The sequence below is a fragment of the Staurois parvus genome, unplaced genomic scaffold (assembly GCF_062004578.1).
Source record: "Staurois parvus isolate SC_StPar_1 unplaced genomic scaffold, SC_StPar_1.0 ptg001028l, whole genome shotgun sequence".
NCBI classification, from domain to species: Eukaryota; Metazoa; Chordata; class Amphibia; order Anura; family Ranidae; genus Staurois; species Staurois parvus.
The window spans coordinates 1162581-1275720 of record NW_028318824.1 but is presented as its reverse complement, the minus strand read 5'-3'; the positions used below and the strand labels follow the sequence as shown (position 1 = coordinate 1275720).

At 42.3% G+C, this 113140-nt stretch overlaps 1 protein-coding gene across 1 annotated transcript; it reads right to left on the bottom strand.

Annotated features, from left to right (window-relative positions):
- Positions 1-9871: 9871 nt before the first annotated feature.
- Positions 9872-111649, bottom strand: SEL1L3 (SEL1L family member 3). The gene is made up of 24 exons (XM_089657798.1): positions 111466-111649; positions 101017-101572; positions 91173-91302; positions 88648-88769; positions 82171-82286; positions 79987-80045; positions 71054-71186; positions 62029-62161; positions 61777-61920; positions 55276-55475; positions 51932-52111; positions 51597-51716; positions 46726-46866; positions 40481-40543; positions 38730-38903; positions 33751-33878; positions 29136-29219; positions 27526-27616; positions 25109-25193; positions 18999-19108; positions 17990-18117; positions 14842-14944; positions 14679-14742; positions 9872-10549 (listed from the first exon to the last, which is right to left on the bottom strand). Exons 1-24 carry the CDS (start codon positions 111529-111531, stop codon positions 10398-10400), a joined length of 3282 nt encoding a protein of 1093 aa, XP_089513924.1. The 5' UTR covers positions 111532-111649; the 3' UTR covers positions 9872-10397.
- Between the last annotated feature and the right edge of the window lie 1491 nt (positions 111650-113140).

Here is a 113140-nt window from a genome sequence, read left to right as displayed (position 1 = left end):
GGCAAAGGGATTGATTTATTAAAACTGGAGAATGCAAAATCTGGTGCAGTTCTGCATAGAAACCAGTCAGCTTCCAGGTTTTATTGTCAACACTTAACTGAACAAGCTGAACATAGAAGCTGATTGGCTGCCATGCACAGCTGCACTAGATTTTGTACTCTCCAGTGTTAGTAAATCAACACCAAAGTATTTCATTAATATATAATCTTGAGGGCCGCTGGATTTTTGGGTCCCCCTTAAGCTCTGCACAGCAAAACAACACGCATTTTCCCACACTTTCTCCCAGAGTCAGTAAAACAGTCCTTGAACTTGGTTTTGTTGTTTTTATTAGGAGTTAACAACTTGGATGGGGTCTAGGGGTATATGGGATGCTCAATGAACTGTAAAACTTGAGCAAACACTACACAAAATGTGAATCAAAAGTTAGTAACAGTCTCTTAATGGAGCAGAGTCTCCTTTGGTGTACTCCAGACTCCAGTTGAAACTCTTCTCTTCCATCCAGCTGTCCTGAGGGTATCCCTGGGCAAGGAATTCCAGAATCCACTGTGAAGCAGTCCCAGATGAGGACTAGTTAGGTGTTGCACCTGACAGCCCTCTCCCTTCTGTGGCCCAAGGGGTGTAGAAGTAGTCACACTGTCCTGTCTTGTAGCTTAGTGGGTTGCAGCTGCTTTCAGGGCTTACCTTGAGCTGGCTCCTTCCCTGTTGAAGGGGTGTCCTCCCTAGGAGACTGTAGGGCAGTGGAGATCCTTCTGTCTGCTGCAGCCTGTAGGCATGCCCCCCTCCATTGGCTCCAAACTCCTGCACCTTCCTTAGTCCATCTTCCACCCAAACACAACTCACTCCTGTTGCACAGGCTATCTCACATGTAAGGGATGCTCTTAACCAGCATGCCTGGCCTCCTGCCTGGGGATTGGCCAAGTTCCCTTAAACATGCAAATCTAGGCATCCTCCCCTTCTCTGCCCATCTTCTAGAAAATTCCTCCAGTTTCTAGAAGGGTGGGAGGGCTCCAGAAGCTCTGACCTGTAGAGTTTCTCAGCCTGACCTTAGGTAACCTCACTGCCTCACTCCCAGGCTGCCTGATCCCAGGCTTCTAACAAGCCTCTGACTAACAAAAAAAACCTCTATCTAGAAGTCTCTACAATAAGATATGGGAAAATACCGCAAGAGTTTCTAATGACCTTGTTACAGAAATATAACTAAGAAATGCTCTAGGAAATGTGTTTTACAATGTGGATTACAAAGTTCACCTTGTCTTACCATCAGACAATTCAATATGTGCACTCAGTGCCAGAGCCACTGGCTAATGTGTGACATATACAGTACAGCATTGTTGAAATAATAATCAATGTTAAGAGGAACTACTGTGAACTGGAGAAAAAAACTGGCTTGTATGTATAGGTTTGCATATTCCTGCTATAGAGTGTAGACTCAGCTTCCTGGACCAAACTTCTCACACCTTAAAGTAGACTAAATGTAGCAAACAGGCAAACAGCTCATCAGTTTATAGGTATTAGGAGAGGTGCATGAGGGGGCACATCACTATGAATTCATTGAATTAACTTTCTCCCCAGTACTCAGTCCTGTTAACCATCTAAACTAGCAAATTAACTACCACTTCTAACATTTTTGGCAAAAAGCAGAATTCTGAATTATATAAAAGCATGTCTTCCTGTAGATATTCCTGTAGATGAGAGAACCAGACTAGATTGTGAAAAATTAGAAAATTTGACTTACCAGTAAAATCTGTTTCTATGAGTACTGAGGCACAGGTTATTTAATCATTGTGACCAGATTATATGCATCTATCTTCATGTAATTGTAAATGGGTCAGGAAAGCTTAGCAGACTCACAGATCAACTTGAAGCTCTTTACGCACAAAACAGAAGAATCCTGAACATTCACCTGGTAGAAATTAAAAAGGAACTTCACCCTGGAAAAAAAGTTAGCAGCTACAAATACAGAAGTTGCTGGCTTTTTTAATAAATATTCACTTACTAGTCCAGGGATCCAACACTGTTCTCACCTGGGCAGGTTCTTCACCAGTCTTCGAGTCCTCAGTGCAGCTATCTTGGATGTGGGAAGCCGGCTGTGACCTCCTGGTGTTTCACAAGCAGCTTCTCACTGTGCATGTTTAAATAAAAGAAAAAAAATAGATAACCTCCATATACACAATCCTATACCTATACTAAAAGTCACAGATCTGGTAGAGTGTGCCTTAAAAGGGAAAGAAGAAATCCTATCCTCTAGACAGGGGTCTACAAACTTTCTAAACAAAGGGCCAGTTTACTTTGCTTCAGACTTTAGGGGTGGGGAACCATGGCCAGTTAGAATAATGGAATAGATAATACTGGGGTGCCGTGAAGTGGCCTCTGCAGTTTACGCATGTAATCGCAAATGTGTCCAAACTAAACCCCGGTTTTTAACGTGAACTGTTAGACAGGACAATTTGGTTTGTTGCAGGTTAGCTGGTAACTTGAGCTGGGAATTTTTCTTTGTTGTTGTTTGACATGCGTCTCCCTTCCATGTGCTCCTTGCTGCAAAGGCCAGTTATAGGTTGGGGCAGTTGGCGTTTGTTTGTACCGTTGGTTAATTAGTGACGGTGCACACTACACACCTTCATTGCCATTGTGCTATTTGTTGGGTGTCCAATATCCTGGTTAAGGTGGATATCAGAGACAACCTTTTGGGAGGATAGATTCCTTAGGCCTTATCACAACTTTCTCCTTGTGCAACCTTACAGGATAAGGATGTTAACTCAAAGACCCTCCGTGCAGAGATTATGACAACAGGAAAAGCCACCTTCCAAGTAAGGTCAGACTAGGTAATATCCCTAATAGGTTTAAAAGGCGACTTTTGCAAAGGCAACAGAACCTGAATGAAGTCCCAAGGTGAACCAGAAGAGAACACAGGGGGAGAAAAGTAAACTGCTCCCTGAACAAAACCTTTAACTAAGGAATGAGAGGCTAAGGGTACAATGATAGACTTTTAAATGCTGATTCAGACTAGAATGGAGAAAAGAGAGAATCCATCCCATGGAGTACTTTCTGGGGTGAATGTTCCTTATTCAACACCTGAAGAAATAGGTCTTCCAGTAGCAATGGTAGATATTCTGAGAAATTGACTTCTTTTCTGAGTCTTCATGACCAAATCTGAAAGCACCCTGTCCCTCATGACAGTCATGCTGTTAAAGCCAGTGACCAAGAAGCATGGTGGATCACTGGCTCTTGGAACAGAAGATCTAGTTTATATAGAAGAGATGCTGAGTTTGAGTTTGGCTATGTCTGAATACAACATCCTCCTGGGCCAGCTCAGTGCAGTCAGATTCACTGAAATGCCCTCCAGTTTGATCCTGTGGAACAGACAAGATGCAGCTGGAGAGGCAGAATAACATAGATCGAGTTGAACTGATTATATGGAGTCACCGAGCACCCACTGTGAAGGCCTGTGGGTCCATGAACCTGGCAACAAACCTGTCCAGTTTTTTGTTGATTCTCAATGCCAGCAAGTCCATGTCCAGCATCCCCCATTTGTGGCAAAGGGCTTGAAGCACCTTTGGATGGGAGATTATTTCCCTGGATCCAGATGCTAACGACTAAGAAAGTCTGCCTGTTAAATTTTCAGGTGTGGGATGTGGACAGCAGACAGAGTGAGAATGTGAAGTTATGCCCAAGAGAGGCTCAAGTCTCCTCTCCTTTGAGTGGTGTGACTTCTTGTGCTCTCTTGATGACTGATATGGGTCACAGCCATGACATTGTCCAATTGGATGCTCGTTGGATGTCCACAATTAAAGGGAATACTGAATCACTCTTCCAGAATGTTATACAGTTACATAGTTGGTATGGCTAAATAAAAGCACCAGTCCATCCAATTCAATCTACAAACTAAACATTGTATAAAACCGTGATCCATACATTTTTGCTTTACTAGGGAGTGTACAGAGGTAATGCAACCTTGCAGAGACTCCCTAAAATATGTAAATTAATCCTTAAATATAGGTCTTTGTCATCCTCTGCCAACAAGATCAGACAGCACTTCAGAAGCATTAAAGGGAGATGAAAAATGGTGAGTCACATTATTTTCAGACAAAGCAAGGTCAGACCCGATTTTAATTAGAACTGTAATGTTACTGAAATAAACTTTTTTCAGAATGATCAAATAACAACTGGTGACATTACTTATATAGTTATTAAGGTTGAATAAATACACCAGTTGATCCAGTTCAACCTGTGTGTTTGTGTGTGTGCTTACGTCACTCACATTTTCCATAGTCCTGTACTTTGTGCTCGCTAAGAAACACATTTTTTAAAACTTATCTACACTCCCCACTGACACCACCAACTGTGGAAGGGAGTTCCACATTCTTACCACTCTTACAGTAAACAACCCCCTATGTCGTTTCAGACTGAACAGCTTCTTTATCAACTTCACTGTGTGGCCACATGTCGTCTTTAGAGACCTTAGGTTAAATAGTTTCCTTCCAATGCTAGTCTTCATTCAAACATTTATATATTATAACCATATCCCCTCTTAAGCGTCTCTTCTCCAGGGAGAATAAGTTTAATGTTTGTAGTCATTCCCCACAAATGAGTTTCTCCATCCCTCTTATTAGCTTTGCTGCTCTTCTCTGGACTCTGTCAAGTTTAATCACTTCCCTCCCGATAGCCTCTGACAAAAACTGGATGGCATACTCAAGATGTGGCTGAGCCAGAGTTTTGTAAAGTGGTAGAATTATACTTTTATCTCTTGAGTAAATACCCTTTTTTTACATGGTAATAGTCTGCTAGCCTTGCTTGCTGCAGCTTGGCACTGCATGCTACTGCTAAGGATGTCATCTACTAGGACCCCCAGATCCTTTTCCAACTTCGATTCTCCCAGATGTTCTTCTCCGTGCAAGTAACTTGCATGATGGAAAGGTGAGCTTCCACTGATCAAGTCCCTTGCAATGAGACAACATTCTTCTACACTTGTGGAGGGAAGGGCTTCCCTAACTTCAGCATTGGGTTGGAAATTCACCATGTTAGGGACAGTGTGGCCCTGGGGGTCTCTTTGTCTCATGATACCAGAATGTTGAGCTGCAATTATCTGAAATGAAAGTGGGTGCCTAGAAGGAGGCAACCATTATACCCATGACCTTCATGTCTACGCAAAGTGAGGGCTTCCCCTATGAAGATACTGGACAGGGTGTGTCTAATGTCAAGCCCATGTACTCCAGTGTGTGAGATGGGTCCAGCTATGATTTCCTCAGGTCCAACCACAGCTTTGCAGAGTCTGCATTGTCTGTGGGTCTTTAAAAAAAGAGGTCGTCCAGGTACCCTACAACATGAATCCACTGTGCGCAGAGAAGAGCCAAGATCAGGGCAAGCACTGTGGTTAAAGCATGGGCAGCCATGGACAGGCGAAAGGGAGGGGTGACAAATTGGTAATGCTGATGGTCAATGCAAAACACAGATAGCATTGATGATCTGGAAAGATGGGAATGCATAAATAAATGTCCTGGATGTCTATTGAGGCCAGAAAATCCCTCAAAAGAACTTTTGAACCTGTTGAAACAAGTTAAGAGTCTTCAGATCTGGAATGGTCCAGACTGTTTAAGGTATGGGTTCATGTAGACAGAAGTAGGGCTGACAGACACCCTCTTTCCCACTCTTAGAAGCCTTATCACTGGAAAAGAACCTTGGTACCGATCCTGGCTGGTTTGGAAGGCCATGTCTTCTAAAGGAAGTACGCACCAGAAGGGTGGCTGGTTGCTCCCACACACCTCGAGGGGTCTAGAGAACAACAGGCACCCTAAGCTGAATGCTTAAAAGGCCTCTGCCCTATACTCACCATAGAAGATCTAGTACTCAGTAGTAGCTGGGGATATATCCCTTCCTGGCTTTGCCACAATGGGCATACTCCCACAGGGGTCTTGAGGGAAAGGTTCTGCAGGCAAACCAGTGCCCTGGACCTTTTAAAATATCCTCTGGTTAACCCTATACATTGCACTATGTGCTAAGGGAAATACATACAGCAGGATCCAGGACATGGAAGTAACATTACAGACCTACTCAGCATCTTCCATCCAGTCTGGGTACAGTCCCCCCAAACTCTGCTAGGGAGTTAACCAATCTGGAAGCTGCATTGAGAGCTAAAGTGTTTATGGTAAAGCAGGGATCTTGATAGAAGAATAGTTTTAGTGGAATATCATCAGAAAGACAGAGATATACCTCCAAAGAAGAACGTAAGCTTCTAGAATTAGCGAGAAAACCGTCACCTAAGGACACTAAAAAAAACCGAGGCTAGCTGGGAGTGGATACATTGGGGGAAGTCCTTGCAGCCTTCCAGTTTTACCAGTATCCAGTCACCTAAAAGGTATTTAGATTACATATTACTGTCCATTTAAATAATGGAGAGTTCAAGATTGTCATGCCAACATAATATACCATGTTAACAAACTATAGCTTTTTCACTTTATTTTCATTTTACCTGCAGTTGATCTGATTTTTTTTACCCTGAATACGTTTAAGGCAGTCCTATCAGGACCTTTAGAATGAACTCCATTTTATGGCTTTTCACTTGTCATGTGTCCAAAATAATACTGATCTTTTCCATGACATTACATTATCACATACAATATAACTGTAGTGTTAACCTGGAATGTTTATTAAGCTCAGTTGCATTATTTTACTGTTACCTTTTTAACATATTTGTGATTGTAAACCTATTTTTTTTTTAATAAATATTTAATGCTTACCTCCTCTGTACAATGGTTTTGCATAGAATAGCCCCAATCTTCTTCTTCTCGGGTTCCCTGTTGATGCTCCTGGCTCCTCCCCCTGCTGAGTGCACCCCATAGCAAGCCACTTGCTAGGGGGATACTCATGTGGGCTCGATCTCAAGCTACGTTCTGTGTGTCCATTGACACACAGAGTGTGGCTCGACACCGCTGGCTGTGAATGACAGCAGTAGGAGCCAATGGCTGCTGTTGCTGCCTCTCTGTCCAGTGATGAGAGAGATAAACCATCAGTTTATTTTCGCTGCCTGTGGCTTGTCAGAAACTTCCAGAAACCTTACACTTCCTGTCCTGGAGAAACCTAAATCTTTACAAAGAGGGGAAAGTCACTAGAATAGGTGTTCCCACTGGAAGATACACCCCCCACCACTTGTTCTGGTGATGACTTTAAAATGTGGGATTTCCTATTACTTTCAGGAATAGAAGGAGATTTACTACAACTGGTTCACACAGAATCTGATGCAGCTATGCATAGTGACCAATCAGCGTCTGACTTCAGCTCATTCAATTAAACTTTGACAATACAACCTAGAAGTTTATTGGTTGCTATGTATAGCTGCACCAGATTCTGTGTGCATACGTTTTAGGAAATCTCCCTCAAAATGTCAACCAGGACCAATATAGCGGGTATATCTACCATTTCTTCTCCCACTGATCTCCAAAGGGAACCCTTCTCCACTGACCACAAATATAAGGAAGCATTTAAAATGGGCAGCACAGTGGCTAAATGGTTAGCACTTCTGCCTGGCAGTACTAGGGTCGTTAGTTCAAATCCCAACCATGGCACCACCTGTCTGGAGTTTGCATGTTCTCCCTGTGCCTGCGCAGGTTTCCTCCGGGTACTCCGGTTTACTCCCACACTCCAAAGACATGCTGGTAGGTGAATTGGATCCTGTCTATATTGGCCCTGGTATGTGTATGTATGAATGTGAGTTAGGGACCTTAGATTGTACACCCCTTGAGGGTTAGGGACTGATGTGAATGTGTAATATATATGTAAAGTGCTGCATAAATTGATGGCGCTATATAAGTACTTGAAATAAATAAATAATAAAAGGCCACTTTTTTAAGGGGGCACTTTTCCCCTGACCATCAATGTAATGGGACATTACTGACCACCAAAGTGAGGAACACTACAATTTTCACCTTTCTGGTTACAATTATTACTGTTTTTAACTATTATCCATTACATAACTTTATCATATAGAGCAATTGTGGGTGTTAGATATGGTAAATATGCTACAATATTTATTATTTGTGCAGAGAGCTGGAAATACAGTAATTAAAAGCAGAGGCTCCCTGAGACCTACAAGTTTTTTCAAGGGTTCCTCCAAATTAAAAAGATTGGGAAAGGCTGCTCTAATGTCTGAGAGGCCCAAGATGTAGAGATCTGCCAGTCCTCCAGCAAGTCATCTCCTCCATGAGAAAAGAAAATGGCAATTGAGGGTCCATTCACACCAGCTGCTGTGTTACAATGCAGTAGCTGGTATTCTTTGCAGTGCAGGCAGTGATATGTAATAAAGTTCTATCAGCTGCCGTGTGGTGACTATGCTACACTGAAAAAAGTATGTCAGGCTGTACTTTTTTTTTCAGCGCACACCACTGCATAGTGGTGGTGTGAACCAGCCACACTGGAGACAAGGCTTTTTGCCATGTATTGAGGTGGGGTTGCTGTGGGACAGGAGGGAAATAGACTCCCAACGTAGTCCCACCACACCTGGTGTGAATGGACCCTGATTGTAAGTACTACTGAAAATCCAAATCACTTGCCCTTACCAGGAGGTTATGGCCAACCAAAGGGTGTCCTAACCTGGCCATATGCAGGCTTTTTAAGTTTGCTTCAATTAGCATTTTAGCATACTGGTTATATAAGCTTTTCTCACCCCTGTCTTGCTCTCTCCTATAAGAAGAACCCACTAAGAAGGAGAACAAATATGATGACAGACAATGAAGGGATTTCTTTGTGTTGAAATATCTTTTGTACTTAGGCTCTTCTGATAATGTGATAGAGTAAATACTGACATTCCAGAGGAAGAAAGGCTTTCTTTGGGGTAGGAAAAAAAAAAAAGGACACAAGTCTGTTAATTATATTGACATGTGATCTTACTGAAGGGAATCAGAGGTGAATTTTCAATATGTGCACACAAATCCTCTGTAATGGGAGATTGTCTTCTGATGTCACTAAGCACCTTGGTTCTTGAAACTAATGTCTTTTAGTAAGTTTGTATATGACATGCAGGGGGTGTTGCTGATTTTCCCCCTACAATCATTTTCTCAGGTGTGACAGAAAAAAAACATCTAAGTACCTTTTTCCTAATCTATATACAGCTGTCACATGACCCAGCTCTTTCCCAGCCTGTCTGCAGGAAAACATAAGGAGGAGCTTCTAGTACTCTGCTGCTGATCACATGTTCACAATAAAAACGAAAAAAGCCTTGGGATACAGGGTAAAATTAAATAATTAATATCAATAAACTGTTTTAATGTCATACAAATATATTTGAAATCAAATCTTTATTATTTTTTGGCAATACCATGGTGTGGGTGGATTTCTGCCCTTCACATGCCCCTCCAGCCTGTGTCTTAGAATAACAGGGAGATGAAGCCTCTATCAATAAAAATGTAATATCCCATCCGCATTGTGTTTATCTGGTTAGTGGGCATGGAAGAGGAGGGAGGGAGTGGACTGTCATTTACCAAAGTGTATGCCCATGTGCTGCTCAGATGTGATAGGGAGGAAATGCTCAGCATGGAAACTCAATGAAAGCTAAGCATGTGCACTAGTTGCCAGAGCAGCTCTGCAAAATTCCCAGATGCACTGGGGACCTGGATAGAATGGGAGATTGAGAGCAGCAAGACCAACTAGGTTTTTTTTGCAGATCAACTAGGTTTTTTTTCAGAATACAGAAGTTGAATCTCAGAGTGAAGGAGTATGAAAAGAATATAATACAGCATGTGCTTTTTTTTTAATGATGTGGGTTTAGTGACACTTTAAGAGCTGCAGCCATGTGTGTAGGTATCTTCAAACCACCATTTCTATTGTTTCCTTCACAATATGGGCATTCGGACCATTTCATTAGAACGTTGAGACAACAATCTGCACACTAAATATAAAGGAGCTTTATTTGATTTTTTTGAACTTGGCTTATCAAATTCTAATGATAACTTGCTGCAACATGACATTAAACTTTTAATTTTATATCATCCAATAATGTATCAGCAGTGGCAAACAACATTGTATATTTGCATTGTTTGGCTCTCTTAGACAAAACACCTGATATGTATCACCTTTATATAAATATGCCAAACATTACAATGCAAACAGCAGCAATGTGTAACAACTCATGGCAACCTATCACAGATATGCTTTAATTTGCTAACCAATATGTGATTGGCTGCTGTGGGTACAAACTCACTGTGTTTTGCACTAGCTTATTAGAATAACCCTGTTTGTTACATCTCCATGCTTTGAAATATAATTAATCCTTCATTGAGTCACATTTACAACATTAGGAATTATGGAAGAACTTGATCTTCTACTGTCCTCTCAGATGGAATTCTGAAGGACATAGAAGTTGAATATATATGTTTTGATGTGTCCTAATTCTCTGATTACGATTTGTGTCATCTGTGCAAGCCAATATTTCGTATTTCTGAATGGGGATTTTCCAGGTTGGTTCTGTCATTTGGTTCACTTGGATTTGCCATTGTGTAGTTTTCTTCTAATGGTGGTCTGTTGTGCAATCCATTGACTCCTCTGAAGTTTAGGATCAAATCTAGAAGAGAACATTGGTGACACTGTTACAAATATTTCTCCCACATGGTAATTACAGGACAGCAGCACACTGCAAGCAACTCAAATGAAGCTCTCAGCTCTCCCACCAGTCCAAACATCTCCAGCTTTTAACTGTTGTTGCTGCACTGAAAAATCCAGGGCAATCTAGACCACTGCCAAGGCTATATTTTTTATGAAATGCACCACTAGGCCTGCACTATTATAAACCCCGGGTAAATATGGCATTACACTTTAATTAATGCCTCTTGTATCATTCCCCTACTTCCTGATAGTGTCAGCAGAGTGGATTAATACACAAAAGGAGTTTCATGCAGGTGTTAAATTATGTGGAAGTTCCAGTTTAGCTTGGTGTCTCATTACAAGTTCAACCCAGGACAGGACAGAGCTTTGAAGGTTTCAGCACCATGTTTGTTTATTTAATTGTTTATTACAGGTACCTATATAGCTCCACAATTTACGCAGCAGTTTACATATACATGTATTCATATGTACATTCACATCAGTCCCTGCCCTCAAGAAGCTCACAATCTAAGGTCTCTATGTCACATTCATGCACATACAAGAGCCAATTTAGACAGGAGCCAATTAACCTACCAGCATGTCTTTGGGTACTCCAGTTTCCTCCCACACTCCAGAGGAAACCCATGCAGCCACTGGGAGAACATGCAAACTCCAGGCAGGTAGTACAGTGGTTGGGATGCCAACCAATGACCCTAGTGCTGCAAGGCTAACCACTTAAATATTTTTTTAAAGAAAACCTGTCGTCACATCATTTGTTTAATCAAAAAATCTTATAAAAGTATACATTAATTTAACATACATATAACATTTAACAGCAGTTTATGCATGTTATTTACCTGTAAAAGCCTGAGTTTTGTAGACATAAAAAGCCTGAGATTGCTGTTGGGCACCATCATCTTGGATGACCCTCTGTAGCAGGGGTCTCCAAATTTTCTAAGCAAAGGGCCACTTGTCTGTTCTTCAGACTTTAAGAGAGCCAGAGAGTGGCAAGTGGCAGTAGAAAATGCCTCAGACTTGGTGGTCAGTGGGGGTAAAATAATTAAATAACACCTGTGGGCAGTAGGAGTGAGAAAAATAATCTCAATTGTTGGCGTCCATGGAAGGATTAGTTCCTCATCATTGGTATTAGTGGGAGGAATAGTGCTCCATCATTAGTATCAATGGGGGAATTAGTGTCCCATCATTGGCATTAATGGGGGAATTAGTGTCCCATCATTGGTATCCATGGGGAAATTAGTGTCCCATCATTGGCATTAGTGGGGGGATTAGTGCCCCATCATTGATATTAACGGTAGGAATGGTGCCCCATCATTGGTATTAGTGGGAGTAATAGTGCCCCCAACCGTGGTTGCAGGAAAGAAAATTGCATCATCTATCACTTGCCTAAGAGCATCTGTGAAGTCCAGTACACCCTAGTGTCAAAAGGAGGCACATAGAATACATTCCTGCTATATCAAGAAATCCTGGATACTGAGTAGAGACACAATACAATGACCTATTCAACTTCCTACTCCTATTAGGTTATCACATTTGCCTTTCTCTGCTATCTTCATATGGAAGTATTTGGAGCAGTGCATGGATTTTCACAAAAGAGGGACTTCTGGACCCTTGAAGCGTAGGTCATGAGCCCATGCATTGTGTACTCGTTATCTCCTTTACCACACAGGCTGCATAGAGGTCATCAAATGCTATCAGAAAAGGGTTGAAATGTCTACACTGTTAAAATCCAAATAAAAATGTACAGACTGTGAAATCACGACAAAGATAAAACCCAATCAATATTTACACCTGCTCTAGTTAATATAACCTAACCATAACCACGTCCAGGAATAAAATACAGCTGGTACTAGAAAATAAATAAAAAAAAAAACCCAAAAACGAACGACAGCTACAGTATTACAATGCAAATTTGTAAAATCCTCAGTGAAAGGTTTTCACTATGGCACACTAAAGTTGGCAATACACTAGTAGATTTTTGAACAAAATAATTTCCCAAACAAGCACCACCTTCACGGTTATAAATTGCTTTGAATGTTCTTGAGGAAAGTGGAAAGATAGTGCAGGACCCCTAGCTTTACTTTACTGGTATTGTTATCTTAAGGTATTAACCACTTGCCCTCCAGAGGAATTACCCCTCTTCATGACCAGGTCATTTTTTGCAATACAGCGCTGCGTAAATTTAACTGACAATTGCAACGCTGCACCCAAATGAAATTTACGTCCTTTTTTCCCCCACAAATAGAGCTTTCTTTTGGTGGTATTTGATTGCCTGTGTGTTTTTTATTTTTTGTGCTATAAACAAAAAAAGACCGACAATTTTGAGAAAAAAAACTATTTTTTTTACTTTTTGCTATTAAGCATGTCCAGCAAAAAAATGTAAAAATTAAATTTCTTCATAAATGTAGACCAAAATGTATTCTGTTACATGTCTTTGCTAAAAAAAAAAGTCCAAATACGTGTAAATTAATTGGTTTACATGAAAGTTATAGGGTTTACAAATGGTGGTATATATACACTGGAATTTTTTTTTTTTTTTTACTAGTAATGGCGGTGATCAGCGACTTATTACGGGAATGCAGCGGGCATTCTGACACTGGGGGGAACTGACTTGGTGTCACTGACATCCCCAGTGACACCAATACAGTGATCAGTGCTAATAAAAAGCACTGATACTGTACTAATGGTAGTGGGCAGAAAGGGGTTAACATGTGGAGCAATCAATGGGTTAACTGTGTGCTTTGTCACTACGGGGGGCTGTGTATGCTTCATTGTAAGCACACTGCTTTGTATGACTCTGCTATGCGGAGCCATACAAAGCAGTGCGCAGGATCTGATGGGAGAGATCTGTTCTATATTGTATATACACAGGTCTCTCCCCCCGTCAGAGAAACTCTGCGATCACTAGGTTCGGGTGAGTAATCACCGGGCGGTACCCGGTGATTGACAGCTGAGGCGGCACCCCCTATCTGCTATAGAGTGGCGTGGAAGAGTTTAATGTTGCTGTAAATGACCTGGTTCCTGGACAGGCGGCTTCTATACCCCAGAGGATCTCCAGTATCCTTGGCTTGTAGTGTATAAGAAGAGTTGAAATTGAAGCGCCACACCACTAAGAGGTCCAGATACAACTTCATTCCATGAAAGGTCAGGGGTATAATTAAAGGTCAGGGGTATTCCAGTGTGAATTGAAAGCACAGGCCAAACAAGCTGCTCATCAGACCTGTGCTTCCAATTCGACTGGAATAAATGCCATTGTAGGTCCACATCACTTCTGGTTTGTTCACTTTGACAATCAAGTTCTGATGAAGGGGGCACATAGACCTTGGCTACTTGAATTTTAACCTGTCCTCTTAGCAGTGTTGTGGCGTTTCAGTTTCAACTCTTTGAATTTTCTTGTCACTGAGTTCCAAAATGTATGGCCAGTTTAAAAGAGAAGTGTGGGATTAAAAAACAACAAAAAACATTCATATTCACGTAGATGGATGCAGCATCGATCCGATGCTGCATCTGTCTCCCACCGCCTGTACACTGAGAAATGAGTGATCAAAGATCGGTGATTGCTCAATTCTTGAGGCCGCTTTGATCAGAGAGTGGTGATTACTTTTCCAGCGCTTACTGGAGCTCAGAGCTGTGAGTGGGGGAGGGGCTGGCGAGAGTGGCTGGCTCAGGCTCTCAGGTACTCTGAGTGGCTGAACCAGCTGCCAGTCAGGCATCTGGGGAGATCCTGACATTATTGTTGGGATCCAGACAGAGCCTGGACTGGCCTATCCTACCACTACAAGAAAAAAAGGGTTTACATGTTGATGTTGGGGGCTATTGCGGCATTCTTGAGAGGCATTTTAAAGCACAGACTGTTTCTATTTTTTTTTTTTAATATTTATTATATGTTTTCATTAAACTTTTGAGATCTCTGCTGACAAACAATTCTTTATTCTTCTCAATGAAATGATTTTAGCAAGAGTTCATCTTGTGTAAAAAGGTTGAGAAAGGCTGCACTAAAGTGATCACAAACACCTTCAACTGTTGGACACTGTCATGTAATCATGTCAACCTGCATTTGTTCCAGCTTTTCCTACAAAATGAAATCTTACCTTGAATTGCACATATGCATTGTACTGTGAATACAGCCACCACAGCAGACACCAGCACATACATCTAAAACAAAAAAAAAAGAAAGATAGAAATTTTTACAGTGCGTAGAACAATTTATGACAGTTATAAAGTGGTAATTTAGAGGTGACCTCCTATTTGTACCATAGGGGAGCGCAGTAATATATTCCAGGCGTTCTTTATTTGAAGGTAAAGGAGCACAAGGGTACAAGGACTGACACCTTCATCACTACTGTGATTCTGGCACCTGCAAAGTCCATCACAGACATTTCAGTTATTTACAATGAATACTCAGAAGGCAGACAAATTATATTACAAGAAATTACTATGAAAACACAGAAGAGCGTACATGGGAAAAAACAGCCTCATTTGCAAATTTTTCCAGTAGAACACCAATGTTACCATTTAAATCTTATCATCTGTAAATTCTCACCACCTCAGTCTGCTTCCCTGCCTGAAATAATGACCATCAATAATACTTCTAGCACCTCTAGATCCAGGTAACATTTCACAGGACCCAATCATTTACATCTACAACTAGCTTACTCTTGTCCTGTCCAGCTTAAAGGAAACCTGTCATGAGAGAAGGAAGGCCACCACTGCTGATGTTTCCTTCTGAAAATGTTAGTTGTTGACTGGTATACTTGCCATCTTGTTAAAATGGAACTCTAAGAATTGCAGCACTTTTAAAAATATATTGGCCTGTAAGGGGTTAAGTGTAATCAATGTATACAACCTCATGGCCTCATCTCTTATTTACCATTTTACATTTTTACGGAGCACATGGAGTACAATATTGCTATACTCCTGGCACTCAGATAACAGAGATGCACTCTGCTACGTAGCAGCTGCTCTGTCCGAACCACCCCTCTGCTGTCCATTCACAGAATGCTTTGTATTTTATGAGTGGGTTCAGATATTAAAAAACCTTGCCTAGGCAGGAGGAGAGGAAGGGCAGGAAGAGATGCTGCAAATGAATCTACAGCTGCTATATCAGAGATCATGAAGTTCCAGTGTCAAGAAGCTAACTATGCACTCAGTAAAAATGTAGATAGTAAATAAAATAAATATATCCACAAGGTAGTATACTATACATCTAGTTGGACTTCTACCCTTTAAGCCAGCAGATTTTTTAAAGCACTGTAATTCCTAGAGTTCCACTTTAAATAATTCACTGATCATGATTAAATGTGCAAATGAAATGTTGTGACTTTTTACTGACTTTTTTGACTTACATATGTCAATGTCTCTGTTGAAGTCAGTGGGTAAATCAGATAAATTTCAGCACTCCGATACTTGATGTATTCACTTTTGTATCCTCTTTGTGCTGTAAATGCTTTTATTATGCATTGCAATTTGGAATTGTTCTTGCCATTTTTATGTATGTGTATTATCAGTATGATTTATACTTGTTTGTTTTCAACGCTGACTTTATACTGTGCAAAGATACTAGAGGCACTAAATACTCATATTGTTTAATGCTAACCATGGAAGGAGAGAGGTTTTACATACAAGCAGGCCAATTTTGGACAAGCTATCACTTGAAGAATATGTAGAAAGCAACTGCAGGATCAAATGAATGGTACACAAATACATGGTGCCTCAGAGTTTTATCCTCATTACATTGATTTCTCTATGCTTGAATACCCGAATAGTGACAACACCTGATAGAATGCAGTCGCTGTTCGGCAGATGGCTTTCCACCCAGTGGATTTGTTTATACAACGTTTTACAAGGTGGCTGGTGCTGACAGGGAAATCCATGGCTTGAATTATGGACAATTCAGCAGGAATCAGCCTAAGTTCAAATTGTGTAGTGCCAGCTTTAGTCCCACCCCTGTCAGATCCTTGAGTCTTTACTGCCCACTGAAATGTGCCATTTGACATGATATATAAATGACAAGGGAGCTGGGCTTGTGCCAGGACAAGCATGGCCTAAAGTCAACTACAATCCAAGTACACCCTGGGCTTAGAATCCAAGGATGATCTATAAGGACCAATTTGGCAAGAAAAAGGTGTCCGCGTTTCCTCACTGTTGTTACCTTTTTAATTTAAAGTGGTTGTACACCCTTACAATTACCCAGTGAATTGACTGGCTTCAGGTGATACACAGTGATGAGACAAATCCTCCTACATAGGTTGTACCTGTTTATCTGAAGTATTCTCTACTCTACATCCGTTTAAAATGTATAAAGTTTAGAAAACTGAGGGCGGACAGCTGCAATTACACTCTTCAGAGCTCAGTGAGGAGAACTCTGACAGCTGATTGGAGGATTCCTTCACACAGCACACAGGAACAGAGCTGAGGCTGTCACTCCTGCTGGAAGTCCCTCCCCTGGCACCTTTTTTCTCTTGGTGTCAGGAAAACCTGTCAGAAGTGATTCATGCAGATAGCAGAGGAACGAAGCAGCAGACAGAACTGACACCTTATGCTCTAAATTGAGACAAGTACATACTATAGTGAAATATGCTTTGTTCATATTTCATACCTGAGGTTCACAACCACTTTAAGGCAAGGTCAGGTTCACTTTAAAGAGCACTGAATTCAGCATCCCTAAAGCAATCTGGCGAAGCGTGTTGGAAGATACCATGCATTGTCTTGGATGTCATTTAATTGGACTGAGTATTAATGCTACATCTCATTTTCTACCATTTCTGGGCTTTTGGGACTAAGGAGAAACACATGCCAGCTAGTAGTTGTGATCCTGTGACTATATTACCACCCCATTTATTATTACTAATAATTGCAGTATAGATCTCTCTTGCTTGTGTACAGCTGTAATACCCAGCTTTTATCTATTAGCCCTTCACAGTACATATATGTATTGGTGCTGCTTCTGCCTGTATTAAATCTATGCAGGCTACAATTATAAAATGGACTATGACAAAAAGCACTTCCAGCACACACAGTAATACAGAAGGTACCTGTACTAACAAGGTGGCCTGCAATGAAAGCAGTGTTAGATCAGAAAGGTTCCATAGATTGTACCTGTCCAGCCAAACTAAAACAATACCATTTACAACAAGCAATACTCTTGATTTGATTGGAGCTCCTCATGCTCATGCAGATATCATATGGGGACATCATTGTTCACTTCCCATCTCACCAGCCCTAGATCTTACTGCTGCCTAGTCCACCTTTGGCCAGAACTCGCCCACTCCAAGTATAGAGCTACTGTCTTTTATGTAATAATATACTGGTGTTATTTACACATTACACTGACTTGGGATATATTTCACTGCAATCATAATATTCATGAATCTCAGAAATTATAATCAGCAGAAAACTGAACCTTTCGTAGAGCTCTATCACAACGGTGTGGTTATCCCCAAGCACAGATCTGTCCAATTTCAAAGGTCTTAATATGTATTCAGGAATATGGACGCCTTCTTGAATTAGTTGAGCTAAGTTGAAAAAGCCCTGAAAAAAAACACACAAATAATTTAGTAAGACAAACATCAGAAAAATAATACTACTGTTGATAAGAAAAAGCGTCACCTGGCATTTCCTTAAAAATACAAAGACACGGGGACATTACACTACTCATGCCACTGGAGGTAGTGATTCTAATGCCACCCACTAATCCCACAACAAAATGGTGCTGCCAACCCATGACATGTACTAAACCCACAACAATAAAATCAGTCTGTATATGCAGTAAAGTATGCTTGTTATACTCACTGTGGAACCTAAGGAGTTAATCCTCTACATTGTGTAAAAAGGCGTTTGATTCTGTTTTCTCTGCCCCTCCTCTTGTTCAAATGTCCATGTCTTATCTCCTGATAAGACAGACTGAACCCGGAGCCACATGCACATGCTCAGTTTAGTGCGTATTGCTAGAGGTTTTTTTTTACTTGGGAGAGTGCATGTGATCAGCACAAAGCCAATCAGCACTGTCCAGACAGAGGTCAGGGGTTTTGCATCCTCTTAGAGCAGAAAGAAAACTCCTCCTGCGAGCTTTAACCAGTGCTCTGCTGAAGTCACAAGACTGCTCTAACTGCTGATGAGAAGAGGTATTTAGAAGTTTATATGTACTAAAATGATTGTATTTCCATGTTCTGTGTACTGTGGGAGACCAGATAGAGTGAATGCAGGGTCTTGGGTTTAGTAACACTTTAATTCTGGATTTTCCCCATCAAACTCATGGGGAGTGGAATAAGGAAACGCAAGAGGCCAGAAAGGAAAATGATAACATCAGGTCAGTCCTCATTAGTAAGATCAGTCAACAGCCTCACCATGCCTTATGGTAAGAATGCTTTCAATGAAAATCTGAAAGATGTAAAGAAGGCTGGATTTGATACCTGAGCATCTCCAAGTGCTGCCGCCTGTGTGTACATCTTCACTGACTCTTCCAGATGTCTATGGTGGTGTTCCCCTCCATAATAATACATGTCACCCATCTTCAATAAAGCTGTGTAAACAAAGGAGTCACATTCATGGTCAGGTGACTATTACTCAAACAGAACATGCACCAAACACTCAGAAGACAAATATGTTAAAGCGGAGCTCCACTCAAAAGGGGAAGTTCCGCTTTAAGGACTGCTCCCCTGCTCTCCATTAAGGATTGGCACCTTTGGGGGGCGGAGGGGGGAGCGGGTACCCGAATTTGACAGGTACCCGCTCCCACTTCCAGTCGGATCGCTACGGTGATCAGAAACGGAAGGTGTCCTCCCTCCCTCCCTGTAGTCTTTTGGGACAAGTGACAGGTTCCAGAAGACTACAGGACCATTCATGAAGCGCAGCACTACTTGCGCATGTGCAGTGGGTACCTGGCTGTGAAGCCACAAGCAGTCACAGCCGAGTGCCCACACTGAAGATGATGGCCTCCTGGAATCCAGGGCAGCCAGTGAAACGAGCTGCTGCGGGGGACACACCACAGGACCGAGGGACAGGTAAGTGGCTGTTTTTTAAAAGTCAACAGCTACAGTTTTTGTAGCTGCTGACTTTTATTTTTTGATAGGTGAGTGGAACTCCGCTTTAATTATTACTATGCTTTCAGTACATCTTTGTGTATAGTAACATCCATATTCAAAAAGTCATCACATTTAAACAGATTAAAGTGATTGTAAACCAATACATTTAAAACAAACAAACATGTCATACTTACCTACTCTGTGCAATGGTTTATGCAGCTGCATGTAGAGGTTTTTTTACCTTAATGCTGAGCTAGTTTTACTTTGTCAGTCCTAAATTTAAGATGTGTAAATGTACAGTTGTGTTCAAAATAATAGCAGTCAGACATCACTAACCTGATCAATCACTGTTATTTATACATGGCAAATAATTTACTAGCAGGTGTAGTAGAGTAATAGAAATCCAATAGACCCAACAGTCATGACATGCATGCTGCTGATTCTGTGTAATTGAGTCACTAATTGAAAGGGGCATGTTCAAAATAATAGCAGTGTGGAGTTCTATTAGTGAGGTCATTCATTCTTTGAAAAACAGGTGGCAATTATTGCCCTTATTTAAGGAAGGAAGGCAGCAAATGTTGTACATGCTGGTTACAGTGCATTTCTCTCTGAAATTCTGAGGAAAATGGGTCGTTCCAGACATTGTTCAGAAGAACAGCGTACCTTGATTAAAAAGTTGATTGGAGAGGGGAAAACATATAAAGAAGTGCAGAAAATGATAGGCTGCACAGCTAAAATGATCGCAAATGCTTTAAAATGGCAACCAAAACCTGAAAGATGTGGAAGAAAGCGAAAAACTACCATTCGAATGGATAGAAGAATAGCCAAAATGACAAGGACTCAGCCAACAATCAGCTCCAGGAAGATGAAAGAAGGTCTAAAGTTACCTGTGAGTACTGTTACAATTAGAAGACGCCTATGTGAAGCCAAGCTATCTGCAAGAAGCCCCCGCAAAGTCCCGCTGTTGAAAAAAAGACGTGCTGAAGAGGTTACAATTTGCCAAAGAGCACATTGACTGGCCTAAAGAGAAATGGCGCAACATTTTGTGGACTGATGAAAGTAAGATTGTTCTTTTTGGGTCTAGTGGCCGGAGACAGTTTGTCAGACGACCCCAAACACTGAATTCAAGCCACAGTACACTGTGAAGACAGTGAAGCATGGTTGCACAAGCATCATGATATGGGGATATTTCTCATACTACGGTGTTGGGCCTATTTATCGCATACCAGGGATCATGGATCAGTTTGAATACATCAGAATACTTGAAGAGGTCATGCTGCCTTATGCTGAAGAGGAAATGCCCTTGAAATGGGTGTTCCAACAAGACAACGACCCCAAACACACCAGTAAACGTGCAACATCTTGGTTCCAGACCAACAAGATTGACGTTATGGAGTGGCCAGCCCAATCCCCGGATCTTAATCCAATAGAAAATTGAGGGGTGACATCAAAAATGCAGTTTCTGAGGCCAAACCAAGAAATAAAGAAGAACTGTGGAATGTAGTCCAATCATCCTGGGCTGGAATACCTGTTCACAGGTGCCAGAAGTTGGTTGACTCCATGCAACACAGATGTACAGCAGTTCTCAGAAACAGTGCTTATACAACTAAATATTAATTAAGTGATTCAAAGGAAAGCAAAATCTTCAAACATTTTTCAGTTTATATAGTGAATGTTTGAGTTTGTCAGGAAGAATACAAACACTGCTATTTTTTTGAACAGTCTAATATTCACTTTTCTTCAATTTTTTTTAGAGGAACAACACAAATTTGATATATTTTCTTCATGTTTTGATTTGGAATAGAATGTGTAGTGTTCCCAATGCATTTGTGTGTATGGAAATAAAAGCTATTAGAAGGATTTTGAGCTTTATTCAATTTTTTCAACACACTGCTATTATTTTGAACACAACTGTACATTGCGTTCAGGGTTACAAAACATATCCCTTTTGTATTCTGCGGATTATCTGGGGAAAAATTGTCCTTTGGGATAAAGGATTACCAGACAGACAGACAATGATGATTTTGTCATAAAGTCGTACAATTTCTTATAATAATTCTATTGGATGCTATCAATGTCCTTTAGTTTCTTGGATCAGGAATGATGTATCTAATGATCACATTCAAAACAAAGACAAAAGCACATAGCTCCACCTTGTGGATGAAAAAAAAATATCGTTGAACAGCTTAAAAAGGATAAGTTCACCATTCCACAAAAAATAATAAATGCACATTTTTTTTCAGGTAAAAAAAAAATGTGCATTTATAATTTTTCGTGTTAGGAGCCTATAAAGTATTTACCAGCGGTCAGCAGATCACTGGTGCCATGTAGGTCTCCTGCACACTGTCAGTATATCTGCTAGTCATACATCCCATACAGGTAAATCGATACTTGCTGACAGGAAGAATCAATGAACTACCACAGCGCTCACAGTGCCGTGGCAGTTCATTGAGGACTACAAGCCGACAGCTGCTAAGGTTGTCAGGACCTGTAGTCCATTCATTCACAGGGGACTGTGAATGAATATGCGATCGTGTAGGTGGGGCCCCGCATGGCCGCGCAGTTTTAGAAAAGTAACAGCTGGTACGTGGAACTTCTCCCCATACTTCTGTCATAGGAAGGGGGGGGCAGTGGGCAGAGGTTGTAGGATCAGGAAAATATTACATGTTCTACCTTAAAAACAGGTGGAACATGTAACATGTTCCCAAAGGTGGACTTATCCTTTAACATGAAAACATACCTTAAAGTGGGCATAAACCCTTACATATACCCAGTCAAGTGACTGGCCTCAGGTGATACACAGAGATGAAAAGAATTCTCCCACACAAGTTGAGTCTGCCTATCTACAGCCGTGTTCCCCCTACATCCATTCAAAGTGAAAAATTTACACAAGATCTGTCAGCTCTGAAAATCAGGGGGTGGAGAGCTGAAGTTTATTTATTTCAGGTACTTATATAGCGCCATCAATTTACATATATATTGTACATTCACATCAGTCCCCAACCCTCAAGGGGCATACAAAGTCCGTAACTCACATTCATACATACACATATAAGGGCCAATTTAGACAGGAGCAAATTAACCTACCAGCATGTCTTTGGAGTGTTGGAAGAAACCGGTGTACCTGAAGGAAACCCACGCAGGCACAGGAGTACATGCAAACTCCAGGCAGGTGGTGCTGTGGTTGGGATTTGAAGCAACAATCCTAGTACTGCTAGGCGGAGGTGCTAACCATTTGGCCCCTGTGCTGCCCATTACTTCAGTGAGGAGAGCTCTGAGAGCTGATTGGAGGGAAGGGACACACCCCACTCCACACATTGCACAGGAACAGTGCTAAGGCTGTCAATATTCTGGAAGTCCCTCTCTTGTCTCCAGTTTTCTCTTGGTGTCAGGAAAATGTGTCAGAAGTGATTCATACTGATAGCAGAGGAACAAAGCAGCAGACAGAAATGACGCTTAGTACTCTTAATTGAGACAGGTACATGCTATAGAGTGATATGCGTTGTTCATATTTCATGTCCAAGATTTACAACCACTTTAAAGTACAGTATATGTCATTATCACATGCTCAGTAAAGTGCATTTTGAAAACCGAAAGTGCATGATTCTAGCTCAGTGACACTTTCAGTGTTACTGAGATAGAAAATAGATGTTTCAAAAATAGTTGTTTCGATAACAGGATGGCTGAAAGAGAAGTATAAACACTTATACTCCCCTAGGTGGATCGATGCTGCATTTTTCCCTGCCGACTCTGCACTGAGAACTGAGCGATCAAACATCGCTGATCACTCAGTTCTCCCCTGCACTCTGAGCAGAGAGTCAAGACTATCACTGGCACTCTGCCCCTCCCTCCACTGGAGCTCTGGGCTAGAGAGGAGGAAGCAGTGGGGTCAGTTTCCCAGCGGTGCAGCTGAAAGGCTGTCAGGTGCTGGTCCAGCTTTAGCCTGCCGACAACTAAAAATGGGTCACAGGAGTGCAGAAGAACTGTGACCTACAGGAGAAGTATAGCTAACAATAGCTTTGGCTATACTTATTTAATTGAATCAATATATGTGCATGGCCGGATCTAGGGGGGTGCTGGGGTGGGCTACCCCCCCCACATTTCAGTTGTGACCCCCTCCTAGGCAACAACTACCCCCATGGAGGTTGTTCCTAGGCAGGGTTGCCAGCCGTCCATAAGAAAAAGCTGTTGGTGAATATAGGGGCGGGCTGGCTGCGCCTGTGCAGGCTGAGTGTCTGTAACGCTCCCAAGGAGTGCAGCCAGCACACTCCCCCCTCCCTCCCAGCATAGATGGGAGAGAAGAGAGGTATTGATTTGCTCAACCTCCACCCCCCCCCCCTCTACTCTGTGTTTGCCCACTCCAATCCCCGACCAGTGCGGTGCCTGAGGAAGGGGGTGAGGGTGGAAAATTTTAAGAATAATCTGGCTGTTTGTCTGCTGCTATCTGCATCTGCAGTGACCAGCTTGGGGTGAATGAGCACTGTACTAGGTCTGGACTCTCCCCATTTTCTGTCCTTCTCTCCCCCATCTGTCTCCTTCGCCTTCCTTGTTCTTCCAGGAGCTTTACCAATTCATTTCATGTCCAGTTAGCAACTGAAGTCTGATGGAAGGGGCCACACCGCTGAACAGTGATGGAAGGGGCCACGCCGCTGAACACTGATGGAAGGGGCCACGCCGCTGAACACTGATGGAAGGGGCCACGCCGCTGAACACTGATGGAAGGGGCCACTCCGCTGAACACTGATGGAAGGGGCCACTCCGCTGAACACCGATGGAAGGGGCCAATCCGCTGAACATTGATGGAAGGGGCCACTCCGCTGAACACTGATGGAAGGGGCCACTCCGCTGAACACTGATGGAAGGGGCCATATCCGCTGAGCACTGATGGAAGGGGCCACTCTGCTGAACACTGATGGAAGGGGCCACTCCGCTGAACATTGATGGAAGGGGCTACTCCGCTAAAGACTGATGGCCTAAATATCGTGACAAGATGACCCTGCACTGTGCTGCAGTGTTTTCATATGAGATTCGGATCAGGGGCGGACTGACCATTTGGAAACTCGGGCACTGCCCGAGGGCCCGGGGTCAGTAGGGGGCCCCATGAGATGCCCCGGTACTTTTTCATAGGCTATTTTGAGTTTGGGCAAGGACACAGGGGCCCCACGATCCCCTATTGCCTGGGGGCCCCATGAGTTGTCAGTCCGCCCCTGATTCGGATTATTCAGCATTCTCTGGGATCTAGCAGCAGGAGGACATCACCCCTGCACTACGGAAGTCTAAGAAAAATGAGTACGGTATATTTTATACCAGTTTGTCCTTCCACAGGAACATTTATTTAGCATTTTACAGAGAGGAGGGGGTATCTTTAATAAGCAAACCTTGCCACTTAGGTGAAAGGTTCATTTTAAGTACAAAGACATAAAAAATTAAAAAAAACTATTAAGACTGCTTCATCAAGTAATCTATATTCGGTACCATCAAGAATAATGAATACCCACCATATGTTGAGGGAGTGGGCTGGCGTGCTGACAAGTTGTAATACCTCCATACACAGGAATCTCTTAGTGGGATTGCAGACAGTTCCTAAAAAAATAAACATATTTATTATTTATGCAGGAAAACTGAAAACTCTGAATAGGGTATGGGTGCTTTAGCAATAGGCAATCTCCTATGTACTGTATAGGAATCTGTTATTCTTTGGTTTGGTGAAGAGGCAAACGTTTTGCTACATCTATGTTAAAGCAGAACTAAACCCTTCCATGCTTTTCAGCCAAAGAAGCTGTTTGATCTGCAACTGCCATAGTGCTGCACTTGTGATCAATTATGACAACATCTATTTGATGGTTTGGTTGAAAGCACCAGCAAATGTGACAGCTGGCATTTCCGGCACATGCCAGGAATGTAACTCTTTTTTGAAACTGTTAAATCGATTTAGCTCCACTGTAAACTAGGTAGACACTAGTAGAATGTCAAATTAAAATTCATATGAAAATTCTCCACACATTTAAATGTCTTTCAAAAGCAGGGCCGGATATAGTTGGGTGTTGGGATGGGCTGTGCCCCCCACAGATTTTAATTGTGCCCCCCCCCCATGGTCTCCAAGAGTGTATTCACTGGTCCATAAGCCAGTCTGATGCAGACAGTTGATGTAAAGGGGCACTCTGATGAGGACAATCCATGAAAGGGGGCACTCTCATGGGAACACCTGATGTAGGCGGGCACTCTGATGGGGACACCCGATGTAAGGGGGCACTCTGATGGGGACACCTGATGTAAGGGGGCACTCTGATGGGGACACCCGATGTAAGGGGGCACTCTGATGGGGACACCCGATGTAAGGGGGCACTCTGATGGGGACACCCGATGTAAGGGGGCACTCTGATGGGGACACCCAATGTAAGGGGGCACTCTGATGGGGACACCCGATGTAAGGGGGCACTCTGATGGGGACACCCGATGTAAGGGGGCACTCTGATGGGGACACCCGATGTAAGGGGGCACTCTGATGGGGATACCCGATGTAAGGGGGCACTCTGATGGGGACACCCGATGTAAGGGGGCACTCCGATGAGTAGTTATGATGTATAGGGGGACTCTTATAAGGACATCTGACATAAGTGGGCACAGGTTCTGTTTAATAGTGCTGTGACACTGTAACAGACTGTCAGTAGTTCTCACACAGTGTTTACATTGTGCCCTCTGACTCTTTTTACTGCACCCCCAGATCAGACAGGCTAGATCCAGCCCTGTTCAAAAGTAGTTCAAGATTTTGTTTGGTAAAGACCATTGGTTCCAAAATATTAAAAGCAAACAAAATCCACATACACTGTTAGAATTTTGTACATTCGAGAATAATTTCACATCCTGTTCCTTCAAATTTTCTTATCACTGCAGTCAAAAATGTACATCAATGTGACCCCAATAATGATTAGAAAGCTGAACAAATGTCCTTACAACAAAAATATCAAACAAAATTTTACTAGTGTATGGAGGTAATCTACAAGGAAGGATGGGAGACTCCATCTGAGTCTGTGGGGGTTAAATTGAGAGGTGCCGAATACAATACAAATACATTACATCACTTCAAAATTTTCGTTCTGTCGTACAAGAATTTTCGTTACTTTAGTAACCTCTTCACTTTTGATATAAGACTAACATGCAAAAAAAAACAAAAAAACGAACGATCATATGTCTAATATTCTCATCATGTGTACAGGGCTCTAGTCTGTATCCTCCAGACAATCTACTTGTTGGAATAGAGTGTTCATATATATTTGTGTAACAACTACATCAGTATCCAGTAGATGGCAGTGTTTATAAGTTTGTATCTGCATCTATGGTACTGTATACTCTATGTCTGGGGTGTCAAACTGGCGGCCCTCCAGCTGTTGCAAAACTACAAGTCCCCTCTGCCTTTGGAAGTCATGCTTGTAACTGTCAATCTTGCAATGCCTCATGGGACTTGTAGTTTGGCGACAGCTGGAGGGCCACCAGTTTGACACCCGTGCTATGTCTTTTCTCTGAAATAAAGTTTCCTGTAAAGCAGAAAAGCACATGTGGATTGTGCACTGTCAGTTCTGTAGGGATCTATAAGGAATTTCTAACACTTCTCACACAGGTTATGTGCATATGCCTACTGCACTGGCCTCCACCTGACTCCTAGGTGCGGCCATCCTGAACTCCTCTGTATGCTAGGGTGGAGCCCTGATCCAAAGTCCTGTCTCCAATAGAAGCCCTGCACACACCTTCCCAATTGGTGTTTTGTCTGTACGAGACATGCTGGAGCCTCTCAACCTGCCTGGATGAGAGACCTGGGTGATACAAAACCCTTTTCAGGCCATGGCAGGGCACAGCGTTGTCACACACGTTATTCATCTATTCTTGTATTAGAAAAGAATAATCCGGAGATACATACGGGAAGTTCCTCGCAGAGATATGCCGCATTTGTCTGAGATGATTCAATACCCGCTTCTGCTGCCAAAACGAAATGCAAAAAAGCCTCATTTCTGCCGAAAATGACAAAAAATATCAATAATTTGGTGGGGAAATGTCAGACTGCAAAACACTACAGTAAGTTTTGTGGACAATTATTTCTATGATTCCTATGGACAACACAGATGTTTTATTCTAAGACATTTTGTATATGGAAGCTGCAGGCACCAAGAGGAAGAGTTCGAACTTGCTGCTAAGCTTTAACCCCCTCCTTCCCCCATTCACACTTCTACTGGCCTTCATGGGCATGATGGGCATCCTCACTGGCCAACAGAAATGCAAAGGAGACAGGAAGGGGCAGTCAAGTGTTAGGAAAGGCTGTTGCGTTGCTGCAGGCATGTGCAGGTACCTCTGCTTCTTACTCACTATACTGTGCCCTCCTTCAGCCCAATGACAAAGCCTTTTTAACCCTTTGGGGCTGACACCTCCCAGCCCTTTAAGGGGTTTGTGACATCGGGAGGCGGGGCAGGGTTTAGGGTCATGTGACCACCGTGATTGGCAGTCATAGCAGTCACATGATCGTAAAGCTCCCAATTGCAAGTAGCGATCGGAACCTTTCCGTGAGGTGCCTGTAAACGTGCAGGGCGCGCGCTCTCAGCATGTCTTGCTTACATTGGGTATGCAAATATGCGCCCCCTCAGCACCAACGCCCTGTCGTCAAGAGGCCGCATATTTGTGTACACTCGGCGCCAAGGAGTTAAGGATCGTACCCCACAATTCAGGGCATCGGGTCATCAGTTTCTTTAAGATTTTTTTTCCACTTTGATCGCTTATTATACAAATTTTTAAACAATTGATTTCAGAGATGTACACAACAAAAACATTTGTTTTGTTTCGTATGGAATCGATTTGTTAAGTCAATCTTTTCATTTCGTTATATTCATTGTTAGAATGTTTCATCTTCAAAATTTGTTTTGTATATTCAGATTTGTTTTGTATATTCACTGTTCTGAATCGATTCATATTTTCAGATGTTATTTTGAAAGATTCATTTGTTATTTGAAAGATTCATTTGTTATGTAATTTCAGATTCTTCCAACATTAAAGCTCGGTTCACACTACAGCGATCCCAAAGATGTGCGTCTTTGAATTGCAACTTTCATGCGACTTTGATGTTTTTTGAACTTACAAAACCCTCTGGAGTCACAAACAAATTGAACAAATGAATACAAATTAATTTGTTGTTTTCACTATAATTTATTTTGGATTCGTTGAAATTCATTACTATTATGATTCGGAAATTTGCATACATTCGAATTTCTGAAAAAAAAAAAAGTCAGAATTTCGATTTGTACTGTAATGAGTCGCACATGCCTAACTAATTCTGTTCATAGCTTGCAAAATACCAATCATATGTATAAAGATTGCTAAAGACATTCAGCAAAATGAGATGGAGGGAAACAAGAAAATATACTGCTTTTGTGCAGAAAATATTTTCTTTTATTACAATAAAATATTAAAAAAGTAATTTTTACAACATTGTATATTAAAAGTAATCATATACTTCAATATGTTTGAAAAGCAATTACTTACAGTGACCCATCCAAATAAGCATTTACAGCTTTTCTGATAACAAGTCCAACGTTCCCATTTTGTTCAGCCACAAACTTTGCCAAACTGTGAAATATGAATGAACAAAGGTAGGTTTACTGCTTCTGTTATTAGGACTATATAGGATCTGTATTGTTATATTTTCAAGCACCTATTTCCTAAATGTTGAACTCTAGACAAGAAGCTAATAATGCAGCTGCAATATACAGTATGTCTAGAAAACTGTTTTACCTGCCAAATTATTTAACTGTATTCATCCAATTCTATGATCAAGGCACGCCTGACAGAAAATACAAGTTGATCAAGAACCAGCCTGGACAGTGAAGGAGCAGCACTATTAAGGAATCATGCTGTTCACTTTGCTTTCTTCTCCTGTCAGCATGTTCCCTTTCAGAACATATGCACTGCATCCTCACTCCTAAGGGTCTATGTTTCAATCTGGTGTGTGAATGTGTGTCACTCATTTGTAGAAGCACAATGAATCTTCACAGTAATTTGCTTAGTATGTTTATTTCCTAGGATCATCAATTCCATCTAGTGACAATAATGTAGTATATTTCCTGAAATACCTCAAAAAGAAAAAATAGCATATTGCTACCACTACATGGCGCTGACAATCCTAGGACATAAACCTAGGAAATAAACCATTTAACTAAATTACGATAAGGTATCATGGTGCCTTTATGAATAACTGACAATTGCCCAGCGATTTTTTTTTTGTATACATAGGCCCCTTAGTGTTTATAGCAAGGATGTATTTATTCTAGTTGCATTCATGAGTTTAATGAATACTTACCTGTATTTTTGGTGGTTTTATGTCTGCTTGGAGTTCAGCTTAGAAGTACAAATTACTGAAAGAACCTAAAATCTTCAACTCTGGAGAGTACATAACCCAGCACCTAATATCACATGACAAGAAATGTCCCCTGGCTGCCCTTAAGAATGAAAACCAAATGTGCAGTGAAAGAACTAATGACCCAAAAACTGTCCACACATTTTATATATTTATATATACACACACACACACAGTTAGGTCCATAATCCATATATATTCGGACACAGGCACTATTTTAGTTTTTTTCAGGTATGTACCAAGACATATTCAAGCTGTAGTTATATAATGGATATGGGCTGAAAGTGCACACTCTCAGGTTTAATGTGAGGGTGTGTACATCCAAATTGGAGGAAGGGTTTAGGAGTTACAGCTCTTAAGATTAGCCACCCCCCCTTTTTCAAGGGACCAAAAGAAATTGGGCAATTGCATCAAAAGCTGTTTCATGGCCAGGTGTGGGCTACTCCATTATTTCTTCATCAATTAAGCAAGTAAAAGGTCTGGAGTTGATTCTAATTGTGATATTTGCATTTTGGATCTATTGCTGTGAACCTACATCATGCTTTCAAAGGAGCTGTCCATACAAATGAAACAGGCCATTGTAAGGCTTCAAAAACAAAACAAATCCATCAGAGAGATAGCAGCAACATTAGGAGTGGACAAATCAACAGTTTGGTACATTCTGAGGAAAGAAGAACACACTAGTGAGCTCAGCAACATAAAAGGCATGGACGTCCACGGAAGACAACAGCGGTGGATGATCGCAGCATCCTCTCTATGGTAAAGAAAAACCCATTCACAACAACCAGACAAGTGAAGGACACTCTCCAGGAGGTGGGCATATCATTGTCAAAGTCTACAATCAAGAGAAGACTTCACGAGAGCAAATACAGAGGGTTCACCACAAGGTGCAAACCATTCATAAGCCTGAAGAATAGAAAAACCAGATTAGACTTTTCCAAAAAAACATCTAAAAAAGCCATACCAATTCTGGAAAAGCATTCTTTGGATGGATGAAACTAAGATTAATCTGTACCAGAATGACGGGAAGAAAAAAGTGTGGAGAAGGCTTGGAACAGCTCATGATCCAAAGCATACAACGTCATCTGTAAAACATGGTGGAGGCAGTGTGATGGCATGGGCATGCATGGCTTCCAGTGGCACTGGGTCATTGATGTTTATTGATGATGTACCAGAAGACAGAAGCAGCCGGATGAATTCTGCAGTGTTTAGAAATATACTGTCAGCCCAGATTCAGCCAAATGCAGCAAAGTTGATTGGATGGCGCTTCATAGTACAGATAGACAATGATCCAAAACACACTGCAAAAGCAGCCCAGGAGCTTTTGAAGGAAAAAAAGTGGAATATTCTGCAATGGTCAAGTCAATCACCTGATCTCAACCCAATTGAGCAGGAATTTCACTTGCTGAAGGCAAAACTAAAGGCAGAAAGACCCACAAACAAAGAACAAATGAAGACAGCTGCAGTTAGAGCCTGGCAAAGCATCAGACAGGAGGAAACCCAGTCTTTTGTAATGTCCATGGGTTTCACACTTCAGGCAGTCATTGCCAGCAAAAGATTCTCAACAAAATATTACAAATTTACATTTTATTTATGATTATATCCAAATTGTCCAATTACTTTAGGTCCCTTGAAAAAGTGGGGATAGCTACTCTTAAGAGCTGTAATTCCTAAACTCCTTCCTCCAATTTGGATGTACATACCCTCAAATTAAACATGAGAGTGTGCACTTTCAGCCCATATCCATTATATAACTATAGCTTGAATATATTTTGTATTCAGCCCCTTTAACTCTGATACCCCTAACTAAAATCTAGTGGAACCAATTGCCTTCAGAAGTCACCCAATTAGTAAATAGATTCCATCTGTGTGTAATTTAATCTCAGTATAAATACAGCTGTTCTGTGAAGCCCTCAGAGGTTTGTTAGAGAACATTAGAGAACAAACAGCATCCTGAAGATCAAGGAACACAATAGACAGGTCAGGGATAGAGTTGTGGAGACGTTTAAAGCAGGGTTAGGTTATAAAAAAAATATCCCAAGCTTTGAACATCTCACGGAGCACTGTTCAAACCATCATTCGAAAATGAAAAGAGTATGGCACAACTGCAAACCTACCAAGACATAGCCATCCACCTAAACTGACAGGCCAGGCAAGGAGAGCATTCATCAGAGAAGCAGCCTTTATGGAAGAGTGACAAGAAGAAAGCCATTGTTGAAAAAAAAGCCATAAGAAGTACCATTTGCAGTTTGCGAGAAGCACAGCAAACATGTGGAAAAAGGTGCTCTGGTCAGATGAGACCAAAATTAACTTTTTGGCCTAAAAGCAAAACGCTATGTGTGGTGGAAAACTAATACTGCACATCACCCTGAACACACCATCCCCACCGTGAAACATGGTGGTGGCAGCATCATGTTGTGGGGATGCTTTTCTTCAGCAGTGACAGGGAAGCTCATCAGAGGTGAATGAGAAGATGGATGGAGCCAAATACAGGGCAATCTTAGAAGAAAACTTGTTGGAGTCTGCAAAAGACTTGAGACTGGGGCAGAGGTTCATCTTCCAGCAGGACAACAACCCTAAACATACAGCCAGAGCTACAATAGAATGGTTTAGATCAAAGCATATTCATGTGTTAGAATGGCCCAGTCAAATTCCAGACCTAAATCCAATTGAGAATCTGTGGCAAGACAATTGCTGTTCACAGACGCTCTCCATCCAATCTGACAGAGTTTGAGGTATTTTGCAAAGAAGAAGATTGGGCAAAAATATCAATATCTCTAGATGTGCAAAACTGGTAGAGACATCCCCAAAAAGACTTCCAGCCATAATTGCAGCAGGTGGTTCAACAAAATTATTGACTCAGGGGGGCTGAATACCAATGCACGCCACACTTTTCACATATTTATTTGTAAAAAATTTTGAAAACCATTTATCATTTTCCTTCCACTTCACAATTATGTGCCACTCTGTGTTGGTCTATCACATAAAATCCCAATAAAATACATTTACATTTTTGGTTGTAACATGACAAAAATTTCAAGGGGTATAAATACTTTTTCAAGGCACTGTATATATCTTTTTTCAGCTGGAATTTGGTGGAACTCAGTTCTGCCACCTCTGGCTCAGGCCCTCTGCTCCCTACTCACCACTATCACTTGTAAAACACAGGAGTCCAGCTTCTGTGTTTACAAGTGATAGCTTGTCTCCCAACAGCTCCAACAGATCAGATCTCCTGAGTAGATCCCACTAAGTACAGGACAGGGGCAAGGGAGGTGCAGTAGCCCAGGGGGCATTGCAGTAAAGGGCAGGAGGGGTCGTGTGGTAGTCTCTACCCTCTGTGACCTCCTTTCTTGTTTCACTGGTGTCCAGATGTCAATGGTCTTATTGAACGATCTTTCTGCAAGTGAGAGAGGTAGAGTCACCTATCACGCAGAATTTTACATTTGCTCTTTGTTCTAACTTGCTGTCCATGATGAAATAGCAGACTTGGTAACACACGTGGTCAGAATAGCACCAGTTGAGCAGCTCCCGATGTACACAGGATGATAATATCTTTTGGCACACTGGCTTATGAAGGTCGGTGCTCCCCGAGACTGTTTGCAGCCTTGTGCTGCCATCTGTTGGCATGTTACAAAACGAGTCTGGAAACGTTTTGATACCACCTTATATATAAGGGTTTACAACCACGTTAACAGAGTTAGCAAACACAGCTATGATACACTATGTACCATATGTTTTACTTACATTACGGCTGTCTCTGGATTTCTCTGTATATTTCTCAAACTCCCCGTGATTAAATATTGTGCTACGTTAATGGAAGCTTCAATATGGCCACCATCTGAAGCTTTAGACATGTATTCAAAAGCACGTGTCTGTGAGCAAGAAAATTAGTTTTAGTAACGTTTACATAAAAATGACATTGGACAAGTTAAAATAAATTATATATACACTTCACTGAAATTCATGGTTTCTAATTTTGAGAAATGTATAATTCAATTGGTGTTAATCCTTTATTAAATGTTTATTAATTCCAAGTAAAATTAATCGGACAGACTGCACAGCAGTAAGATTTAGCAACTAATTCTGTTCATTAACAAAGATGAATAATTGATCATGAATACAATGATTTCAGATAATATTGCAAAAATGATTGTTCAACACAGCAAGTATAAAGATAAAGTGATGTCTTTACTTGGAGAAAATAATTTTTTAATGATCGAACCGTCTGAATTGTGAAATCCTGTATGAATTTAAGTTAGGGACTTTAGATTGTATGCCCATTGAGGGTTAGGGACTGATGTGAATGTACAATATATATGTAAAGCGCTGCGTAAACTGATGGTGCTATATAAGTACCTGAAATAAGTAAATAATAATAAATAAATAAATTCTATTCTTTTGTTAAAACAATCATTATAGTGAACAGGAGTATTGTTAAGTGTATAGACAGCACAAGCCTGTGAAAACGTTTTAGGTGCAAACACTGATAAACAGAAATTGATGAAAAAGATTGACAATTTTTGCAAAAACACAACAAAAAAAATAAATGCAATTTTGGATATAACTTCACTAAAGAAAAAAATCAACACACATTTTATATATATTACCTGCCCCCAGCAGGGCTTTAGATGACATTTAGGCTCCATTCAAATTAGCAAAGTAGCATGATTTCTAGTGTGACTTTAGTGCGCAACTTTTGGTGCGACTTTAATCCAACTTTACATTTTTTCTGGACCAAAGTCGCATAAAAAGTTGCATCAGAGTAGTGCAGGCACCTTTTCAAAATTGCTGTGACTTCAAGTCGTGCCAATTTAAATGGGTGCCATTGAAAAGAATGGGCTGCGACTTGTTATGTGATGTCCAAAGTCGCATAACAAGTTGTACAAGTGTGATTAGAGCCTAAAGTGACTTATGCACAACTCAGGCTGGGGTAAGACCACAATGGAACATGAGTATATGCCATGCCCATTGGGCTTGAATGCTGGATTATGCCACAGTACACACAAATACCAATCATTGGTCAAATACAAGGGTCACAGACCGCATTTCAGAGTCAGAGCCTATTCTCTTCCTCCATCCCATATGGTAGCCACGCGCAGCTAGATTTGGGATTAAAAAAACAAATGTTTTCTAAATGTTTGTTCAATTTTCTATCAGTTGAATGGGATAAATCACCAATCAGTAAGCCAAAAAAAAAATGAAAGGAGTAAGGTGGAAATTGTTTTTCTAGTCTCTTATCTAAACTAGGGAAATTCCAACAGTGAATGCGGTCCTCAGTCGCGAAAAAGCAGCTATTGTAATACACAGAGGCTATAAAAACATACATCCGGAAGTCAAATTTTTGTGGTCATGAACATTTATTTGTTTAAACAATTATGAACAGAACATGAATGCGTGAAAGAATAATGCAAACAGGTTTAGCCTTCTTTTGTATTATAATGACTGTGGCAGTTCTGGGCACTCCCAGAGTGTGAATCAAGGTTATGACCCAGAATTCTCAACTAAACAGGTTGAGGAGCTCCAGGGTACTCGTTTAATGCAGAGGAAACTGGCTTTTCCGTTTCCTCATTTGTTCGTAGAGTCCGTTTTGGGACCTGGAGTCTGGAGATTTCAAAGTGATTTGGAAGGGATGAAATCTCCAATCCTGAGTCCATGTTTTCTGAACCCCCAGCACACCAATTGTACAGGTTTGTGCAGGGCTTTAAGTAATAACCTGACTATGGTCCTGGGCTCCACCCTGGCAGATAGAGGAGGTCTCTGCCTAGGAGCAAAGATTGGAGATGGAGCAGCAATTGGCTGCCAAGAGTGTGGACCAAGCTGTTGAGAGAGGTCCTGAATGGTATACGGTCACGGTCTGTAGCAGACTGACCAGGGCTTGAAGACTAAAGCCTGAGCTATAGTGATGCATGTGTAAGCCAGGAGACTGCACATGTAGTTTCTCTGAAGGATCATTTGTTTGGTTGGAAGACGAATGCTGAAAACCCCTGTGAGGGAAACCTATGATTATCTGTTTTTGTACCTCCCCCGCCAATCTCTGTCAGCACTTGGGTCACATTAGCTTAGTGAAAAAGAGAAACTAATGGAGAAAAGAAACGTTGGAATACTAGTCAGTACCAGTGTGCTTTGTAAAGAATAAATCACCTCTAATGTTGGGAGTCCTAAATGTATTGATGTTGCTGCGTTATGTAAAACTGTTAGTTTAGTTTTTAAACTCTTGGGATATTGATCTAGTTAGTTAAGTAGCAGAGGGGGTTGTTAACCAGTTTCAGCTGCTTTGGTGATAATGAAATTAACATCAGGTGCACTAGATGGGCAACAATGAGATGACCCCCAAAACAGGAATGGTTTTACAGGTGGAGGCCACTGACATTTGTTTCCTTACTCATCTTTTCTGTTTTTCACTATATTTGCATCTGGCTTGGGTCAGTGTCACTACTGGTAACATTAGGCGATACCTGGACCCTACAGAGGTTTCACAGGCAGTCCTTCTTCTCGAGGATGGCACATCAATATGTGCCATTACCAGAAGGTTTGCTGTGTCTCCCAGCACAGTCTCAAGAGCATGGAGGAGATTGCAGGAGACAGGCAGTTACTCTAGGAGAACTGGACAGGGCCGTAGAAGGTCCTTAACTCATCAGCAGGACCAGTATCTGCTTTTTTGTGCAAGGAGGAACAGGAAGAGCACTGCTAGAGCCATACAAAATGACCTCCAGCAGGCCACTGGTGTGAATGTCTCTGACCAAACAATCAGAAACAGTTTCATGAGGGTAGCCTGAGGGCCTGACATCCTCTAGTGGGCCCTGTGCTCACTGCCCAGCACTATAGAGCTCGACTGGAATTTATGACTGAACATCAGAATTGGCAGGTCTGCCACTGGCACCCTGTGCTTTTCAGAGATGAGTGCAGGTTCACCCTGAGCACAAGACAGACATGAATGGGTCTGGAGAAGCTGTGAAAAACATTATGCTGCCTGTGACATTGTTCAGCATGACCATTTTGGTGGTAGGTCAGTGATGGTCTGGGAAGTCATATATATGTAGGGACGCACAAACCTCTACAGGCTAGACAATGGCACCCTGACTTCCATTAGGCATCGGAATAAAAGCCATGAACCCATTGTCAGACCCTGCGCGGGTGCAATGGGTCCTGGGTTCCTCCTGGTGCGCAACAATGCCCAGCCTCATGTGGCGAGAGTACGTGGGCAGTTCCTGGAGGATGAAGGAAATGATACCATTGAAAGGCCCCCATGCTCGCCTGACCTATATCCAATAGAACACCTCTGGAATATCATGTTTCGGTTCATCCAACGCCACCAGGTTGCACCTCAGACTGCCCAGGAGCTCAGTGATGCCCTGGTCCAGATCTGGAAGGAAATACCCCAGGACACCATCCGTCATCTCATCAGGAGCATGCTACGACATTGTCATGCATGCATACAGGCACGTGAGGGCCATACAAACTACTGAGCACCATTTTGAGTGGCTGCAATGAAATTTCAGCAAAATGGACTAGCCTGCTGCATTATTTTTTCACTTTAATTTTCGGGGTGTCTTTGAAGTAAGTACTCTGTAGGTTGATAATTTTCATTTCCATCAAACGATGGGGCATCCTTACGTTCCTAACACATTGCCCAGTCCCTATCAGTATAGATATCCAGCATGATATTTTTCCCCATTGAGATCTGATGTGTTTTCAAAGTGTTTCTTTATTTGTTTGAGCAGTGTACTTACCTGAGCCCCATCAGCTCCCCAGGGACTCTCTCTCCCAAATGGCTTCCGCTGCTGTCGATCACAGCCAGTGAGCCAATGAGGAGAGAGATAGGGGGTGGGGCCAAGCCGTGGCTCTGTGTGTGAATGCCAAAGCCCCTGAACTCAACCTAATAAAAGACTGTGTCCACACACACAGGCTTTTATGTGAGTTTAGCAGCAGCAGAATGTAGGGCAGTTAAATGTCCCTCTCCTGAGCGCATTCAGGAGAGGAACATTTTGGCCAAAAAACACGTGCAAACACGCCTAAGAGCTAGCCACGCTTAGCGCTTGTGTGTTTATTCATTTCAATGGCAAGTACTCTGGCCAACAAAATGAATAAACGTCCAAGCGCTAAATGCGAGTAAACGCTGCTAAACGTGGTACCGTGCTTACATGTGTTTTTTCAGTGTTTAGTGTTTTTCTGCTGCCAGTAAAGGTAATGTCTATGGCAGTTCCAGCAGACAGGTAGCCTCGCGTTTGTTGTATTTGTTTTTGTTTTTTTTTTAAATTGCCTTTAATATCACTTTAATGATGAAGGTCCCTTATCTTCATGTACACTATCTCACTCATGACAACATTCTAGGCACATGAAATCCTGTGCTGGCAGCAAAGTGGCTTAGCCATTGGCACTCCTGCCTGCAACACTGGTTTGAATCCTAACCAGGACACTACATGCATGGAGTGTGCATGTTCTCCCTGTTCTTGTGTGTTCTTCCTCTGTGTACGCCTGTTTAAATTGTCCCTAGTATGTGTATTCATGTGACTTAGGGCCTTTCGATTGTAAGCTCCTTGGGGGCGGAGCCTGATGTGAATGTACAGTATGTAAAGTTCTGCATTAAGTGTGGGCTCTATATAAATACCTGTTATAAGTAGTAAACTAGTCTTCAAGGAGCCAGAGCGCAGTACCTCTATTTTACTTTAATCCTATTACGACATATTCAGTATATATAGTTAAAAAGATGGAGCCTTACTTACTTCATTGGCTTCAGATTCTGAAGAGATGCCGTGCAGATGCATAACTCCAAGATTAAATGCTGCATCAGCATTCCCCTTATCATAGGCTTTGCTCCAGTACTTCACAGCCTTCACCTGGTCTTTCTTGAAATTATGGTAATACCAACCCAAGCCATTCAGAGCCTCCACTTGACCCTGTGGGCAAAGGCGGACAGGTAAGATATTCAATTCATGTCCAATACATAATATAACATTCCACAATTCCATAACAAGTCTGAATGTATGGGAATTTGGCTAATAGTGTATATGTTATTTTGTTTACTGAACATTGTTGAATTACTACATTTGTATATTCAGGCTGTCATCTTAGTAAAAGAGGTACAAAAGAATATCATCAATGCCAGTCACTCATAATGCAGGATTTCAATCCTTGTCGGCGTAGTGTGTTACCAATTGTTTTCTTGGTGACTGTGGTCCCAGCTGCCTGGAGATCATTGACAAGATCCTCACGTGTAGTTCTGGGATGATTCCTCACTGTTCTCATCATCATTGACACTCCACGAGGTGAGATCTTGCATGGTGCACCAGACCTAAGGAGACTGACAGTTGTTTTGTGTTTCTTCCATTTGTGAATGATTGAACCAACTGTTGTCACCTTCTCACCAAGCTCCTTGGCGATAGTTTGGTAGCCCAGTCCAGCCTTGTGCAGGTCTACAATCTTGTCCCTGACATCCTTGGACAGCTCTTTGGTCTTTGCCATGGTGGAGAGTTTGGAATCTGATTGTTTGATTGCTCTTGTGGACATGTGTGTTTTATACAGGTAACAAAATGAGATTAGCAGCACTCCCTTTAAGGCTGCTTCTAATCTCAGCTTGTTACCTGTATGAAAGACACCTGGTAGCCAGATATCCTGCTGAATGATAGGGGATCAAATACTTATTTTCCTCATGAACATGCACATCAGTGCATAATTTGTTAGATATGCATTTCTTTTTAATCTGTTGTTGCTATGCTGTCACAGTGTTACAATACACCTACCATTTAATTTTTAGACTGATCATTTCTTTGTGAGTGGGCAAACATTCAAAATCAGCAGGGGATCAAATACTTATTTCCTTCACTGTAAGTGATCCTTCAGTTTTGTACGACTGTCATATCCCTACCAGCATTTGCATCTCATCCAACTACCCTGTCCATTACCAGGTTGAACATTAGTGAAAGGATCCCTTAATAGATTTTTTATAATAATTAACAGATAATCTAGAAAGTGATATATTCCATAAAGCCTTTTGTGAGGGTACCAAACTAAGCAAGAACACACTAAAAGGTCCAAGCGTTAAAAGAAACTGGGAAGTGATTCAACCCAAAATACAGGATCCAAGAACCACTACACTTCCTGTTTCAAAGCCTGTTATCATAATAAATAAGGCTGACCATAGATGCATTTTATTTTTCTTCAGTCAGCAGGATAAATGAAAAAAAAAACAGATTTTTTTTCATCCACACAGTTGAGGTGGATAGAGGAATGCTCCCCGCTGAGACATAGTATTCTGAAAGTGGGGACTCTCAGCTGTCAGAATACACTGATCAGCAGCTGCAGCTAATTTTTCTTGATCAGCAGCTGCAGCCGCTGACTGGGAAAGCTTTTCAACAAATCTATTTCACACAATTCAATTGTTAGATCAGGATCACCAACACATGGATCAAAATTCAGCAGGGACAAATTTGTATCCATCTATGACCAACTTGTTTTCTAGAAAAAAAAAAATCACCTTAGAAGCAGATTTCTTCATTAACTCCAAAGCTAGTTTCTTGTTTTTTGGCACACCATCACCCTAAACACATAGGAAAAGAATTATTTAACATAAAAACTATATTAATGATATTCATGTTACAGTTGTGCATGCTTGTGTAAAAAGCCACCTTGATTGACAGTGCAGTATCAGGACTGGTGCTTTGGAGAGCCACCATTTTTTGGGAAAACTCCTTCAAAGCATAAAGCATTCCCCTAATGCTGAAGGACATGCAGGCTGGTATCCAAATAGCAGGGGGCTGCACACTCACAGTTTCCTCAGTATGTGGAAACCAGTCTGCCTCAGAGGAAGGGACATAAAAAAAAATGTATATATATATATATATATATATATATATATATATATATATATACAGTCATGGCCGAAATTGTTGGCACCCTTGATATTTCTCCAGGAAATCATGTATTTCTCACGAAACGTATTGCATTAACACATGTTTTGCTATACACATGTTTATTCCCTTTGTGTGTATTGGGACAAAACAAAAAAAGGGAGGAAAGAAAGCAAATTCGACATAATGTCACACAAACCTCCAAAAATGGGCTGGACAAAAGTATTGGCACCCTTTCACAACTGCGGATAAATAAGAATGTTACAAGCATGTGATGCTCCTGTAAACTCACCTGGGGCAAGTAACAGGTGTGGGCAATATAGAAATCACACCTGAAAGCAGATAAAAAGGAGAGACGTTCACTTAACCTTTGCATTGTGTGTCTGTCTGTGCCACACTAAGCATGGACAACAGAAAGAGGAGACGAGAACTGTCTGAGGACCTGAGAACCAAAATTGTGGCAAAATATCAACAATCTCAAGGTTACAAGTCCATCTCCAGAGAACTAGATTTGCCTTTGTCCACAGTGCGCAACATTATCAAGAAGTTTGCAACCCATGGCACTGTAGCTAATCTCCCTGGTCGTGGACGGATGAGGAAAATTGATGAAAGATTGCAACGCAGAATAGTCCGGATGGTGGATAAGCAGCCCCAAACATGTTCCAAAGACATTCAAGCTGTCCTGCAGGCTCAGGGAGCATCAGTGTCAGCGCGAACTATCCGTCGACATTTAAATGAAATGAAACGCTATGGCAGGAGACCCAGGAGGACCCCACTGCTGACACAGAGACATAAAAAAGCAAGACTACAGTTTGCCAAAATGTACTTGAGTAAGCCAAAAGCCTTCTGGGAAAACGTCTTGTGGACAGATGAGACCAAGATAGAGCTTTTCGGTAAAGCACATCATTCTACTGTTTACCGAAAACGGAATGAGGCCTACAAAGAACAAAACACAGTACCTACGGTAAAATATGGTGGAGGTTCAATGATGTTTTGGGGTTGTTTTGCTGCCTCTGGCACTGGGTGCCTTGACTGTGTGCAAGGCATCATGAAATCTGAGGATTACCAAAGGATTTTGGGTCGCACTGTAGGGCCCAGTGTCAGAAAGCTGGGTTTGCGTCCAAGATCCTGGGTCTTCCAGCAGGACAATGACCCCAAACATACGTCAAAAAGCACTCAGAAATGGATGGCAAAGAAGCGCTGGAGAGTTCTGAAGTGGCCAGCAATGAGCCCAGATCTAAATCCCATTGAACACCTGTGGAGAGATCTTAAAATTGCTGTTGGGAAAAGGTGTCCTTCCAATAAGAGAGACCTGGAGCTGTTTGCAAAGGAAGAGTGGTCCAAAATTCCGGGTGAGAGGTGTCAGAAGCTTATTGATGGTTATAGGAAGCGACTGATTTCAGTTATGTTTTCCAAAGGGTGTGCAACCAAATATTAAGTTAAGGGTGCCAATACTTTTGTCCAGCCCATTTTTGGGGTTTTGTGTGACATTATGTCATATTTGCTTTTCTGCCTCTGTTTTATATTTGTTCCAATACATACAAAGGGAATAAACATGTGTATAGCAAAACATGTGTTAATGCAATACCTTTTTTGTGTGAAATACTTGATTTTCAGGAAAAATATCAAGGGTGCCAACAATTTCGGCCATGACTGTATATATAGTGAGGAATTAGCTCAGTAGCTGGTTGTGTTTGACCCTCTGGGTGAGTCAGAGCATGGTGAAAGAGGCACAGCATGACAGCAGGATCTTGATGAAGCAAGTTTTGCTTTATTTACAAGGCTGGTGATCACATATATCCAAAACAGCAAAAAAAAAAACAACCAAACAAACAAAATAAAGCCCCGCCACGTTGGGCATCTAACTGAAAACACAGGATCCTATCTACTTGTCTGGATACAGCCTACCACTGCTCAGACACATGGGGGTTTATTTACTAAAGCTGGAGAGTCCAAAATCAGACTCCCTTCTGCATAGAAACCAATCAGCTTCCAGGTTTCATTGCCAAAGCTTCATTGAACAAGCTGAGGTTAGAAGCTGATTGGTTTCTATGCAGAAGGGAGTCTGATTTTGGACTCTCCAGCTTTAGTAAATAAACCCCATGGCGTTCACACAGAGTATCTCCAAGTCCATAATCACACAGACTTAGGCTGGTCATACATTATACAAATTTCTTGAGAATTTTGCTTTAGATTTACCAAAAACCATATAATATGAGGTCAAACCTAAACAACACTTTCAATTGTATCCAATTAGGCAGGCCCTTGCACTACATAGTTGAAGGTAAATCTAAAGGAAATTGGACAGAAAATTGTATGATGTATGGCCAGCCTTACTCTCACCACAGTATTGTTAGGTTGCTCCCCAGTCTGTCCTGCACAGAAAACTGGTTCCAGGTTGGAGCATCCTCCCTAAACAGTCTGGGAGTTATATAGAGCCCAGACAAAGAGAAGATCTGTTAATGCACATAGAAATAGAGCTTGTAGAGGCTCTGTGTGGATTTCAGAAACCTATTGTAACTTTTGACTTTTGACTTTAAACCTATTTTAACCTGCTACAGCTGAGCTCATTAACTACTTGATAGCCGAATGACGGCCACACTGCTGCCGGCTAGTTCTGGGAGGCCATTTACCATGTGATCAGCCGTGTCCAATGACATGCTGATCACAGGGAAATGCAATTGCCGGTTCTCGGCTGCACTTTCCGTGAGGAAAGTACTGCCGAGAACCGGCAGTTGTCAGAGCAGGTATCGGCACCAATCATCAGGGCACTGATGATTAGTGCCCTGATGATCGGTGCCCAGCAGCGCCACCCACCAGTTCCGCCCACCTGTGCCCAGCAGTGCCGCCCACTAGCTCCGCCCACCTGTGCCCAGCAGTGCCCACCAGTGCCACCCACCTGTGTCCAGCAGTGCCACCCACCTGTGCCCACCCACATGTGCCCACCAATGCCACCCACCTGTGCACACCAGTGCCATCCACCAGTGCCCATCAATGCAGCCCTGCAGTGCTGCCACCAGTCAGTGCCCAGCGGTTGTGCCAGTCAGTGCCCAGCAGTTACGCCAGTCAATGCCTAGCAGTGCCGCCAGTCAGTGCCACCTATCAGTGCTGTCTATCAGTGCCGCCTATCCATGCCACCTCATTAGTGCTGCCTATCAGTGCCGCCTATCAATGCCCTTCAGTGCTGCCTATCAGTGCCCATCAGTGCCGCCTATCAGTGCTGCCTCATCAACGCACATCAGTGAAGGAGAAAAATGATAAAAAAAATACCACCAAAAGAAAGCTCTATTTGTGAGAAAAAAATGCAAAAAATTTCATAGGGGTATAATCTTGTATGACCGCGCAATTGTCAAAGTGTGACAGCGTTGAAAGCTGAAAATTGGCCTGGTAAAGAAGGGGGTATAAGTGCCTGGTAGGCAAGTGGTTAAATCATCAGTAAGCCAAATAGGCTCACTACACAGCACAAAAGGAGCATTAATCTGAGACAAATATACCTCCCATCCTGGACACATCCCTTAGATCTTTCTGGCTTCCTGTCACAATATATATATATATATATATATATATATATATATATATATATATATATATATATATATTATATATACATATACATACATACATATACAGTACATACACACACACTATATATATATGTATATATATAGTTCCAATCAACTCCATGGCCACAGGTGTGTATAATCAAGCCCCTAGGCATGCAGACTGCTTCTACAAACATTTGTGCAAGAATGTGTCTCTCTTAGGAGCTCAGTGAATTCAAGCGTGGTACAGTGATAGGTTGCCACCTGTACAATAAGTCCATCCAAGAAATTTCCTTGCTACTAAATATTCCACAGTCAACTGTTAGTAGTATTGTAACAAAATGGAAGCAACTGGGAACAACAGCAACTCAGCCATGAAGTGGTAGGCCACATAAAATGACAGAGTGGGGTCAGCGCATGCTGAAGCACACAGTGCGCAGAAGTCACCAACTGTCTGCAGAGTCAATAGCTAAAGACCTCCAAACTTCATGTGGCCTTCAGATTAGTACAACAACAGAGAGCTTCATGGAATTGGTTTCCATGGCCAAGCAGCTACATCCAAGCCTTATATCACCAATTGCAATGCAAAGGATTGGATGCAGTGGTGTAAAGCATGCCACCACTGAACTCTAGAGCAGTGGAAATATGTCTGGAGTGAAGAAGCGCACTTCTCTGTCTGGCAATCCGATGGATGTGTCTGGGTTTGGTGGTTGGCAGGAGAATGGTACTTGCCTGACTGCACTGTGCCAAGTGTAAAGTTTGGAGGAGGGGGGATTATGGTGTGGGATTGTTTTTCAGGGGTTGGGCTTGACCCCTTAGTTCCAGTAAAGGGAACTCTTAAGACGTCAGCATACCAGGAAATTTTGGACAATTTCATGCTCCCAACTTTGTGGGAACAGTTTGGAGATGGTCCCTTCCTGTTCCAACATGACTGCACACCAGTGCACAAAGCAAAGTCCATAAAGACATGGATGAGCGAGTTTGGAGTGGAGGAAGTTGACTGACCTGCACAGAGTCCTGACCTCGACCAGATAGAACACTTTTGAGATGAATTAGAGCGGAGACTGTGAGTCAGGCCTTCTTCTCTGACATCAGTGCCTGACCTCACAAATGCTCTTCTAGAAGAATGGTCAAACCTTCCCATAGACACACTCCTAAACCTTGTGGACAGCCTTCCCAGAAGAGTTGAAGCTGTTATAGCTGCAAAGGGTGGGCCAACTCAATATTGAGCCCTATGGACTAAGACTGGGATGCCATTAAAGTTCATGTGTGTGTAGACAGGTGTCCCAAATATTTTTGGCAATATGGTGTATATATAAACATACACAGCGTATATATATACATATATATGCACTGTATATATGTACAGTACTGTGCAAAAGTTTGGGACAAGTGTGAAAAAATGCTGTAAAGTAATAATGCTTTCAAAAATATATATTTCCTTATTCACTCTCTGGTACATGACCCCAGACCTAATTTCTATGTTCACCCCCTCAGTATCCCCAATGGTCTGCAGAGAACAGGCACTCTCCTTCACATTCGGTGGACCTGCCCCAAGGCGCTTCGGTTCTGGACATGAGTTTGCACCATGATCCATGTCTGATGTCTCTTTGGCTTGCAACCCCTGGGTGGCCCTGCTACACAAACCAATTATGTCCTTATCAAGGAATCAGAGGAAGCTTAAGACGTTTGTGTTCCTGGCTGTCCAGCAAACCCTTGCTCGGTCGTGGAGCCAGCCTTTTCTTAATCTTTCTTATGGTGCATGAGAAGCTCACATCTATCCTTGAAGACACACATGGCCAGTACCTTAAGGTCTGGAGCCCCTGAATTGGTTTCCACACTCAGACGAACATACAGTAGATTGTAACGTGCTCTCCATGTGAATCGTTCTGGGAACAGGTGGTGAGACCACTCCAGTTGGTCCATTCCTTTTTTCTGGATGCCGCATTGCTCTAGACCTGTTCATGTACCTTGTTCTAACAATATCACTGTTTTGTATATTGTATGAAAATGGGCAATATCATCCACTTGTTAAAAAATGTAATATTGGCCAAAAAATAGGTGATGCTCAGGCAAACATTTTGTGAATCTTGGCTAAATGCATTTATAAACAGATGACTTATTTTTTAATCTTAAGTGTGCGTACACGTGTTCACAGTATATAGAAGTCTATGAATCTAAAATCACCATTATTTTACAGCATATTCCTGTGTGAGTCCTCCAAAACTACTCATATAGCTATAGAAGAAAGGACACTAGTGCCTCCTGCTGGCCACTTCTCTGAACTACAAAGAGCATAGTTCGCATGCAGAATAAAACTGACAACCTACCTTAAACAAGAGGACAGCATAATCGTACATCAGCACTGGCTCTTCGTTCTCCAGAGCTCCCCGTTCATACCATTCTATGGCTGCTCTGGTGTCCTGAGCCACACCTTGCTGACCCCAGAAAAGCATTTGGGCCAATCTGTGCTGCAAGAAAAATCAAAGATTGGCATAAAGTGCTTTTTTATATTTTGGTAGTGATGTTGGGCAAAAAAAGTATATAAAACAAGTTGCGGGATACAGCATAGACAAAACATAAAAATGCATGAAGAAAAAGCTTACCGCTGGATATCAAAAGAGTCACGTGTTCATAAACTGAAATTCATTCAGGATGGAAATATGATTTCAGTGTACATAACCTTTTATTTATTCTACTCTGCTTTTGTTGATAAGAATCTACAGAATACAGGTGCCCTTTATGTCATAGCATCTATGATGCCTGGCTGCTTTAAATCACAAAAGTATGATAAACTTACTTCTGGTATGTGAAACTATATACAGTGCTCAGCATAACCCACATGGAAGAAAAATATATTTGAAATATATTTTAAAAATATTTTCCCAAATATTTTGCCATATATTTGAAATGCCACAATTTTGGCCATATTCAATATATTTCAAAAAATATTTCAATAAATATATATACTGTATATAAATAAAAGTGCAGCGCTAGAAATTGATATAAATAATGTCCGTATAAATAAGTATGTATGGAGAAAATAATCATAAATCAATAGTCCTTAGGTGACAATCTGTGCATGTATACAGGTAAAACTCAAAAAATTTGAATATCGTGCAAAAGTTCATTTAGTTCAGTAATGCAACTTAAAAGGTGAAACTAATATATGAGATAGACTCATTACATGCAAAGCAAGATAGTTCAAGCCGTGATTTGTCATAATTGTGATGATTATGGCTTACAGCTCTTGAAAACCCCAAATCCACAATCTCAGAAAATTAGAATATTGTGAAAAGGTGCAATATTCTAGGCTGAAAGTGTCCCACTCTAATCAGCTAATTAAGCCATGTCCCCCTGCCTTTGTACAGCGCTGTGCAAACCCTTTGGCGCTATATAAATACTGTATAATAATAATAATAATACCTGCAAAGGGTTCCTGGGCCTTTAAATGGCCTCTCAGTCTGGTTCAGTAGGAATCACAATCATGGGAAAGACTACTGACCTGACAGTTGTGCAGAAAACCATCATTGACACCCTCCATAAGGAGGGAAAGCCTCAAAAGGTAATTGCAAAAGAAGTTGGATGTTCCCAAAGTGCTGTATGAAAGCACATTAATAGAAAGTTATGTGGAAGGGAAAAGTGTGGAAGAAAAAAGGTGCACAAGCAGCAGGGATGACCGCAGCCTGGAGAGGACTGTCAGGAAAAGGCCATTCAAAAGTGTTGGGGACTTTCACAAGGAGTGGACTGAGGCTGGAGTCAGTGCATCAAGAGCCACCACACACAGACTGCTCCTGGACATGGGCTTCAAATGTGGTATTCCTCTTGTCAAGCCGCTCCTGAACAACAAACAACGTCAGAAGTGTCTTACCTGGGCTAAAGAAAAACAGACCTGGTCTGTTGCTCAATGGTCCAAAGTCCTCTTTTCTGATGAGAGCAACTTTTGTATCTCATTTGGAAACCAAGGATCCAGAGTATGGAGGAAGAATGGAGAGGCACACACTGCAAGATGCTTGAAGTCCAGTGTGAAATTTCCACAGTCTGTGTTGATTTGGGGAGCCATGCCATCTGCCGGTGTTGGTCCACTGTGCGTTATTAGGTCCAGGGTCAACGCAGCCATCTACCAGGAGATTTTGGAGCACTTCATGCTTCCTTCCACAGACGAGCTTTATGGGGATGCTGACTTCATTTTCCAGCAGGACTTGGCACCTGCCCACACTGCCAAAAGCACCAAAACCTGGTTCAATGACCGTGGGATTATTGTGCTTGATTGGCCAGCAAACTCGTCTGACCTGAACCCCATAGAGAATCTATGGGGCATTGCCAAGAGAAAGATGACAGACATGAGACCGAACAATGCAGAAGAGCTGAAGGACGCTATTGAAGCATCCTGGTCTTCCATAACACCTCAGCAAAGAAGGTAACACACCATAGGAATATCCAGGCTCCAGAGATACACTCTCCAAACAGCAGGGGGAACCATTCGTGCAGGTAAATGTAGAGTCACCAGGATTCACCTTAGAGGGGGGGCATCGCTTCCTCCAACGTAAATCTCACATTTCAGATTTATGTTGGAGGAAGCGATGCCCCCCCTCTAAGGTGATTATTCCTATGGTGTGTTACCTGCTTTGCTGACGCTTGCCAGATGACCCCTAATGTTCCAGTTTCCAGATGCAGATGACCAGGAGTTGGTCTTGATTTACTCGCATTAGTTTGCGCTTTCTGGTTAGTGCAATCTACACTCATTTTACAGGAACTGCGGTCACGGAATTTCACCTTTTTGCTGCTATTGAACTTTGAATCACTGTACGTCACTATATGCACTTTATGACGTTGAGTTTGGACGTTGTTGCACATTACTGTTTTTAGCGCCTCAGAGCGCTATTTTATATGATTGATTGCTTATGGTAATAGTAATTTGCTGTCTTATATATATTTTTTATTGATCAACATTTCCTTCAGCGCTGCATATATACATGTTATGTGCATATATAGTGCCAACTGCGGCGATACTTCAGTGCTTGTGCTTTGAAACAGTGGGGTAAGAACACGCACTCACCAGATGTGTAATGGAAATATGCATTAAATCAATCTCCAGAGGTCCCTGTTAAGGAAGCGGATTAAGCCAGGCAAAGGATTATACTCCCTCTGGGTGGTGTGTGGTATGTCAGGTACTTCTTGCCCAGGAAGCGGGATGCGGCTATGGCTGTCTGTTCATCGTGGCCGGAGACGGCAGAGGGAAGGCGGACATGCAGTGCAGGCTCAGCGGATGGGGACAGTGCAGTGCATGCAGTGAGAGGGTGCAGTGCGGAGAAGAGGAGGCAGCGGGGGGAGGGATGGAGGGAAGTCCTACACACCTCCAGCCATCCAATCAGACCCCTTCCTGGCCGGGACAAGGCAGAGTCCACGCTGCAGCCCAGCACCCACCTCTTACTTCTCTCCACTCTCCCTTCTCCGAATCCAACGCCTGCTCCTATATATATATACTGCATGTTGAAATGCGTTTTTATAACAAAATATATGAAAAATATTTTTAAAAATAAATTTCAAATATACTGTATGTCTTTAGAAATACAAATCTACATTTATGGAATGCATCTACAAATATATGTACAAATATATGTTAAATTATGACTTTTTTATATGTTAAAAAATATCTGAAGAATATATTTTAAAAAAATATATTTTAAAAACAATATATTTTTTAAATATATTCTTCAGATTTTTTTAAAAATATAAAAAAGTAATTTTAACATATAATTTTACATATATTTGTAGATGCATTCCACAAATGTAGATTTGTATTTTTAAAGACATTCAGTATATTTATAAATATTTATATATTAAAAATAAATTTCACTGTAACAAAAGTGATACAAAAATTTCATAAAGATAGAACTGCAACCATCCCACAAAGACATCCAAGCTGTCCACAGAAGCTAACAGCTCGACAGGAGCATCTGCTGATGAGAAGGGTTGAAGAAAATCGCCATGTAAGTTCACTGCAGTTAGCTAAAGAAGTAGAATGCCAAACTGGGGTGATTGTTTCCCATGACACAATATGGCGTACACTGCAGAGGAATGACATGCAAGGGTGTCATCCATGAAGGAAGCCTCTCTTAAAGCCCATATACAAAGAAGCCCACCTAGAATTTGCTAGGGCCCATGCTGAAAAAGAAGACTATTGGGACTCTGTACTCTGGAGTGATGAGACCAAGATAAATGTTTTTGGAACTTATGGCTTTCAAAAATGTATTGTGTCGCAAAGCTGAGGAGTACAAAGAAAATGCATGGTGCCTACAGTGAAACATGGTGGTGGCAGTCTCCTTCTGTGGGGCTGCATAAGTTCTGCTGGTGTTGTGGAGCTGCATTTCATTGATGGTATCATGAATTCACAGATGTACTGCTCTAAATTGAAAGAGAAGATGCTGCCATCACTCCGTGCCCTGGGTCGTCATGCACTTTCCAACATGACAATGATCCAAAACACACATCTAAGGCCAATGTTGCAAGAAGAACAAGGTGAAAGTGATTCAGTGGCCAAGTATTTCTCCTGATCTGAACCCAATCAATCACCTATCGGAATTCTGAAGAGACAAGTTGAGCATCACTTTCCATCCAGCATCCAGGCTCTAAAAGAGGTCGTTCTTGAAGAATGGAAAAAGATAGCTGTTGCAATATGTTGCCAACTTGTTCATTCCATGCATAGAAGACTGGGTGCTGTCCTTACAAATCATGGAGGTCATACAAAATACTAGATGGAGTAGTTTTTGTTGTGGGGCGTATTAATTTTTGCTTCAACTAATCTGAGTAAATCTGAAGATTTTGTAATCTAAGTTATATTATTAACCTTACGTTCATGTAATGAGCTAAACAAATGTTCTATAAAACTCAGTTTTGTCAAGATTTTGGAAATTGTTCTTGTGTTCATTGAGATATTGATTAAAATCTTACTTTTCAAAAGAGGTGTACGCATTTATGCTGAGCACTGTACAAAGCCACTTCATATTCATTTAACTACTATAGGTCCAATTTACTAAGCTATAACCCATGTGTTCGTTTCCATAATTTTAGCCATGTGATTTCAGCTCCCGCTGGTTGTGATCACTGAAATCAATGGTCAGTATAGCTTAGTGAACTAAGCTTTAAATGTGTTACAGTCATTAAAATGGTGGAGTTTCACATATAATGGTTATGCTACCTGGGCATATGGATCTCCTCTCTCTGCGTTCTGTTTAAGCCACAGGAACAGGTCATCATTTTCCCTGGTTTGCTCCTTTAAAATATCATCATCCATTAACCGCACAGTTTCTACAAATGCCTTGAAGGAAAAACAAAGATGTACAAGTCAGCTTCAAGGGAGAAATTACAATTTTTAATTTATGACTGCATATCAAGATAAGGTCCAAAACAGAGTAATGTATTCTGATAAACAGCCTAAAAGGAGTAAAATTCTGTAGAAGAAAAGAAAGACCGGTAGGCATTCTAATATATTGGTGAAGTTATTTCTGGATTTGATAAAATAACATTTCATACCTGTTCTGTGTGCCTGGCTGATCGATCCTTTGGAGTTTTCTTTGCAACATTCATGTAGTAGGCAAATGCCACATCTAGATCCAACCTGTGAGTGTCTATCCCTTGAAGATGCTTATATCCAAGCTTCATCAGAGCAAGTCTATCATCTCCTTGTGCCCCAATTAGGCTATATAACAGAGCCTGTGCATAGAAAGAAATATAATACTTTAATTCACAGATGCAATTACCATCATGAAATGTCCGGTAAAGTGAACCCATCAGTAACTTTACAATTTTGCTTGAATACATTCCTGATATATCACAATATACAGAGGGTCTTTATTAAGTGTGCCTTGTAACTTTAGAAACATTTGCTTAATCTTCTCTCCACCAGTGATTAATCATTGAAACTTGAAATTGTAATAAAATTGTAACACCAAATTTTTCTGATGGATCAAAAGGGGACTGATTCATTAAAACTGGGGATAAAATGAGAATAAACAATTTTCTATAAATGCAAGGTGAAACGTATCTGGTTCCTGTAGGTAACAATTCCACTTTTGTGTTATTTTTTTCTCCTGTTTTGATAAATCAACCCCATGATGAGCACCATCAGCATTAGATGACTGATATACTGTATGTTAGACAACTGATTGTGTCATCATTCAATATGCATCTTAATCTGCGATGTAAATGATAACCCTGGAGAATTGTGATCTCTTTATGAGCTAATAAACACATTATATAGCATGCATGGATTTAATAAAATATACTGTTTTAACATAAATAGTATTATATTTTGTAGCTTCTAATGGCATAGCTATTTTGACCTCTAACCCATTGTCAAAATTTACCAAAAAGTGATTGCTTAGCTTTGGATAAACACCAAAAAATGCACTCTTTAATTGACTTCTGAGGAACCTTGGGGATCTCTGAGGGGATGTTTGCTAAAGCAGAAGTGGAGTAAAGTTCCATCACTGGGCATACACAAACCAACTTCCATCCCTCCCTTCCACCCTTTCATAACCTCTTTAAAAAAAAAACCTTCTAAAGCGGATTTTTACTCTTTTTATTCTCTGGAACTGCTTCCGGGTGCCCCCATGCCAACTGGTCCCATTTTTGTGACATGATCACGCCATCCAATCTTCTGGAGTCTATTGCTGGATGGCCAATAGGAGGTGTCCACATCACCTAGGCAGTAATGTGGACACCTGAAGCAGGACCCTCCTCTGTAGTATTGAAGATGAAAAACCCGAGACCCAGCTTGTTTTGTGACAACGGATTTAAGTAATTGAAGGAGCTGTTAGCTCGGGATTATTTTCAATAGGTGCCTGGAGAAAAGCTTAAGAGCCGATTCACACATGTGCGGTGCGGACTGAAGCTCAGGTTTCACAGCTAATTGATACAGTAGTTGTTCACCAGTTCCTGTCAGGTTTACATCAGGTTTGGGACAAGATTAGCTCTCAGGATTATGCTATTCACACAAATGCGGTTTAGAAACGGTTCCCATAGAAGTCAATAGCCTGTAATCCACACCTGAACTGAAGGCACTGATCAGAAATCGTACATAACTCTTTTACAAACTGTGCTGAATCCGCAGCACCAATGCACTGGACATATGTGAACAGGCATCATAGGAATCAATTATGTTTTCACATGTCGTGTGGATTGGATGCGGTTCAAACCACATCCAATCCGCATGCATGTGAACCAGCACCTAAGAAAAACACAAAAAATAAATAAAAGGAACACTTTTTAATCAGAGCATAGCATCAAGTCAATTAAATGCCTAGGATATTGATCTGGTCAGTTAAGTAGCAGAGGGGGTTGTTAATCACTTTCGGCTGCTTTGGTGTTAATGAAATTACCAACAGGTGCACTAGATGGGCAACAATGAGACGATCCCCAAAACAGGAATGGTTTTACAGGTGGAGGCCACTGACATTTTTTTCCCTACTCATCTTTTCTGCCTGTTTTTCACTAGTTTTGCATCTGGCTTAGGTCAGTGTCACTACTGGTAGCATGAGACGATACCTTGACACTACAGAGGTTGCACAGGCAGTCCAACTCCTCAAGGATGGCACATCAATATGTGCCATTACCGGAAAGTTTGTTGTGTCTCCCAGTACAGTCTCAAGAACATGGAGGAGATTCCAGGAGACAGGCAGTTCCTCTAAGAGAACTGAATAGGGCCGTAGAAGGTCCTTAACCCATCAGCAGGACTGGTATCTGCTCTTTTGTGCAAGGAGGAACAGAAAGAGCACTGCTAGAGCCATACAAAATGACCTCCAGGAGGCCACTGTTGTGAATGTCTCTGATGAAACAATCAGAAACAGACTTCATGAGGGTGGCCTGAGGGCCCGACATCCTCTAGTGGACCCTGTGTCCATTGCACCATAGAGCTCGATTGGCATTTTCCATTGAACACCAGAATTGGCAGGTCCGCCAATGGCGCCCTGTGCTTTTTACAGATGAAAGCAGGTTCACCCTGATCACATGTGACAGATGTGAAAGGGTCTGGAGAAGCCATGGAGAACATTCTGCTGCCTGTAACATCATTCAGCATGACCGTTTTAGTGGTGGGTTAGTGATGGTCTGGGGAGGCATATCCATGGAGGGACGCACAGACCTCTACAGGCTAGACAATGGCACCCTGACTTCCATTAGGTATTGGGATGAAGTCCTTGGACCCAGTGTCAGACCCTACGCTGGTGCAGTAGGTCCTAAGTTCCTCCTGGTGCACGACAATGCCCGGCTTCATGTGGCGAGAGTATGCAGGCAGTTCTTGGAGGAAGAAGTAATTGATATTATTGAATGGCCTCCATGCTTGCCTAACCTAAATCCAATAGAACACCTCTGGGATATCATGTTTCAGTCCATCCGACGCTGCCAGGTTGCACCTTAGACTGTCCAGGAGCTCAGATATGGCCTGGTCCAGATCTGGAAGGAAATACCCCAGGACATCATCCGTCGCCTCATTAGGAGTATGTTCAGACGTTGTCAGGCATGCATACAAGCATGTGGGGGCCATAAAACCACTGAGTACCATTTTGAGTTGCTGCAATGAAATTTTAGCAAAATGGACTAGCCTGCTGCATCATTTTTTCACTTTAATTTTTGTGGTGTCTTTGAATTCAGTCCTCTGTAGGTTGATAATTTTAATTTCCATCAAACAATGGGGCATCCTTACATTCCTAACACATTACCCAGTCCATATCAGTACAGATATCCAGCATAATATTTTTCCCTATTGAGATCTGATGTGTTTTCAAAGTGTTCCTTTAATTTTTTTGAGCAGCGTATATAAAGTATTTTTATTACTGCTAGATCAATACATATCAATATAATAGTGAAGAAACACAAACCTGGGCTGGGTCAGCAGGCACACTTAGGCCAATTTCATAGACAATGGCCAACAGGTAGGATGCTTTGTGATATCCACAGCAGCTAGCGTCCATTAAATGAGGGACAGAGGAATTTAGATGCTGGAAACCATCAGACAAATTCTTTATAACATGTTCAAATATCTTCTTCCCAAATGCAGGCACTGGATCTCTCAAAAAATCTGAAAAGAAAAACAGGTAACATAGTTCGTAAGATAATTTAATTTAGCGCAATCTTTTCTAAAGAGGCTTTTTAAGGGTGAAAATAAACTTCAGAGACAGTGCATAAATTAATTAGTAAAGCATGCTTGTTATACTCACTATGGAACCTGAGGGGTTAATCCTCCACAAACACTGTTTGATCCTGTCCTCTCTGATTCTCCCCTTCTATTGTCCCCAATCCATCTGCTGATAGTACAGAGCTCTAGGAGACTCTGCACATGCTCAGTTCAGTGTGTAATGCTAGAGAAGGTTTTTTTTTTCTTTGGGAGGATGCATTTGATCAGAACAGGGCCAAACGGCATGCACAGACAGAGGGTCAGGGGTCATACAGCCTCATAGGACAGTCAGAGCAGAATGAAAACCCCTCCTGCAAGCTTTAACCAATGCTCAGCTGGAAGTCACAAGGCTGATCTAACTGCTGATGAGAAAAGGTATTTAGCAGTTTATATTTACTAAAATAATTGCATTCCCATGTTTTGTGTACTGTAGGAGACTAGATATAGTGAATGCAGGGTCCTGGGTTTGGTAACACTTTAAACACCCATCACTTTTACTCCAATTTAAAGTTCTTATAACTTAACAAGGTGCAACATCTTCAGCTATGCATTTCTATCTGTATTTTTAAAGTCTGAACAAGGTATGTCTCAAAAGTTCTGCCTACACTTTGCCAAAAATAAAAACACGTCTCTCATATGGGAAGAAATTACAATAATTCTTCCAGTGTTGTATCCACTACCTCTGTACAAGACTATTGTGTATTTTTGGCCTCTTTACATTTCTACAATTTACTTTAATGTCACCACTCTACATTATCCATTTAAGCACCAGGCAAACATTTGCTATATTGATTATAGATAGCTAAAAGTCCTTTAGGCATATTAAAACAATGGTGACAAAGGAAAGCGTCATCTTCTTTGGCATTGGCAAGTGACACAAGCTTTGACTACAGTGTGGATTATCACAATGGCATATATAAGACAATGACAAGGAAGTAACTGAGTAATGAAAAAACTTACAGATCATGGCCACTTTTACAAGTGGATAAACATGGTTTCTGCACCTAGCATAGATATTGTGAATTAAACCGTCACTTTACTAAAATTCCAGCCATGCATGAAAAGCTAGGGTGTAACTATAAAGGCTAAGTTCCCCCTTTTATTTTTTTTTTTAACTCCAACTCACATATGTACAGTTAATGTACTGTACCTCTGTTGCAGAAAAATAAAAGCTTTTTTTGATTTTTAGAACAAGGCCTTACCTTATCACCTGCTGTGTTCATGGAAAACGTCATGACTTCCTGGTATGTAGATTTGGGACGTGAGAACCAGTAAGACACAGGAAGCAGTTCACCAGTTGACCTCATTAGCACACACCCTGCACCCATCAATTATGTTTTCACTGCATCCTAGGAATCCCTCCAGAATGCCCTGGGCTGCATGCTAAACTCTCTGGGGCTGCGGGTTGGACACCCCTGATGTAGTGCAAGGGCCTGCCTGATTGGATACAGAGTGAATGGATAGATAGGTGGGTTCTCATTCCATAGTTTTGGTAAATCCAAAGAAAATTGTACAGAGATTGTACAATCAGATTATATCTCCTAGAGTGTAAGTTCGAAAGAGCAGGGTCCTCGATCCCCTCATGTTTTGCATTGTATTGTTATTGTTCTGTCACATGTTCTGTCCCCCTTTGTAATGTACAGCGCTGAGCGAACTATTGGCACTTTATAAATACTGTATAATAATAATAATATAGTGTATGTCCACCTTTATACATGCACATAGGAGGGAGTGGACGGAGACACTCAGCTGTCAGCTCCCATTCACATCTCTGTACGTGGTATTTTTTTTTTTTTTTGGAGGAAGAGTGTTTTGGAGCCTTTTCTACTCATGGGCACCCAATTCACTTGGAAAGACTGCTCTACGCATGACAAAGAAGCTCCAGAACTCCAGATTGGAACCAGGGGCGTTTCTTTTTGGTGCGTTTGCAGCACATTTGTTGTACGACAAAATGCACGGCAAACACACGCCTGGTACCCCTGCTTAGGGTTCCATTAACATTTAATGGTAACACAAGCGCTCTCTGCATTTGCAGCACATTTCTGAAACGCATGGCAAAGCGCACATTTTCTGTTCAGAAACACACAGATGTGAATGCATCCTCATTGCCTCTTTTACACCTAACCTAGTGGGACATTTTTTGGCTCACATTATCCATGACGTGGATAGCACAGAATTGATTTCTATGGGCTGCCCTATATCCAGCAAAGTAGATCATCTGATATTTTGCCGTGTTGTGGTTTGCATATTTTTCACTGTGTTTTGCTGCACATCACTGGTTCATAAGGGGGACATCGGGACATGCCTACACAGCATCCTTGTTTGCCCTCCCCTGCCCCTCTCCATCAGCACTGAGATCACATTAGCTGAGTGAGGGAGAGAAACTGAGGAAGAGAAACACTGGAATACTAGTCAGTACCAGTGTGTACAAGTGTATTTGCTTTGGAAGAATAAATCACCTCTAACATTGGGTATCCTACATGTGTGGATGTTGCTGCATTCCGTAAAACAACTAGTTTCGTTTTCTAGATTTTAGAATGTGGTGCCTCGAGATTATGCAAAATTCTAAAGAGTACCTTTACTGAAAAAATTTTGAGAAATATTGGTATAGAGGAATTGCCTTTGAGATGGAACTTGTAAAGGCTGGGACCCCTTAAAGTATTACTGAACCCACAACAGTAAAATCAGTCTGTATATGCAGTAAAGCATGCTTGTTATACTCACTGTGGAACTCAAGGGGTTAATCCTCAGCATTGTGTAAAAAGGATATTTGATCCTGTCTTCTCTGATCATCCTCTTCTTTAACAGTCCCCAAGCAGTCTGCTGATAGAACAGAGTCTTGGGGGCAAGCTGCACATGCTCAGTTTGGGGTATATTGCTATAGAATTCTTTTGTTTTCTTAGGAGGGTGCATGTGATCAGCACTGGGCCAACCAGTGCTGTCCAGACAGAGGGTGAGGGTTTAAGCAGCCTCATAAGACAATCAGAGGGACAACCAGTGCTCAGCTGGGCACTGATAGAAGTCACAAGACTTCTATATATTTCTGATGAGAAAAGGTATTTAGCAGTTTATATTTGCTTAAATTATTGAATTTCCATGTTGTGTGTATTGTGGGAGACCAGATATAGTGAATGCAGGGTCCTGGGTTTAGTAACACTTTAATGATTTTGCTATGGGCTCCCATCACACAATTTAAGCACTGCTGCACGGGTCAGTGTATGAGATGACACTTTTTAACTGTTTTTCCTGGAGAAGTAATGGAACTTAGTTCGGAAATGAGCTGAAATAAAATTCTAACTGCTTGGTGTACCTGCATCACATTCATTGTTGGGAATTATTATCCAGGACCACACTTTTGTGACACCTATGAACTATCTTCCCTGGAGCCTGCCGCCTGGAGCCAGCCTACACAAGTCTGCTAGCTGGTTAAAACAAATGTACAGCAAAAGGAAGTTTGCTTCTTATTGAGAAAGTTACTCTTAGAACCGCTTTTCCTCTTCAAATGCATGGATTTTGTCATAGAAGCATTCCTTGCCCTTTTTCTGAGCTCTGAATGGGGAATCTGATAATAGAAAATTCAGGAACTGGGTGGTTGGGATTTTACATTCAAACTTTATTAAACTTTGTTGAGATGAAGAATTACAACTGGGATTTACAAGGGATTGTGTAATGCACTAAATAGTAAATACGCATATTGAGTCAATGGAGTGCTGTTCCCAGGTTGAATCATTTGGTAATGGTTCCTGGGTATAGAATGTGCTTGAAGGATAAATGTCTGAACCAGGCCGGAACCATGCAGGGCAGAGCAACAATTTCTGCTTAATAGCCCTCCCCAGCAGCATAAATTTACCTTTCTCCATTCTGCTGCTGGGAACAAAGAAAAGCCCTGTGTAAGGTGTAAGCTACGAGTCACAGAATACAAAGTAGGGTTGCTGCCTCATCCCTTTAAAACTGAACACCTATTAATTACACAGGTACTGAGGCTAATTTAATGTAGATAAGGCACTAAGTGAGTTTGATTACCACTTTAATCAGCCACAGAACCTGTGTAATTAATATGTGTTCAGGGTTAAAGGGATGAGGTGACAACCCTAGTACAAAGAGGTATGGACTCTCCATTCCATGCAGTAAATCAGGCAATCTTCCATACCCAGCAGTACATGGTATTCCCTTTGGCTCCAGCCTGAATAGAGTGGTGGAGCGCAGAAAAGATACATATATCCTGGGAGTACATGGGGTACTCATTCAAAGTGCAACAGTGCTGAAAGCTGAAAATTGGCCTGGGCAGGAAGGGGGTATAAATGCCCGGTAGGCAAGTGGTTAAAGTGATTCTAGAGGCTGAAGGTTTTTTTACCTTCATACACTCTATGCTGAGAACCTTGGCTCTCTCGGTTCTCTCCCTCCTCATTGGATGAAACACAGCATTGGCTCCTGCTGCTGTCAATCAAAGCCAATGCCGAGGGAACGGAGGTGGGACTGAGTAACACTGTGTGTCCCATAGATATACAGAGGTGGCTCGGGAGCAAGCACGCCCGCGTGCTCCTAGAGCACGCAGCTTGCTCTGTGGACACTCGGCGAGAAGAAGGGGCCAGAAGCACCGGTGGGGGCTCTGTGCAAAATCACTGCACACGGCAGGTAAATATGACATTTTTGGGTTTTTTGGTAGCTGATTGGTTTCTATGCAGAGTTACACCAGATTTTGCACTCCCCACTTTTAGTAAATCAACCAAAATGTGTGAACAGCAGCTCTAGCACAGGTCCTTTCTGCTATTCCAACAAGATCTGGCAATACCCAGGAGCTCACAATGACAGGGCTCTACACATTTCCCTTCATTGCTCTCATCAGGACCAACCTAAAATATGGAGTGCTTGTAATAATGTCTCTAAGCCAATACAACCCCCATTATTACATCGGTGTTTCTCAACCTTTTTTTTAGTCAAGGCACCCTCTACAATTCTGCACAATCCCAAGGCACCCTCTACAATTCTGCACAATCCCGAGGCACCCTTTACAATTCTGCACAATCCCGAGGCACCCTTTACAATTCTGCACAATCCCGGGGCACCCTTTACAATTCTGCACAATCCCTAGGCACCCTCTACAATTCTGCACAATCCTGAGGCACCCTTTACTATTGTGCAAATCTCGAGGCACCCTTTACAATTCTGCGCAATCCCGAGGCACCCTTTACAATTCTGCACAATCCCGAGGCACCCTTTACTATTGTGCAAATCTCGAGGCACCCTTTACTATTGTGCAAATCTCGAGGCACCCTTTACAATTCTGCGCAATCCCGAGGCACCCTTTACAATTCTGCACAATCCCGAGGCACCCTCTACAATTCTGCACAATCCCTAGGAACCCTTTACAATTCTGCACAATCCCTAGGAACCCTTTACAATTCTGCACAATCCCGAGGCACCCTTTACAATTCTGCACAATCCCGAGGCACCCTTTACAATTCTGCACAATCCCGGGGCACCCTTTACAATTCTGCACAATCCCTAGGCACCCTTTACAATTCTGCACAATCCCGAGGCACCCTTTACAATTCTGCACAATCCCGAGGCACCCTTTACAATCCTGCACAATCCCGGGGCACCCTCTACAATTCTGCACAATCCTGAGGCACCCTTTACTATTGTGCAAATCTCGAGGCACCCTTTACAATTCTGCGCAATCCCGAGGCACCCTTTACAATTCTGCACAATCCCTAGGCACCCTTTACAATTCTGCACAATATTAAGGTACCCATTACAAAATGCAAAAAACTAAACTAATAGTTTTACAGAACGCAGCAACAACTGCACACGTGGGACACCCAACGTCAGAGGGGATTTATTCTTCCAAAGCAAATACACCTTTTGCACACTGGTACTGACTAGTATGCCATTGTTTCTTTTCTCCCTCAGTTTCTCTCTCTCACTCTAATGTGACCCCAACCCTGACAGAGAAGGGCAGGAGAGGGCCAAGCAAGGATGCTGTGCAGATGCCCAATGTCCTTCTTATCAACTGATGACATCATTGTTTTTTAATGTCATCGGCAGCTAGAAAGTTGTAATGGCTCACAATGAAAACCTGGGGCTTTGTAACTAAAAGGCACTTGATCCACCTGCTGGCTGTTTGAAGGAAATTTGCTAAGGCACACCTGAAGCACCCTGAAGGCACCCTGGTTGAAAAAGGCTGCATTACATGAACACTTACCTAATGAAGTTCTCTCTGTAGATGTTAGAAGATAAAATAGATGGCTATGTTTCCTTTCATCCTCTTGTGTCCAAGGAACCACATTACAGGTGGGTCTGTCTCTATAGTTTAGGTAGAGGTCCGAGTAGCTATTCTTGGCTTGACCTGCAGAAGAGCCATTTGTTAGTAATTATATTTATTATGACATACACATCTGCTGACCTTTATACACATGATTGTTTACATGCTAAAATGCTTGTAATCAGCTCTTACTCTTAGTCTCCTTGATGTGCTCCTCTTTTAGCACATTGACATACAGGCGTACTATGTCCTTCACGTTAAAACATCTGCTGTAATAATCCTGAATTTGGTGATATACTTCATCTTCTGGAAGAGGGTTAGATATCTGTATCAGCAGGAACAGATGACATGGGGGTTATCATTTATACAGTATGTGGGGACACTGCCTTACAGCAGTAATAAACCAAAAATCCCAAGCCCAAGATGTCATGGCTGCATTAATTTTCTTTTTTTTTTGGCTTTATGTCTTCAATTTTCATCTGGTGATCCAGCCAGTGAGTCTGTTGTTTTTTAACAGAACAAGCTCTCTTGCAGTTACAGGGATGAAGCAAACCATTTAACTCTGGCAGGCAATGATCAGCTTTTATTTATTTATGTAAGACCTTTATCTCAAAGTGAAAAAACTATTGCTGTAAATGCTTAAAAAGTGTTTGCTGTATTTCAGCTTCAGTTTGTTGGTGTATTTAAATCTGCTAGTCCATCTAACACTACCCGCCCCCCAGAGGGACAATGCTTCTGTCCAAATGTACCCCTTGTGCTTATTCATCCAGAGGAGGAGGAGGTGTGTTACTGGTCAGATTACCAGGGGAAAATGGAGAGAAGAAAGCCTAAAAAAGAACACAAATGCAGCCACCACATCTAACGACTGGTAAACTGCAATATAGTACATATTTATTTTGTGCTTAATACGACTTTAAAGCGGAGTTCCAATCATCCTGTCAAAAATTTAAAGTCAGCAGCTACAAAAACTGTAGCTGCTGACTTTTAAGAAACAGCCACTTACCTGTCCCTCTGTCCCGTGGTGTGTCCCCCGCAGCCCGTTTCACCGGCTGTCCTGTATTCCAGGAGGCTGGCATCTTCAGTGTGGGCACCCGGCTGTGATAGCTTGCAGCTTCACAGCTGGGTACCCACTGTGCATGCGTGCGTAGCGCTGCGCTTCATGAATGGTCCTGTAGTCTTCTGGGACCTGTCATGTGTCCCAAAAGACTAAATGGAGGGAGGACAACTTCCATTTCCGATCACCTAGGCGACTGGACCGGAAGTGAGAACGGGTACCTGTCAAATTCGGGTACCCGCCCCCCAAAGGTGCCAATCCTTAATGGAGAGTGGTGGAGCAGTCCTTAAAGCTGAACTTCCCCTTTTGGGTGGAGCTCCACTTTAAGCAGAAGTCTCCATAGTGTATTTTGTGTGTTCTAGATACAGCTGGCCTGTAGCCAACGTGAGCTATGTTTACATTATGATATTCTGATGGTGTTCCTAAGCTTTGGCCATTGCTTGCTTTGGCCTGGTTCTGTTGGGAAGGCTTCAGTAATCAGTGTAGGAAGGGTCACTGGCTGAGTTATGAATATTTATCTCCACCAGCCAATCGCTTAGGAGATTGCTCACTGATGTGAGCTGGGGGAAGGTAATAAATATTCACAGCCAACTTCCAGAGTAATCTCCTTTTTCCCTCCTCAGGTTTCTGTCCTTCTTATAGCTGTGTTCAGAAGTTCCTGAAATGCTGCGGTTAATTTACTAAAGGCATATAAGCTGTTCACATTGCAAGGGAAGTTGCACTTAAAGCGATACTAAAGGTTTATTTTTTTCTTGTAAACTAAAAAACATGTCTATACTGTGTGTAGTGGTTTTGCACAGAGCAGCCTGGATTCTCCTTTTCTTGGGTCCCCCACAGGCTCTCCTGGCTTCTCCTGTCTGTTGGGTGCCCCCACAACAATCAGCTAGCTATGGGGGCACCTGCTGCTCCGTGTGTCTATTCACACACGGAGCTGTGGGTTGTCCCCGCTCCTCTCTCTCCTCATTGGCTGACTGGCTGTGATTGACAGCAGCAGGAGCCAATGAGGAGGCAGGGACTCAGGACAGCCGAAGCAGCCATGCACATTGCTGGATCTCGATGGGGCTCAGGTAAGTATTGAGGGGGCTGGGGGAGGCTGCTGCACACAGAAGGTTTTTTATCTTCATGCATAGAATGCATGAAGGTAAAAAACCTTCAGCCTTTACAAACACTTTAACAAGGGCATTTGCCCCAGAGCTTAGTGAATGGTGGCAGTTTAACTCTGCAAAGATAACCCAATCACATGCAGGGAAAAAAAAAATTAATTGAATGTTTGCTTGCACATGATTGAATGATGGAAGTCAGCAGAACTTCACCTCATTCACAAAGTTCTGGGGCAAATTCCCATGCATAGTGAAGAGTCTTTTTGCCTTTAGTAAAGGAAAAGCACCTGTGGCTTCCCACCACAGTAAGGTTGAGGACACCCAATACAATCTGAATGTCCTTTAGATCTACCATAAACTATGTAGACCAAATACCTGACTATTTTATACAAATGGAATAGTTTGTACAGATCTGTCCTTTTATTACATAATTTTGTTAAATGTAAAGAAAATTGGAAAGAGCATATATGATGAGATTGTACAATGTGTGGCGTTGCACTAACTCAGTGTTTCTCAACTCCAGTCCTCATGGACCCCAACAGGTCATGTTTTCAGGATTTCCCTCAGATGAAACAGCTGTAGTAATTACTAAGGCAGTGAAACTGATCAAATCACCTGTGCAAAATAATGGAAATCCTGAAAACATGACCTGTTGGGGGTCCATGAGAACTGGAATTGAGAAACACTGCACTAACTATACGGAGGGAGAACATGCTAGAACCTTCTTGCTGACCTACGTATTTGATGTATTCACCCACACTTTGTGTGAATAGGACCAGCAAGTAAGAAGCTGCTGCCTGTAAATGGGCATTGGAGGTTGCTGTGCATAAAGGTACTCTGTGTGGTTTTCAGTATCAATTTTTCCCTTATCCTCTCTCCCATGAGTGTGTTCAGCAATAAAACTACAAAATATAACTAAAGAGACTGGTGCCTATCTGTGTTATCCCACTGAAAGCCAAGGGTCCAGCCCTGAGAGGTGAATGTCCCTAGAGGCTTAAAGCGTTACTAAACCCAGGACCCTGCATTCACTATATCTGGTCTCCCACTGAACACACAACATGGCAATGCAATTATTTTAGTAAATATAAACTGCTAAATACCTTTTCTCATCAGCAGTTAGAGCAGCCTTGTGACTTCTATCAGTGTCTGGACGAGCACTGGTTAAAACTTGTAGGGGGAGCTTTTGTTCTCCCCCGATTGTCCTATGAGGCTGCAGGACCCTGACCCTCTGTCTGGGCAACGCTGATTGGCTCTGTGCTGATCACATGCACTCTCCCAAGAAAAAAAAAACTCTTTTGAGTCATTCCCTGTGTGCTGGAGGCCAGAAGGGGGGGGCATCTCCCTGGAGGCTGAAGTGTTGGCTTAAAGTGTTACTGAACCCACAACAGAGAAATCAGGCTGTATATGCAGTAAAACATGCTTGTTATACTCACTGTGGAACCTAAGGGGTCAATCCTCTGCATTGTGTAAAAAGGCTGTTTGGTCCTGTTTTCTCTGTCCCTCCTCCTGTTCAAATGTCCACCTGATAAGACAGACTGAACCTGTAGTCTCATGCACATGCTCAGTTTGGTGTGTATTGCTAGAGAGGTTTTTTTTCTTGGGAGAGTGCATGTGATCAGCACAGTGCCAATCAACATTGTCCAGACTGCAGTCAGGGGTTCTGCATCCTCTTACAGCAGAAATAGGCTTTAACCAGTGCTGGTGAGAAAAGGTATTTAGCAGTTTATATTTACAAAAATAATTGCATTTCCATGTTCTGTGTACTGTGGGAGACCAGATATAATGAATGCAGGGTCAAGAGTTTTGGAACACTTTAATCTATTAGGAGTGAGTTATGTGGATAGCAGAAGGGGGGAGAGATCAGAGAGGAACCAGACTGTGCTTTGGATTCTGGTTAGTACGCACTATAGGGGGATGTGATTTGTTCATTTTTCATGTCTGAGGTTTACAACCACATTAAGGGTTATAGCGTGCCTTTGCCCTGTTAGAGAGACTTCCCTTCACCTCTTGTACCATTCACAGTATTGTCATCAGCAGGAAGTGAAGGGAAATCTCCACCAGAAACACAGCAATATAAAAGTTTTTTTCTGATACATTCAGTAAAGGCTAGATCCCACATCAGGTTTTGTATCCCTGTTTGTGTTTCTGTTGAAGATTCTCCCTCATGTCCTATCTAGTAGCAATGATGTCACCAGGATGGGTATTAAAGGAAAATGTCCTCAAAGAAATGGTCTTAAAAAACAAATAAAACCATAAACCCCAACTGAGATTCTAACCTAAAAAAACATTCTGAATGGAGTTAGACTTTAAGGTCTCATCCACACCTCTAGGCTTCAAACTGTTTCTTGTCATACAGGATTTTATAGCATCAAAAACACAGTAAAAAGCTGTGTTTTTGCATAGGCATTAAAGTATTTTATTAGCCAGAATTCTGTCCATTAGAACGTATTAATACAGGAATGCGCGTTAACGTGCCTAGCGTCAAGGCATGCTTTTTTATGCTCAATAGATCCCCTGCAAGCAAAAGTGATTTTTTTTTCTGCCTGAAACCTCCCCTGCCACTGAACTCCTGAAAACCCTAGTGTGTATGGACACATAGGCTAACATGGAGGGGAGAAAAATAAAAACTCAAACTCGCAAAGAAGCAGCTTTTTTGAGCTGAAGTGTGCATGAGGCCTAATTATAAATTTACAATTAATGTAATTTAACCGCTTCCCAATCAACCTATAGCAGAAGTACTGCTACAGGGTGGCAGGGCTGCGCAAAATCACGTGTGTATATATATATATATATATATATATATATATATATATATGATTTTGTATTTCCGGGTAGAGGGCGTACTCGTGCTCCACCCTACCTGTGCTACAGCTGTCAATCACTGGGTCCCAGCCAGAGATTCCCTGCCAGTGCCCGGCGATCGCCGAGGAACAGTGACAGAGGAGAGGTCTGCATGTACATAATACAGATCTCTCCCCTCTCAGCACCAGCACGCTGCTTTGTATTGCTCTGCATAGCATAGCAGAGCAATACAAAGCAGCATGCTTACACAGTAAAGCACACACAGACAACACAGTAAAACAGCACACAGCACACAGTCGTAAAGGTGGTGGGTTTGGTCTGCTCCTGTCACCGCAGAGCACCTTCCGAATCCTCCCAAACCCCCCCTCCCTATCCTTCTCCTCCTTCGAGGCCCACTGCATCCGACTATTCTCCCCAACCCCCCTGAAGATTGCTGTGATATACCGGCCTCCTGGATCCATATCCCGCTTCCTGGATGACTTTTCCTCCTGGCTACCCTTCTTCCTCTCCTCTGAGCTACCCACCGTCATTCTTGGGGATTTCAACATCCCTGTCAACCTCGACAACCCAGACACAGCCCGTCTCCTCCACTTAACCTCCTCCTTTGCACTTGCACAGTGCATACAATCCACCACCCACTCCAACGGTAATATTCTTGATCTTGTCTTCTCCAACCACTGCGCTCCCCACAACCTCACTAACACCCCCTTCCCTCTCTCTGACCACAACCTGATTACCTTCTTTATCTCCTCGTCCTCCAACGCATACCCCTCCAAATGTCACACTACTACCAGCCGTAACCTCCGCAACCTTAACCCTGCCCCCCTCCACTCTGCAGCTGATCAACTCCATGACAGCATCCTCCCCCTGTCCTGCCCCGACTTGGCTATGACTGCCTACAACAACGCGCTGTCAACAGCCCTTGACTCGCTAGTGCCTTTAACCACACACAACATCAGACCCCGACTGCTCCAGCCCTGGCAGACTGATCGCACCAAAACCCTCAAACGACAGTCGTGTCCTGGAGCGACTATGGCGCTAAACAAAATCCCAACAAGCCTTCACCCGCTACAAATCTGCCTTCCACACCTACACCTCCTCCCTCCACGCAGCCAAACAAGCTTACTTCCTGACCCTCATCAAGACCCTCTCCTCCAATCCTCGCCGACTCTTCTCCACCTTCAACTCTCTACTCTCTCCACCCCCACCTCCACCCAGCACCTCACTCACTGCCCTTGAGATTGCCAATCACTTCAAAAACAAGATTGACACAATTCGCAAGGACATTGCCGCTACTCACACGCCCTCTCAACCCGTCCCCTCTCACACAGCTACCCCCTCATCCCCCCTCCCCCTCGACATTATCCGCAGGGACTTCGTCACTGCTCAAACTCCCTCCAACCCCGTTCCGCCTCACTCAGCTACCCCCTCATCACCCCTCTCCCACGGCCCCACCACTGCTCTGACCTCCACTTCCACCCCATCCTACATTCCTCATACTGAAGCTCCCCCAATACTCCACACCTTTGACCTTACTACCATCGAGGAAGTCTCCAAGATCCTCTCTGATGCCCGCCTCACCACCTGCCCCCTCGACCCTATCCCCTCACAATTCCTACGATCTCCCTCCCCCTCCATCCTACGCTCCCTCACCCACATCTTTAATCTCTCCCTCTCCTCCGGCACTTTTCCCTCCCCACTGAAGCATGGACACATCACCCCCATACTTAAAAAGCCCTCCCTGGACCCCAATGACCCGAACAACCTCAGACCCATCTCCCTGCTCCCATTTACATCTAAACTCCTCGAGCACCTCGTCTGCACCCGCCTATGCTCTCACCTCATCGACAACAACCTCCTCGATCCCCTACAGTCTGGCTTCCGTCCCCTACACTCCACCGAAACCGCCTTACTCAAACTCTCCAACGACCTTCTAACCGCCAAAGCTAATGGCCACTATTCAGTGCTCCTACTCCTTGACCTCTCTGCGGCCTTCGACACAGTTGACCACCCCCTCCTCCTAAAAATACTACACTCCCTCGGCCTCAGAGATTCTGCTCTCTCCTGGCTCTCATCCTACCTGTCACAACGCTCCTTCAGTGTTACCTATAATGCTACCACCTCCCCCTCACTCCCCCTCTCTGTTGGGGTCCCTCAAGGCTCTGTCCTTGGGCCCCTTCTCTTCTCCCTCTACACCTCCTCCCTTGGCCAACTCATACACTCTCACGGCTTCAACTACCACCTCTATGCCGACGACACACAAATCTATCTCTCAACCCCCCACCTCACCCCCTTGGTCTCTGCCCGAATCACACACCTACTGAGCGACATATCAGACTGGATGTCGCTCCACTTCCTTAAACTGAATCTCTCCAAAACTGAGTTTCTTGTCTTCCCCCCAGCCCGAACCCCACCCCCCATTGACTTCTCCATCACATCCAACAACGCCAATATCAAACCCGCCCTGCAGGCCAGAGTACTTGGTCTCATTCTGGACTCCAACCTATCCTTCCAGCCCCAAGTCCGATCTTTAACAAACTCGTGCAGACTCCACCTCCGCAACATCGCCAAAATCCGCACGTTCCTAACCCCAGAAACCAGTAAACAGCTCATCCACTCCCTCATCATATCACGACTCGACTACTGCAACTCCCTCCTCACTGGCCTCCCTCGCCGCTGGCAATCCCCGCTTCAGTCGATCCTGAATACGGCTGCCAGACTCATTCACCTTTCCAACCGCTCCGTTTCCGCCACCCCCCTCTGCCAATCCCTCCACTGGCTTCCGATTGCACAACGGATCAAATTTAAAATCCTAACACTGACGTACAAAGCTGTCTACCATACTGCCCCGAACTACATCACTGACCTAATATCCAAGTACCGCCCAGCACGAACACTCCGCTCCTCACAAGACCTCCTTCTCTCTAGTTCCCTGGTCTCCTCCTCCCATGCCCGCCTCCAGGACTTCTCCAGGGTGTCACCCATCCTCTGGAACTCCCTTCCCCAACCCATCAGATTATCACCTACTCTCCTCTCCTTTAGGCGCACCCTGAAAACCCATCTCTTCAGGGAAGCCTACCCCACCCCCTGCTAACTTGACTGACCTCCTCCACTCTTCCTACCACTCCCTCCTAGATTGTAAGCTCGAAAGAGCAGGGCCCTCGATCCCCTCATGTTTTGCATTGTATTGGTATTGTTCTGTCACATGTTCTGTCCCCCTTTGTAATGTACAGCGCTGAGTGAACTATTGGCGCTTTATAAATACTGTATAATAATAATAATAATAATAACCCCTTGATCGCTCCAGATGTCACTGCTTTTTATTAGCACTGATCACTGTATTAGTGTCAGTGGGGATGTCAGTGGCATTTAGTCAGTTCCCCCCCCCCAGTGTCAAAATGCCTCCCATAGTCCCGCAGTAAGTCACTGATCGCTGCCATTACTAGTATAAAAATCCCAGTATATATACCGCCATTTGTAGACACTATAACTTCCACGTAAACCAATTGACATACATGTATTGGGATTTTTTTAGCAAAGACGTAGCAGAATACATTTTGGCTTAAATTTATGACAAAATTTTATTTTTTTTTATTTTTTTACTGTATATGTTTGTTTTATAGCAAAAAGTCAAAAATATTGGGTTTTTTTTTTTTCAAAATTGTCAGTATTTTTTGGTTTATAGTGCAAAAAATAAAAGACGCAGAGGCGATCAATTACCACTGAAAGAAAGCTCTATTTGTGGGAAAAAAAGGACATAAATTTAATTTATGTACAGCATTGCACGGTCGCACAATTTCAGTTAAAGTAACGCAGCACCGTATCACAAAAATCGGCCTGGTCAGGAAGGGGGGTAAATCCTCTGGAGGGCAAGTGGTTAACTAACAAGTAATTATAACGGCTGCTAATATGGTAGACAAAATAAAGAAGAACTTTAGTCACTATGACCAGAATTTATTCTTTTCTGGCTTTCTATGTCACCAGAAGTGCTGGTTCCAATTGCATTTTGTGCAATGGCTGTTTTTTTTTATTGCGCATTTGAGGTAAAGTCAAGGAAAGTCAGGAGCCAGTAACACAATGAATCTATGTAACAGAACTGAAGTAATAGTGGGCATCTTGTGGTATCTGCCCTCAGGAACTTGGAATACAGGTTCACTTTATGCAAATTCTATACTCATTTTTGTTGAATTGATATTTTCCAGCTGCTCTAGACTTTAAATACAGTTAGCCTATAGCTGATATTAACACACATGGTACCTACCTCATCCATTTGCAGAGCCTTCAGGCGATAATATTTCACAGGTCCAAAGAAACCATCTATGCTGGCAACAAACTTGCTGCCCCCAAGAGCCATAAAACCATCAGTATCATCAAAATGTATGTCATCATCAGCACTAGAAAAATAAAATAAAAACTAAATTAGGTGAGATGAAATAATTATAAAAACTTCATCACCGAAGAAATGTCTTCTTTTTCTTGTATGCAAATGTACTTTCGTTAATTTCGTTATATTCACCTTTGTGCTACTACTGTAGCACAATAGATTGGGTTTCTTCTTGTGTTGCTTCTCCCTCTCCCCAGTCTGAGCTTGTAAGAGGCTTACACCAGATCAAGCTCAGGTACTTACATTTAATAATGCATTGATGAATAAAGAGGTGTAATAATTTGTATCTTTTTTTCAGCCTAGAGTTTAGCTTTAATGCAGAACTCCGGGCAAAAAACTTCTTTACATGTCCTTTTTGCTGATTTCCTACCTTCACTGAATAAATCATCCATCTTCTGGTTCATTCAGCTGTTGCTGTGAAATAGCCTATTCATTTTCAGATCAAACTGTTAATTCTCTATGGTTTCCTGTTTGTAAGACCAGTGGCTGCTATGCCTCCTATTCCCCCAGCCACTGGTCTTGGCACATCCCTTCTGTAGTTCTTTCTCCAGCAGTGATGTAATTCACCCAGCTTGCAGTGGGGGATGAACCAAAACTGTCAGACAAGTTCAACATGTACAGGCCTAGTGTACCCGCCCACATTCACTACAAATCCCTGTGGTTGATGGGAACTGTTGTTTCCATTTACTGAAGAATGAGGAGAGGATATGATGTAAGTCCTGCTGTTACACCTCCTCCTTGGCAGAGCAGATGCTGTTATCTTTTGAATTAATGAGATGAGGTCATGAAAATTCCCTTAAGACTTTTCTCCTGAATGGTAAGGATTTTCAACATTTTATCAACTGTTTCCCACAATTTTTCTTTAAAGTGATACTAAAAACACACTGTTTAATTTACATCTATCCCTTCTCTTTCTGCATGTGGATGATTGCACTGTCATTTTTTAATAAAAAACCCCCCATCTAAGTACCTTTCTTACTAATCAATATACAGCTATCACGTGACACAGCTCTTTCACAGCCTGTCTGCAAGGAAACATAAGTAGGGGGAGCTTCTAGTCCTCTGCCGCTGGTCATATGTTCAAAATAAAAAAAAGCCTTTAGGATACAGAGTAAAAGTAAATAATTAATATGAATAAAATATTTTAAATTGTCATACAAATATTGTATATATTTTATTATATCAAATCTTTATTATTTGTGGCAATAACAGGGTGTGGGCAGATTTCTGCCAGTCAAAGGCGTTTTCACGCCCCCCCCCCCAGCCTATGTCTTAGAATAACAGGGAGGTAAAGCTTCCATCAATCAAGATGTATTATCCCACCCCCATTGTGTTTAGCTGGTTAGTGGGCATGGAGGAGGAGGGAGGGAGTGGGCTGCCATTTACCATTGTCTATACGCCCACATGTGTGACTCACAGGGGCTGCTCAGATGTGATAGGGAGGAAATGCTCAGCATAGAAACTCATTGAAAACCGAGCATGTGCAGCAGCTGCCAACACTGCTCTGCAAAGTCCCCAACTGCGGTGGGGACATGGACAGAAGGTAGGGGATACAGAACAGAAGGATCAACCAGGTTTGTTGCAGAATACAGAAAAAGAATTCCATAGTGACTGAGTGAGTATGAACAGCATGTAATCCAGCATTTATTGAGAGTTTTTTTAGGATGTGGGTTTAGTGACACTTTAAAAAAACAATTTGATGTATCAGATGTATTCTGTCCTCTCAGTTCAAAATCTTACACTGATCTGCCACAGAGCAGATCCCTGTCTGACAGGGAAAGAGACCAAATTTTTCTATGGTTCAGTTAAAGAACACTAATAGGTCCCTCTCCCAGCCTGTGATCAGGAGAAGCAGCAATAATGGGCTCATCTCCCTCTCTCACTGCTCTCTCCTCCTATCAGCATGTCACATGAGCACTACAGCAAACCTGGTTCCTTGTGTTATGTCTCCTTCACCAAACTATAGCTCTGCTGTACAGGAGACTGCAAAAAGCTGATACCAAGTCATATGCAGGAATGTATACTACATGTAAAGATGAATTAATGAATATGTGGCCACATTAATTTGTGTCAGAGTGTAAGAGGAAGAAGCAGGACAAGGTATCTATTAGTTCATGTACTGACAAGAAGCATACTGATAGGAGAAGAGAGCAGAGTGACATAGAGATGAGCCCATCACTTTGCTGATTCTCCTTTTACTGTCCAGTCACAGTCTGGGGCTCAGAGGAAGTGGGTTAAATAATACTGGCCTTCAGACACCTAGCAGCAGCAAAAAAAGTACTACAGGTGAAATCTCCTGACTAAAGAAGAATATTTCAGCAAACGCTGGTTGTGCTATTTTATCTTTCAATAGGCTATTCGTTTTTAACTTATTTTGGAAAGAGTTCTGTTTTAAGCAGGCTGTATTATTTGTAAATGGTAAAACCTGATAAGATAAACGCAGTGTGAATGATTGATTATTATATTTATGTTGAGAGTTCAACTGTACTCTACACACCTGCTGCTTTCTACAAACTCTACACTGTAACCATCTTAATACTTTCATGGTTTCCAACAAAGTTCACTATTAGATTGATTGGCATTATTAAATTATCCTAAATATGTGGAACTTACTTAAAGGAGAAGAATGTGCTTAAAAAAAAACAAAAACAAAAAACATCATCACCTCTATGCTACAGCTGTCCTGAGCCAGCTCTAAGACCAAGAACTGACCACTAATTGCTCAGTTTTCAGCTTGCTGCAAGCGGAGAGCAGTGACTGTCTGTCATTGCTTTCCACTCTGTCCTCCAGTGCTCCAGTGCAAGCCCAGGGGCAGGAGTGGCTGGATCTGGCTCTCAGCCCAATGCTGAAAAGTGGAGCCAGCTGTCAATCAGGCAGGTGGGTGGATCCCAACAATATTGTTGGGATCTTTCCAGAGTCTTGGGCGACCCTGCCTTGTCAGCTGACAGCGGGCAATAGCAGGCATTAAGGACACATGCTTATCATGGCTACTAACAATTGTCTTGTCTAGCTGCATTAAAGTCCCGCCTTTAGTCTCCCCTTTCAGGAACACTTTTCTCCTGGTTATTGCTTGACAATGTGCACTGTCTGGCATGCATGAACTCAAATTCTTATTTCTTTGTATTTGCTTAATTATGTATATATATTACTGTGCAAGTTTTAGGCAGGTGTGAAAAAATGCCGTAAATTAAGATTGCTTTCAGAAATAGAAGTATTAATTGTTTATTTTTATCAATTAACAAATTGAAGAGTAAATGAACAGATGAGAAATTCAAATCATATCAATATTTGGTGTGACCACCCTTTGCCTTCAAAACAGCATCAGTTCTTCTAGGTACACTTGCACACAGTTTTTGAAGGAACTCAGCAGGTAGGTTGTTCCAAACATCTTGGAGACTTAACCACAGATATTCTGTGGATGTAGGCTGCCTCAAATCCTTCTGTCACTTCATGTAATCCCATACAGACTCAATAATGTTGAGATCAGGGCTTTGTGGGAGCCAAACCATCACTTCCAGGACTCCTTGTTCTTCTTTACACTGAAGACAGTTCTTAATGACATTGGCTGCATGTTTGGGGTCATTGTCCTGCTGCAGAATAAAGGTAGGGCCAATTAAATGCCTCACTGATGGTATGGCATGATAGATAAGTATCTGCCTGTATTTCTCAGCATTAAGACACCATTGATCCTGACTATATCTCCAACTCCATTTGCAAAAATGCAGCCCAAAACGTGCAAGGAACCTTCACCATGCTTCACTGTTGCCTGCAGACACTCAATATTTTATTGCTCTCTTGCCCTTTGCAAACAAGCTGCCTCCTGCTACACCCAAATATTTAAAATTTTTACTTTTCAGTCCAGAGCACTTGCTGCCATTTTTCTGCACCCCAGTACCTATCTTTTTGTACATAGTTGAGTCGCTTAGCCTTGTTCCCAAGCTGAAGGTATGGCTTTTTGGATACAATTCTTCCATGAAAATCACTTCTGGTTAGACTTCTCCGGACAGTAGATGGGTGTACCTGGGCCCCATTGGTTTCCACCAATTCTGTGGTGATGGCACTGTTGGACATTTTCCGATGTCAAAGGAAAGCAAGCATGATGTGTCATTCATCTGCTGCATTAGGTTTCCTTGGCTGGCCTCTGCACCTATGGTCCTCAAGGTGGCCAGTTTCTTCAAAAGAGCATGAACAGCATATCTTCGAAATCTTTGCCTGGGAGAGACCTTGCTGATGCCATATAACTACCTTGTGTTTTGTTGCTGTGCTAAGGCTTGGTGACGTTTGACGTGTGACATGAAACCACAACCTCACCTTAATGGCAGAGTTTGGCTGTTCCTTACCCAGTTTTAAGCCTCATACACAGCTGTTTCTGCTTCATTTACTCACTATGTTTGATGATCATTAACATCTGCTTGGTATAATCGGTTAATCATACACCTGACTCAAACCCTACAAATTCCCTGACTTTGTACAAGTGTACAGAGTGTGCAAGTGTAAGCAGTGATGCCGGTTTGAAGCCAAAGGGTATTTACGCCAAATATCAATTTGATTTATATTTTTCTTCTGTTTGCTCACTTTCCATTTTGTATATTAATAAAGATAAACAATTAAAATATATATTTTTGAAAGCGTTCTTCACACCTGCCTAAAACATTTGCACCAAATAGTTAGTAGTAAGTGGCAGCCTGCAAGGAAATCAGCCTTTAAAACATTAGTTGGACAGAGTGGCAACTAGAGGTTGGACCCGTCACATCTGTAGGAGGGCACTGTGAGGTAAGTGTGCACAATCGGTCTAGAGCTCAGACATAGTTCACACAGCAGATTAGTTCTGCTTTAGTATTCTGTGCTAGTACATGACATCCTGACATATGTACAGGTGAAACTCGAAAAATTAGAATATTGTGCAAAAGTTCATTTATTTCAGTAATGCAACTTAAAAGGTAAAACTAATATATCATTAAGTCCAGGGTCAACGCAGCCGTCTACCAGGAGATTTTGGAGCACTTCATGCTTCTTTCCGCAAACGAGCTTTATGGGGATGCTGACTTCATTTTCCAGCAGGACTTGGCACCTGCTCACACTGCCAAAAGCACCAAAACCTGGTTCAATGACCGTGGGATTACTGTGCTTGATTGGCCAGCAAACTCGCCTGACCTGAACCCCATAGAGAATCTATGGGGCATTGCCAAAAGAAAGATGAGAGACATGAGACCGAACAATGCAGAAGAGCTGAAGGCCGCTATTGAAGCATCCTGGTCTTCCATAACACCTCAGCAGTGCCACAGGCTGATAGCTTCCATGCCACGCCGCATTGAGGCAGTAATTGCTGCAAAAGGGGCCCAAACCAAGTACTGAGTACATATGCATGCTTATACTTTTCAGAGGTCCGATATTGTTCTATGTACAATCCTTGTTTTATTGATTGCATGTAATATTCTAATTTTCTGAGATTGTGGATTTGGGGTTTTCATGAGCTGTAAGCCATAATCATCACAATTATGACAAATCACGGCTTGAACTATCTTGCTTTGCATGTAATGAGTCTATCTCATATATTAGTTTCACCTTTTAAGTTGCATTACTGAAATAAATGAACTTTGGCACCATATTCTAATTTTTCGAGTTTCACCTGTATGTATTCACTTCTCCTTAAAGTAGGATTACATAGCTGATCATGGTATTTGTTGTCCGCTCTGGCATATTATGACACCTTGGCTCCTTTGTATTTGCGGTGTAAATAGGAGATTTGGCAAAAAGGTATGTGATAAAAAGATTATAACAGGAAATACATTGTATGAGGATATTTCGTTTTCCTGTGCAATTAAAAAAAGAAAAACAATCTATAATAATTCTGCATGCAGGCAGAGGACTGTGTTGACTCAAGAGTTCACCCACATAAATATGTTGATTATGGACACATACAATAAAAAAAAATAAAAAGAGATGTAACCAGCTTTGTGGTGCATTAAAGCGGTATTAAACCCCAAACTAAAAATTTTACATACAGCAGCTTTCCAATCATTAGATGTGGTGGCTGCATTTGTTTTCTTCACCTGGTGATCTGGCTGGTAACACACCTCCTGTATTAGAGTGCCTACATTTTTAAAGATGGAGCAACAGAGACACCTTTGGACAGCAACATTGTTCATCTGGGGGAGTGTTAGTTGTACTAGTAGATTTAGATACACTAATAAATTGAAGCTGAACTCCAACTCTTTATAATTAGTTACAGCAAACACTTTTTTTTCCTTTTGGGATAAAGGGTTTTATATACAGTTGCAAGAAAAAGTATGTGAACCCCTTGGGATTACATGGAGTTTTGCATGAATTGGGCATAAAATGTGCTCTGAACGTCATCTAAGTCACAACAATAGAAGAACACCGCCTGCTGAACATAATACTACACAAACATTAGATGTTGCCATGGTTTAATTGCACATAACATGTAAACATTCACAGTGCAGGGAGGAAAAAGTATGTGAACCTTTGGACTTAATAACTGGTTGACCCTCCTTTGGCAGCAATAACCTCAACCAAATGTTTCCTGTAGTTGCAGATCAGACCTGCACAACGATCTGGAGTAATTTTGGACCACTCCTCTTCACAAAACTGTTTCAGTGTAGCAATATTCTTGGGATGTCTGGTGTGAATCGCTCTCTGAAGGTCATGCCACAGCATTTCAATCGGGTTGAGGTCAGAACTCTGACTGGGCCACTCCAGAAGGCATATTCTGTGCTGTTGCAGCCATTGTTTTGTTGAATTACTTGTATGCTTTGGGTCATTGTCCTGTTGCATCACCCATCCTCTGTGGAGCTTCAGTTGGCGGACAGATGGTCGCACGTTTTCCTGCAAAATGTCTTGATAAACTCTGGAATTCATTTTCCCATCAATGACAGCAATCCGTCCAGGCCCTGAGGCAGCAAAGCAGCCCCAAACCATGATGCTCCCTCCGCCATGTTTTACAGTGGGGATGAGGTTTTGATGTTGTTGTGCTGTGCCTTTTTTCTCCACACATAGTGTTGTGTGTTCTTCCCAAACAACTCAATCTTGGTTTCATCTGTCCACAGTATATTTTGCCAGTAGTGCTGTGGAACATCCAGGTGCTCTTTTGAAAACTTCAAACGTGCTGCAATATTCTTTTTGGACAGCAATGACTTCCTCCATGGTGTCCTCCCATGTACTCCATTCTTGTTTAATGTTTTCCTTATTGTAGATGTGTCAACAAAAATGTTAGCATGTGCCAGAGATTTCTGTAGGTCTTTAGCTGACACTCTGGGATTCTTCTTTACCTCATGCAGCATTCTGTCTTACCGTGGAAACATGAACATCAAGGCTTTTGGAGATACTTTTGTAACCCTTTCCAGCTTCATGTAAGTCAATTCTTGATCGTAGGTCTTCTGAGAGCTCTTTTCTGCGAGGCATGGTTCACATCAGACAGTGCTTCTTGAAAGCAGTAAACCCAAAACAGGTGTGTGTTTTTTAAGGGCAGGACAGCTGTCAGCAACACATCCAATATCATCACACTGATTGGAGTCAAGGTTGGCTCACTCCTGGCTCCAATTAGCTCTGGGAGAAGTCATTAAGCTAGGGCCTCACATACTTTTTCCTCCCTGCACTGTGAATGTTTACATGTTATGTGCAATTAAACCATGGCAGCATCTAATGTTTGTGTAGTATTATGTTCAGCAGACTGTGTTTGTAAGGGACCACCTGGCGGTACCACTAGCACTCCACTGGCCAGACGTCCCCAGCGCACGGAATCTAAGCCCCAGAGTATGTGTTCACCAGAGCCCCTGATGGTGGGGATGGACTTGAAGTACCCCGAGACCAGGTCGTGGCTACTGAGCACGCCTGTCAGTGGTAGCAGTATTCGCCAGGGGCTCCCACAGGGAAGAGCCTGATGTGAGGAGGTCGGGTGATCCCGTCGGGATGGATGGACGGCTGAGCAAGTGCAAGGTCAAACGGGCCAGGTCGGTAACAGTGGGGACGGAGCAGTACAAGGCAGCGGGCAGAGAGTAGTCGGGTCACACGCCAGGTCAGCAGCGGAAGGTCAGATCCAAACGGGGGCATTCAGGAGAGAGGTCAGGCAAAGCAAGGGTCTGGGCAGGAGAAGGCAACAAGGTCAGGTACAATCCGGGTCAGTAACTTACTTAGAACAGGTTCGCAGATACAGGATACAAGGAAAGACCAGAAGGCACCGAATGACAGCTCAGGGCCATTTAAATATCCCGCCCTGCGCTGCCATTGGTGCCACGCGCGTGCCCGCGGTCCCTACATGCGCGAACTCCCTAGCTGCGGACGGCCAGGTTTCAGTGCCCACATTCTGACACAGGGCGGTGCACTGCGCCTGTGCCGAGCCCATCGCAGCGGGGATCCCTGACAGTGTTCTTCTATTGTTGTGACTTAGATGACGTTCAGAGCACATTTTATGCCCAATTCATGCATAACTCCACGTAATCCCAAGGGGTTCACATACTTTTTCTTGCAACTGTAACTAAAGAAATGCTGATTGTAAGCACCCGTGTCAGTATTATTATTGGGTTGGAGGTATTGTCAGCAGAAGTCTGATAATTGAAGGAGAGCAGGCTCTCGGCACAGGCAGAACAAGCTGTGCTCTCATGCCTAGTGTGGTCAGTTTTTATTAGGAAAGCAGAAGGACTGGCAGGAACATCAGGGATTTCACACAAAGAAAGAAATACAAAGAGAGCAGGATACTTTTTCATACATATACATGTTAGAACAAGCACATATCAGCAATATGAAGTGCTGGGTTTACATATTCTTAACCTTTTTTACTGTTATTCACTTACCTATAAGTTTGAGATTCATAACTTTCTAATTCTCGCCCCAGAAAAGTATGTAATATTATCTAAAAAACAAAAAAGGATGCAATTTAAATATGGATCAAAGGTTTATGAACTAAATATATATTGTGAAAGGTAAGAAGCGGCCATGTGTTTAAAATGGTTCTTACGCCCTTTTCAGAAAAACTTTCTTCAATATATAGTTGCCTTGCTGGACTGAAACCTGTACTGAGACAGATATGTAGGAAGCCATTAGTAACCTCCTGAAAATTACAGTTGCCCAGGTGACTTGGCTAGATCAGGTCACTGACGTAGCGCACAGGCAACCAGTAAAGTCAGGGCAAAGTAAGAATTCCTAAATAGCATGGTATATATAGATAGCAGCAAGCTCTTCACATCGAACACTCCTCTGTGTGTGCTGGATAGCCGCATCCCCTGCTGTACACTGTGGCTCTTCTCATTAGCCCCAATATCCTCATTGTGTCCTGTAACAATGTATATACCACTGGACAAAACCATGCTGCTCACTTTGGAAGGCAGTCATCCGACACACCCAGAAGTATGTTTGGTTTGAAGACTTTGGTGTAAGCAAGACAATGAAGATGAGTGGCGTGGGCATCCTGGCAGCTAACTTAGTACTCTTGTTTTAGAAGGTGATTTTAAATTATCATTCTTACAACGGGTCATCTTAGTAATACTCACAGGACTCAACAATTCTAGGTCCAGCTCCAAAACAGTGACCCAGAGAAGTATGATAGCCAAAGAATCAGAGTGACAGCTAGGCAACTGGGATTTTCAAAAACTAGTGGAGATCAGCCATGAATGTCTCCATAATTCTCTTCTCCCCATTCACTGACACTCGTAGCCCATTATCAATCGCCTTGTTTATACGGCTTTGGCCACCAGGTACTACGTTTGAGACATAGCAGCTGCACGGTCACAACTGCTCGCCCCAATTTGACAGCCACATAGGTGAGCGGCCCCGAATGCAGACAGCCTGTGACTGGTATCACTAACCCAAACAGCTGTTAAATGTGGATGAGTGGCTGTGTCCATTGCAGCCGCTGCAACACAAAAGATATGAATGGGCTGCCTGAATGCAGTACCTGGTAGCTGGAGCCACATAAACAAGAAGCTCATTTTCAGGCTACAGGCATCAGTGTCTGTCTGAATGGGGCCTAATACATATTGCCTTTCCATTGACAGATGGTACACCATACCTGGCACCATATATCTGCAACCTTTGTGTTGTGCTTCTGGGTTTGAAAGTGAGAGAAAAGCTTCTCTATGGGACAATGACAAAAACCTGAAAGGAGTTTCATTCACACTTCACTTTATTCAAAAATATAACAGTTTTGATTAGAAATAAAGAGACCCTGTAATAAAACCTCACAAAAATCACATACATTTAAAGAAGAAACTAAATACTTACCTCACTGGCTGCCCATGCCACTCCACTGCACAGAACTGGTCCCCTTTTGAGATTTGTGGTCTCCATGGTCCCACACAGCTCCTGCTGATCTCTGCATTAGTGCCAAGGATGTAGAACCAGTCAGAGCTTCTTCTGGAAGGTGTGGTTTTTCTATGGACTTCAGAGAACCAGTTCTCTTCAATGGACCAAGTGTGTTGTGTGGCACGGGCAACATGAGAGGTAGGTGCTTTGCTGTAAGAGTTTTATTATGTGACAGAATCTTTTAAAACTTTTACAATGTAAATTATACAGAGACATTTATCAGGGCTAGGGCCTATTGAGCCAATGGGAGGCGACTGAGGAATGAGTAAGCGGGTTAGGCAGATAACAAAAAAGGTTGATAAAAAATGTAACAATGTGGTGCCTTATTTGAAGAGAAACTGCCAGGAGAGAATAATGGAAGCTGCCAAGGTTAGCTCCTCTTTTTGAGAATGCCTGTTCCCTGGTTGTCATGCTGATGCATTGGCTTCAGTTCTCATAACACAATTTGAGAAATTACTGTAGAGTAGCATTTGCTTTGTATCCATCTCCTATCAGTTCTAGTTCCAAGTCACTTTTCTGTATCTCATTAACGTATGTGTGCTATATGGAATTTATAGCATGTACTCATTATTTTTGTCTAGCTTGGGGGGCACTCAAATTTAATAAATAAAAGATTATACCGACAACCCAAATTAAAACATTAATGCAACTTTACAGGAATATCAGTGCAGTCTTACCATTTTGCCATGTACTGTGACATCGAGACGCACCCATTGATGTAACGGTAGGATAAAATGGGATAGTATTGCAATATCAATTCCCTTCGTTAGCTGCAACTGAGCATGGACCTGACCTGTTAACAGAATAACAAAATGTAGAAAAGCACAAAAGTATTTATTATCTGCTGTCCAGTTAATTTCAGTTTTCTTTTCTTTTCACATGTTAACTAGCTAATACCTGATATGTGCCTCTCAGATCTGGATCACTACAACAAATCATTTTGTCACTGCCAGGTAAGAGCACAGGTGTAATAAACCACAGTGCCTAAGTGGTTAGTACTCTTTCCTTGTAGCACTGTGGTCCCAGCCAAGACAGTTTGCTAGTTCTGCCTGGCCTTGTATGAGTTTCCTCCCACACTCCAAAGACATACTGGTAGGTTAATTGGCTCCTGACTAAACTGGCCCATGCATAGATAGGGAATTAAAATTTTAGGGTGCCAGGAAACGGTTCACCCCCTTGGTCCTGTTCTTCTCCCCAGCACTCTGTCGGTCTAAGATCCTCTGTCATGACAATACCAATGCAAGGTCAATAGCCCTGCATTGGACAAGAGGACACTGGGGACAGTTCACTACTGCAGCAGAGGGGAGAAACACTTGCCAGGGGAATGGAAAATCAGATAAGTAAAAGCAGTCTTACCGTCCACTAGACTAAATAACCCCACTGCAAGGAAGGACTTTTTCGCATTCCTAGAGTACAGCTTTAAAATGCAATGTGGGACCCTCCTCAGGGCGACCCCCTAGTGAGTTTTCTTCACACCTGGAATTTAAATTTCCAGGATAGGTTGTCCGCAGTAGTGCAACTACTGTTTTGCTTAGGAGTTTGTGAACTGCTCTTATTCTCAACTGGTTCGCGTTTATTCGCTATCTTTACAATTATGTGTTTGTTAATTTCTTCTCTTTGCCTTCCAGCTTGCCTCCTTTCTCTTATTCAAAGGCACCTCCCGAGCCTCACCAGTCTCCAGCTCATATCCACTGACAGTCGGTCCATATGGATGAGTTCTTTACACACCTCCAACAGTGATGACCTCAGCTAACATAAATTCCACTATTTGACTGGTTTCTCATGATGTGGAGGGACTAAATTCTCCTTAAAAATGTATCAAAGCGTTCAGCCACTACTATTTTGGTGCTGATATTATTGTGCTACAGGAAACACATCTTCTTCAATCTTTTACCCAAAAATATCTCCTTAGGAACAATCCCATTTGTTATTATGCTAAAGCATCTGAAAAGGAAAAGGGTGTGGCCCTATGCATGTTCAAGCATACTGTACAGTTTTTATGGAATCAAAAGTGAATAAGGGCATTTCTTGCTAATAAAAGGCAACCTAGGTGAAAGTAACTTTTCTAGTAAACTATGCCCCAAATACCAAACAACTGCAATTTTCCCAAACTCTTGATCTCTCCACTCTCCACCTTGACCTTAGCTGTTGACTCTAATGTGGCTCTGGATCAAATACTGAAAACTGCATAAAATACTAGATAAATATCATCAGGTTTCCTACAAACGCCTACCTAAACAAAGTCACACATTGGTGGATCTACTCTTCTGGAGCAATCCGATAGATGCCTGGAGAGAAAATAATCCAACTGCAAAGGGATTATTCTTGTTACTCTACAGCCCCTAAGCAATATTACAGAACTGATCATGTCTTTATCTCCTCATTTTTGATTCCTAAATTAAATCTTAAATCTGCAAAGACTGTATACAACCATGACCTGGTGGTTGTATCTTTTTCTAAACTAACTATGCCAGCTAAATGGTTTCATTAGAGTTTAAATAGATCCCTTGTAGGCAATTAACCCTATTGTTTTAATATAACCTCACACCTTAAAAAACTATCTTTAGACTTAACAGAGCAGAAGATACTTCTTTCTCCCGCTATAAATTAGGCAGCAAAAATAGCATCTATCAGAGGATTCCTCATCCAACTTTCCTTGAGATTAAAAAAGGTCCACAATGAGTTTACTAAGACTAAATCTAAGACCTACTAAGATTTACTGTAGCTAGCCAATACAAACGGTTTTCTAATCCCGCTCTTTTGGATGAAATAGAACATCCACGCACCAAGGGTGGACATCACATATTTTTCATTTGGCGAGCAAAACCAGGATTCCTTTTAGCCAATAAACTTAACACTAGACCCAAAGCTCCAGCTTTAACTAGGTTTAAAATAGAACTATAGGCAAATCTTTTTTTTTTCGTTTTGGATACAGTAAGGGATAGTCATAACCCCTTTCAAATTATTTTTTGGCATCTGGGGAGAAATCCCCTCACTTTCTGTCCCATAGCCAAAACAGGAAGGGACAGGAAATACCTGCAAATTAGGGGAATTCCCAGGGGAACCCCAGGTCACCAGAACTAGTGTTCCCATATGCAAATTCCCCCTCTACTTTTCTAGGGACAACCCAAATATTAGAATTTTCTTTTACTTTCAATTTCAATGATCATGATAAACAAGACAAATAGAGAAGGTGAATCTCCATAATGGGGGCACAGACAGCAAAGACAACTCACAGGGGTTCTAATCTATCTCCACTCTGTCCAAAACAAAGAAAACATTTTGCCTTTAGTTTTACTTTAAATTAAGGGATTGTACGCTGTCCCAAAACCCTTAGAGAATTATGCAAGAATTTCACTCTTTCTATAGTAAACTTTACCTGACTACCAACAGAAAGCCTAATTTTCAAAATTTTCTAACGAATCTCAAGCTTCCAATTCTTATACCACAACATGATGAACTAATTGACCAACTGATCACTGGTGATGAGCTAATCAGGGTAATTAAAGCCTTAAAACTGAATAAATCTCCTGGACTGGTTGGTCTTCACAATTGATATAAATTCTCTGATATTTTAGCCCCTCATTTCATTCTATGCTTTAAATATTTATGAACCTATTCCACTGGAAGGCCATAGGACCTTTATTAGCATCATACCCAAACCTAATAAAGACTCTACTAATATCACTAACTATAGCCCGATATCCTTTGTCAATTGTGATCTTAAAATACACAATAAAAGTTCTTGCACTAAAGCTGAATTCAATTTTAGAACACTATACACAGGAAGATCAGTTGGGCTTCATTCAAACCCAACAGACTTTGGATCAAATATGTAGATCGCTAGATTTCATTTCAGATGTCCAATCTCGCTGGGACTCTCTGGTACACAGAGCAGTTATTCTCTTATCATTAGATCTAAAAAAAGACATTTGATAGTTTTTTCTTGGGAGTATCTTTTCTGTTTTTTGGAGACTATATGGTTTTGGAACTTTCGATTTACACATGTCGCATGCTTTTTATCATACCCCAACTGCAAAAATCTCTATAAATGGCTTCAAGTTTTTTTAATCGACATATATTGAGGCTCTCGCCAAGGCTGCCAACTATCTCTTCTGCTGTTCACTATTGCAATGGATCACCTTGGAATTGCTAGCTAGTCCAATCCAGATAGCAAGGGGAGTGTTTGAGGTCAACAGGAGCAGAAATGTGCTCTTTTTGATGACAACATTCTTATGTATGTCTCATCCCCTCATACGACATTACCTAATCTGTTAAAATTACTATGATGATTTTTAAACTTATTAGGCTTGTCGCTAAATCAGAAGACTGTTGCCATGAATGTTAGTTTGCCGCACTCCACGGTTTCCTTGCTATGGTTTCTTTTGGCTTATTATTATGCTGCTCAGATATCATAATAAGCTTTTACTATGTTACAGGGACCTCTTCCTAGATGGGTCGCTATAGAAGCTTTATTGTGCTCTTCTGGCTCTATTGGTACATTAATGTGGATCTCTAGCAGGGACCTCTTCCTGGATGGGTCGCTATAGAAGCTCTGTTGTGCTCTTCTGGCTCTATTGGTACCTTAATGTGGATCTCTAGCAGGCGGCTCCCTCCTATTTTGTGTCCTACATTAACATTTTGCTCAACATATGGGACAGGCAGAGGACTAGGAGAAAACTCCACTCTATCCCTTAGCCCTTTCCTTAATAATCCAGAATAAACTCTAGGTTTAACTTTATGGAATTTGCACTGGTGGGGAAATAAAGGGGACTTGGTAGAATGGTGAATGGTAGTGATCTTTATACCTTGGAACATTGTCAAACTAAACTGAAACTCCCCCCTCCCGACTTAATTATTCCAATACAACCAAATTACTTCTTTTCCTAAGGCTAAACTAAAACTTGCTACCCGCCCATCTTTGACGCTGTTCGAGTTTTCATGATTTTTATAAAAGGTAAAATTTCACTATCATCTTCTTATGCATCTCACTCATAACCTTGCCATACATGCATCAATAGGAGCATGATCTCAATATTACAGTGGATATATCAGAAAGGCGGGACATAGCTAACAACTTATCTAAATTTCTATCAACACAACACTCTAGTAGTATCCAGTTATAAAACATTACTATGGCGGTACTTAGTCCCTACTAGGGTGGCCAAAGTATAGTCACACTACTCCTCTGTTTTAGACATTCTATGTTCCATATAGGGTGGCAATGCCCCAAGGTAATCAGGTTCTGGATTAGATTTTTCAGTCTAGTTTACTCAGTGACAGGAGTACCCGAAACTGCTCTATTCCAGAAGCTGAATAGTAACATTCCTAAAAAAAACCCCAAAAGACTGGTCTCTTATATGATTTTAACGGATAGAATTAAATTTGTGAGAAATCGGAAACAGCCGATGGCGCTATCTGAGTATCTGAAACAATTGAAATTGAATTGGATTATGATTATTGATAAACTCACATGCACTCTTCAAAATAAAGAAACCAGATTCAACAAAACGTGGGACCTCTGGACTTAATATTTATCAGTAGACTAGCAAGACCTTGGGAGCACCCTCTTTACTAACTGTTTTTTTTTCTGAACTATCTTATTCCTTTCACAATTTTTTAAATCTTTTTTCTCCCCTCTTATATATGCAGCAATAACATATGTTATGTTGATTTACACCAGGGGTCTCCAAACTGCAGCCCTGGGGCTGGATGTGGCCCTTTGCTTATCTGTATCCGGCCCTTTGGGCACTATTCTTCCATCTAATAAAAAGCACCATTCCCCCCACTGACACCTACAATGGACCATTATTCCTCCCTCTGACGCTATCATTGGGATTATTCCTCCCACTGACACCAATGATGGACCATTATTCTTCCCACTGATACCAATGATGGGCCATTATTCCTCCCACTAACACCAATGATGGGCCATTATTCTTCCCACTGATACCAATGATGGGCCATTATTCCTCCCACTAACACCAATGATGGGGCATTATTCTTCCCACTGATACCAATGATGGGCCATTATTCCTCCCACTAACACCAATGATGGGGCACTATTCTCCCCACTGAAACCAACAATGGGACATTATTCTTCCCACTGATACCAATGATGGGCCATTATTCCTCCCACTAACACCAATGATGGGGCACTATTCCTCCCACTAACACCAATGATGGGGCACTATTCCTCCCACTAACACCAATGATGGGGCACTATTCTCCCCACTGACACCAACAATGGGACATTATTCCTCCCACTGACACCAACAATGGGACATTATTCCTCCCACTGACACCAATGATGGGGCAATATTCCTCTCATTGATGCCAACACTGCGGTATTATTCCTCCCACTGACACCAATGATGGGGCACTATTCCTCTCCCTAATAACAAAGATGGGACATTGTTTAGTCCCACTAATGCCAAAATATTTTCTACTCCCACTGGCCACAGTCTGGCCCTCCTAAAGTCTGAAAGATAGTAAACCGGGGAATTCCCTGTTCTGCAGCCGCATGTAACAAAGCAATAGGGATGCCAGGGACATCATTAAACTAATATGACTACATGACCATATCTGGACAATGTCACTGACCATGTCTTCGGCCTGCTGTGACATTTTCCCACTGGTTCAGCTCAAACCTTAGTTCATCCCTAGTCCTGACACCTAGAAGGCTGTCTTACTCTAAAAAGTGATAAGGCTTATAGTTTTATATATCAATAATCTATAGCTGGGGTATCAATGATATGTTTAATTTGTTGCTGAATTTCACTTCCCAAAAATTGAGCCCTCACTGAGTAACAAGCACACTAATCCCTTGTAACCCAATAGGCACAAGAAAAAGTAAATGATGACATGATAAATACAGCAACCCATTAAATAATTTTCATTTTTAATCTGTACTAAAAAAATGACACCTATAATCCGATTGGATGCTTTGAGCAATATTTCCACTTCCCAGTGTGTCTCAATCTAGCCACAGGCCCTTAATGATTTGACAGTGATGGCTGCTCATTTTGTTCACCAACAAAGGTGTACCAATTTTTATTTTAAAGAACTATTTAAAAGATTTAGAAACTAGAAACTGATCTAACCCAATTTACAGCATTAATTTTATGTATTAATGGAAAGCGTAGTATACTTACCGGTAGGCGTCAGGAAAAGTAATGGTGTTGTATACATCCTATTACTATCTACATGGTGGATAAACCCACATTCTTTACTTTTACAATAGTCCAACAAATACATCCATATGGAAAATGTAAACCTGAAAAACAAGCAAAACAAATAAATCCTATACGGATAATCAAAAAAACAAAAAAGGTGCTCAAAGTCAATGGTTTTTTTTTTAGAAACCAAGCACAGCCTGAATAGAAAAGCCTGTCCACAGCCAGCACACTGGAGAGCAGAATCATTGGTCCCTTGCTGCGTTCATGACACAGGCACAATAAACAGCATTTTGTTTTTTAAGCAGATCAGCGTATCTGTTTAGCCCTGAACGTAGCTGTATAGCTTGCTATTGGCTTATGCACACAGTTGAGTAAATTCAACTTTACAGTAAACTTGTATTTCGTATGATGAGTAAAAAAAAGTATGTAGAATGTAAATGTTTGACGTCACCTGCACCCTGGAAGGAGAAGCCACTTGCATGCTTGCAACAGAAGGCCATGTGCGCTGTAACACTGTGCGTATGTAAACCCTACATGTATACAGCACACAGAGCACTTTTTATGCAGGAAATTGCTACCAGGTTTTGGCAGCAAGATACTGTGGGGTTAGTTTACTAAAGGCAAATATACTGTGCATTTTGCAAAGTGCAGTTCCACTCTGCAAGTGCAGTTGATCCAAAGGCGTATTTACCACAAGGCAAACAAGGCACTTGCCTAGGACGGCCTTTTTCAGGGGGCAGCTCATCCCCCAGAAGAAGGGATGGAAGAAGGGACAGCGCATCATGGCAAACAGGTGGGAGAGGCTGCAGGCTGCTTGATGATGTATGTAGAGCCTGACTTTCGTTCCTGGGGATGTCCGGAGCTGTGAAGATGGGTGTCTTTCTCTCTATTGCCGGGGGGGAAGGGGGGGGGGGTAGTGGAAGGTACTCCCAGGTGGGGGGCAAAGGTGTTGTTGGTCAGTGTCATGCTCTATCCACGGGAGGGGGAGTGGTGTTGGTCGTGTCTGTGGGGGCAGATGATTTTTGTGTTGCCTAGGGCAGGACAAAACCTAAATACACCACTGAGTTGCTCCAGTGCTTAGTGAATGAAATAAAGCTTCACTTTGCAATGAATACCCAATCACATGCAAGGAAAATAAAAAACAAACAGCATTTTTGCTTATACATGATTGGATGATGGAAGTCAGCAGAGCTTTTACTAAGTTCTGGAGCAAGTGACGTCAGACGTAGACCGGAAGTTGCGGAGCGGCCATCTTGGACGAGGTCTATAGTGAGCAAACGCTGATTTTAACCGCTTCCCGCCCGCCATATAAGGTAATGACGGGCACAAGGCGGTTCTCTCATTCTGGGAGGACGTCATATGACATCCTCCCACTTTAACTGCACGTGCGCGGCTCCGGGAGCATTCAGCGCGGCGATCGGTGGTGCGCTGTGTCCCTCGGACACAACAACAGATGTGAATTCCAGGAGCCGTGACATCACCCATAGGCTCCCATGTTGTTGGCGCTCCGTTATCTCCCCTGCAGCAGCTGCACACTGACACAGGGAAGTTGGAGCTGCAGGATCATTTGGCCAGACCAGAGCAGATTAAGCATAGTAAGTATACATATCTTTTTTGTACAGGGTAGGCAGGATAGGTAGCAGGAAACCTTTCTAAGAAAAGGTATAGTTAGGCTTTCCTTCCACTCTGAACCAAATTGTTATGAATCTTTTCAATTCAAGTGTCCCGCCTTTAAACATTCTGACCTGAGGACAAAAAGCTGATAGATATCCTACAACCTACCTTTCTCAGGGAGTGATCTACCTGTGTATGGGCAGAATGAACTCCAAAGTGCACTTATACAGTTACTGTACAGAAGGGGGTGACCTTTAAAGCTTTTAGCAACAACTGAATATCCAGGCACCTAGGGGGATACATACATTTCATACAAATGAATACTGATTAGCCCTGTAGTTTTTTTTCATATGCAATCGTGGTTGATTTACTAAAAGCAAATATACTGTGCACTTTGCAAGTGTAGTTTCTCCAGAGCTTAGTAAATGAGGTGAAGCTTCACTTTGAAAAGAATACCCAATCACATGCAAGGAAGCTTTAAAAACAAAAAAACAGCATTTTTGCTTGTACATGATTGGATGATAGAAATCAGCAGAGCTTCCCCGTATTTACAAAGCTCTGAAGCAACTGCATGTGCAGAGTTCAAAGTCTATTTGCCTTTAATGAATCCACCCCAATGTGTGTCTTATGTTATTATTATTATTATTATTATTATACAGGATTTATATAGTGCCAATAGTTTACAATATAACAGGAGACAATACAGCAACAATACAGTTCAATACAAGAGGGATAGGAGGGCCCTGATCCTTAGAGCTTACAATCTATATGTGGAAGGATAAGGAGAATCAGATCACTTCTTATCAGCTGATGATGGACTATGATAACTATAAAACAGGCACAGAGACTTCAGAAAAAAAATAGTATTCAGAGTGATGGTATCTCACATTGGGTAATGTTTAACAAGCTGTTGTCTCCTCTTCTCCAGATCTATGTTATTAAATGGCTCAAATGTCTTGATAATGCCGCTGTATTCATTGCTTGATGCAAGTGGGGAAGAAAGCAGGGTTGACACATCTATAGACAGAAGGGAAGGGCAATCATTATTGCGGTGAATACAACAGGGTTATTTACTAAACCTACACAGTGCAACATCTGGTGTAGCTCTGCATAGAAACCAATCAGCTTCCAGGTGTTATTCTCAAAAGTTAATTAAACAAGACAAAGTTAGAAGCTGATTGGCTACCATGCTCAGCTGCACCAGATCCTGAATACACCAATTTTAGTAAATCTCCCACGACATGTAATTTCAGCAGTTACACATTAAAGAACAACTTTATGGAAGGAACAAAATGCAGTATAGGTTCTTTCCAATCAGGTTCACAGTACGTGCGTCCATTTACATCCACTTACCTCTGAGTCCATACAGGCCTGAAAAAACATTTAAAAGACTGTGTCCTTTTCCATTGTTCTAGACCTAAATGCAATGGATGGCATGTACATAAACCCTAATTTAGTTTTTGATGTTAGTTATATTCTTGTCCTATAAAAATATAAAAGTTTATATTGTTTCATGGACAGCTAAGCAGTTAGCATTTCCACCTGGCAGTACTAGGGTCATTGGTTCAAATCCCAACCACAGCACCACCTGCCTGGAGTTTGCATGTTCTCCCTGTGCCTGTGTGGGTTCCCTCTGGGTATTCTGGTTTCCTCCCACACTCCAAAGACATGCTGGTAGTTAATTGGCTCCTGTCTAAATTGGCCCTAGTATGTGTATGTATGAATGTAAGTTAGGGAGCTTAGATTGTACGCCCCAGTTAGGGACTGATGTGAATGTACAATATATATATATATATATACAGTATATATATATATGTAAAGCATTGTGTACATTGACGGCACTGCATAAGTACATGTAATAAATAAAAAATACATTCTGTGAGTTTCCTGATCACTGCCAGGTTCTGTTATCCTCAGCCTAGGATCCCTTCTACATATGTGCGTCACCCATCACATCTCTCCTCCATGGTGACAAGTTTGTCTACAATCGACAAATCATCTCCAATCTAATCCTATTAAAATTACAGAGAGAATACAGTGTGACATGTGTGATGATCTTCTGGAATCTCAGCTATGTGGACTTTTCGGTGACATTTCCTACTGTTGTCTCTGTAGACATGTCAGCTTTAACATATGTCTTGTATGATTAATGTCACTGCAAACAAGGAAATGAATGTTACACATCAGAACAGTGTAGGGATGGCACCATGACAAACCTTCTGCTTTCACTTCCTCACACTACTTTGCACCCGGACATCCACTTCCTATGCAAAATTGTGGGATTTTTGTTTAAATTGAAATAAAAGTTCAATCATTACATTTTTAGATCTGGATAGAGGCTGGGAGTGGTAGAATCACTGTCAAAATTCTGTCTTTGCCCAATATGAGCAAAGTATACTGTAGGTTCACTTTAAAGAGGAACTAAGGCTGGCCATACATTATACAATTTTCTTCAGAATTTTGCTTTAGATTTACCAAAAACCATATAATATGAGGACAAACCTAAACAACACTTTCAATTGTATCCAATTAGGCAGGCCCTTGCACTACATAGTTGAAGGTAAATCTAATGGAAATTGTGCAGAAATTGAACAGAAATTGTATAATGTATGGCCAGCCTAAATCTGCCTGTCCTTTACAGCCAGGGAAGCTGCCATCTTAACCTTTCTATGATCTGCAGTTGCCATGATGGTTCACATGTGATCAGCCATGATACCAGCCATCTGATGTCATTCAGTTCAGTTGAGAGCTGGCATAAGCACTCTAGTAACAGTAACGGCTCCTTTACATTTACTTTGCTCTTTGAAGATCAATCTGCATTGGGATCACTCTTCAGAGAGCATATGATTTGTGGTGAGGAGGTGTTGTATCATCTCCTCACCGCCTTCTTTAACCCCTTGAACCCCGCACTAGCATGTCACATCAGATGTGAGCGAGGGGGGTATAATTCCTGCCGTGACTGCAAAGCAAAGTATCATGTGTTCACCTTCCCCCACTGCCTCTGGAGCTAAAACAGTAGCAGTTAGGGGGTGGTAAAAATATGACTCAACCATGGAGTTTTACTGTCCCTCAATCGCTAGTGTGACTCTATGCCATTCTGCTTAGTATACAGAGCTGTACATTTAGAACTACATTCTGCGCACTGCACTCCATACTGCTGCTTAGTATGTGATAGGTACCATTTGCACGGGCGCTTTGCCACACTGCAAATCTATGGATTCCTGCTGCTGGGATTGATGGCTGTGTGCAGATAGCAGCTGTCAATGAGCCTGTACATGGCAATGACAGGCTGTTGGCAGCCATCTATGCTTGTCCAGGTGGTCACTGCCTCTGAAAACAGGCACAAATAGCTGTGGCTGTCGACAGCCTGTCATGGCCGAGCTCAATGGCAGCATCTATCTGCACGCAGGGCTCAATCCCAGCAGCAGCAATAAGAAGATTTGCAGCGTGTCAACACGTTTGGGTGAATGGTGCCTTATACTCCTCTCTGGTTCCCGGTATCGGTCATGCAGCAGGGATGGAAGCCTGTGAGTGCAAGGAATAAATGAAGTATTGCTGCTTAATCCTCGGCCTCTACAGAAAACACTCATTTACCAAGACAAAGGTTCCCTTTTGTTTTTACTGGAGTTCAACTGTAACGCTGTTCTGTATGTTCTTTTTTTCATACATCCTCACACGCTCTACATTGTGGTGTATTGTGTTCTGTGCGTTACAATATTTCATACTAGATAAAAATAGCTGCACTGTCCCTTTAAAAGTCAACCAAAAAAAGATTGTGAATGACTGAACCCCCATAACGACATTCATCTAAGTGCAAAATTTGTGAAATTACAATGATATGTGACAATGGAGCCACCTTATATGAATTCTACGTGACATGAAATAAACAATACATGCATATGAAAAAAATATGACAAAATAGAAGCCACTATAAAGTCCAAAAACCAATTGCGCTATCTCTTTGAACACTAGCGATTTCTTAAAGATAATAAAGATTAAATACATAATAAACACAGCAGTGAAAAAATACAGTAAACTTATCATCTAGGACATTCAAAAACATAGTCCATGTGTTGAGTGAAAATCAAGTGCTAGCAATTCACTGTGTAGACTTCAATGCTCTGACACCACAAATACACACCACATCCTTACCAGGTAGTTTGACCTCCTAATGCTTGTGGATAAACCATGCAACCAGGTCACCATGTAGGCAGGTTGCCTACTACTAGTTAGTTTAGATGCTGCCCCGGCTGGGAGGGATGGAGTTAACATTGTGCCACCATTTCCCGGGTCTTTGTTTTGGTGGGGGTTTTTTTTTATCCAACCCACTGGTTCTGTAACATATTAAAGGGGACAGGGGTCCGAGAGTCTAGTCCTGCTCTCAGATCTTGGCTAATTCCAGTTGGTCATGCGAATCCGGAATTCCTGCCAATGATCGCTTGGCTTCAGGAATCCTCTCCAATGCAGAAGGACTGCTGGGATCCGTTGTCCACCATGAAGATATCAAACCTGAATACTACCATCATGGGCTTGCCAAGAACGGACTCTTGCCTATCCAGGTATGCTGAGGCACCCAAGCCTGAGTTAGCGATTAGGGATGTTATGGAAGGACTGCGCACTTTGTTTGAAGCTGTAATGTTTGGAACTTTCAGTAAAGCTTTTGAACCTTTGTCCTTGCCTGGTATGAAGTTACTAAAGGGATGTATGTAAGTAACAGGCACATTCTGCACTTAGCCTACAACGTGGGTTGAGTTAAAGCATAATGGAAGACAGAAAGGGGTTACCAAGGTGGGGCAGCACAGTGGCTAAGTGGTTGGCACTTCTGCCTGGCAGTACTAGGGTCATTGGTTCAAATCCCAACCACAGCACCAACTGCCTGGAGTTTGCATGTTCTCCCTGTGCCTGCGTGGGTTTCCTCTGGGTACTCCGGTTTCCTCCCACACCCCAAAGACATGCTGGCAGGTTAATTGGCTCCTGTCTAAATTGGCCTTTGTATGCATGAATGTAAGTTAGGGACCTTAGATTTTACACCCCTTGAGGGTTAGGGACTGATGTGAATGTACAATATATATGTAAAGCGCTGCGTAAATTGACAGCACTATATAAGTACCTGAAATAAATAAATAACAGAGGTCTAATAGATGGTACATGCAGCCTTTTGTGAAGCCTGTACCTGTGATAGGTGGAACATCTTCTTGCAGAGAGAGAGTTGCTGTCAGAATTATCTCAACTGGCGGTCTGTCTCCAATAGCAATGGGAGCGGATCAGCGCTCAGAGTTCTCCATCCTGTGCATTAGGTACAGAAGGGGAAATGTGTGCGTTCGCGGAGCCCGCGCTAGGAGCATGGCGAGGCCCCATTTTGTTACCGGGTGTGAGGTAGTGGAGATACACTGGACAGGTGGAGTGGGCATAGGCTCAGTGTGTACCTCCTAAATGCAACAATGACACGGGGACGAGAGAGTTAACTGGAGGATGGTTATTGGTAAAGTGTACACGATGTGCATGGTGTACGGCCAACTCTAAAGTTGGGGGTTTGCCTTAAAGTTGAGTTATCCCTGAAAGCGACCTCTACCTTGTTCCAGGGCATTGGTGAGCATGGCATAAAAACCCACCCAAAAAACCCACCCCCAGTTTGGCCTCTCATGTGACCCACGCTTGGTGCCCAATGAGGAAGGAAACATAGACGAAGTACCATCCACATGCCCTACAACTGAGCAGCCATGAGGAGAGATATCACTACTCTACAGCACCCATTAGTCAAGCGTTCAATCCCTTTTGGATGATGTTGCCAGCACCCCAACCGATCACAATAGTTATGGTCCCAAATGACATGGAGGAAAGTACAGAAACTATAGTGCATTAACTTTTATTACAAAAAATGCTTTATTTAATTAAAATACTGATGTCACAATCCAACTATGCCACTGTGCATTTGTGGTGTCGGAGCACTGAAGTCTACACAGTCTGCACAGTGGTTTGCTAGCACTTGATTTTCAATCAACACATGGACTGTGTTTTTGAATGTCCTAGATCAGTTGTCTCCAAACTGCTGTCCAGAGGCCAGATGTGGCCATTTGCCTGTTTTTATCCGGCCATTGGGGCACTATTTCATCCACTGATACCAACAATGGAACAAAATTCTCCCCACTAACCAATGATGGGGCACAATTCCTCCCAGTGACACCAATAATGGGGCCTAATGACACCAATAATGCGTCACATTTCTTCCCACTGACACCAACAATTGGGTGCTCTTCCTTTCTCTGACACCAAAGATGGGGCATTGGTTATTCCAACTGACATCAGGACCTTTTCTACTCCCAATACCCAAAGCCCGGCCCCCCTAAAGTCCGAAGGACAGCAAATTGGCCCTTTCTTTGGAGACCCCTGTCCTAGATTATAAATTTACTGTATTTTTTCACTGCTGTTGTTATGTATTTAATCTTAATTATCATGAAGAAATCGCTAGTGTTCATAGAGATAACGCGATTGGGTATTGGTCACATGATTTGTGAACTTTATAGTGGCTGAACTTTTCTTCTACTTTGTTATAATTTCTTCTTATGCATATCTTGTTTATTTTATGTCACATCAAATTTATACAAGGAGGAGCAATTGTCAGCTAACATTGCAATTTCACAGATTTTGCTCTTAGATGAATGTCTTTGTGGTGGTTCAGTCATTCACAAGCTTTTCTCAGTTGACTTTTAAAGAGACAGTGCAACCATTTTCATCTACAGTAGTATATACCAGTTGCTGTATTCTGGCAATTACAGAGTGCTGCTGTCCTTTGTATTTGTACTTATATTTTCAGTTTGTGACACTAAGCGCAGAGTTCTTTTTTTATCAATCTATATTTCATGCCTGCAAGCAACACAGGGCCATGCTCCAATGACATCACTTCATTAAAACAAGCTTTACTGAATTAAGTGGTCATACACTGAGTCTTCACCTGAGAATTTAGTCCCTGCAATTAAGTCGGTAAAAGTGAAGCATGTCAGGGACAGGCACTTCTCAAGCCTACCGTGTGACCACTTGGTTCAGTAAAGCTTGTTTTTCCTTTGTGACGTCATTGCCGTGCAGCCTTTTGTTTATTACATGGATGACACACGGAGAGGGGACAGTGTCTCATGGTCGGCATCCTGGTTCACCTACAACTGAAAAGAACGTTTGCAGTTTGGAGCGACGTCAATTTTCTGCTACTAACTATAATCCATGCTCTGTGCACTTCTCCAGCCAGAAAATGAGTGGTGGCTCTATCTGACCTGCTGCAGCTTCTAATGCACACTGTGAAGACATTCAGTGTGCAGGGAAATGAAAGTAAGCAATTTCAGCAAAGGAGAGGAGACTGTACAATTAATCAAGGCTGAAGGTATGGCTGGAGCTTTAAAAATCTACCCTGAACAGAAAGTTCCTTTTACACAAAGCCTGCCCCAGCTTTACACCGGAAATAAAATATTAGTTTTGGGATGTCTTCTTATAAACCCTGCAGTCACCCTGAGTATAACATTTTCTGGTCACTGTGCATGCAAAGAGAGCTTTTAATGGAGATCTAGTGTTCTAGTGAAGAACAGTAACAGGAAAAAATGACATGTGTAACCCCAGGTTCCTTCATCAGCCCAGTCCGACCTACTAGAGGGACTGTAGATGAGATAACCAGTAATCAGATAATAGTTTATTTGCATATCCTTGTTAAACCAGATTCCAGACCTACTCTTCCTGCTGTAATAAATCCTTTAGATAACATTACATGGGTGGTGCAAATGGTTGCAAATGTAAGGGTTTTTCAGTTTATTCCTCAGGAATCAAGGTTAAACGCAAGGATTGTTATGGGATTTGCAATCAATAAGGTTGCTTTCACACTAATCAGCTTTTCTTCTGTTCTTGCGTTACATAGTTACATAGTTAGCCTGGCTGATAAAAGACAAAAGTCCATCCAGTTCAACCATAGAAAAAAAAAGTTATAATCCTATACCCACAGTTGATCCAGAGGAAGGCAAAAAAAAAAAACCTAGCAAAGCACGATCCAATTTGCTACTGCTGGGAAAAAAATTCCTTCCTGTTCCCCCGAGAGGCAGTTGGATATTCCCTGGATCAACTTTACCTATAAATGTTAGTATCCAGTTATAGTCTGTGTAACTAAGAAAGAATCCAGACCTTTTTTTTGAAAAAGTGGCAGAAAACGCATGACTATTAAATCCTATGGAACTCTTTAGACTGGTCAGGTGCGGGTCTAATGAGTGCCGATATCTTCTAAAATGAATATTTTTTCTCCACAAGGGATAAAAATCCTCTTCCTCCACTTAATACCCTCGAAAAAATATAAATTGCGTATAGTGCGTTATCTACAATGCATGATATCCAACACACCAAAACGCACTTACAAAGATAGTGCTAATATGTGCAAAAATCACTCCACTGTGTGTGCACCTCTAAGCATCCATCATCCTTACTCTTACCCTCTCACAAATTTTAAAAAGCTTCCACAAAATCCTTCCTTCGTGGTTGGGCTCCTATATCTATCCAGTTTCGTATAGGAAACGTACCTCCGAAGGAATTGCATATAGTGTCATATCTTCAAATCAATACTTTCACTCTGTTCATGCTCCCCTCATAACATAAACTTCCAGTGCTAGTGAACACACTGACCACCGCCTCCTCTCTTATGCACCTTACCAGACGATAAAATCCACTTACATAGAAAAGAGGGCTCCTCTCAGTCTACAGATCATCCAGTTCTCAATGGCATCTTAACATGTAGCAAAGTACAACCAAAACAGTGTAGTAGGTAAGGATGGGGATATGGCCGCTCCGTAACTTCCGGTTTACGTCCGACGTCATTACTGACACGTTTCATCGCTTCCGACTTCATCTGAACCTCAGATGAATTTGGAAGTGACGAAACGCGTCAGGTCGTGACGTCAGACATAAACCAGAAGGTACGGCGCAGCCATTTTGGAAAAGGTTTTTCATACTGCTTGCTATTTCTATACATTCTGAGACACCTTGTCTTTCTTGTAACCGCAATTTTATTATTAAAGAAGCCATATCCCTATCCTTGTCTACTACACTTTGTGAGAGGGTAAGAGTAAGGATGACGGATGGTTAGAGGTGCACACACGGTGGAGTGATTTTTGCACATAGATAATGCACTATATGTGTTGTAGATAATGCACTATTATATTTTTTCGAGGGTATTAAGTGGAGGAAGAGGATTTTATCACCTGTGGAGGAAGAATATTCGTCAAGAAGATATCGACACTACTGGGTGTTTAAAACACAGAGACCCTGACTAAAAGCTGGACTGTGCATTTTGGACTTTCGGGGGAGAAAGTATATATTTTGGCATTGGGGGTTTTTATTTATTTTTTGTGTTAGCAAATAGTATCACACCGGTACATGTATTTATTTATTCAAAGTTCTGCTTCTTGCATTTTTGGTGTATGTTTGGTGTGGTGAAAAGAAAAACGCACCTCCCCTTTAAAATGAATGAAAAATGCATCAAAAATGCACCAGAAACGCTGAAAAAACACAGCAAAACTGCATATGCATTTTTACTGCATTCTTAGCAGGCAGAATAAATGAATTGTAAACAAGTATGCAGCGCTAAGCGTTTTTAGCTCATTTTGTGTTTTTGGGAGGTGCCTGCTGTCTTGAGGGAGAATGCAGCAAAAACACAGCAGAAACCCATAAAAAAATGCAAGGACTGCATTTTTAATGTGTTTTCGCTGCATTTCCACTGAAGTCTATGGAACCAAAAATGCAACCCGTTGCGGGAAAAAAAGTCTCTGACCCTGTCCAAAAAATGCACCGGTGGAAAATGCAGAGATGTGAACATGACCCATAGGAAACCACATTAAAGGATAAGTTCACCATTAGTAACATGTTACATTCATATACTTGTTACAAAAGGACCTGTTGAAGCGCTGTGGTAGATCATTAATTACCCCTTTCAGAGTGTATCTGCTTACCCATATGAAGTATAGGCTGACAACTCACATGGATTGTCTGCAGGAGTCCTGCATGGCATTAGTGATCTGTTGATCGCTGGTGCAATGCTTTACAGGCTCCCCCCAAAAAAATAGTAAATGCAAAAAAAATGTGCATTTATTATTTTTTGTTAAAAGGTGAACTTGTCCTTTAAATGGACTGTGGTGCTTTTCTGCAAAACCGAAAACGCACTGAAAAACCCATAGGTGTGAACCAGGCCTTAGGAAAAAATTCACACTGAAAAATGCAGGAAAAATGGATGTACATTTACATCAATTTTATTGATGCATTGTTGCACTTTTTGATGTGCGTTGATACCCATTTTAGTGTACATTAAAGTGCTATGCATTTTGCAAGTTTCCTGTGGCATCACATCCTGTTCCTATCTGTGAGTTAGAGAAAGACTGAGCTGCGCAAGACTGAGCTGCGCAAGACTGAGCTGCGCAAGACTGAGTTGCGCTGCGTTGATGTGCATTTTTCATGTGTTTACATGAGTTGTGCATACATGTTGCATATTGACCCAACGTGATTCAGGTCAACGCAGCATTGTGTTTTGAATAGGACACAATTGTTTTTTAGGTGTCTAGATTTTGATCTGCATTTTACAAATACGTTGAAATGCCGATTAATGCACTAGTGTGAAATAGCCCAAAAAAAAAAAAATTGTGATTAGTTCTACTTTCATGCACGATGACCTTTTTTATTATTTTCAGAAACCGGAAGTACATACCGTCAACTTACCTGTTTCAAATGGACACACAGATATGGATTTTTCTCTTTGCCTCCACCTGTGCTCTAAGTACCATGATATACATATCTGATGATCTTTGTAAGGACGTTGATGCGGTGGACTAATATTGATCACTTTGAAAGTCTTTGCTGCTGCATAGAAAAGAGTTTCATTGTGTCTGGAGTCCCGTTGTAGATGGTCGCTGTGCACCACCCAAGCTCGGAGTGCGGCGTAGTACATGTCAATGCTGTGCTGCATGATACCGTCACTCCTGTACACCATGGCACTGGGAAGCATCAAGCTCACCAAGCGGCTCCGTAGCTCATGGACGTGTTTCTCATTCTTCCAAGACTTTTTAAATACTACAATCCCAGTTCTAAACTCTGAGGAAGCCACCACATCCATGTGCACCGTGCAAGGCCGGGTACACAGATATTTCACGGAAATGTTTGCATTGGCAAGAGTCTTTGGAAAGTTCTCAAAAGTGACATAGTCTCTATTATTCAAGTACCGTTGGGATTGTTGGGTCACAGATGTGGTCTCCTTGGTGGAGCACAGAAATGGAACCTGGATGAAAAAACAAAATGGATTTACTTTAAACGTTTTTGTACAAATACAATATATTAGAATGGATTAGTCATTAAAAATGCAAAAATCTACAACAATTTAAAGACAATTTGATGTCTACATATATTGATGCATACAGACACAAAGCTGCAGTCTAGTACAAAATGTTCAACCCCGGTCTAATACACACCTGTAATGAAGTGTATCCCAGGTCCTGCAGGCCCCTCTGTGATGCTGGATTCCCCTACAGCTGGAATATTACAGAGATACCAGGATGAAGGCTGCAACTGTGAAGGATTTCTGTTCCCTCAGCCATTCACAAAACTTCTAGTATTACAACTTTAGAATGTAAGGTGTCCTGTGAATGGAGGAGGGGTGGATGAATGATAGGAGGGCTCCTGCAGTGATCTGATGAACTGCTGCTCTTACTCGATCCCACTCTGCGATCTTGCTCTCTGACATGATTGAGAGCCTTCTGTCTCTAGTTCCTGCAGCCAGATCCCTAATGACGCACATGTGTCGTCCCAGGAGAGGAGCCTGGGGGCTCTGTCATTCTCACCTAGGTGAGGGATATATAAAAGATGGGGGCCAATGATCATTGGAAATATTTTTTTACTATGACTACTGGCTCCATCTAGTAGCTATAATGTATTATTTTCCTGATTCACTCTATTCAGTAGGAATAAAAGCATTCAACCTGGAGGAAAAATACCATATTAACAATTTGAGGGTTTTTTTCTTGGAAATTGGCTTTAAAGCTCATTTACTGTTTGTTCATGTTAGATCATTTTTCTCAAATAAAGTTTACCTAAGCAAGCTTCATGGTGAAATTTCAGGCTAATAATGCATCTAAAAAAGCTTGCATGTGCAGTAGGAAGGTGGCTGTGTCTTACTATATGGAGGGACCCCAGTCACTAAGAATGCAAGATGAAGGAAGCTGTGTGTTACTATATGGAGGAACCCCAACCACTAAGATAGGAGGATGAAGGGAGCTGTGTGTTACTATATGGAGGAACCCCAGTCACTAAGAATGCTGGATGAAGGGAGCTGTGTGTTACTATATGGAGGAACCCCAGTCACTAAGAATGCTGGATGAAGGAAGCTGTGTGTTACTATATGGAGGAACCCCAACCACTAAGAATGCTGGATGAAGGGAGCTGTGTGTTACTATATGGAGGAACCCCAGTCACTAAGAATGCTGGATGAAGGGAGCTGTGTGTTACTATATGGAGGAACCCCAGTCACTAAGAATGCTGGATGAAGGGAGCTGTGTGTTACTATATGGAGGAACCCCAACCACTAAGATAGGAGGATGAAGGGAACTGTGTGTTACTATATGGAGGAACCCCAACCACTAAGATAGGAGGGTGAAGGGAGATGTGTGATACTATATGGAGGAACCCCAGTCACTAAGAATGCTGGATGAAGGGAGCTGTGTGTTACTATATGGAGGAACCCCAGTCACTAAGAATGCTGGATGAAGGGAGCTGTGTGTTACTATATGGAGGAACCCCAGTCACTAAGAATGCTGGATGAACGGAGCTGTGTGTTACTATATGGAGGAACCCCAGTCACTAAGAATGCAGGATGAAGGGAGCTGTGTGTTACTATATGGAGGAACCCCAACCACTAAGATAGGAGGATGAAGGAAGCTGTGTGTTACTATATGGAGGAACCCAAGTCACTAAGAATGCAGGATGAAGGGAGCTGTGTGTTACTATATGGAGGAACCCCAGTCACTAAGAATGCTGGATGAAGGGAGCTGTGTGTTACTATATGGAGGAACCCCAACCACTAAGATAGGAAGATGAAGGGAACTGTGTGTTACTATACGGAGGAACCCCAGTCACTAAGAATGCTGGATGAAGGGAGCTGTGTGTTACTATATGGAGGAACCCCAACCACTAAGATAGGAGGATGAAGGGAACTGTGTGTTACTATATGGAGGAACCCCAACCACTAAGATAGGAGGGTGAAGGGAGATGTGTGATACTATATGGAGGAACCCCAGTCACTAAGAATGCTGGATGAAGGGAGCTGTGTGTTACTATATGGAGGAACCCCAGTCACTAAGAATGCTGGATGAAGGGAGCTGTGTTTTACTATATGGAGGAACCCCAGTCACTAAGAATGCTGGATGAACGGAGCTGTGTGTTACTATATGGAGGAACCCCAGTCACTAAGAATGCTGGATGAAGGGAGCTGTGTGTTACTATATGGAGGAACCCCAACCACTAAGATAGGAGGATGAAGGAAGCTGTGTGTTACTATATGGAGGAACCCAAGTCACTAAGAATGCAGGATGAAGGGAGCTGTGTGTTACTATATGGAGGAACCCCAGTCACTAAGAATGCTGGATGACGGGAGCTGTGTGTTACTATATGGAGGAACCCCAGTCACTAAGAATGCAGGATGAAGGGAGCTGTGTGTTACTATATGGAGGAACCCCAGTCACTAAGAATGCAGGATGAAGGGAGCTGTGTGTTACTATATGGAGGAACCCCAGTCACTAAGAATGCAGGATGAAGGGAGCTGTGTGTTACTATATGGAGGGACCCCAACCACTAAGATAGCAGGATGAAGGGAGCTGTCTGTTACCATATGGAGGGACCCCAAACACTAGGATAGCAGTATGAAGGGAGCTGTATGTTACTATATGGATAAATCCCAAACACTAGGATAGCAATATGAAAGGAGCTAGCTGTCTGTTACTATATGGAGGGACCCCAACCACTAAAATAGCAGGATGAAGGTAACTGTCTGTTACTATATAGAGGGACCCCCAACCACTAGGATAGCAGTATGAAAGGATCTATTTGTTACTATAGAGAGGGACCCCCAACTACTAAGATAGCAATGTGATGGGAGCTGTCTATTACTATATTGAGGAACCCCAAACACTAAGATAGAAGTATGAAGGGGTCTCTCGGTTACTATATTGAGGAACCCCAAACACTAAGATAGAAGGATGAAAGGAGCTGTCCGTTAGTATATGGGGGGACTCCAACCACTAAGGCAGTTTTATAAAGGGAGCTATCTGTTACTATATGGGGGGACCCCAAACCACTAAGGCAGTTTTATAAAGGAAGCTATCTGTTACTATATGAGGGGACCCCAACCACTAAGACAGTTTTATGAAGGGAGCTATCTGTTACTATATGGGGGGACCCCAACCACTAAGGCAGTTTTATAAAGGGAGCTATCTGTTACTATATGGGGGGACCCCAACCACTAAGACAGTTTTATGAAGGGAGCTATCTGTTACTATATGGGGAGACCCAAACCACTAAGGCAGTTTTATAAAGGGAGCTATCTGTTACTATATGGGGGGACCCCGACCACTAAGACAGTTTTATGAAGGGAGCTGTCTGTCACTATATAAAGGGGCCCTATCAACTAGGATAGAAGGATGAAGAAATCTGTCTGTTACTATATGGGGGACCCCAAGCACTAAGATAGCAGGATGAAGGGATCTGTCTGTTGCTATAGGGAGGGACCCCAACCACTAAGACAGCATCAAGAAAGGTGCAGTTTTGACATAAGGTCCCCATACACCTAAGCTGGTAATTCTGCACACTGCCATAGACAGATTATCATTCAGTCATCACTTGATTGATTAGTAGGTATCAATTAGGACCTGAACCTCAACCATCTACAAGAAGATCAGACAGCAGAAAGCCCCTGGACATCATACATATACCGGGGGCTTTGTAAAACAGGACCGATAGGATTTGTGACCAATTAAACTAATGGTAGAGGGTCAGAAGAGAGATGTTTTCTAGAAATGAGCTGAATCTGTCCTTCAAGTGCTTCACATGACTGACTAATTGAAGAGTAGTAATAACAGGGATTACAAATCCCAGAGGCTGAAAGATTAGCAACAGAGCTCTAGGATACGAGAACCTTCCAAACATGCCAAGTGCAGAGCCACAATCACTGCTTCTCTGAACCAGCCAAGAAATGACTATAGACTAGTATGGAGAGGGAGGTGATTACATAGCTGTCCTCAATGGATTGTGAATAAAATCATAGTGTTTATAAGGCATTCATGGTACATTACCCATTTGTTTAATTACAAAATGCTCCTTTTGTTAAAACCCAGAATTAGAGAAAATCTACCCCTGCAGTGCCCCCCCCCCAAAATGCAAGGGCTAAATGAGGTCTAGGGGGGACTGCAGTACTTACCTTACACCCCACTCCAGTAGTTCCAGCGCTCTCCCTTTGGTGCTCTGGGCCATGGGTGATCTCTATGGATCATCATCTACAAAAACTATGAATCCTGCATTGTGGGGTTGATTTACTAAAACTGGAGAGTGCATAATCTGGTGTAGCTGTGCATGGTAGCCAATCAGCTTCTAACTTCAGCTTGTTCAATTAAGCTTTGACAAAAAAAACTGGAAGCTGATTGGTTTACATGCAGAACTGCACCAGATTTTGCACTCTTCAGTTTTAGTAAATCTGCCCCTGTGTGTAGAGGAGGCAGGCATGGGAGTGCAGACAGCCTACAGAAGCGAGGAAAAAGGCTGGCTGTACATTAGTGAATTCTCAGACTAACGTTCATATACATTTTTGTACATACGGCTGGAGATTTGGTTAGGACCAATGGTGTCCTCAATGCTGAGAAATGCAGGAAGATACTTATCCATCATGCCATACCATCATGGAGGTGTGGCCCCATATTTATTCTGCAGCAGGACATACAGCTAATGTCATTAAAGGGGAACTTTGCCCAACTTTGCCTCCTCCTACCCCTCTCTTCTCTCATATTTGTTTTTTTTTTTGCGGGGAGGAATAGGTAACTGATTTTGACAGGTACCCGCTCTCACTTCCGTTCTGACCGCCTAGTCGATCGAAGCGGAAGTTCCTCTTTAAAAACTATCTTCAGTGTAAAGAAGAACAAGGAGTCCTGGAAGTGATGATTTGGCCCCCACAGAGCTCAGATCTCATCATCATCGAGTCTGTCTGGGATTACATGTAGAGGCAGAAGGATCAGAGGCAGCCTACATCCACAGAACTGTGGTTAGGCCTCCAAGATGCATGAAACAACCTACCTGCCGAGTTCCTTCAAAAACTGTGTGCAAGTAAACCTAGAAGAACTGATGCAGTTTTGAATTCAAAGGGTGGTCACACCAAATATACATTTGATTTGGATTTATTTTCTGTTAATTTACTTTCCATTTTGTTAACACAGTGGTAAACCACAAAAAAAAAAAAAATTCAAAACAATCTTCTTCTTGCAAGTTCAGAGCATAATGTGCTAGTGTGCATTGCATACGTGTACATTATAAAAAAGACTTGTCTGAAAACGAAGCCCTCCATCGGAGAGCTGTCACGGCTCCCTGAGGCCTCCGTCTTCACCCAGTCTTCATTCGGGGTTCACAAGCTGCACCCATCTGATTGGCCGAGCCAAGTCATCACTCCTGCATATATGCGAACGGAGTTTTGGCCACAGCACGGCTCTCTCAATGGATGGCACGCCATCCATTGAGAGCTCGGTGCACTTGTACAGAAAATATCTCCTGAACGTTGCAAATTTAGGAGGTATTCACAGTACCTACAGGTAAGTCTTATTAACTAGTTCCCAACTGCGCTATAGCTGAAGGACGGCTACAGCGTGGTTGTGTAATCCTGGGACGACTTACATGGAAGTCATTACAGAACACGCCCCCCTGCGCGTCCCCAGCGGTGCACCCGGCGGCGCCGGTGATCGCTGTCCTACAGACACAGCTGATAACGTGATACAGTAAACGGCCAATCATGGAGGCCTTTTAACACGTGATCAGCTGTGTCCAATGACACAGCAGATCACTGGGTAAATACAGTTGCCAGTTATTGGTTGCACTTTCCTCACGCTGTGAGTACCACAGAGAACCGGCAATTGTCAGCAAAGGGATCGGCACTGATCATCAGGGCACTGATGATCAGTGCCCTTATGTTCAGTGCCACCCACCTGTGCCCTGCAGTGCCACCCATCTGTGCCCAGCAGTGCCACCCACCTGTGCCCTGCAGTGCCACTCACCTGTGCCCATCAGTGCCACCCACCTGTGCCCATCAGTGCCACCCACATGTGCCCAGCAGTGCCACCCAGCTGTGCCCAGCAGTGCCACCCACCTGTGTCCTGAAGTGCCACCCACCTGTGCCCATCAGTGCTATCCCAGCTGTGCCCTGCAGTGCCACCCACCTGTGCCCATCGGTGCCACCCACGTGTGCCCTGCAGTGCCACCCACCTGTGCCCATCAGTGCTGCCTATTAGTGCTGCCCATCAGTGCCGCCCATCATTGCTGCCCATCAGTGCCACTCATCAGTGTTCAGCAATGCCATCCACAAGTGCTGCCCATCAGTGCCGCCTATCAGTGCCTCCTCATCAGTGCTGCCTATCAGTGCCCATCAGTGCTGCCTATCAGTGCAGCCTCATCAACTCACATCAGTGATAGAGAAGAATTACCTGTTTGCAAAATTTATAATAGAAACAAAGAAAACCTTTTTTTGCCAAAATGTTTGCTCTTTTTTTGTTTATAGCGCAAAAAATAAAACACCCAGCGGCACGTAAATACCACCAAATAAAGCTCTATTTGTGTGAAACAAAATTATAAAAATTTCATATGGGTACAGTGTTGCATAACCGTGCAATTATCATTCAAGGTGCGACAGCTCTGAAAGCTGAAATCTGGCCTGGGCAGGAAGGGGGTATAAGTGCCCTGTAGGCAAGCGGTTAAAGACTTACCTGTAGCTAAAAGTTGCAAAATAGAGTTGACTTCCACTTTAAATAACATTTTCTTTTATCTGGAGGAGGGAAGGAGGGGTTTTCTCAGCTAACCACACCCTACATGCCTGTGCTAAGGGCAGATGGATTCCAGGAAGTACCTGTAAATGCTACATGAACCATCTGCCTTATTTAAGAGAGATGCAGCTAGAAATGCTCTGGGGGTGTTTTTAAAACTGATTTCTCAACAAAATAAAGCAAGAAGCATTAAGCTGAAAGCTTTAACCTCCTCGCGTTGGCCGCACGCAAATGTGCGGAATCCCCTGGCGAGTGCTCAGCGCACACGTGCGGGGTTTGCAGTGCATGTACACCCAGTGCCCTAGCTGTGGAATCACTGTTTACATGTGGCCAATGTCAGCAGAAATCAGAACTGCCTGAAGACTTCAGAGATATATGATGTTCATATCTCAGGGGCCTGTGGACATTGCAGCTATGTTCTTCTTACCTAGGCAAGAAATGGAGAATGGAGGGGAAGAAAGGGGAAAAGTGAAATTTACAAAACAAAAAGGTTTTCCATTTAGTAAACTCGGGGGGTAAACGATAAAGTTAAACTCTCAATGTAACACTCTGAGCACAATAAAATAAACATTCTCCAGTAAACTCCAGCACCTGCAGTTTACAACTTTCAATGCTGCTGGCTCCTGCTTTCTCAGTGTGGCTTCCCTAAACTTCTGGTCTTCAAAGGAAAGAGCTAACAGTTGACAGCGCAGATTGGAGTGCCCTGCTATTCTAGTCTACAGGGCTGTGTGTTTCTATTGATGCACACAATGGAGGGCAGTGGTCTCCAAACTGCGAACTGGGGGCCGGGTGTGGTCTTTACCTGCCTTTATCAGGTCTTCGGGGCACTATTCTTCCCTCTAAAACCAATGATGGGCCAACAACGCAATGGAGTTTATTTACTAAAGCTGGAGAGTGCAAAATCAGGCTCACTTCTACATAGAAACCAATTAGCTTCCAAGTTTATTGGCAAAGCATAATTAAACAAGCTGATTGGTTTCTATGCAGAATTGAGCCTGATTTTGCACTCTCCAGCTTTAGTAAATAAACCCCATTGTTTACTCTCACTGACATTGGGGCATTTTCAATTCCCACTGGCCACGGTTTGGCCCCTCTAAAGCCTGAAGGATAGTTATATGGCCCTTTGTTTGAAAGGTCTGGAGACCCCTGGTGTAGGGTGACACCACTCTAGTCCCTGCATCCAAGGGTGGCTCCATAGAATGTTGTAAGAGAAAGGAGCCACCTTGAAACAGGAAACCTGGGGCAGCGGCAATAGCACCAGCTTAAACTGGAACATAGATAAGGATTAAGGCTACTTTCACACTGATCAACCGCAAAAACGCATAGGCGTTTTTACTACGCTTTTGCCGCGCTTTCTGATCATTTTTAAAGGACGTGTGACCTAAAAACTGCACCAAAAACACTTCTCAGAGGCGTTTTTCTGGCATTTTCCATTGATTTCAATGGGAATAGGTGTTTTTGGGGCAGTTATTATTATTATTATTATTATACAGTATTTATAAAGCGCCAATAGTTCGCTCAGCAGTTGTTTTAACTCCCCAAACATGCCCCAAAGATGCTGCAAGCAGGAGTTTTTACACCGCACCGCAAGCGCAATGCTTCAGTGTGAAAACATACATAGGTATACATTCAAATAAATAGGGAAGCATTTTTCTTCAGCTTTTCAGGCGCTTTTTTTTAATACAAAAACGCTTTAAAAACTCCTCAGTGTGAAAATAACCCAACACCCTGGTCTCATCAAGACCGACTTTGAAAACGTGGGACTTACAGTGAGGTTGCACGATTTCAAAGTCAGGTGACCTGCCGATTTCAGGTGCGATTTGCAAGACATCTGACACAGATGTCTATGAAAATCGCACCAAAAGTAGTGCATGTACTCTTTTAGAAATTGATGCGGCTCCAACCAAGTCGGTACTGCACCGATATGACAGCTGTAATAGCAGACAATAGGGTGTGACATGGCCTACAATTTGCAAGTCGCATGGCCTGCAAATTGTATGTCGAGTTGCACCCAGTGTGACCGATGTATTTTTTTGAGCGGTATTTATTCCAGGAAATATTTATTTGGAAGTATTTATTAGGAGGTATTTTTTGGAAAGGTTTTTTTTTCTGAGAGTTATTTATTCAGAGATATTTATTCCGAGAGCTATTTATTCAGAAGTATTTATTCGGATGTATTTTTTGGAGAGGAATTTATTTCGAGAGTTATCTATTCAGAGGTATTTCTACAAAGGTATTTATTTGGAGAGGTATTTATTCCAGGAATTATTTATTCGGAGGCATTTTTTGGAGATGTATTTATTCCGAGAGCTATTTATTCAGAAGTATTTATTCGGATGTACTTTTTGGAGAGGTATTTATTCCGAGAGTTATCTATTCAGAGGTATTTCTGCAAAGGTATTTATTTGGAGAGGTATTTATTCCAGGAATTATTAATTCAGATGTATTTTTTGGAGAGGTACTTATTCCGAGAGTTATCTATTCAGAGGTATTTCTACAAAGGTATTTATTTGTAGAGGTATTTCTTCCAGGAATTATTTATTCTGAGGCATTTCTTCCCATCCAGTGAGTCAGCCCGCAGCTGTCTAATGCCCATTGTATTCTTCTAATGAATGTAACAACTCCCCTTTAACACAAGTCCAGTTCAGGAAAGGAGGATTTTCTGGTTCAGTTATTCAGGACAAAAACCAGGAACATTTCCAGGAAAAAAAAGAAGAAAAAAGCAATTCCAGGGCAAACCTGCAACGCCTGCCTGTTTGGAAATCAGGAAAGTATTGTCAATAAGACGTCAGCGTGCAATCATATACACACTGTACTGTATAGGTAGAGAAGTGTGCTGTGTTGTCTATGGTCAGAGTACAGGGTGTGATGACTCCAACCTGCACAGTGACTGATCTACATTATGACACACAGGAATGTGATCACCAATCAGGAAATCAGACAAGTCATGGATTAGATGTATCTCTACTACTCCATGATGGCCATACACAGAGCTATAGATGGACACAGACATAGATACAGACACAGAACACATATGTAAGCAGACAGCACACAGGGCATCCTATGATAACAGCAGGAAAGGAGCACTAGATGAGTGTCAGTGTGTCCTCACCATGAACAGTATGAAGAGGGATCCCCTGACATGTTGCAGCCTCTGATTGCAGGATCTCTCCTCCATTCTCCCTCGATCGCTCCTCTTCCTCTCTGACTCTTCTTCTGCACAGGGGAGGGGGCGGGGCCAGGCTGCCAGGTGGAAGCAGGGTGAGTCTTGTGTACTCAGGCAGGTGTCACATCGATCTTCCCAGCCTCTCCCCTGCCACCTGCTGGCGGCCTGCGTGTACTGCAGCACGGCGTATTATTAGCGGGCTGACGTAGAGATATAAATCCCAATGAATGACAGACACACAGGAAAAGGGACAGCAGAGGCACACCAAGTGATTCATCAAGTCTGCCCCTTTCGTCTTGTTTTTTTCATCGTTTGTCCCAAGAATGTTTAAAGCTGAACTCCGGGGAAAAAAATATTTTACACAATTGCTATGCACCAATGAATTAAAGTGATATTAAAGGCTATTTTCTTGTTTTAAAATAAAAAAGAGGTTATACTTACCTGATGTGTGCAATGATATTGCACAGAGTGGTTGCTTACCACCTTCTTGGTGGTCTTCCATCGGCGCTGTCTGCTCCTTCGAGCCTGGTGCACCCTTAAGCTGGGCTGTGTGCATCCATAGACACACACAGCACCAGCAATCCATCCCACCTCTCCCCACTCCCTCCGCACAGAAGTTTGACTGACAGCAGAAGGAGCCTATGGCTACAGCTACTCTCAATGTCTCCTGTGGAACCAGGAAGAGAGGAGAGCAGGACTGGAGGCAGGATATCACAGGAAAAGTGAGAGGTGTCGGGTTGTTTAGGGTTGGGGGTGGACAGTTATTGTGGCATTTTTTACTTTAATTCAGGGAATGCATTAATAACCACTTGCCACCCGGCCAACAGTAATTTTACTGCCGGTCGGCGGCTTTAGCAGGAACCCGAGACTTACCAATGCATCACCCTGCTCATGTACGTTGCATACATCCCTTAGGGGGTGAAGTAGTGTGATTTGCAATTGCATTTCTCAGTATTGGCCCGCTGTGATCGGCCAAGATACCTATAACATTATTGTGTACTACTGTGTGTGATCTGTGATTGGTCACCAGCGATCACATAGTACCCAGGCCAATCACAGTACATAGTTACATAGTTAGTCTGGCTGGAAAAAGACAAAATTCCATCCAGTTCAACCATTAAAAGAAAGTTATAATCCTATACCCACAGTTGATCCAGAGGAAGGCAAAAAAACCCAGCAAATCATGATCCAATTTGCTCCTGCAGGGAAAAAAATTCCTTCTTGATCCCCCGAGAGGCAATCAGATATTCCCTGGATCAACTTTACCTAAAAATGTCAGTATCCAGTTATATTCTGTATATCTAAGAAATAATCCAGGCCTTTTTTAAAGCAATCCAATGAGCTGGCCAGAACCAACTCAACAGTACCATGTGATAGTTGTGGGCCAATCACAGCATTACAAGAGTAAACAATGAGTCAGGAATGAAAGCTATGACAGTTTAAATGATTGCTGCTACAGTGATCACCACTGTAACAAGCAATCACAGTGTTAAAAAAAAAAAAGAATCCCTGATTCCCCCCCCCCTTCCGAGTAGTACAGTGTCACTATGATGAAACAAATTTAAAGAAAAAAAAAGAATAACGTTTAAGAAATTGAATAAAATAACTTACAGTTTACAAT

Excerpts from the sequence above, each read along its gene's own strand:
- SEL1L3 (XM_089657798.1), bottom strand. The coding sequence starts at position 111,531 with ATGGAGGAGAGATCCTGCAATCAGAGGCTGCAACATGTCAGGGGATCC. Across the intron at positions 46,867-51,596 it reads GAGGAGATCCATATGCCCAG|CACAGATTGGCCCAAATGCT; the intron begins GTAGCATAACCA and ends TTTTTCTTGCAG. Across the intron at positions 29,220-33,750 it reads AATCCAGAGACAGCCGTAAT|TTTGGCAAAGTTTGTGGCTG; the intron begins GTAAGTAAAACA and ends CATATTTCACAG.